Source organism: Rattus norvegicus, chromosome 19 (assembly GCF_021556685.1).
Source record: "Rattus norvegicus strain SHRSP/BbbUtx chromosome 19, alternate assembly SHRSP_T2T, whole genome shotgun sequence".
Taxonomy (NCBI): Eukaryota; Metazoa; Chordata; class Mammalia; order Rodentia; family Muridae; genus Rattus; species Rattus norvegicus.
Window position 1 is genome coordinate 67,762,545 of NC_141552.1, and position 117,483 is coordinate 67,880,027.

The 117,483-nt window shown below is 49.9% G+C and overlaps 3 protein-coding genes across 11 annotated transcripts; 2 read left to right on the top strand and 1 right to left on the bottom strand.

Annotated features, from left to right (window-relative positions):
- The first annotated feature begins 16,375 nt into the window (after positions 1-16,375).
- Positions 16,376-49,504, top strand: Cog2 (component of oligomeric golgi complex 2). Of its 5 annotated transcripts, NM_001110494.1 has the most exon segments (18): positions 16,376-16,515; positions 21,062-21,223; positions 23,114-23,179; positions 25,013-25,093; positions 25,910-26,013; positions 28,441-28,549; positions 29,195-29,374; positions 31,139-31,263; positions 33,121-33,247; positions 37,017-37,156; positions 38,848-38,909; positions 42,578-42,729; positions 43,757-43,930; positions 44,597-44,669; positions 44,921-45,063; positions 47,042-47,181; positions 47,742-47,922; positions 48,943-49,504. In NM_001110494.1, coding segments are annotated over 18 exon segments (2,193 nt in total). In that variant the 5' UTR covers positions 16,376-16,443; the 3' UTR covers positions 49,045-49,504.
- A 2,266-nt stretch (positions 49,505-51,770) lies between these two features.
- Positions 51,771-63,613, bottom strand: Agt (angiotensinogen). Of its 3 annotated transcripts, XM_087593852.1 has the most exons (6): positions 63,444-63,475; positions 58,451-58,621; positions 57,271-58,129; positions 54,391-54,658; positions 52,932-53,076; positions 51,771-52,307 (listed from the first exon to the last, which is right to left on the bottom strand). In XM_087593852.1, exons 3-6 carry the CDS (start codon positions 58,097-58,099, stop codon positions 52,116-52,118), a joined length of 1,434 nt encoding a protein of 477 aa, XP_087449978.1. In that variant the 5' UTR covers positions 58,100-58,129; positions 58,451-58,621; positions 63,444-63,475; the 3' UTR covers positions 51,771-52,115. The 3 variants fall into 3 exon arrangements, with proteins under 3 accessions (XP_087449978.1, XP_087449979.1, NP_602308.1); XM_087593853.1 differs by lacking the exon at positions 58,451-58,621 and having other exon boundaries at positions 63,226-63,475; NM_134432.2 differs by lacking the exon at positions 58,451-58,621 and having other exon boundaries at positions 51,816-52,307; positions 63,444-63,613.
- Positions 63,614-71,973: 8,360 nt separating this feature from the next.
- Capn9 (calpain 9) lies at positions 71,974-109,059 on the top strand. Of its 3 annotated transcripts, none has more exons than XR_015643240.1 (20): positions 71,974-72,330; positions 79,562-79,631; positions 81,692-81,810; positions 84,024-84,157; positions 86,158-86,326; positions 87,456-87,539; positions 88,951-89,036; positions 92,253-92,330; positions 92,553-92,713; positions 94,106-94,263; positions 94,410-94,618; positions 97,154-97,190; positions 99,017-99,097; positions 100,228-100,285; positions 102,618-102,682; positions 103,096-103,154; positions 104,177-104,255; positions 106,263-106,379; positions 107,677-107,735; positions 108,703-108,894. XR_015643240.1 is itself a non-coding variant. In NM_001271140.1 (20 exons), exons 1-20 carry the CDS (start codon positions 72,118-72,120, stop codon positions 108,727-108,729), a joined length of 2,073 nt encoding a protein of 690 aa, NP_001258069.1. In that variant the 5' UTR covers positions 72,087-72,117; the 3' UTR covers positions 108,730-109,059. The 3 variants fall into 3 exon arrangements, 2 of the variants coding, with proteins under 2 accessions (NP_001258069.1, XP_087449892.1); NM_001271140.1 differs by having other exon boundaries at positions 72,087-72,330; positions 103,096-103,164; positions 108,703-109,059; XM_087593766.1 differs by lacking the exon at positions 71,974-72,330 and adding an exon at positions 72,828-73,047 and having other exon boundaries at positions 103,096-103,164.
- Positions 109,060-117,483: the final 8,424 nt, after the last annotated feature.

Below are 117,483 nucleotides of genomic sequence, written 5' to 3' on the forward strand. Positions count from 1 at the left end.
CTGAAGGCAGCAGGAAAAGAGAGATCCTGGCCTGAGTTTTTGAAACCCCTAGTGGCACACTTCATCCAACAAGGCCACACCTACTCCAACAAGGCCACACCTACTCCAACAAGGCCACACCTCCTAATCTCTCTCAAGCAGTGCCAGTCCCTGATGATAAAGCAGTCAAATATTTGAGCCTATATATTAATATGAGCTATTCTTTTTTTTTTTCTTTTTCTTTCTTTTTTTTTTTTTTCGGAGCTGGGGACCGAACCCAGGGCCTTGTGCTTGCTAGGCAAGCGCTCTACCGCTGAACTAAATCCCCAACCCCAATATGAGCTATTCTTATTCAAAGCATCACATTTGACTCCCTGGCCCCCATAGCCATATCATAAAACCTTCAGTCCAACTTCAAAAGCTCCTGTCTCTAACAGTCTCAACGTTGATTAAAGTCCAAAATCTCTTCTGAGACTTATGGCAACCCCCAGTAAAATCAAAATTAAAAGATCACATATTTCCAACATACAATAGCACAGAATGTATATGATGAGTATTCCTAAAGGGAAGAAATACTGGGCCAAAGCAAGACCCAACACCAACTAGGAAAACTCTAAACTCTGCATCCCCATGACTGATGTCCAAGTGCTTTTTAGATCTATAACTCCTTTTAGCTTTGTTAGATGAAACACACTTCTCTCTCCTGAGCTGACTCCTGGTCTGCAGCTTTTCTTGGAAGTATCCCATGACTCTTGCATCTCTAACATGGTGGGTTTTCCAAGGCAATCCCAGCTTGGCCTTCAGGGCTTCACACAATGGCCTCTATGGGCTTCCATGCAGGAACACCCGTGATGCACACCTGACCTCAGCAGCTTCCTTAGCCTTGGAAGGAGATTCCACACCCCTTTCTTTTATCTTTGACCTTAAAGCCATTTCCTCGTGGCCAAAACTGTCAAGTTCTTCTGCTTTCTGGGGCTGGAACTTGGCCCCTTATTCAAATATATTTTCACCAGTGTTGATTTCTATGGCTTTTCCTTAATTCCTTTCCACAAGTTGGAAGCTTAACTGGGTAGGGACGTTTCCGGGGACCAATACTCCGTTTATTCTACTTGGCCTCAGACTGTCTTTTAGACTTTTTATCTCCTTGAGCACTTGACTTAGCTCCATTACACTTCCCAGAGTGTGGTTCCTTCTAAAACTGCATTTTGTATTTTTCCTTGCTCACTTTCTCCTTTTACTAAAGATCTGCATGGGAGCTGCTATTAATAACCAAACAACACAGTTGACAAACACTAGGCTGTCTTGAAATCTCCTCTGCCAATGCCATTAATCCAAAAGTCTTCAATTTAGTCTCAGGCAGATTTTTTTTTTTTTACAAAAAGGGCAGAAAGCAGCCATTCTTTGCCAAAAATACCACAAGAAATGTCTCTAGGTTACTTACTAATGTCCTTCTTTTCTGAAACCTCTTGAACCAGGCCACTATAATCTACATTGCTCTTGGCACCACTGTCATCCATGTGCCTGCTAGTATGGCCCATTGGCCTCCACCTAAAGCATTCAGCTGGTTTCCTAATCCAAAATCCAAAAGTCTACACTCTGCCAACAAGAATCATGGTCAGGCCTGTCATGGCAATACCTGACTCCTGGTTCCAACTTCAGTCTTAATCTATGTTCTATTGCTGCAACCATGACAACTCTTATGAAGGAAAGCATTTAATTGAAGCTTGCTTACAGTTTCAGAAATTCAGTTCATTATCATTGTGGCAGGAAGCATGGTAGCAATGCATGCAGGCAAACACAGTGCTGGAGAAGTAGCTAAGAGTTTAACAACTGAATCCAGAGGCAGCAGGAAAACAGAGACCCTGGACCCAGCTCGAGCTTTTGAAACCCCGAAGCCCACCCCCCAATGACTCACTTCCTCCGACAAGACCACAATGACTCTAACAAAGCCAGACGTCCTAATCCCTGTCAATTCATTAGACAATACACCTGAGAGTGTTGGTATTGTCACTTTAATAGTAAAGAGTATAGTTTTGAGACATTCAAAGGTACACTAATATGTTGTGTGATAGACTAAAAGTAGGTCTCCATTTCCATTCAACCTAAACAAAATGCTTCTAGCTTTTACCTACTTCTCAGAAGAAGTTAACGGTCTATAATTCCTGGGCTGCTAGTTGAGATGCTGCAGCTGGGCCTGCCACCTTTGCAATCAGGTAGTATGCACATGGATTATGGAAACACAAGGATGGATGGCTAAACTTGATTAAAGGAAAGAGGCTGAAACTGCCAGAAAAGACTGTGGTGAACACACTTATCTAGGGCATTCTGATGATTTCATGGGGGCTGGGAACATGTGAGCAAACTTCTCTTCACCCAAAATAGGGTACCACCATGGACCCAAGATAGGGTACCACCACAGACCCAAGACAGGGTACCAACATGGAGCAAAGAAACAATTTGCCCAAGTCTATCTTGGTGAACCAGTGAGTTCACTGAGGTTACTTATAGACCATAGGCAAGTCCAAGCCAGCTGTGTCACCAAAAGGCATGCTCTGGTTGGTGATAACATACGAAAGCTGCATCCCTGAGGCTCCCTGAACACAGGTGATGTCATCAGAGTCTCCTCTATGTAGTAATTGTTATTGCTGTGATAATATATTAGTAAACAGTTATCATTTATTGACTTATCAAAGTAGATGGTAAACATACACAGATATGATGGTACATTTATATCGTGTCCTAGTCAGGGTTTCTATTCCTGCACAAACATCATGACTAAGAAGCAAGTTTGGGAGGAAAGGGTTCATTCAGCTCACACTTCCACATTGCTGTTCATTACCAAAGGAACTGGAACTCAAGCAGGTCAGGAAGCAGGAGCTGACGCAGAGGCCATGGACAGATGTCACTTACCGGCTTGCTTCCCCTGGCTTGCTCAGCTTGCTTTCTTATAGAACCCAGGACCACAAGCCCAGGGACAGCACTACCCACAATGGGCTGGGCCCTCCCCCCTTGATCACTAATTGAGAAAATGCCTTACAGCTGGGTCTCATGGAGGCATTTCCTCAACTGAGGCTCCTTTCTCTGCGTTAACTCCAGCTTGTGTCAAGTTGACACACAAAACCAGCCAGTACATAAGAAAAAACACTTGAGAACTTACCAAGTCACCTGACAAAGGGTGCCACACCCTCACTTGGACCCCATAAAAAGGACACTTAATACCACAGTGCTGTGGTGGTTTGAAAGAAAATGGCCTTCATAGGCTCACAGAGAGTGGCACTACTAGGGGATGTGGCATTGTTGGAGTGGGAGTAGTGTTGCTGGAAAAAGTGCCTGTCACTGGGTGGGCTTTGAGGTCTCAGATACCCAGGCTGGGAAGTGTGGCACTCTCTTCTGTTGTCTGCCGATTTGAATGTAGAACTTTTAGCCACTAAACCATCTCTCCAGTGCATGAAAGTATGGGCCTTGGTTTTCTCTTATAGCTCACGGTTAAGGGTTTACTCTGAGTCATAGAATAGAGTTTGGGGCTGGAGAGGTGGCTCAGAGGTTAAGAGCACTGACTGCTCTTCCATAGGTCCTGAGTTCAATTCCCAGCAACCACATGGTGGCTCACAACCATCCTTCTTCCCGTGTGTCTGAAGACAGCTACAGTGTATTCATATAAATAAAATAAATCTTAAAAAAAAAAGAATAGAGTTTGGAGTTTTGAATAGTGTTGGCCCTATAAAAACCTGGGGGGGGGACTTTTGAAGGTGGGCTCAATACATTTTATATTATGAAAGGAAAATAAGGCCTGGGGTGAAATGTACCATTCGAAGAAGTATGTTTGAACGACAATTGATGTGGATAAGGGGTGGAGTCTGTGATGGTGGCCTTCCATGGTCAACTTGATTGGATTAAGAGATTCTCGGGGCCAGGCAATGGTGCCATGCACCTTTAATCCCAGCACTCAGGAGGCAGAGGTGAGCAGATCTCTGTGTTCAAAGTCAGCTTAGTCTACAGAGTGAGTTCCAGGACAGCCGGGGCTACTCAGAGAGATCCTGTCTTGGAAAAAGGAAAGAAAGAAGAAAGGAAGGAAGGAAAGAAGGAAGGAAGGAAGGACAAAAGAAAGAAAGGAAGAAAGAAAGAAAGAAAAGGAGAGAGGGGGAGGGAAAAAGAAAGAAAGAAAGAAAGAAAGAAAGAAAGAAAGAAAGAAAGAAAGAAAGAAAGAGAGAAAGAAAGAAAAACAAATTCCTAGTGCTGTGGAGACTTTCCATGGAAAAACTGTCAGCCATGAAAACATGAGGCTCTAAGTTTGGATTCACAACATCCATGTAGGTGTGGTATGACACACTTGTGACACTGAGGGGATGCAGAGACAAGCAGATAGCTCATTGGTCAACCAGTGTAGCCAAACAGTGATCTCCAAATTGAGGGAGAGGCCCCATCTCAAAAAACAATGTGGAGAGTAAAAGAAAAACTATCAACACCAAACCTTTGGCTTCCATATGCACACACACAGACACATACACAGACACACACTCATACACACTCTCATATACACACATACATACATACACACATATACATACATACACACTCATACACACACTCACACACACATAAACACATACACAGATACATACATACAGATACACATATACACACATACAGATACACATATACACACATACAGATACACATATACACACATACATACACACATACTTACACACATACACAAATATACACACAAACACAGTCACTTACATATACACAGATACATACAGATACACATATATACACATACATACACACATACACAAATATACACACAAACACACACAGACACACATACATACATATATGTACACATACACACATACATATATATACAGACAATAGAAATACATGTACATATACACAGATAAATACACAGATACACATATACACACATACACACATATATAATATACACACATACACAAATATACACACAAACACACATATATATACACATATATACAAATACACTCAATATAAATACACATACATACACATACACACATATGCACATATACACACATACACATAAACATACATATATACACATACACACATACATACATATATATACACATACATATATACAGACAATACAAATACACACATATACACACACATATAGAAATATACACAAAAACACACAGACACACATAATACATATAGATATACACATACACACAAACACACACATATATATACACACTAAATACAAATACACATACATACACATATACACTATGTGCACATACACACACATAAGCACATACATATAAACACACACACAAACACATACAAACATACACATATATACATAAACACATACATATACACACATACATACATATACACGGATACATACACACAGATATACATATACACACATACATACAGACATATACACATAAATACATACACACATATATGCACACATAAACACATACATACAAACACATACACGTATACACACACAGAGATACATACACACAGATATACATATACACACATACAGACAGACACACACATAAATATATACATACACACATATATGCACACATAAACACATACAGACATATATAAACACACATAGACAAACACACACATACACACACTCTCATACAAACATACTATAAGAACAAATATCTACAGCATTAATGAGGCGCATCTCTGGGCATGCCCATGAGGGCATCCACAGCTAGGGAAGTGGTACTATCCCATAGGGTTCCAGACTGAGTAAAGCAGGAGCTTAGGAGGATTGTCCCTCAGTCATTGGCCACTCCAGCCTCGGGAATGCTTTCTTTTCCTCAATAAACTATTTCTGTTTCTGTTCTGAGAGGCAGTGTGGGGTGCGGAGTAGCATCGCTCCTGTCTCTGTTTCCTGGTTACCCAAATGTGAGCAAGCAGACACCCACTTCTCCCACCAGAGCTGAGAGCTGTTCTCCTGCCATGCTGTCCCAGCCAGTACCGACTGTGTCCTCAAACTGTTAACCAAAATAGGCTCTCCCTCCTTCAGTTGCTCTTCATCAGGGATTTGGCCTTAGCAACAAGAAGAATAGCCAATACACAGCTACAGCAAATGATGATGGTCTGTCTGTCTGTCTGTCTGTCTGTCTGTCTGTCTGTGTTTTTAAAGATCCTTAACCAAGGAGACATGGACACCTGAGAGGGAACTGAGTGACTTTGGACAGGACAACAGTAAAGGGCATGGATTCTAGAATCATCCCTTTGGAGTCTGTGGGGAGAGAGGCAAAGGAGGCAGATGGCTGGAGGTGGGAGGCAAATTGGAAGTGCAGAGTCACGTTGGCAGAGGGGCGAGGCAGGAGGGGAGGATGAGCGGCTAGAAACCATTAGGCTAATGGGCTTCTTGTGCATTTATTTTAGAGTTTAACATTAAAAGAAGTTTAAAAATTTAAACAAATGACATCAGTGGCAGTGACAGCACCATTTGGGGGCTTTGGGGTGGAATCTAGTGGGATCTGGTGGGATCTGGTGGGATCTGGGGGGATCTGGCTGGCAAGCAGGCAGCTGAAGAACAGGAAAGGACGCCGAGGCGGCTTTCACTGTGTACACGGAGGGTTCCTTTTGCCTTTGCTTTTTAAAAGGTCAATCTGGCTGCTTTGTGGGGAGTAGGTGGGGTGGAGGCAGGGCAGAAACGAGGAGGCTGGGCACTAGTCGATGTCTGTGGGCGCCTGCTGGGCAGCAGCTGCCACAGAGACCACAGAGAAGGACAACTCAGCAGAGGGTCAAGGTGCTGTCTGGCAGACCTGCTGTCTTCTGGAGGTGTCAGACAAATGGTAAACAAATACCCATCTTTCTAACTGTCAATCACCCGTCTACGTGTCCATCTGTCCGTCCGCCCATCCATCCATCCATCCATTCATCCATCCATCCATCCATCCATCCATCCATTGGCTATCTGTCCCATTCATCCATGTATCCATCCATCCATCCATCCACTGGCTATCTGTCCCATTCATCCATGTCTGTCCATGTGTCTGCCCATCTATCTATCTATCTATCTATCTATCTATCTATCTATCTATCTATCCATCCATTCATCTAATATCATTCTACCTACCTATCATCTACCTATCATCATATTTTCTGTTTTATTTTACAGTATTAGAGATTAAACCCAAGGTCTTAAGCATGTGCTTCTGAATGCTGTTTCTAGTCCTTCCATCTATCTATTTTTTATGTGGCTGTGTTGTTGTAAAATATAAAAAATAAAAAAGTACGGTTGTCTTTTATCCCCCACTAGGTCCGGCACCGCAGTGCCCCAAGATGTCTGCTAGATGTCTTGGCGGAATCACATCCAACTCTGCCACAGCGGCCCAGTGTCTCCTGCCTCTGCACACTTTCCTACACTCAAACCCTCACATAAAAGAACACACAACACAATAACCTTAGATCCTATTGTAAGATATAATTGCCCACCTAAACATACAAAGCCCAGTACCATCCATCCCTTAAGAACATTAATAACAACCTGTAAATACACAGAGCAGAATCTTAACATCACCTCTCATGGCTTCTCTACCTCTCCTTCCTGTCTCTTTCTCCTCTCTGTTCCAGTCTCCTCCTCTTCCTTCAAACTTCTCTCCCACCCATCCTTCCATCTATCCAATGACAGGCCTCCTTCTATCCTGTACCTGCCTCTCACCTGTATTTTACAAATTCAATGAAGAGAAGGTTCTGGTGAAATCACCTGAGCCCTGAGTACGTGACTGTCCTTGAGGCATTGGAATTAGCATCAAAATACAGATAACTCCAGGGCAAACCACAACATATCTGTACATATATGTGTGTGTATATATGTATGTATGTATTTATGTATGTATGCATGCATGTATCTGTATATCTGTCTGTCTACTTATCTATTTCCTGTCCATCTCCTATCTCAGGAGTTGAAAGGAAAAGAAAGCAGAACTCAGGGCAGAGAGGGTGGACTACAAGGGGGCAAGTAGAACGGAGTTGGAGATTTCCGCCATTTACATAAGGTCCAAGGGAGATAAGGTGAAGCCGTGATGAGATTTAGAGGAGCACATCTCAGAGTGGGTGGCAGAGACAAGGCCAGGAAAGACCTGTGCAGTAATGAAAGCCACAGAGGCCAGTGTAGGAGAGAAAAGAGAGCCCAAGAAACAGTGCTGGGAGCAGGTAAGAGAGGAAGAAATGCCACAGAGGCCACAAGGGTGATGCTTGAATCCAAGGAAGACTGCCATGGGGGATTAGAGAGCATCCTTCAGGCTCTGGTGGAGGGCCAGCCTGGAGGGCAGGAGCCATTAGGAGGTGACTCATATGCTGTACTATGGGTATATGGGTCAGGCGATTTTTCCTCAGGGGGCCTGAGCCAGCATCTCTGCTGTCTGACTTCTGGAGGTGCTGGTTCTAAATGGCTCCAGTCTTTGCCAAAAATCTGAGGTGGGGGACACCACCCTTCTCACTGAGCAGGAGCCAGCATGAGGGTGGTGAATAAGCAGATTGGGAGGGGTGGTGAGACTTGAGCTGAACAGCAAAGCTACAGCATGGGATCTGTGGGGTGTGGGAGGAGAAGCGTGTGGGTAAGCAGGGCTGACATGGTTTTAAGGTTTGGGACTGTCTTCTTCTTTTTTTTTTTCCCCCCCGGAGCTGGGGACCGAACCCAGGGCCTTGCGCTTGCTAGGCAAGCTCTACCGCTGAGCTAAATCCCTAACCCCGGGACTGTCTTCTTTAAGAGAAGCTGTTGGCTACTTTGCCCTTTGATGCTGGTGCTCAGCATCTCTTTCTCCTTTCTATGTAGTCCACAGGATGGTACCACACATTGGGTGGGTGCTCTTCCCGCCTCCCTTAATCTTGTCCAGAAACGCCTCATGTGCCGTGCCCGGGGCTTTGTTTCCTAGGTGATTCCTAGAAGCTGACGCTCAGTGTTCATGAACACGAGATTGAAAATGTTATTTTATCAAGACGATATGGGAAAAAATAACTTCGCTGGGATAAAACGTTCCTAATAATTAGGATTTTAAAGACACTAACAATCTCTATCCCAATTATTTCATGTACTATACTCCCCGGACAAATTGAAACTGCTACTTGTGGGGGTTTTTTCTATTGTGTATGAAAATATGGTAACTTGGTAAACCCTCCAAACAAAAAATTCATTTTAATATTAGAAGACCGCTATCCATCGCTTGAATGGAAGCATTTCGACACTCGCCATCGAACTTTCAACTCGAACTCATAAGAGAAGCAGAAGCTTTTTTTTTATGTGGAGGTCCTTGATCCACTTGGGCCTGAGCTTTGTGCAAGGTGACAAATACGGGTCTATTTTCATTTTTCTGCCTGCCAACTGCCAGTTAGGCCAGCGCCATTTATTGAAGATGCTTTCCTTTTTTTTTTTTCTCGGAGCTGGGGACCGAACCCAGGGCCTTGCGCTTGCTAGGCAAGCGCTCTACCACTGAGCTAAATCCCCAACCCCACTTTCCTTTTTCCTTTGTATATTTTGAGCTTCTTTGTCAAAGATCAAGTGTCCATAAGTGTATGGTTTTTATTTCTGGGTCTTCAGTTCTATTCCATTGATTAATTAATCTGTCTGTCTCTGTACCAATACCAGGCACTTTTTATCACTGTTGCTCTGTAATACAGCTTGAGGTCAGGGATGGTGATTCCCCCAGAAGTTCTTTTATTGTTAAAATTGGTTTTGCTATCCTGGGTTTTTTGCATATGAAATTGAGAATTGCTCTTTCCACGTCTGTGAAGTATTGTGTTGGAATTTTGATGGGGATTGCACACTGAATCTAATGGAAAGGAAAGTGGGAAACAGCCTGACACTCATGGGAACAAGAAGATTTCCTAAGCAAAGGTCAATTGGACAAATCAGCAACCTACAAATTGGGAAAAAATCTTCACTAACCCCACATCCAATGGAGGGCTAATAGCCAAAATATATAAAGAACACAAGAAACTAAACTCCAAAAAACAAAACAATATGGTAAAAAAAAAATGGGGGGGGGTAGAACTAAACAGAGAATTCACAACAGAGGAATTGCAAATGGCCGAGAAGCACTTAAAGAAATGTTCAAAGTCCTTAGTGATCTGAGAAATGCAAATCAAAACCCTGAGATTCCACCTTACACCTGTCAGAAGGGCTACGATCAAAACTTCAGGTGACAACACATGCTGGCGAGGATGTGGAGAAAGAGCAACACTCCTTCATTGCTGGTGGGATTGCAAACTGGTACAACCACTCTGGAAATCAGTTTGGAGGTTCCTCAGAAAATTGGAAATAGATTTACCTGAAGACCCAGCTATATCATTCCTGGGCATATACCCAAAAGATGCCCCACCATACCACAAGGACACGTGCTCCACTATGTTCATAGCAGCCTTATCTGTAATAGCCAGAAGCCGGAAACAACCCAGATGTCCCACAGCGGAAGAATGGATACAGAACATGTGGTTCATTTACACATTTACACACTCGGCTGTTAAGAATGAGGACATCATGAGTTATGCAGGCAAAAGGATGAAACTAGAAAATATCATCCTGAGTGAGGAAACTCACACCCAAAAGGACATGCATGGTATGTACTCACTCACTGATAAGTGGATATTAGCCAAAAAAGTACAAAATACCCAGGATACAATCCACAGAACTCAAAGGTTAACAAGCCAAAGGGTCCAAGTGAGGATGTTTCAATCCCATTTGGGAGGGAGAAGAAAGCAGAGGGCAGAGGGAGGGAAGGAAGTGGGTGGGAGAGAAGAGGGAGGGGCAGGGGGGAAAAGGGAACATTGTCAGGTATTGGGAGAGGGGGACCAGGAGTGAAACCACGAGGGCCAGCAGAATGAATGAAAATATACAACCTCAGGAGGTAGGAAGTGGGGGGACCCTCTAGAAGGTACCAGAGACCTGGGAGGTGAGAGAATCTCGGGACTCAAAGGGAGGGACCTTAGATGAAATGCCCAACAGTTGGGAGAAGGAATTTGTAGAATTCACCCTCCAGTAGAAAGACAGAGCATGAAGTAGAGGGATGGGGTTGCCCACCCACAGTCAAAACTCTGACCCAGAATTGTTCCTTTCTAAAAGAACTAACTGCAGGGACTGTTGTGGTTTGCCCTGGAGTTACCTGTATTCTCTCTCTCTTTTTTTTTTTTTTTTTTCCTTTTCTTTTTTTCCCGGAGCTGGGGACCAAACCCAGGGCCTCGAACTTGCTAGGCAAGCACTCTACCACTGAGCTAAATCTCCAACCCCGAGTTATCTGTATTTTGATGCTAATTCCACTGCCCCAAGACAGGCACATACTCAGGGCTCAGGTGACTTCAGCACAACCTTCTGCCCATTGAATTTGTAAAATACAGGTGAGGGGGCAGGTACAGGATAGAAGGAGGCCTGTCATTGGAGGAGAAGGAAGGATGGGCGGGAGAGAAGTTTGAAGGAAGAGGAGGAGACTGGAATGGAAAGGAGGCGACAGGAGGGAGGAGAGAAGCAGTGGCAGGAAAAGGGAGGCTGACGTTAAGATTCTACTCTGGGTATTTACAGGTTGTTATTAATGTTCTTCCTTTTTTCTTTTCTTTTTTTTTTTTTTTTTCGGAGCTGGGGACCGAACCCAGGGCCTTGCGCTTGCTAGGCAAGTGCTCTACCACTGAGCTAAATCCCCAACCCCGTTATTAATGTTCTTAAGGGATGGATGGTACCAGGCTTTGTATGTTTATGTGGGCAATTATATCTTACCAACTGGGTCAAAGATTATTGTGTTGTTGTGGTCTTTCATGGGTAAATTTAAGTGTAATGGAGTGTGGGGCGGCTGGTCTGGGCCACCATGAAGTTGGGATGTATTTCCGCCAAGATATCAAGCAGATATCTTGGGGCACTGAGGTGCTGGACCTAAGTGAGGTAAAAGACAACCTTACCTTTTTTGTTTTTTATATTTTTTACAACAACAAGGGACAAAAATGGAGAAGAGACTAAGGGAAAGCTGGTCCAGTGACAGGCCCAAAGTGGGACCATCTCAAGGGGAGACTCTAAGGCCTGATGTTATTACTGATGCTATGGGGTGCTTACAGACAGGAGCCTAGCATGGCTGTCCTCCAAGAGGCCCAACAAGCAGCTGACTGAGACAGAAGCAGACACTTACACCCAAGCAATGGTCTGAAGTTGGGGACCCCTGTGGCTGAATTAGGGAAAGGCCAGAAGAAGTTGAGGAGGAGGGGGACCCTATAGGAAGACCAGCAGTCTCAACAGACTTGAACCCCTGAAATCTCTCAGACACTGAGCCACCAACCAGGCAGCATTCACCAGCTGGCCTGAGGCTCCTGACATATATACAGCAAAGGACTTCCTGGTCTGGCCTCGGTGAGAGAGGACACACCTAACCCCAGGGAATGGAGGGGGCTGGTGGGGTGGAAGGATGGTAGACATAGGGTCATCCTCTTGGAGAAGGGGAAGAGGAATGGGATGAGGAACTGTCGGAGGGCAGAATGGGAGGAGGATAGCGACTGGACTGTAAAAAAGATTAAAAGAGGAGTTGGGGATTTAGCTCAGTGGTAGAGCGCTTGCCTAGCAAGCGCAAGGCCCTGGGTTCGGTCCCCAGCTCTGAAAAAAAGAAAAAAAAAGATTAAAAGATTATTAATAATAGTAAAAAACCTTGTTTATCACTTTAAAGAGAGCGATGCAGAAGCAAGGGCTGCCAGTACCGACATCGTCCTCTAGAGGGCGTTTACCTGGAATGTAGCATCAATTCACCTTTACCATCAGCCCAGGGCATGAGCTGGGCAGACTCCCATTCTGCTTGTTCTCTGGCAAACAATTTTGTTAGTTTATGATTTTTTTTTGAAACGAGGTCTTTCTCTGCAAATCCAGGCTCAACTTGAATTTACTATGTAACTCAAGCCAGTCTGGCACTCCCAATTTTCCTTCCTCGTGTTTCTGAGCACTAGAACTAACAAGTGTGTACCATCACACAAACACCCGGCCTCATCTCTGCCAGTTTTCCTGACTACTGTACATAGAATCAGAAGCTCTGAAGTGGGGCTCACTCAAATATATCTCTGCACACCATTCTGCAGGGGGCTTGCAGGGACAGCTCAGCTCGGCAACTACAGCCTGCTTTAGCAGCTGTCCTGTGAGTAACAGAGAGAGATACAGGAGATACTGGGGAAATGCAGGGTCAAGCCAAGTCTAAGGATGGACAGACAGCCTGTGGGGAGGCTGGGGTAGAACATCACAAGTTCAAAGCTCCCAGTACTACACAGTGAGTTCATGGTAGGCCTTGGGAACTTAGTGCAACTTTGTTTCAAATTAAAAAAGGTGTGTGTGTGTGTGTGTGTGTGTGTGTGTAAAGATCAGTAGTTAAGAATGCACATGTCTCTTGCAGAGGACCCAAGTTCAGCTCCAGGGCCCATGTCAGACAACTTGCAAATGCCTATGATTCCAGCTCCAACTAGATCTGATACCTCTAGCCTCAGCCAGTGGACACCTGTACTTATGTGTACACATGTACACTCACAATTAAAAATAAAATACTTTTTTAAAAAGTAGATGTAAGAGTGAGGATATAGCTTATTGATACAGCACATAAATTCATTTAATCCCTACTGCTTAAGTTGGGTGAAGACCTGGTAGGATCCGAGAAAGACTTTTTACATATTGATTGGATGTATCCTGTGAGCTCCCCAAGGTTTTGGGGACATGGGAGCTGAGAGTGATCTTCCTCCCCCTAATAGCCCCATGTGGTGGTTTGAATAGGTATGGCTCCCACAGATTCATGTGTTTAAATGCTTGGCCCTAGGGAGGGACACTATTAGGAGGTGTGGCCTTATTGGAAGAAGCGTGGCCCTGTTACAGAAAGTGTGTCACTGTGGAGGTGGGGCTTTGAGGTTTTAAACACTCAAGCTGTGCCCAATGTGAAACACACCCAGTCTCCTCCTAGCTGCCTTCAGATCAAAATGTAGAACTCTCAGCTCCTCTAGCGCCACGTCTGCCTACACGCTACCATGATTCCCGACATGACGATAATGGACCGAACCTCTGAACCTGTAAGCTAGCCCCAATTAAATGTTTGTATTTATGAGAGATACGATGGTCACGGTGTCTCTTCACGACAGTGGAACCCTAACTATGACACCCACTTTGCCCGACTGCCTCTAAGGACCTCTGAGGTCAGGTTACACACTCAAGTCTTTGGGGTGGGTATAGAATCTCTTTAAAATTGGAAAATCCTTTGTCATCAGCAGCGAGCAGGCCTCTGGTTCTGTGTGGCGATGACCAAAGAAAATGCCCACATGAGTTTCCTGAGTGTGATATTTCTCTTTGCAGTTTTTGAGTGTTCAGTTGCAAACTTGCCAAAAACGGGGAGCCTATAAATAGGACAGAGTGGGAAGAAAGAAGCGGGACTTGTCGCAGTGCCACTGGAAGCGGGGAACTAAGAATTTTCCAGAGATGGCAAGTGGATGCAGGGCGACTGTTTACTTAGAAATAAAGTCGCAGGTGCATGCTTCACAGGGAAGGGAGAGATCAAGGAACTGAAGAGACTGAACAAGACAGGAAAAGAAATGTGTCAGCATAAAGTCCCCCGAGGGAAGGTGTAAATCAGAGATGGGACGCGAGAAATGTCAGCCACTTACCGGGTCTGCCACTGCTCAATTAACTTCATGTCCTAATTGCTCTGTCTTCAATTGCAGCGAGAGAGGCCTCATTATTACTAGAGATGGTATCGTGTCCATTAATTTTCTCGTTGCTGTGGCCAAATATGTAATAATGAGTTAACTAAAGGAGGAGCTTCGAGTGTTCGGTCCAACTTGGCAGGAGCCCGAGGCAGCTGGTCACATGACATGCACAGTCCGCTGACCTCTGAGGAGGTGCCGTGTGCACCATTGTAGCACAGCAGACAATGGTCATGCCAGTTGAGGGGCAGTTCTGAGTGGATGTCCAGACTGTGATGAAACACCGTGACTAAAAAACAACTTAGGGAGAAAGGGGTTTATTTCACTCACAGCTTGGTATAACAGTTTATCATCAAAGAAAGTCAAGGTAGGAACTCAGGGCAGGAACCCGGAGGCAGGAGCTGATGCAGAGGCTACAGCGGGGTGCTGCTTACTGGCTTGCTTCCCCTGGCTTGCTCATCTGCTTTCTTATAGAACCCAGGACAACCAGCCTAGGGATGGCACCAACCACCGTGGTCTGGACCCTTGCCCCAATGATTACTAACTGAGAAAATGCCTTACAGCTGGATCTCATGGAGACATTTCCTCAGCCGAGGCTCCCTTCTCTCTGATGACTCTAGTTTGTGTCACGTTGACACACAAAGCCAGCCAGTACACGACTGAGTCCCTTCAGCAATTCCAGGATTAGCACACCAGGCTGTACATGATCAGGTTACTTTCTTTGATAAAGGATGGAGAACAGTGTCAGAAGAGAACGGCAAGTTCTGGCTCCAAGCTTCTAGGAATCAGGCAGGTTTCCTAGGAGTCCTCATTTCTCTCTCGGCCAGCACCTGGGTCCCTACTTTGATGCTTCCAATTTGCCACTCTGGAATTATAGCTAGAGGCTGAAGACCACATCTTTCAGACCAGTATCTGCAGAGAACTGTTCACCCTGTTAGGTATGGTGATACTATTCAGAGTTGGCAAGAAGGGCTTTATTTGTTCTTTTACAGGAAGAATTGCTAAACAAGCTGTTGGTGACCTGTTCTAACAGTATCTTCCAATGACAGCCACGACGGTCGTGGTGCCCTGGGTAAAGAGGTCCTGGAGACAGGCTGGGGTTATCAGAGAGTGGTCAGTGCGTGGGGAGCTCATGTTGCCTAGACTTGTGAGGGTGAAAGACTTGGTAATAATAAAATATTAGCAAGAAAACAAGGGTTTCTTCGCTACACACAAACCAACATGTTAGGGACATAGGCTGCAGTCTTCTTCCTGTATCCTTTCCCACACACGTCGTCTTTAGGGACTTGTAGTCTCTCTAAGAAGGCCTGTCCATCCAGCACAGGCTCAGGAGAATTTTACCCCAACATTCAGTTAGAGGGCTGATTTCCTATCTGGGCTAAACTGAAATGCAGAGGGATCACCTTCCCCGGACCATCTTTAAGGGCCAACTTTAAGAGCAGTGACATTTTCTCCCCGGAGGCGCCCGCTCTGCGGCTCTCCCCAGGAGAAAAGAACAAGGCTGTCCCTGTCCTTGTTCTTGACGTTTCTCTGGGACAGCTGCCTTGGTGCGTGCCCGAAGCTGCAGTACCACGTTCGACTACCCGAGGCAGTAGCGCTGGGCTGCGAGCGTCGGACTCCAGTGCGCCGCTCTTCTCGCCAACAGTGCGCCGCCGCCCGCGACGCTCGTCTATTGGCTGCCGCTCGCCGCCGCCATAGGGGCGGAAGCGGAAGTGGAGCTGGGACGGTGAGGGGGCTGGACTGCCGCGTCCCCAGCGGTCTTGGCGCTGAGGGGTGGCGGCCAGCGCGATGGAGAAACGCAGGATGAACCTGCCCACCGGGCCGGACACGCTGTGCTTCGATAAGGATGAATTCATGAAGGTGAGGGCACCCGGCAGATCAGATACTGAGACCCTGCGATTCCCGGAGGCTCGAGCGGGTGTCAGGGACGCGGGATGAAAGCTGGCGGGGGTCAGGGGTGTCCAGGCTGAAATCGCTCTGACATTAAGGAGTGGGAGCTTGACAGCCTCCCCACCCTGCAGCCCAGCAGCGTCTCTGCTTACAAATCCAAACCGAAAACACGTCGCTGATAGCATTTCACCAAGCAGGCACAGCCTCGGAACGGCGCAGGCTTTGAGCCGGAACTGAAGGAGCTTAGCCTGTTAGCTGTACCTCTCCGCTGTTGTCACTTCAAACAACCCCAAAACATATTTACACCCAGTTTCTTTCTTGAGACGGGGAGGATTTTGAGTTGTAGCCCGCGCAGGTCTCTATCCTCCTGTCTCAAGCCTCCCAAGACTGACATGACAAATGTGAGTCAAAAGTTTGTGTCACTTAACAGTTGAGATTTGAGGGACCATTTCAATGCTGCTTCCAAGGCTAGGAAGTTAGAAATTCTGTTTTTTGGAACATAAAATATTAAGCAAGTGAGTCTACGTCTTACATGATTGTGTGCGTGTGTTGTGTGTTTGCACGTGGGCATACCCTGCTCCCCTTTCACATGGTAATTTTTCCCTCTGACTTAGTTGCCCTATCTCTGTTTTGATGTTTGCATTTTAGGTCACATGACCAAAGCACTGGGGTTTTGGTGTTTGGTTTTAATTTATATGTGGTTTAATTTGTATATGTCGTCTTTACCGTGCCCACATAGGTTTTCGTGTGTGATAGGCTTTTCTAGAGCCAGGGATGAAGCACTCTGATGTGTACATGTGTTTGCCTTCCTGAATTTACATGCAGAGTGTGTGTAGAAGCCCTCAGAGGCCCGAAGACTGTCGGATTACAGATGCTTGTGAATTGCCATGTGGGTGCTGGGAACCAGACTCTGGTCCTCTTATTAGAGTAGTAACGCTCTTAATTGCTGAGCCATCTCCAGCCCCAGTATGAGTTCCAATGGGATGCTTGAAAGAAGGATTCAGAAAGCCACTCTTTCATCCCTCGACTTACAAATACCTTGGAGAGAGGGTGAGAAGAGTGGAAGGTACCTGACAGGGACAGGAGTCTAGAGAAAGAAAACTTGACCAGGTATCATGGCCTGTTTGACTTTGGGTGAGAAAACTCAGTGTTCACCGTTAGCTCAGGCCTCCTGCAGGCCTAGCAACAGCAGCAGCCTCTCTGTGCTATTGCCTCAGCGTTGGGCATTGCCTGTGTCCTCCTCACTTATGCTGACGTGATGCCTCTGTTAAATGCAGTGTCTGAGAGTCAATGCCACAAAACGAGAGAAGTTAGTAAGACAGCATCAGCAAACTGGGGACGGAATGGCTGGGCTGCTCCGTGCTCTTTATGCTGTCAGCTCTCTGAGTGTGCCACACAGTTTGTAGTTCTGCTGATGGGACCAGTTTGATTGTAGAGGAAACGACACGGAACAGCCGTTGTGTGTAATGTTGGTTTTTCTAGGTGGAGCCAGAAGTTAAGGCGCTTTGTTATTTGTGCTTCCTTTAAAGAAACGTTTTATGAGTTAGCCTGGTGGCAGAAAGGGCAGGAGGAATGCCTGTTGTTCAGACTGTATGCATACATTTGTATTTTGTTCAACATGTTTTCCAGTGGCATAGATTCTTTTTTACAAGGTTAGCATATCAGATACACAGTAGGAGAGTTGAGGCTCCACGGATTGCGGTCATCTGATTAGAAACGCCTTGCCAAGATGATGACAGCCCACTGTGCAGTGGTAGCAGTTGTTTGCTCACACATCGGCCGCCCTACTGTGTGCCACTACAAGTCTTGAAAGGTGTGGCTTGGCTGTTGAGCGAGGGGAAGCACGTGTGGGTTCAGAAATTGTGCTTGGTCAGTGGTGGTTGGGGTGTGGAGCAACATCAGGACCCAGACTGGAAATGTAGGTGGGACGGGATGGGAACTGCAGTGTCTCCCAAGTGTCATACGGGGCATTCGTGTTCTGCCCAGTGTTCCTCGTGAAGCCGAGGCCACCTTTGAATGGGCCTCAGGATTATGGCATTGTGTTAGAGGGGGCTGGTGATGGCCGGCTAGCCAGTGAAGTAGGATGGAAGGCGTTGGTACTAGAAGGCAGTGGTATTGCTGACAGAGGTCAGACCATGTGCTCGCACACGCTGACATCACCTCCTTCCCATCTGTGTCAGCACGTGACGTCATTCCTGTTCAGGAAACACAGAACACCCTCACCTTGCTGATGACGTCGCCAGTCCTGCATCTGTGTGTTCCCTCCTCGTGACTGCTGTGGCCTGACCCTCTCCTATGCTGTCAGCTGCCCTGAGACATCCGCAGGCTTGATTGTCCCTTCCTTTTCTTTTTCCACAGCACACATACCCAAGTCCCACTCTGTTCTCTCTGCTACACCTTCCTACTAGCTTTCCGCCTTCCTTCCTGCTGGCTTTCTGCCTTACCTGGTTCTAGCCAGCTTCCTTCTCTGTGTGTTAGTCCCTGTTGCTCACAGTTTCTGGCTGGAGAGGTGTTATTGCTGTCTCTCTGCGTTGTTCTCAACCCTAGGACCAAACACCTGACAGGAAGCGACAGCTTACAGTTTGAGGGGTCATAGCCAGACCATCATGGCAGAAAGCACGGTGGTGGGCGGAGCTTAAGGCTGCTTGTGGGTCACTTTGCACCCGCAGCTAGGGAGCAGACAGTGGTGAATGGTAATGCTAAGCTCACTTTCTAGAAACCCCCTCACAGAGATGCCCCAACATTTGTCTCCTCCGTGGTTCTTATCCCACCAAGCTGACAGGATCAACTTTCATGCTCATCTTCCCTCCTAAACCACAGCAGGTCGCCCTCACCCCTCCGTCCCCTCACAGCTCTGGCACAGTCACCCAAGCACTCCTTTGCCCGACCTCGCAGACTGAAGCTCTTTCCCTCTGCTCTCCTCTTTCCCCTTCTTAAACAGTGATTTGCTGTCTACCCCAAGCTGGCCTTGAACTCTCGTTCCTGCTACCTCAGTAAACTAAGTTACTACTGAGTTTTAGCCTTTTGGCTAAGGACAAGGCTAGAACCAAGCTGCTTAGAATAGCTTTGATTCTATATCAAGTCGCTCTGCTGTGACAACAAGCAAGCCTAAATAAAAGTCACTTGGAATAAGACCCTTAGTTGTCAGATGTCCTGCCAAGGTCACATGCCTGCTTATACTTGGCTGGGGTTGGGGGCCGTGCTCTCCCAAAGCATCTGGCCGTGGCGCAGAAGGAGAAGCAGATGACTTCTCTGCAGGTGGATGACTTCTCTGCAGGTGGCTGCGATGCTTTGGTTCGGGAGGAAGTCTCTTTGTCTAGATGATTGCGCTGGGTGTTTGTCTGGCTGGCTGAAGTGTTGGGTGTGGGTGTTTGTCTGGCTGGCTGGTGTTGTTAACATATCTAAAGAAGTGGTGTGTGCAGACCTTAGTACTTCAGTTTAGGACTGATGAGTATCGGGGCTGGGGATTTAGCTCAGTGGTAGAGCGCTTACCTAGGAAGCGCAAGGCCCTGGGTTCGGTCCCCAGCTCCGAAAAAAAGAACCAAAAAAAAAAAAAAAGACTGATGAGTATCCATTTTCTCTTCACTGCCGTGACTCTGAAGTCACTCTGCCGGCTCCATTTCGGTGCCCATGCTCACTTTGTTTCTCTCGGTGGCGGGAGAGCCTGAGGACATCACCCTCACGTGATTCAATAAAATGGGTCTTAGCAAATTACCTGCTTCCAGTCTCCCACAGCGCTGGTTTACTTCTCACGGCAGTGAGCGCCTCTTCTCAGTCATATTCTTGGTTTATACACTGTGAGTATATATACTTGTTTATATACAGAACTATGCTGTCATAACAGTGCCATCTGAGGCCTGAACAAGTTTGGGAAGCTTACACTTGAATCTCAGAGGTGGAGCAGGTCCAGGGTAAGAGGCTCAGTCACAGGTGAACTAGACAGTGACCTGCTAAGCTGTAGGTGCTTCAGCCTCCCAGGAGCGTCTGGTGCTGGGAGGAGGACTTAGGGCCTGCGTGGCCTGAGAGACTGCAGTGACAAGTGCTGGGCTCCATGCCTGCTCCCTGGAAGCCCTTGCTGTGGACACTTGAGTGCACACTGCTGTGTTACAAAGTACACCGGAGGCGTGTGGCTGTCTGGGAGAGGCTTTAGGTGCATGTGTGAGCATGTGAAGCGCAGTGCTGAGTGGTGGAAAATAGACCAGTGCGTACCTTGTAAGGCACGAAGAGTTCATTGTCTTTTCTTTCTTTACTGGTTTTCATAGTCTATTGGCTTGAAATTTTCACACTGAACATTTAATACCTTTAAAGTTAAGGGGAGAAAACAGCCTCTGTTTTTTAGAAGAGCCTTGACTGAGTTGTGCCCCTTTAGAAACTTGAGTTGCCTGTAGAACGAGATCACAAGGAGGCCGCCTTGGCCCTTGTGGGCGCCTGCACAAGCTACAGGCCGTGTGAGTGGTGGAGGGTCCCTCGCCCCTGTCTTCATGCGCCATTGACTTGGCTTTCCTGCTCATTCCAGGAGGACTTCGATGTGGACCATTTTGTGTCTGACTGCAGGAAGCGGGTGCAGCTGGAGGAGCTGAGAGACGACCTGGAGTTGTATTACAAGCTGCTCAAGACAGCCATGGTGGAGCTCATCAACAAGGACTATGCCGACTTCGTCAACCTCTCAACAAACCTGGTGAGCGGCCTCCCCTCCTGCCAGTGCTGCAGCGCACAGGCCTTCCCTCCAGTGCTGCAGCACACAGGCCTCTCCCTCCAGTGCTGCAGCACACAGGCTTCCCCTCCAGTGCTGCAGCACACAGGCCTCTCCCTCCTGCCAGTGCTGCAGCGCACAGGCCTCTCCCTCCTGCCAGTGCTGCAGCGCACAGACCTCTCCCTCCAGTGCTGCAGCGCACAGGCCTCTCCCTCCAGTGCTGCAGCGCACAGGCTCTCCCTGTGCTCAAAAGCGCTTCAGAGACCGTACAGTCAGCCTCAGGGCTCAAGCAGTCTGTCAGTCCGTCCGTCAGTCAGTCCGTCATGGAAGAGCCGAGCTTGAGCAGTGTTTGATTTCAGTTCTTGCTCACATAAAACTCAGTGGCTTTAGGATTCTCTGTGTGCCTCTGGTTTCCTGAGATGGGCTTTGTGGCTGCTGTCACCGAGACAGAGACTCTGTATAGCCCTGCCTAGTCTGAAACTCAGATGCACCTGCCCCTGCCTCCCAAGTACCAGAGTAAAGGTGTGTGCTGCCCTACCTGACTTTTGAAACAGGGTCTCAGCCTGTTCTCCTGCTGTCCCGGAACTTACTGTGCAGCTTGGGCTGCTCACGAACTTGCACGAGGTTGCCTCTGCCTCTGCCTCTGCCTCTGCCTCTGCCTCTGCCTCTGCCTCTGCCTCTGCCTCTGCCTCTGCCTCTGCCTCTGCCTCTGCCTCTGCCTCTGCCTCTCTGCCTCTCTGCCTCTCTGCCTCTCTGCCTCTCTGCCTCTCTGCCTCTCTGCCTCTCTGCCTCTCTGCCTCTCTGCCTCTCTGCCTCTCTGCCTCTCTGCCTCTCTGCCTCTCTGCCTCTCTGCCTCTCTGCCTCTCTCTCTGCCTCTCTGCCTCTCTGCCTCTCTCTCTGCCTCTCTGCCTCTCTGCCTCTGCGCCTCTCTGCCTCTCTGCCTCTGCCTCTCTGCCTCTGCGCCTCTGCCTCTGCCTCTGCCTCTCTGCCTCTGCCTCTGCCTCTGCCTCTCTGCCTCTGCCTCTGCCTCTGCCTCTGCCCCTCTGCCTCTGCCTCTGCCTCTGCCTCTGCCTCTGCCTCTGCCTCTGCCTCTGCCTCTGCCTCTGCCTCTGCCTCTGCCTCTGCCCCTGCCCCTGCCTCTGCCTCTGCCTCTGCCTCTGCCTCTGCCCCTCTGCCTCTGCCTCTGCCTCTGCCCCTCTGCCTCTGCCTCTGCCTCTGCCTCTGCCCCTCTGCCTCTGCCTCTGCCTCTGCCTCTGCCTCTCTGCCTCTCTGCCTCTCTGCCTCTCTGCCTCTCTGCCTCTCTGCCTCTCTGCCTCTCTCTGCCTCTCTGCCTCTCTGCCTCTCTCTGCCTCTCTGCCTCTCTGCCTCTCTGCCTCTCTGCCTCTCTGCCTCTCTGCCTCTCTGCCTCTCTGCCTCTGGAGTGTAGGTAGTAGGTGAGCATTACCATGCCAGTGTGGTTGATTATTGCTTTGTGAGAGTTCTGCAGTTGTTAAGGTGACTGTTCCAATAGACTTAGAAACTCAAAGATTACGGCCCTGTGCATAGTTTGATTTCCCCACGACTTATCCGACTTAGGTGAGATGCTCCTTCGTAGACTTTGGCACCAGCCAATGGGAAACCACAGTGTTCGGATAACAGTCACTGTACTCGCTGTGGCAGCCAGGGCTTAGCAGTGAGCACTTGTCCTCAGCTCACCCCAACATCGCAGAAACCCCAAATCTCCCAAAGAAAACTTGTGTGCAAGGAGGCTTGTATGTGACGGCCTTCTTCACAGTCTTCATGAGTGGCCATGCTCTGCCAGCAGTGGCCCTGGACACTTAGATCATTCCCCTGGATTAGGGCTGATGATTTGAGCTGTCACGATTTTGCCTCTAGGTCGGCATGGACAAAGCCCTCAACCAGCTTTCTGTGCCTTTGGGACAACTACGGGAAGAGGTTCTGGTAAGTTCCCCGGCTGTTACTCAGTGTTCTATTATAAAGCACGACGCTTCTGTCTGCTTAGGAGTTCAAGATTCTAGTTCGTCTGCTGGTTTAAGTGGTCAGTGTTTGATTTTTCATCTAAAACATTGCAGATGAGTGATTCTCTGTTGTACCATGTGATGTTACCATCTGCAGCATGACTGACGTGAGGGCAGTCTTCAAGTACATGGCTTTAAAGTAGTTGGAGGAGGGGAAGGCTGAAGACTCAGCCTGTTAGTGACCAGCCACTCGCCTGGGACTGGCTTGTATCCTAATAATTGTTATAAGTATTTTCCCAGGTGATAAACAGTGTGTGGTTAGGGTCCTAGCCCACAGAGCTCTTAAACCCCAAGCAACTGAAGGAAGACACCAATTTAACAGAATACCATACGCACAAGAATTTAAATGTTTCTCCGTGCGGTGCAGCAAGCCACTGGGGTTGACTTCTGGGTGAATACTACCGGGGAGGTTGGTGTCACCTGTCCTCTGCCTGCTGGTTCATCCCACAGTCTCATGTCCCTGACCGCCAGACCCTTGGGTACTGTGAGGTTTTGACATGCTTGGCGTTCTGTCCCTAGTGACCTGTGTGTCACCTTGACCGTGAAAAGCCTTAGACCATGTCTGAACATGTGACGTGTGCGTGCAGTGTTGGGGAAATAGAGTTCATAGCAGGCGTCCGTAAGAGGGGAGACCAGGAAGGAAGCCTGCAGTGCTACCGGAGTGTGGCTTTGAGCTCGCGAGGAGCTCTGGCTGCTGGGGTACTGCTTGGCTTTTCTGAAGCTCTTCTGAATACTCTCCACAGAATGAAAGCGAGTGGTTCTGTGGTCCACTGCTGGCTTCCACATCCCTGTGACTGCCTGGAGCTCCCACAGCGCCATCTCTCAGCTTTCTATGGACTGTGCCAGTGGCCAGCTCTCATGCCGATTGTTCTCTGTTCTTCCTTCCCTCAGCCCTTCCCTCTGTCCCACCGTCTGCCTTGCTGCCACTGTATCCTGGACACATCAGTCAGGCTCTGCTGGTTTTGGTCCTCAGCCCTGAAGCTGGCCTTTGAGATCCTGAGATGGGGGTTTATTATTTGGCTTGTTAGTACTACAGTATTTTGTAACTTTTAGTGAATGATGAATTTGCTTTTCTACAGAACGTTTGTGATTTCCCCGCCTACCCTAGGTTTCATCACCGTCATCCATTCTGTCTCCCAGTTGGCCTAGTTCAGAAGCTCCTGGGTACGCGGTGACCTCTGTTCCTCTGGCCTTCCCTCCGAGCCTCCTGTCCTGAACTTCCCCATTCTTACCATGCTCTTCCCATATCACTTGAGTAGATTCTGGTCTAAAGAGGCTAACACTTGCCCCCCTGCCCCCCTGCCCCCTAATTTCTCCATCTCTTCAAAGGAAGCCTGCAGATGCCAGATGTGCCCCTCCTACTGGGAGTGGGGCTCCCCTCATTCTCTCTAGCCTTCCGTGGATCCCCCCCGTGCTTATTTGCAGATCTGCAAGGTCTTCCCCATATCTCACCCTCTTTAAATCCCAGATGCTCAGGAACACAGGCTTTGGTTGTCCTTCCTCCACTGCAGCTGACTGTGGTGTGTCTCGTATGTAACCTCTTTGGCCGTTAATCTGCCATGACCTTGGCCCTGTGTTCACTGTGCCTCCATATCCTTGGTGCCTTACAGGGATTTGTTCTGTCTCGTGCTTGGTAACTTTGTTGCTGTCTGGATATTGGCTTGGGTGTCCTAAGTCTTAGGAAATAGAATTGAATGTCTTGGTTTTATAATGTTACAGTTCATTTTTACAAAATATTTTCTTTATTATTTTCAAGAGTCTGAGGTCATCAGTCAGTGAAGGAATTCTGGCAGTAGAGGAACGGATGTCTAAGCAAGACGACATCAGGAAGAAGAAGGTACACTGTGGTGTCTACCCTAAACCTTGCTTCAGTCTAGTGCCCTATCGCCACTGTGGGGCCTGTGGTCCTCTCCCTGGGTACCGTGCTGAGTACAATGATGACATCAGTGCTTGTGCACATGGGTTTTCCCATTGCTGGTCTCCCTAAGGAGAGAGGATAATGCTAACTTTAAGGCAGTGTATTACATGCCACAAACACCCCCACCCCCACCCCAGGTCGCACATGTTCATCAGTCAGGACTTACTGAAGTAAGACAGAACTGCAGACGAGCCTGAGGGACCAGATTAAGTCAGTTAGGTAGCAAAAGTGAAGCTTAGCATGCCGTTTGTCCCCAGCACAGAGGTGTTCCTGTGCACTTTGAGAGATGGGAGCTCAGTGTCTGTCGTAGTTCATCCTCTGGGCATCACCTCAGTGGATGGAGCTTGTGTTCCCTGTGACCGCTTCGGGCAGTCTTGTCTGTAGTAAGTGCGTTTATTGACCTGACACTTGAGGGTGTAGGTTACTGTGCTCAGGTAGTTAAAGACGATAAGTATATTGGAAACTAAAATGTGGAGATGCATTTTAAGAAAATAAATATAAGGGCCAGCAGGATAGCTCACCGTCTTATTTTGTGTCATTTAACTGTGGTAGAATTTTGAAGTTTACTGTAGGAAAGCCAGAATCGAATTACACCTTGGGAACTGAGAATTGTGTAGGAATATCCGAGATGTGTGATGCCGACCTTTTCTCCCTATTAAATCGAGGAAATAACTAATTAAGATTCAGCAGCCTGATGGGTGTTTCATCTCGGTGTGTTCTTGATTGGCTTTACAGATGAGCGTGCTGAGACTTATACAAGTCATTCGATCGGTTGAGAAAATTGAAAAAATCTTGAACTCCCAAAGTTCTAAGGATGCGTCCTCACAAGAAGCAAGCAGGTACGTGTCCTTGCCGAGTTCTTCACATCCAGCCTAAAACTCGTTCTGAGTGGGACTCGATTCTGGAAAATAAAGAGAAAATCTGAGTCCAGTTTAGTGTTTTTAAAAATGACTCAGCCAGGTGTGGAGGCGCATGCCCATGACACCAGCACTGGGGGCCAGATGTCATGCTGAGGGGCCGGTGGTGTTGACTTTGCCTTGCCTGCTCCGCACCACACTGGGACAGTCCTTCCCAGGCTGTCCTCAGCCGGCAATGGACACCGTCCCCAGCTTCTTTCCCGGACACCTGCTCTGCTGCCCTTCCTGGCGTTCCTGCTCAGTCTAGGGCACAGCCTCAGGACTCTGCACTTAGCACACACCCTGGAGGCCGCTGGGACCGTGCAAGAGACCCTCGACTGAGGTTTCCAGCCTCCGCCTGGGTGCTGCAACCCACCAAGGCTCTCCAGCTGCTCCTCAGACAGTGCCGTCACGGAGGAGACATTGACTCTTGTATTTCTCCTTGCTCTGCCCAAGGCAGGAGAGCTCCACTCATGCCTTTCTCCCTCATCCAGGAAGGGAGTGCTTCTGTCCTTCCCTGCTCTCCCCTTTCCTTCTGTCTCGCATCCCCAGAACTGCCTCCTTCGCCCCGGTGCCAGCTTGGAGTCATGGAGGAGCAGTCTCCCACTATGCACAAGGCTGGCTCTGCAGGCTGATGCCGTGTCATGGCTGCACCTGCCTCCTCTTACCTTCCCCTCCATGCCAGATTAGGCCTGGCCTCCCACCCTGTCAGTCTGAATTCAAATCCCCAGGTCCCCCTTCACTATACAGTTCTCCAGAGTTACTGGAGCCTGCTGTGGCTCTGTGACGGCAGCAGGTCTGGGACTTGAACCCAGAGTCCAGACCCGTCCTTTCTCAGGGCCTTTCTTTCATTCTAACTTCTCCTTGACTGCCCATAAGGCATGACAAGCTGTGTGACACTGTGTAACTAGAAGTGAAAGCTTAAAGTGTGGGGCTTGTTGGTGACATCCCCTCCGTTGTGTGTTGGTGACATTCCCTCCGTTGTGTGTTGGTGACATTCCCTCCGTTGTGTGTTGGTGACATTCCCTCCGTTGTGTGTTGGTGACATTCCCTCTGTTGTCTTGGAGACTGTTGATCTCTCCTGCTCTGGAAAGTTTGATGCGTTCTGAATCAGAATGTACACACAGGACACACGGAGGTTACCACAGAAAGCCTCCCCTGACCTCCACCTTCCTGCTGCAGATCACCCAACAGGAACAGAAGCTGTTAGCTGACTTGAGCCCTTTCCTGTCAGATTGTTGGGTCCCTGGCATCAGGGTTCCATCCTCACTACCAATGTCAGTTGTTGGCAGGTTCCCAATAAAGATTCCCCTCAGTGCCCCTTAGGAAAGAGTAGATTTCCTGTTAACTACACCTGTGACATTGTGACATTGCTCTGTGTCACCTCTGGGAGGTTAGCTTAGCTCAGATCAGCTCTTGTCATTGTTGCAGAGGGAAGGCAAGGAAGTATTAGTGAACAGTTAGGCTGAGAGGTATTTAGATACTAGACAGAAGCAATCCAGGCTCCAGGAGAAGAGCTAAAGACAGAAGCATCTTCTGGGCAGCCTTTCTCCTCTGTGTGAACTAGCTTTGATGGTACAGTCCAGGGTCAGGCTGTCCAATGGCCTCACTGTGCTGTTTCCCCTGCCCTTATGCTAGGGACATTTTTCCTAACTCAGCTCCTCCTGTATGCTGCACTTGTCCCTTGCTGCTCTCATCCTCCCCAAATGACATTGGTGCTATAGCATGTGTTAGGGGCTGGTGCTCACATTGTATTTCCTTCCAGATACTTGCTGAATGCCTTCTCTGCAGGACCTGCAGCATACAGAGCGTGCTCTTTTAACTATTGGTTTCTAACTTTGAGCTATCGTGTAAACTGAAAGGTATCTCAGAGGTTGTGTTTATTTCTACTAGAAGGAAGCTTCAATAAATGATAAAGGTATTAAAGCTTAAAGAAGGATCAGGTAATTTAGAAGCAGGGAATTATGTGATAACAGGAAGAGAAGGTTGAGGGATCACAGAAGCAGAGAGACATACAGTCAGAGTGGGGACAGCACAGGCAGGGACAGCAAGGGCATTGGGCACAGGCTTTGGAGAGGGTGGCCTTGGAGAGGTGGCGGGACAGGGCGCCCTGTGAGCCTGGCAGCCCTGAGACACAAAACCTAGCAGCACCAGTCACTCACGGGTACTTCTTTAGCAGGGCAGCCGCTGCTGTGGCTGGAATGGGCTGGGCCTGCCCTGGGGAGGAAATAAAGATTGATTTTGACCTTGTGGCAAGGTGGCCACTGTCTCAAAGCTGAGCACTGTGGATCGAACTCATGGGCAGCCAACTGCCATGTTCTCTGGGAAGTCAACACCTGGGCAGCCATATTCTCTGCTTGTCTCTCCCAGCCCACTCTTGACTGGACAGGTTTTGGAGAGAATTGCCACAGAGTTTAACCAGCTTCAGTTTCACGCTGTGCAAAGCAAGGGCATGCCCCTTTTGGACAAAGTGAGACCCGTAAGTGTGGGCTGGGGCTGGGCTGTGGGTTGCAGAGAATCTCAGTGAGTGGTTTGATCTAGCAGCAGGCCTGGCCCTGATGGAGAGTTTCAGGATGTTGACCCCAGGCTTGGGTTGTGGCTTTGTAACTCCTATTTTCCAAGTGTCAATCCCTACAGACTTTGTGGAGACTGAGTCACATGCTGCAAGTCGTAGGGGAAGCACTGGAAATCTGGCGCCAGATGGCACAGATAACACTGAGTTTTCCCAAAGCCCTAGACTGAGCGTTTTTTTTAACCATTTAGTGTGGGTGTGGGTCTGCAGATGTCCACAGAGTCCAGGAGAAGGTTCTAAGTCTCCTGGAACTGGAGTTAGAGGTGGGTGTGAATCACACAGTGAGGGTGCGGGGAACTGAACTCTTCAAATGTCTGTCAGAAACTAATTTACCTTGTAACTTCAGAGAAAAGTGACATTCCTCATTCTGACAGTCTCCAGCCAGTGATCTACTTGGAGAACCGGTCACGGGAAGAGATTGGCTGTTACCCAGGCAGGGTTTCCCCCTTAAATGTCCACAGGCTGCCTTCGGTGGGGTCACGCACCAGTGTGCATACAGACCTTTGGAATTGGGGAACCATTGAGCGTGAACTGTCTGCTGTCTTCCCACAGCGCATAGCTGGGATCACAGCCATGCTGCAGCAATCTCTGGAAGGCCTCCTACTAGAGGGCTTGCAGACCTCAAATGTGGACATCATCCGCCATTGCCTGCGGACCTACGCCACCATTGACAAGACACGGGACGCAGAAGCTCTGGTCGGCCAAGTCCTGGTGAAGCCATATGTCAGTGAGGTCTGTGTAGGGACAGAGCTGGGTACAGCAGAAGCAAGGAGCTTGTTTCTGCATGCTTGTTTCTGCATGCTTGTTTCTGCATGCTTGTTTCTGCATGCTTGTTTCTGCATGCTTGTTTCTGCATGCTTGTTTCTGCATGCTAGCTGTGGGAGGGTCCTGTTAGCAACTGGAACTGAGTGCATTCGATGGATGTTCACGATGCAGCTTGCATATGGCTTCAGGTCTGCTGTGAATTCCACCCAGAAGGAAGGCATAGGTAGAACATTTCAGCTTTGTTTGTGGTGAACTCTACCCAATTACGTCACAAGAAAACACCGGTCTTATTGGCGGAATAGATTAAGCAAACAGCCGGAATAGCACTGGCAGTCAGAGAAGTGAGGCAGCCAGAGGGTGGGTGGGGTAATTGCCCACAGCTCTTCAGGGAACAGAAGACATTGGTCAAGGCTTGAGGAACGGGGAGGGATTGTGGGGCTGGGAAGGTGGGATGTTCAGAGATAATGTCCTTCACCTGCTGGGTCAACTGTCAGGTAGGGCATTGTGCGTCCTGCTGGGAACCGTCAGCATTTGTGATGCCAGACGGCTGGCCTGTCCTCCCACCTGCTACTGTACGTGTTTGTTATTAAGCACAGAGATTGATTTTAATCCTGGACAGCCTTAGAACTGCTAAAATATGTTTTCAGTTCCCCATGTTCTTACCTTGTTACACCCTGTAACTGTCTGTGGAGGGAAGAGAACACACCGTGCTGGCATTTGTCAGTCAGTGAGACGGACATCTCAGACACAGATATGAGCCTGAGTGTTTCACTCGCTGAGTCTGAAGGAAAGAAGTTTGGAGTTTGTGGTATACTGAGTACACTAGTTTGCTTTCTGTTGCTATGGTGAAACACCATGATCAAAATCAAGTTCAGGAAAAAGAAAGATTTTAACGTGCAGCTCCAGAGGGACAGAGTTTGTAAAGGCAGAGAGGGCAGTGCTGACAAGAGCAGGAAGATGGCCGCTTGCGTTTTTATCTGGTGCAGGAGGCAGAGGGCAGGAACAGGAGGTGGGTAAGACTGCGAGCCTCAAAGGACGCCCATAGTGAATACTTCTCTACAAGGCGCTGCCGCTGAGAGCCCAGCACTCGAACATGAACCTGTGGGCAGCGTTTCTCATTTGCGGATACCAACAAGTAACTTGTAGCCTCCTGTCTTTTAAAACTTAATGGATTTTTGTTATATTATACTTTGAGTTTCGTTCTTATAGCCAAAAATAAAATATAGGCATGAAATATTTTTGTTTGTCTGCCTCAGACCCTGTCCTAAGCCCCGTAGTGACAGGAGAGGCCAGGCTGCAGGAACTGAAATGGGTCCTTGCTCTGACCTAGGCCTGTTCTGGGGAAAGCAAGTTCTTCATCCTCAGGCCAATCTCTGCTTCCTCCTTCCCCACTTCAGGTCAGAGCTACAGGCAAACATAGCAATGGTTCTGAGTGTGACAGTTAGGGTTATTATTTAGGAAATATACAGCCGACCTGCAGGTGAGGATCCACACCTCTAGCCTACCAGCACCAGGGAGGCAGGGGCAGGCAGGGGCGGGCAGATCTCTCTGAGCTTGAGGCCAGCCTGATTTCCTTAGTGAGTTCCATCTAGCTACTCAGGGAGAGTCTTAAACAAAAACTAACAGACAGTAACAGCTGACCAGAGAGCGGCCCAAGTGCCCCTCCCACCTTTGTGGTGTCTACTTCATGGCTTCTGAATGCCATCCTTAAGTAGTTTCCGTCTGTCCAAGGTGATTGTTGAGCGGGTCGTTGATTCTCATCCCAGTGGCCTGCAGCTCATGTACAACAAACTCCTGGAATTCGTCCCTCACCACTGCCGCCTTCTCCGGGAAGTCACAGGAGGAGCTGTGTCAAGGTGAGCTGCACCCCAGGCTAGCCCAGTGAGCAGGCCGCGTGTGTCACTGCCCCTCCCCTGCTGGCGGAAAGCAGTCTGAGTTTAAGTGCAGGATGAAGCCAAGGCCCAGGCTGGGTTTCTGGCTGGAGCCCTCCGCACTCCTCCATGTTCCTTTTCTCAGCTGCCTTCTTCCCAAGTCCAGTTTAAACTGAAAGTGCGTTCTTTTCATGGCCCACATCCTGTTCTGTATACAGAGTGGCCATGTATGTGCCAGACCTAGCTCCTATCTGCCATCCAGCTGCCCAGGCCTAATGTCCACAGTTCTCCTTCCTACCTCCTACCCACCATCCAGCTGCCCTAGTGTCCACAGTTCTCCTCCCTACCTTCTACCAACCATCCAGCTGCCCCAGTGTCCATAGTTCTCCTCCCTACCTCCTACCCACCATCCAGCTGCCCCAGTGTCCACAGTTCTCCTCCCTACCTTCTACCCACCATCCAGCTGCCCCAGTGTCCACAGTTCCCCTCCCTACCTTCTACCAACCATCCAGCTGCCCCAGTGTCCATAGTTCCCCTCCCTACCTCCTACCCACCATCCAGCTGCCCCAGTGTCCACAGTTCTCCTCCCTACCTCCTACCCACCATCCAGCTGCCCCAGTGTCCACAGTTCTCCTCCCTACCTTCTACCAACCATCCAGCTGCCCCAGTGTCCACAGTTCTCCTCCCTACCTTCTACCAACCATCCAGCTGCCCCAGTGTCCATAGTTCTCCTCCCTACCTTCTACCAACCATCCAGCTGCCCCAGTGTCCACAGTTCTCCTCCCTACCTTCTACCAACCATCCAGCTGCCCCAGTGTCCATAGTTCTCCTCCCTACCTCCTACCCACCATCCAGCTGCCCCAGTGTCCACAGTTCCCCTCCCTACCTTCTACCCACCATCCAGCTGCCCCAGTGTCCACAGTTCTCTCTTTGGTCAGTTCCCATTCTTCAATAAACACTGATTTGCTTTAACTATTGTCCTCTGACCATTCTATATCTGACTCAGGACGGCCCTAAGCAGGCTTCAGGCTCCAGGCCTCTTGGTTCCAGCCGTAGACCTTCTCAGGCTAGCATACTGAGCTTTCTCCCGGTTCTCAGGACTCCTAACTGCTCATGGGGATGGGGCAGCCTCCTTGGCACAGTGGAGGAGGCCTTAGCTGTCTGTCACACTGCGGGCAGACTGTATCCTTCAGAAGTTCTCTGTGAGCTCGAGTGCGCTCTGAACTTGTGCTAAGTTTTCAAATTAGAAAACCAACACGTAGTGTAGGACACTACAGAACAAAGCACACGTGCTAACTTAGTGTCTTCTCATATCAGGATTTGTGGCCAAGATTTTACACGAACTGTAACAGAATTTCAGAGCCAAACCCACTTACGCGTGAGAAACACAGATAAGTTAGTGAACCTCCACGCCTTATAGTCAGTTTCTTGAATGCAAAGATTACTTTCCTGTGGTATAAGCTGCTGATTTATACCAAGTCTTATTTTGTGGCCCAGGCTGGCCTTGAATTCCTAACTCTTCTGTCTCAGCCTCGTGGGTGCTGAGAAAGCTGACCTGTGCCACTCTTGGCTTACGACTGTTGTTTCCCAAGCTAGGAGTCTGGGTGGCGGCCTGTGAGTAGGAGAGTTGTATCCTACAGGGCTGGGGAAGTGTGGGGAAGGGTAGGTGGGGGTGTCAAGGTCAGTGTAACAGTGAGACACAGAAGTGAAATCTAAATAATCAAGACAGAAAATAAGGTCTTCAAAACAGTTAAAATAAGATGAGGCTGAGGCTCTTTTAGTAGGCACAGTGCAGAAAGTAGAAGTTGAGTGACCTGACGCTCCTGTCTCCTTGTCCCACAGTGAGAAAGGCACTATCGTTCCTGGCTATGATTTCTTGGTGAATTCTGTGTGGCCGGAAATAGTTGGAGGACTAGAGGAAAAGCTACCCTCACTTTTCAACCCTGGGGACCCTGACGCCTTTCACCAGGTAATGGCTTGTCACTTGGAAAAATACCCTGTGCCTTGGGAAAGTCACAGTTTCACTGATGTAGTTTCAGGCTACTGAAAGGCAAACTGTGATTGTCGATGGAGTGTTTTCATTGAACACACACTGCTTCTTTCAAGTGTGGCTATGAGAATGCTCTCGTTTCACCTTCAGATTGTATTTCTATGTATGTGTGAGTAGATGGGTCTGTGTACACAAGTGCAGTATTCAGAAAACGTCAGGCCCCCAGAGCTGGGGTTACTTACAGTAGATTGTCAGCTTCATGACGTGTGTGTTGGGAACCAAACTCAGGCCCTCTACAAGAACCATATGCAGGGGACCCAAGAGAGGGCTCAATGGTTAGGAACACTGGCCATTCTTCCAGAGAACAAAGATAGGTCCCTAGCACCCACATAACGGTTTGCAACTGCTTATAGCTCAGTTCCAGGGGGTCTGAAGCCTCTTCTGACTTCCTCAGGCACCAGACTTGCAATTGGCACAGACATCATACAGGCAAACATCACAGCCATTTACAGAGAAGGAAGCTAACTGCTGAGCTGCCTTTCCAACCCATTCTCATCTTAGATTGCAGTCATAAGTCAATCTAGAGGCCGTTGTGTATAGATACACACGACACTTTCTACATTTCTTTAAAAAGTCTTAAAACTTCACAAAACCAAATCCATGCAGTTGTTTTTCATGAAAACTCAGCTGAGGGCTGGGTAAGAGCTCCCGTGTGGGAAGGCATGGGAGCCTGAGTTCTGATCCCCAGCACCTCCCACCGTGTGACGTGTACCGTGGTGGAGAGGAGCAAGCCGTGAAGATCGCAGGAGCCGCATGTGTGCTTGCTGCCCACTGTAGCTGACAGCGTGCACCACAGGTGTCTGAGCTGGTGGCTGCTGAGCCCTGCTGGGGCGCTTGCTCTGGAGCCTGGCTGGGCGGGCTCTTTCTCATAAGCTGTATTTATTTCAGTTAGTGACTTTAAAGGCGTAGTGGGATGTACTCTGCTCCTCTCTGCTTCACTTCTGTGTTTACCTCCTCTCCCCTTTCTTTCTCCTTCTCTTCCTGCCCTCTAGTAATTTAGGCTTTGGAGGATTTTCTCCTTTATACTGATTTTTCCCATCTACAGAGGCAGGCGTGTGCTCCCTCTTCACTCAATAAACTTAGAGAGGATTCACGTTCTGTGCTGTCTTCCTCACAGGAGCTCCCGGTGCTGCTCCCTGCCACTTCCTGTGTGGTGTTTAACACTAGGCATTTCCTGGTGTTTGGAGTCATCACTCTGTGAATGCTCCCCTCCTGCTGTTGACTGCTGCTCCCTGGGGGGTCAGCACACCCCTCTTCCTAATCGTGTTTCTCTTGGAAGGCTCTATAGCAACAGGTCTCAATCTGTGGGTCACAACCTGTTCATGGGGGTCCTATGACCCTTTCACAGAGGTCACATATCAGATATTCTGCATATCAGATATTTAACTATGATTCATAACAGTAGCAAAACTACAGATATGAAGTAGCAGCAAAATAATTTTATTTTGGGGTTGGGGTCACCACAACATGAGGAACCCCATTAAAGGGTCAGATCATTAGGAAGGTTGAGAACCACTGCCTCATAGTGAGGCTTACTGACAACACGCATCATGTCTTTAATAGTAAGGCTTCTGATAGCATGTGTCTTGCATTTATAATACAATCAGCTGGCTTGTCTGTACATAACGACCCTGCTTTTCTTTTGGGAAGGTAGTTTGCTCTGAGGTCAAACTCCGAAGCTCGACTGAAGACCAGTATTTTCATCCATTCTGGCGTGGTCGCGTGTGTTGTCTCCCAGCTGGTACTTTATTCCTCAGGCTTTGGATCCTCCTCAGCCCCTTGCTGTCGTCGCTGCACTCTGCATGGCTCAGGATCTTCCTTCTGGGCAGCGATGGTCTCCTTGGTTGTGCCTGAATGGTCTGTCTCTCCTGAGCATTCAGGGCTCCATGCTAATTACCTTCCTGGTCATTTCTGGTTCTGTGGGTGTTCTAATCTGCTGTTTAATGTTAGTACTGCCCACTGTTTAATGTTAGTGCTCCCCACTGTCTCATGTTAGTGCTCCCCACTGTCTCATGTTAGTGCTCCCCACTGTCTCATGTTAGTGCTCCCCACTGTCTCATGTTAGTGCTGCGCACTGTCTAATGTAAGTGCTCCCCACTGTCTCATGTTAGTGCTCCCCACTGTCTCATCTTAGTGCTCCCCACTGTTTAATGTTAGTGCTGCCCACTGTCTCATGTTAGTGCTCCCCACTGTCTCATGTTAGTGCTCCCCACTGTCTAATGTTAGTACTGCCCACTGTCTAATGTTAGTGTTCCCCACTATCTCATGTTAGTGCTCCCCACTGTCTCATGTTAGTGCTCCCCACTGTCTCATGTTAGTACTGCCCACTGTCTCATGTTAGTGCTCCCCACTGTCTCATGTTAGTGCTCCCTACTGTTTAATGTTAGTGCTCCCCATTGTTTCATGTTAGTGTTCCCCACTGTTTAATGTTAGTGCTCCCCATTGTTTCATGTTAGTGCTCCCCACTGTCTAGAGAGGCACAGGAAACTTAGCTGAGACTTTGGCTCACACAGGTTTGGAGCTTGTACCAGAGAAACCCATTTGTCCACTGTGCTGTTTGTCCTGCATGTAGAATATTGAATGATGTGGTGACCTATGTTTTCCATGAGCTGTGTAAGCAGGCCTCATGATTTTAGAAACGGTGTATTTTAGACTGGATACTATACGTGGGGTGAAGGAGCGTGTGTACGTGAGCCGATCAGGGGTCTTCCTGAATTGTTGTGTTCTTCAGACACTCATGTGGACCATGGTGGCTCTGCAGAGGTTTGGGCTCAGAAGGGAACCTTTCTGAGAGAACCTGAACTCCAAATTCTAGACCAGGGCTGAGCAGGCCTCCGGGCCCAAGGTTAGTGGCTGCATTTCCGTGGATATCCATCACTTCTTTGAAGAAATGCCTCCGTCTTGAAGCCCATGCCACAGTTCTTCTGAAAGAGTGGGCCTTTGTACTTCTTCAGCCTTGCTGTTTCCAGAGACAGTTCAGGTACCTTTGTCTCAGCTCCATAAACCTAGAACACCCCACAGAATAAGAGGTCCCTGAACTAGTTAAAAATATTCAAGATCTGTGTCTTAGTCTCCAGTGAAGGTCCTGTCTGTGTGACAGGAACTATGTTCGGGGATTTGGTGACATGGGATTGAGCCCTATCTGACTGAGAAAGTCCAGCACGGTTTGCAGGGAGCCTGGGACTTAGAGAATGGAGACTCCACAGAAGGCAAGTGTAGCCTGCTGTGTTTCCTCGCTGTGTCTGGTTGCCATGGTGACGGTGCACATGTTTAGTGTGTCCATCTGTCCTGTTGTCTTCATCCACAGGAATCATACAGTGTTTCCTCCAGTTCATTTTCTTTCCTCGTTTCCTTTTAAAAGACTTCTGCATCCTTCAACTTAATCTTCTGTCCGTGATCCCATGGGAAGACAGGGCTGCCGGGAAGCAGTGTGTTATTTAGGAAGCCCTGGCCTTGTAGCAGAACACCCGGCTTCAGATAGGCTTTTCCTTCCCACCTGGTGAGTGGCAGTCTGGTCATGGCGGAAGCTCTAATGAAGGGGAAGTTGGAGTTGTTAGGAGGCTGCCCTTAGGACAGTCACTCCCGCCTGCTTCTGTGTTGACCTTTGCAGTCTTGGTGCAGTTCTGAGGCAGCGTCTGACTATCTCGCTGGCTGACGGAGAAGATCCCACCGTGTGTTCTTGTTCTAGAAATACACGGTGAGCATGGACTTCGTGAGGAGGTTTGAGCGGCAGTGTGGATCCCAGGCCAGCGTAAAGCGACTGCGAGCCCATCCTGCCTACCACAGCTTCAGCAACAAGTGGAACTTGCCTGTCTACTTCCAGATAAGGTCGGTCCCTCACCGCATCCCTCACCCCATCCCCTTCCATGGATGCTGGGAAATAGATGTTCAGTCCCTGGCGGGAAAGTAAAGCCCACATGACCCACATAGCTGTGGGTTGTACAGAGGAGTGAGGTTTCTGGAGTGTGGTGCTAGGACATTCGTGTGAGTGTACAGCGTGCAGTTCCTTCTACTATGTGGACTCCGTGGCGTGAAGGTTTAGGTAACTTTACTGCCTTTCCCTGTCCTTTCTCAGAGCTGCATGTCCACAGCACCTAAGCGCTTCATGCTGTCTGGTAGTTAGAGCAGAGGAAAGCGGCGCCTTCCACACTGGGTGGCCACAGTGCCATTTTGTCAGAGTGCTTTTATTTCCCTATAGACCATGATGCTTAGGGGAAGATGTGAGTAGAATCTTTCCCCAAACCCAAATGTTAGAGGTTAGATGTTTCCTCTCCTGAGCTCCCACAGACAGTGACATCTGAAGGCCACAGCGGGGCTGCTCGCTCGGGGCTGCTCGCTCGGGGCTCACCCTGGTGTAGCAGCTCTGCAGGATGCTCGGTTCAGCAGCAGCACGTGTCTCACTGCTGTGTGGAGTGCGAGCTATCAGGGCTCCGCACCCATTGTTTCCATGAGCTGTCATCAGCACTGACATAACTTGGGGTCTCAAGCCTTTACCTGGTTTGCTGACTAAGCCTGGCTTCCTTTCCAGCCTCAGGCTCTCTGTGGGTGCTGTGTTCTAGTCCACTGACAACTGTAGCAGGGATGCATCCTCACTCGGGCTTCTTACATGGTTCTACCTTTCCACTGTGGACAGTAGAGCCAGGCCTTTGGCCTGCATCAGCCTGCTTACCTGTGTTTTGTGTAGAATTTGAAAGATGATGTGGGGCTGAGGCAGAGTTCTAGACTGTGCACCTCCAACCCCCGTAGCCCTTTCTCTGGTCCTTGCACCTGATCTCTGCTTCTTAGGCTGCTCTCAGGCTCTCACCACCTCTCTCTGTTTCCTGCTCCTCCTGTGTCTTCCCGCTGCGGTTGCCAAGACCAGACTGTTGTTGGCTTCCCTGGCACCTACTCAGGTCATTACCACAGATGACTCTTGACTGTCACTGAGATGAACTCATCTTGAATGTTACTGAGGGAATTAGCAAGTGACTGCAGCCTAGAAACAGTGCCCAGGGAAACAGCCAGTTGTCAAAAATATTGCCTCTGTTAGTGATGCCGGTCTGATGCGTGGCTGGACGCTGGGTCTGCTGCCATCAGGATGTAGCTACAGCAGGAAGGTCAGCAGAGGTTGAAGGGCACGTGCACTGAGCCCAGGGCTGACTTGGGCCTTGGGGTCTTCCTCAGGTGGCAAAGGCAGGTGCCAAGCCAGCTTTCTGTGTCTTAGCATAGGGTGTTTCTTCACTGTGGTGTTGCTGACACAGGGGATTGGAGACAACACTGCATGGCCTTGAGCTGTTACTAGAGAGTGGAACTAAGGGGATCCTCTCAGTAAGGCTTGGATGACATGTATGGAGACTGACTGCAGATAGCAAAGAACCCTGCAGAGCAGCGGCTTCATCTGGGAGTTTATCTCTGATACAGTAAAGAGGAAAAGGGCACCTGGCCATCCTGCCACCGTGGGCAGGAAAGGAGGCTACGCAGGCGGAGGCATCTTGCAGATGCACCCTAACATGACACTGACCCAGGTCCTTCTTCCTCAGGTTCAGAGAAGTGGCAGGATCCTTAGAAGCATCCCTCACAGATGGGCTAGAAGACGCCCCAGGTAAGTTCAACAGGAAACAGCAGGCGTCCTGAAGGGACTTGTTGAGCTTACCAGCCAGCTCAGCCCTGGTCCTGAGCATGCTCCTGCCTTTTTTCACCAGGCAGGGATTTGGGCTGTAAGGACACTGGCATACAATCTTAAGAACAACAACAAAAACAAAACAAAACAAAACAAAAAAGGCCCCCATACCATGCTGAGCAGGCACTCTGTAGTAAGGTAATAGACTGAGCAGGCACTCTGTAGTAAGGTAATAGACAGAGCAGGCACTCTGTAGTAAGCTAACAGGCTGAGCAGGCACTCTGTAGTAAGCTAACACGGTGAGCAGGCACTCTGTAGTAAGCTAACAGGCTGAGCAGGCACTCTGTAGTAAGGTAACAGGCTGAGCAGGCACTCTGTAGTAAGGTAACAGACTGAGCAGGCACTCTGTAGTAAGCTAACAGGCTGAGCAGGCGCTCTGTAGTAAGCTAACACGGTGAGCAGGTGCTCTGTAGTAAGCTAACACGGTGAGCAGGCGCTCTGTAGTAAGCTAACAGGCTGAGCAGGCGCTCTGTAATAAGGTAACAGGCTGAGCAGGCGCTCTGTAGTGAGCTAACAGGCTGAGCAGGCGCTCTGTGGTAAGCTAACACGGTGAGCAGGCACTCTGTAGTAAGGTAACAGGCTGAGCAGGCACTCTGTAGTAAGGTAACAGGCTGAGCAGGCACTCTGTAGTGAGCTAACAGGGTGAGCAGGCACTCTGTAGTAAGGTAATAGACAGAGCAGGCACTCTGTAGTGAGCTAACACGGTGAGCAGGCACTCTGTAGTAAGGTAACAGGCTGAGCAGGCACTCTGTAGTAAGCTAACACGGTGAGCAAGCACTCTGTAGTAAGCTAACAGGCTGAGCAGGTGCTCTGTAGTAAGCTAACATGGTGAGCAGGCACTCTGTAGTAAGCTAACATGGTGAGCAGGCACTCTGTAGTAAGCTAACAGGCTGAGCAGGCGCTCTGTAGTAAGGTAACAGGCTGAGCAGGCGCTCTGTAGTAAGGTAATAGACAGAGCAGGCACTCTGTAGTAAGCTAACACGGTGAGCAGGCACTCTGTAGTAAGGTAACAGGCTGAGCAGGCGCTCTGTAGTAAGGTAATAGACTGAGCAGGCACTCTGTAGTAAGGTAACAGGCTGAGCAGGCACTCTGTAGTAAGGTAATAGACTGAGCAGGCACTCTGTAGTAAGCTAACACGGTGAGCAGGCACTCTGTAGTAAGCTAACAGGCTGAGCAGGCGCTCTGTAGTAAGCTAACACGGTGAGCAGGTGCTCTGTAGTAAGCTAACACGGTGAGCAGGTGCTCTGTAGTAAGCTAACAGGCTGAGCAGGCGCTCTGTAATAAGGTAACAGGCTGAGCAGGCGCTCTGTAGTAAGCTAACAGGCTGAGCAGGCACTCTGTGGTAAGCTAACACGGTGAGCAGGCACTCTGTAGTAAGGTAACAGGCTGAGCAGGCACTCTGTAGTAAGGTAACAGGCTGAGCAGGCACTCTGTAGTGAGCTAACACGGTGAGCAGGCACTCTGTAGTAAGGTAATAGACAGAGCAGGCACTCTGTAGTGAGCTAACACGGTGAGCAGGCACTCTGTAGTAAGGTAACAGGCTGAGCAGGCACTCTGTAGTAAGCTAACACGGTGAGCAAGCACTCTGTAGTAAGCTAACAGGCTGAGCAGGCGCTCTGTAGTAAGCTAACATGGTGAGCAGGCGCTCTGTAGTAAGCTAACACGGTGAGCAGGCACTCTGTAGTAAGCTAACAGGCTGAGCAGGCGCTCTGTAGTAAGGTAACAGGCTGAGCAGGCACTCTGTAGTGAGCTAACACGGTGAGCAGGCACTCTGTAGTAAGCTAACAGGCTGAGCAGGCACTCTGTAGTAAGCTAACACGGTGAGCAGGCACTCTGTAGTAAGCTAACAGGCTGAGCAGGCGCTCTGTAGTAAGGTAACAGGCTGAGCAGGTGCTCTGTAGTAAGCTAACACGGTGAGCAAGCACTCTGTAGTGAGCTAACAGGCTGAGCAGGCGCTCTGTAGTAAGCTAACATGGTGAGCAGGCGCTCTGTAGTAAGCTAACACGGTGAGCAGGCACTCTGTAGTGAGCTAACAGGCTGAGCAGGCGCTCTGTAGTAAGGTAACAGGCTGAGCAGGCACTCTGTAGTGAGCTAACACGGTGAGCAGGCACTCTGTAGTAAGCTAACAGGCTGAGCAGGCGCTCTGTAGTAAGGTAACAGGCTGAGCAGGTGCTCTGTAGTAAGCTAACACGGTGAGCAAGCGCTCTGTAGTGAGCTAACAGGCTGAGCAGGCGCTCTGTAGTGAGCTAACAGGCTGAGCAGGCACTCTGTAGTAAGCTAACAGGCTGAGCAGGCGCTCTGTAGTAAGGTAACAGGCTGAGCAGGAGCTCTGTAGTAAGCTAACACGGTGAGCAAGCGCTCTGTAGTGAGCTAACAGGCTGAGCAGGCGCTCTGTAGTAAGCTAACACGGTGAGCAGGCACTCTGTAGTAAGCTAACAGGCTGAGCAGGCGCTCTGTAGTAAGCTAACATGGTGAGCAGGCGCTCTGTAGTAAGCTAACAGGCTGAGCAGGCGCTCTGTAGTAAGCTAACACGGTGAGCAGGCGCTCTGTAGTAAGCTAACAGGCTGAGCAGGCGCTCTGTAGTAAGGTAACAGGCTGAGCAGGCACTCTGTAGTAAGCTAACAGGCTGAGCAGGCGCTCTGTAGTAAGCTAACAGGCTGAGCAGGCGCTCTGTAGTAAAGTAACAGGCTGAGCAGGCACTCTGTAGTAAGCTAACACGGTGAGCAAGCGCTCTGTAGTGAGCTAAGCTCCCAGACATTTCACTTTGTGTTCAACAAATAGAAAGCAGTCCTGGTTCGTGAATTCCTTGCCTTACAGAGATGACGGCAAAGGACCCTTTATAAAGTTCCAAATGGATCTTTTCCTCCAGGATGCAGCATGTCAGGGCCGTGCTCCTGTGTGCAGTTGCTGTGCCCTCCAGATTCTGTGATCAGCTCTTGAGATTGGGCACATTGGTGTGGAATGGCTGTAGATTCGATCAGTTATCTGTAGACGTCTGCGGTTCACCCTCCTCCTGCCCCCAACCCAGCTATGGGAAGGCAGCTCCTGGGTCTGTGTGCCCCTTTCCCTTCTAAGGGTGACTCAGATGGACACAAGCCAGGCCTTCTGGGATTCTGGGTAGGTGGCAGCTGCAGGCGCTCAGACTCGTGACACACACTCTTGGTAGCCATTGAGATACAGCACATTTCTGTGGCACACAGGCTCCTCTCTGGCGCAGCCCAGTCTGACCTGAACCTTCTTTCTGAGTCATAGAGTTGTCTCTGTCCATCTCTACAGTAGTCATAAGGATCGACCTTCTCTGTGGGTAGTAGCCAGCCTGAGGCAGGGAAAGCTGAAGTGTAAGCTCGCACACTGCCACTCACCATGCAGCTGTCGAGCATCGTGTTTGATGCTAGCTCCCATGCCTGGAAACTGTGTTAGGTGAGTTAGCAAACTCCACACTGAAGACCTGTGGTCTTGGGCCGCTCTAGACCTCTGCTGGCCGCAGCTGGGCAGCGTGCCCTGTTCTGTACTCGAGTTGTGCACCAGTACCTAGAGTTGGACAGCAGCCTAACTGGATAGCGTGCCCTGAGTCCGTGCTTTTTCTCCAGCTGGAAGTCCGTATTGCCTTCTGGCTTCTCACAGAACATGGATCAGTCTGAGCAAATGCTGGTCCGATGAGATGTTCCTGCCTTTGTTGGCACATCGTCTGTGGAGGCTCACGCTGCAGATTCTGGCCCGATTCTCTGTGTTTGTCAGTGAGGTGAGTGGGCACCATGCAGCCCCCCTCAACCCAGCTATCCCTGGGTGGACCTCGAGGGGCATGTGGCTAAACCCCCACAGGGGTCCAGAGTGTCCCAGGCATGTGGCTAAACCCCCACAGGGGTCCAGAGTGTCCCGTGGTGTCAGATGCAGCTGTGGGCACCTGACACATGCTCAGGGTTAATACTGAGAGGTCCCACCCTAGTAATTTTCTCATCTCAAAACCAGATTCCTAATGCACCCTGAAAAAAATGTTCATTTTAATGAAAAAGAACAGAAACAAAAGTAAATAGGTTTAAGTTGTAAACAGTGAGGTGATCATCAAACCAGACGTTGTTACCCTCCGTTCTGGGCTCTCCGGATCCTCCTGAGTCAGTCAAGTGCATCAGCTCTCTGTACTCGCTGTTACTGGCACATGGGCATGCCCAAGGCTCTTGTCCCCAGGAGACTGGCGTCACTAACAACTGAGCAACAGCTTTAGGTCCTTGCAGACATCGGTGTTCAGAGCCACCTCAGGGACACCCTCAGTGACACACATAAGCCAGTCCTCATGGTACAGAAATCTAGAAACAGGGAGACAGTCTTCAAAAAGGAGCAGACCACACGGAGGGCAGTGCAGTGGCAGTCACACCCTGTGTCCGGAGCAGAGCACAGGCTTAGAGCAGCTGAGGTCCAGCACAAGTCCTGTGCACTTGGGACAGTCAACACCTTGAGTTCTTTGTACATTGGCCAAATGGCCTCTGTGTGTGGCTGTGGTGAGGATGTACCTGTGAGCTGGGGTGCCAGGAGGAAGGGAGGCTCTGTGGAAGGTGGGGCGTACCTGTCCTCACCCCCTCTGCTCACAGACTTCCTCAGGCTTCCCTGCCCCACTGGCTGTCCAGAAGACACAACAGTAAGAACAGCAGGGCCAAGGCTGCCTGAGAGAGACTGCTGTCCACTGCAGCCAGTGTGTGTGTGCAGAGCTCCTGAGCGCGTATGAACGCCCCATGTCTTGGCAGGAGTGTTTGATCCTTAAAATTCTTTTTCAGCTTTCTGTCAGGCCCATCTCTAATGAAACTGCCAAGGAGACTAAAAAGCCTTTGGCAGGCAGTAAAGACCCTTCGGACGACCATGGAAGCCATCCTTCAGAAGCAGGCGCTGTGCCCATCTCCAGCACTCAGCTGGTGTATGTGGTCTCAGACCTGGGCAGGCTGCAGGAATGGGTAAGCTTCGCTGCCCTGGTAGATGCATGGATCTGTGAACCGTGGGGTCCTGTGCACCCACGAGGACCCTACAGGATGTTTCCCTCCTTGGTACTCTGAGAGCGCTGTGCCCACTGCTCCTTGCTCTCAGGAAAAGGCTAACCCTCGGCCTCCACAGGCTCTACCATCATCAGCTCAGCCATCGTGGGCACGGCCTATGGTGGGCTGACCTGTAGTTACTCCCAATTCACTGCCCCCGCCGTCTGAGAGAGTCAATGGAATGAGAGTCCCCACCCACCTTCTCTGTGGGCCCATGGTTTGCTCCCAGCATTTAGAGAACTTTATGGACAGAGTTTACACCTTCAGATAGATTCTGCTTTTCACAGTTTACATTTTGTGTGATTGAACAAATATACTGTGTGTTCAGAGAAAACATGGCCTATTCACTGTGAACAGTTCTGGTGTCATGGAGAGCTGTAAAATGAGTTTTTGCTTTTCTGCCTTCAGTGGCCGTGCAGCCAGCTGCCCCATGCTGTGCCCAGTGGCTGCGGAAGTGAGAGCCTGGTGGGAACTTTACCTACAGGCTCTGACACAGGCTTCAACACTTGTTACTCCTGTCTGAGGTTGTGGGTGCAAAGCTGCTCGTTCTGATTAAAAGAAAGAACTAGTGTCCAAAATGTGTTTCAGCTTCCAGACCTCCTGGAGACAGTCAGGCTGAAACTTGAGATGGTCGGCTTTAAGAATTTCTCATCTATCTCAGGTAAGAGTGAACCCGACTCCAGATAAGAAATACCTTAACGTGCAATGCTGTAGACTCAGAGTTTAGACTAAACTCCACTCCACTCCAGCCGTAAATCCTTAGCTGTTTCTGTGTGTCGCTCTTTGATTTGACTTCTATAAACCAGATTGCTGTTTTATACGAATGACCTGATTTATTAGCACACTCTAAACGCCATGGTCACGTTTTAATGAAGCTGGACCAGTGCCTCATTCCACTGCCCTGTGTTACAGCGGCCCTGGAAGACTCCCAGAGTGCCTTGTCTGCCCATGTGCCAGCTCTGAGTAGCAGGATTGTGCAGGACCTGAGCGAGTCTTGCTTCGGTTATCTGAAGAGTGCCCTGGAGGTGCCCAGGCTTTACCGCAGGACCAATAAGGTCAGTGTCACTCGTGGGGAAGCTCTGTGGTGTGCAGGGCCAGGGAAATGTGGATCGCAGTCAGACCTTAGGGTGAACTGAGGTCAAGGGTCAGGAGCCAGCTGCCGGCACAACCCACAGCGTGCGCATGGCCCTGTGGGCTTTCGATTTTAAGGAAAACTACCTTTTGTATGTGTGTGAGTCCTGACTGACCTGGAACTCACTACATAAGCCAGGGTGGCCTCAATTCCACAGACATCTGCTTGCCTCTCTGCCTCTGAGTGCTGGCATTAAAGGTGTGCAGTACCAACCACACCAGCCTGGAAAAGTACTTTCTTTAAAAATTAAGGAAGCAATTAAATTTTTTTTTCCGTTCTTTTTTTCGGAGCTGGGGACCGAACCCAGGGCCTTGCGCTTCCTAGGTAAGCGCTCTACCACTGAGCTAAATCCCCAGCCCCGCAATTAAATTTTTATTTTACTTGCTGTATACGACTTTCTCCCACGCGCACGTATGAGTACCATGTGCCTGCCTGTTGGATTCCCTGGAACTGGGGTTACAGATGGATGCTGGGAATCTGGGTCCTGTGCAAGAGCAGCAAGTGTTCTCAGTGACGGAGTCTTCTTTCCAGCACCAAGGAACCATTTAAAGCATTTCCAAGTCTTACTCATTTAAATGTATTTTGTCTTCATAGATTCCCCTCAAGTTTTAATTAATCTTAGTCCTGCAAATCATTATTGGAAATGCCTGGTTTTCCTTGTTCCCTTAGTGAACACAGTAGCATTAAGGCTATGTCAGCGGCCAGTGAGGTAGCCCGGGGTAGGGCGCTTGTTGCCCAGAGCACAGGCACCGGTGCAGCAGAGGCTTTGGTGGGTGCTGGGGCTGTGGCAGAGCCACTGAGGATTCCCAGCCCATCTTCATGCATTCTCCCCGTGTTCTCGCCCTCTGGTGACTGGTTCTTCCTCCGCTTGTCTTTCACAGTCAGGTGAAGAGTTAGACCTAGTTTAGTGCCTTTCTGTTTTCCCCAGACTCTCAGGAACTGTAACAATGACCTATGGCCTTCCTTTTGCTTACGTGCAGGGGCCCAGCTACCGTTAGCAAGATTTCTTGCAAGATTTCTGGAGTATAGGGAGGGATCCCTTGTTGACCACAGTTTGTGTGAGGTGGCTTTCCTCTTGTTCATTGTTGTCATCATCATCATCACCATTGTCATCTCATTGTCATCGACACCTTGAGAACAGGGCTTTACTCTGTATCCCAGGCTAACTTAGAATTCATTATGTAGCTGAGGTTACCCTCAAGTACGTGGCAGTCCTATGCCTGAGCCTTCTAAGTGCTGGGCTTACAAGTGTGAGCCACCGTGTCCAGCTGTCCCTTTTCATGTTAAAGTTTGACTGGCAAAGCCCTCTGTGGTAGCCACACCTGTAATCCCCACAGTCTGAGAGGAGGTCACAAGTTTGATGCGGTCCAGAGCTGCAAAGTCAGGCTCTGACTCAAATGAGCAGACCGAGGAGAGTTAGCGACTGCAGTAGAATTAACACTTGTAACAAAGTATCCTGCTTTGCTGTTTATTGTTGGGCCTGAAGCCCCTTAGCTGGGCGGGGCCTGGGCATATTCCAGGTGCCTTCCTTTTTCCTTCTGTTTGGTGTGTGAATGTGCACAGCACATCAGTCCCCCCTGAGCCCCAGGGCAGTCTTCACTGGCAGGGCAGGGGACCAAGTCTTCTCTCTGTGCGGTCCTGCTACTTAAACAGGTTGTAGCACTAGCCCTGGGCATCTGTCTAGTGGGAGGAGTCAGGACTCAGCCCTGTGCATCCTGCCTCAGAATCAAGCCTGATGTGGAGCAGAGGCAGGGGGTCGCCTTCTTGGGGCACTGCTGCCCCAGGTGGTTTCTGTGGCCCTCTGGTCGCTTCTGGGAGGGATAGAGCTGTTTGCTGAGCATTAATGGTCTGAAGACTTTATTTCTTTGTGTCCCTAACTCCTGTTTATAATGGCATTCCAGGAGGTCCCCAGCACAGCCTCTTCATATGTGGACAGTGCCCTGAAGCCACTGTACCAGCTTCAGAGTGGACATGGGGACAAGGTGCAGCCAGCAGTGATGCAGCGCTGGCTACAGGAAGCTCTGTCTGACAGCACACACAAGTAAGCTCGTGGGCTCTGAGAGCTGCCTGCTGCACTCTGACAAGGGCTGCTGGAGCAGTGGGCTGCTCTTAGATATCACAGCTGTAATGGACAAGGTGTGAGCGGGCCACTGATCCACCCTTACTGCCCTCCCTGCGCTAGGCACAGCCAGGTCCTTCCTCTCCTCAGCAGGATTAGATTTGCAGGAGAATTACCACTTGTAACAAAGTATCCTCCAGATGTCCCGAGATGATGGGAGGGAGGGACCGTGCATGTAAAGGTGATGGCTGCAGAAGACCCAGGCAGGAAGTTAGCTGACTGGATCTCTTCCCTCATGGCCTCTTGGCTCCTGGGTGGAGTTTGTCTGGCACTCCTACAGTCCTGGGTTCCATCTCTAGCACAGAAAAGAGGGAAGCTGTCTGCCATGATGGAGACTTAGGAAACATGACAGGCAGCACATTTTCCAGTTGAGCTGTTGTGTATGTGATGGCCATCTTAGGAACCTCTTATTTACAAAGCGAGTTCCTGCATGGTGTCACCAGTATCTGTTCCCAGCCTGTCACTGCCATCTTGTGTCCAAGGTACTTTGAGACTGTGTCAGACGTGCTGAGTTCAGTGAGGAAGATGGAGGAAAGCCTGAAGCGCCTCAAACAAGCCAGGAGATCCCCGGCCACCAACCCTGTCAGCTCCAGTGGCGGCATGAGTGATGACGACAAGATCCGGCTGCAGCTGGCTCTGGACGTGGAGCACCTGGGAGAACAGGTGCCCGCAACGCGCGCCCGCTTTGAGGGCCAGGCTAGCCAAGGCTTGGGTGTCACCCCCCCTAGGGCCAACAATAGAACAGAGTCAGGCCCAACTTGCTGTGAAGAAGGGTGTATGCCAGGAAGTGGGCGGTAGAAAAGGCAGAGGGACCCAGCGTGTCCTCTCCCACCCAACAGCAGGTGACCGGTGGCTTCAGCTCTCGCCCATGCTGTCAGCAGAGCTGCCCCTGCTGCCTGCAGTCCTGAGCCAGCAGCAGGGCCTGCAGCCTCCTGCCCTGTGCCGTGTTAAGCACCGACTTTGACGTCAGGGGGGATGGCTGACGGCAGCTCTAAGACCTCCTAAGAGGGTGCAGCGATGTCCACAGTTCCACCCTTTACAAATGTGGGAAACTGCCTGTTATCCCAAATTCGGGATGCCTAGGCAGGAGGATTGCCATGAGTGGGATTGTAAGACCCCATATCAAAAGCAGATAGTGAGGTAGCAGCCTGCAGATACCTGCCGCCATGTTTACTGTGTAAGGAATTTGAAGTTTTTCACAAGCGAGACATGGGCAGAGCAAGAAGTAGGGATGTGCGGTCCCTGCTGCTGTTCAGGTGGGACACACGGCAGCCACAGAGCACTGCCATGCTGCGTGTCTTGGCCCATTGCTCTCTGAGAGGTGCTGAGAAGATGGAGAGCTCAGACATGCTTTGTGGAAAACTCTTCAACTAAAAATAATCTGCTTCTCTGTCCTCTGCACGTGGGTTTCTCTCTCCTAGCATTTCCTGAAGCCCACAGAAGAGACTCCTACCCTGGCTAGAGTCTAGTGTGGTGGGCTGAGGGGTTCAGATGTGCTAGCTTCCTGTTATGGGAAGCTCAGGACCCACACTGGGTTTGCACTAAGCCAGCCCTTGACTCTAACAGAAAACCTTCCCCTCCTTCCTCTGGGAACACTTTCCACCTTAGTGGGGCAGGGTCGGTTTGTCCTGGCTTTAATGGTGGCCTTATCACGGTGACAATTCATTCTCATGGCCTTTGCAGATCCAAAAGATGGGCTTGCAGACCAGTGACATCAAGAGCTTCCCGGCCCTCACGGAGCTTGTCCTTGCCGCCAGGGACCAGGCAGCTGCAGAGCAGCCCTAGGCGTCCTGGAGTGGGGAAAAAAGCAACCCTTGTCCTCCGAGTCACCTAGCAACAGCCTGCACCGCTGCCCACGTGTGGGGCCGTCTTTCACCCAGAAAGAACCAAAGCTTTTCCATCGTATGGAAGGTAGTTTTATGACATTCGAAGCTTTTCGCTATAGTTTACAGAACAAATTGTTTTATTTTTATTGTAAATCTTGGTGTAGACAAGCTGATTTCTACAGTAGGGTAAAAGTAATCTACAATGTGGCTACTGGGCTGTCCTGACCCGGGAGATACCCCAGGCCTGCGCCTCCTTAGAGGGCACAAAGTGGCCGCCCATCTAGGCACAGAGGAAGAGCACTTCTGATCTTGCTGTCCACACCTCTGTCAGAGCCAGCGTGGCAGTAAAGATTCATCCCTAAATAAAAGAAGTACCTGCTGTACACATCTAAGTTGTGAGTTCAGTCCCAGTGGCCCTCGCATGCCTGCCTTCAGTGACACGCATGCCTGTGGCACAGATGGAAGGATCCTGTCTCTAGATCTCCCTCTGGCTGCTATGCTGTTGACAGTCACGAGGTCCTAGCTACGTCGTGAACACACATGGTTAGTTTCATACCCAAGGATCCCTGCCTACCCCTGTGCAACGGCTCTGCCACTTGATCCCAGAAAGGGGAGAGCACAGTGCCCAGTCCAACTGCGGCATTGCTATTTCCCGTCTGTGGGTGGGTGACTGGCAGCTGGGATTTAAGCCCAGGCAAAATAGCCCCAAATCCAGTTGTCAGCCTGTGTGCTCAACATACACACAGGCCTCAGCCTAGAGAGCCAGAGGTCAAGAGTGGGCCTCTCTTACCCTGTTGGCTCTGACTCCAAACCATTGAATTCCAGTCTCCCTAAGATGTCTCTGTCCTTGAGAGCAGGTTGTTCAGGCAAAAGCTAACGGTCTCAGACTTGAATCTGGCTCCCCAAAACAGCTCCCTTGTTACCTTTCCTTGGTTTCCCCGCTGAGAGCCAGTTTTATTCAGACAGGTTTAAAGTTGAAGTTACACATTCTCCCAGCTTCAACATTCACACTAAAAACCCGTCTCCACGCAGTTTACTGCTTTCCAGTATGAGAAGCCTGTGAGGAGGAGGCCAGTCTGTCATTCAGGGACCTGAAGCCCACCATCTCCCTCCTATGTAGTCAAAGGACATGCATTCATTTCTCACTCGGCTTTCAGTGACCGCAAATATGGCAGCTGATTGGGAAGAAATGATTCTGTCGTAGAGGCAGAAGTTCAAAATCAATGTGTGTTGTCACCTCCCCTAAGGGCCTGCGGGTCCTTACTACCACCTGTGGTTCAAGCTGTTCTCCATTGGGAGGACCCATGGCTGAGGGGCCAAGCCAGCAGCACTGGGGTGGACGAGCTGCTCATGCCGAGGACGGCGGCTCTCTGTGAGCAGCAGGACTTGTGCTGGCTTCCAGCGCAGTCACAGACAGAGCTCAGCTGTGCTGTGTCCCACCAGGGCACTGACACCAGGCTGGTTAGCAAGACGGTGCAGGCCAGACTCAAGTGTATAGCGAGGAGTGGGGAACAACCAACCCTTGGCAAGCCTGGCTGCTGTAGGAGACAGTAGCCTTTGGTAAGGACTAACCCTAATGTTGGCCGGATGTCCATTTGCTACTGTCTCCCACAGACTCCTATGACAGCTCGTCTTGTCAGCCCGATGGAATTCAGTCATCCAAGAAACAAAGCCCTGGGCATGTATGAGGGTTTCTATGTGGGACGAAGAGATGTGGGGAACCTTCTTAAGACTTGACGGCAGCATCCCGTGGGCTAAGAAAGTGAGCTGTACACCAGTCCCAGCCTCTCCCCCGACCCCCATGTGGGTGTGGTGTGGTGTCCATGTGTGTGTGTTCACTGGGAGTGGCAGGCCGTCTTAAGCTCCACCCCCAACCCCGGGTGGACCTCGGTCACAGGAACATGTTCTAGGCTCTACCTGTCCTTACAGGACCCTCTAGTCTCAATCCAAGCTTCAGAGCAGCCCTGCCTTCAAGGTTAGGCTAAGCTCATGCAGAGTCAAAACTCCAGCTTAGGCCAGAGAGGCAACTCCATGTTTTAATACAGGATTTCCCACTGTCTGTGCCCTGTGGATTCTATAGGCACTCTGGTCTTTTCCTGTGGTTAACACACTACATTGTTCACCTGCTTCCCAGTTTGTACAGGGAGGAAGGCACCCTCACACACACACACACACACACACACACACACACACACACACACACACACACACGTACACAGAGAGAGAGAGAGACGTACACACAGACACGTACACACACAGACACGCACAGACACACCACTACCTCACCCTGTCTCGCTCCTTCCTCAGCACAGTCCCAGATCTGGAAGCTGTAGGTTTAATCTCAAGCGGACAGGTAGAGAAGCAGTAGCAACCCTGTGTGGTCTTTGGACACATATAAAGGAAGCCCCCTCCGCCCAGGTCGTCTCTCAGTGCCACTTAGTGACAGCCCTCTCGTCCACCACCCAGCCAGCATACGTTGGCCTCCCTGTCAAGAGCTGCAGTCACATTGCTCAGTCTGTCAGGGAAACTAGCTTGTCTGTTCTGCCAGTGGTAACACCATGTCTGAGTTTACCACTGAGAGGAACTCTCAGCTAAGTGAGGAATGAGTGGTGCCAGGGATAGGAACTCAGGGCATAGGGGACTCGGAGGTCGTGGTCTCACACTCAGCTAATTGCAAACCCAAAACAAGGGGACAGTGTGCATTTTAATGTTAAAACCCACTTTGTGTTCTCAAATAAAAAGGGAATTTTTTTTTTTTTATTTCACAAACAGTTGTTTGGTCCATTTTTTTTTTCCAGGATGGCAGTCCTCCTATACAGAGTGCCAGCTCCTGGCTCTCACCCCAGTGTCCAAACAAACCCACACCCCAGGAGGCTGCTGCTCATCATTTATTCTCAGTTAGCGCCATCTCCAAGGAGACGGCCTCTGCCTTGCTGGAAGGAGTGACGGGAAGCCAGGGGTGAAGGCACTGATTTTTGCCCAGGATAGCTCTCTGACGCTGGCCTTGTCTCCATGGCTACACAGGAGGCATCACACCACATTTTGGGGGTTATCCACTCTGCCCAGAAAGTGCAGCGCACCTGAGTCCCGCTCGTAGATGGCGAACAGGAACGGACTGCTCAGGGTCACGTCCAGCACCTCGGGTGAGCCAGGCTGCTGGGCAGACTCTGTGGGCTGCTCCTCCTCGCCTGCTTGGAGTTCAAGGAGGATGCTGTTGAGAACCTGCAAAGCAGAGACATCTCTCCTTCAGGAGGGATTACAGGACAGGGACTGGGCTCAACTGCCCCGAGGGGGGACGCTGTCCAGCCTGCCAGAAGGCAATGTGTACACACTGTCCTCTACGTGGGGGCTGCGCACCGACACCCAGCTCCCACCTGGGTGTCGTGCCCCTGTTCAGCGTGCCCCGTCTCCACCTGCCATCTTGAGGGGACTCTCCAATATTTGGCTAATCAGCACGGCGGGGCCATGCTTTCTCTAGTGACTCCCCTCTGTTTCCCAGCATCCTTTGCAACGTCAACAGTATCCAGACACCTCCTCTGTTTTACATAGTTCTCTGTCTTCTGCAGAGATGCTCTCCAAAGAAGTTGCAGATCAGGGCATCGAGGCATCCCCGTCCTAATCTACCTCAGCTTCGTGGAGGATGCAAAGCTGGACTAAGCAGGAACAGAGATGCCAAGAGAGCTGAGGGAGACTGCTGTGACCCATGCCACTGGGAGCCAGAGAGCCCTGGCAGTGCCTACTGGGCCTGCTCTTTCCTTCCTGCCCTGCTGACCCTGCGCATAGCTTCCTCCATGTGGCCATCCGCCTGCCCGCCCTCCCCTGAGACACAGCCAGGGCAGCACTCACCTCTCCCACTCGGGGGTTGGTGTCACCCATCTTGCCCAGATTTGCCTCAGCACCCAAAAGGGTAGACAGCTTGGCCTGAGCCAGCAGGTCCTGCAGGTTGTAGGATCCCCGAATTTCCAGCTGCGGCAGGGTCAGACGGATGGCCCTGTGGAGATAATGCCTTTAGGGTGCTGGGGAGCTCCCACCCACTGAGAAAGGAGAGTAACTGCTCAGCCAGCCAGTGTTGTGCAGCTGTGTCCCGAGTTGAAACAGTTGCATAAGACACATCTGGAAGCTGGGAGAGCCACGGGTTCCTCCCCGAATTGTATAAACAGGAAATAGTGGATGGGGTAGGAGGACTGGTAGAGATGCCTCAGGTTGTTCAGGGAGCTCCAAGGATGCAGCTTCCACGGGTGGTCGCCCATGCTGCCTCACGGAGGTAACCACAATGAATGTTCTGAATGACCGAATCCTACTCGGAGGGAATTGATTCTTCGCTCCGAAGTCCCTGCCCTATCTGGGGTGAATACATATTTGCTTGCGTATATGCCCAGACGGGCCACACAACACAGGACGTTGTCACCCCAAGGAACTTCTTGGAAACAAACACAACAAAACCTCCTGAAACAGGAGGAGAACCTGGAACATCTACTGTGGAGAGCTCGGGGCTGGTGGGCAGCTGTCTGCCCTTCGTTCTCAGCCCGGCTGCGTGAGGAACACCTTCCCTGGAAAAGCCAAAGATGCTTTTGAGTAACTGGCTATTAGCCTGACAGACAGAGCACCTCAACCCTATCATCCAGGCGCTTGAGAAGCAGAGGTGGGGGAATTACCACAAACTCTAGATGCTCTCTAAAAACCAAAATGCTAATGAGATAGTGCCCACCCCTGCTGGATAGTTTTATGTCAACTTGACACAAGCTAGAGTCTCAACTAAGAGAGCGCCTCCTTTAAGATCAGGCTGTAGGCAGGCCTGTAGGGCATTTTCTTAATTAATGATTGATGGGGGGAGGGGCCAGCCCATAGTGGGTGGTTCCACCCTGGAATGGTGGTCCTGTTTCTATAATAAAGCAGGCTGGCCAAGCCAGGAGGAACAAGTCAGTGAACAGCGCCCCTCCATGGCCTCTGCATCAGCTCCTGCTCCCAGGTTCCTGCCGTTTGAGTTCCCGTCTTGTCTTCCTTCAGTGATGGGCTATGATCTAGAAGTGTAAACCAGATAAACCCTTTCCTCCCCAACTTGCATTTTGGTCACGATGCTTCCTTGCAGCAAATATTAACCCTAAAAACAGCCCCAGTTGGGTCCTTGCCTCCCCGTGGAGGAAGGTAGTATCCGTAACCTCACAGATAACAGCCATACCCGCAACCACACTGCTCCCGATGGCAGGATGTGGGAGGGGTGGTGACAGGACAGACCTGGACAGGCTGACGTGTGAGCGTGCATTGGATGCAAATCTACTTCCCAAGGGTCCCACATGCTTCCTACCGAGGAGGCGGGTTCTTTATCCAAGTCAGGAAGTCGTGCTGGAAGACGAGGACCTCCACCCTGTCGAGATCTGAGGCGCACTGGGGCTGGATCAGCAGCAGGGTGACACTCTCACCCAGGGGCACGCGTGTCACGGAGAAGTTGTTCTGGGCGTCACTCCAGTGCTGGAAGTTGCCAGTGCCCGAGAGCATGGGCACAGACACTGAGGTGCTGTTGTCCACCCAGAACTCATGGAGCCCAGTCAGCTGGGAGAAGCCTCTCATCTTCCCTGAAAGCAACAGAGACCAAAGGAAACTCAACGGGGGTAGGATGGGGAGGCAGGGCTGGGACTCTTCCACCCTGGCTCCTGCCTCAGCTTCCTCACCTCTACTCCCTCTGTGATGCTGTACTGACCTGGAGATGTCACCTTCAGGTGCTCTCTGATGCTACTTCTAATTGTAGCCACTTGAGTTCCCTGCAGAGACCCCAAGAGCAGCAAAAAACACAGCCCATGTTGGTGTGGAGTCTGAGGTCTCACATGGGACACCCGAGGGACTCAGTCTGCTCCTACCTGAACAGACAAGCTCAACCCAGACCTGTTCTGGTTTGCAAACTCACTCTTTAGAACCTCAGACATTATTATGGTCTGGAGAGATGGCTCCATGGTAACTTGGCTCTATAGGCCTGATGACCTGCACCTACAGCCCCAGTCCCTCGTAAGAGCCAGGCATTGGGCTGGAGAAATGACTCAGCGGTTAGGAGCACTGACTGCTCTTCCAGAGGTCCTGAGTTCAAATCCCAGCAACCACATGGTGGTTCACAACCATCTGTAATGGGAACTGATGCCCCCTTCTGGTGTGCAAGTGTACCTGCAGGCAGAACTCTATACATAATAAATAAATGAAGAAAAAAGAAATGAGAAATGTGAAACAGGACAAGGCTTTGAGAGAGATGTGAAGCTGTCTGTTTCCTGTTCTCCCTATGCTCCCCGGATCCTTCCCTGTTCAGCAGTCCTATTATGGACTGAGTAAACTTCCCCTGGTCATGTCCCTTAGTGTCATGGAACCCACCAGGGCTATTCAAGCTCTGGAGACATCAAGTACTGGGCAAAGAACACTGTAGAGACCACGAGCCCAAGGCCTTGAGGCTTCGCTAGATACAAATGCTTAACTGTCCCCAATGCTATTGCTAAGGGGACCTGGAGTTTGTGAGGCAGTCTGCAGCCTCATGGGTGTGAGGAAGAGGACAAGCCTCTGGCGGATGGAGATGGGCAGGAAAGGCCAAACAGCAGTGAGATCAGGACAGAGTACAAGTGAGCATCCAGGCCTCTGAGTGCTGGCACAACTCATTTTTTGCCCCACCCCCAACCTCTCCTCTTTTCCTTCCTCGTCTCCTTTTTTCTTTTCTTCCCTCTCCCTCTCTTCCTCTTCCTTCATTTTCCCACCCTCTTTTTCCTCTTCCTCCACTTCCCCCTCCCTTTCCTCTTTCTCCTCTTCCTCCTCCCCTTATTCCCCCTTCCTCCTGCCATTCTCCTCTTTTCCTCCTCCCATTCCTCCTCTCCCTCCCTCCCCCAATCCTCCTTCCCCTCTTCCCACTCCTCCTCTTTTCCTTCTCCTTCCCCTTCCTCTGCTTTTCTTCCTCCCATTCCTCCTCCTTCCCGTTCCTGTTCTCACTCCTCTCCCCCTCCCTCCTCACCTCCCTCTCCCCCCCCCTCCTCCACTCCTTCCCTTCGCCCTCCTCTGTTCCCTGCTGGCTCCAGAGTCTGGGGTGTGAAAACAGGCATTCTCTACAGCAAGCCATCACTGACACTGATGCCCTGTAGAAGTGCTCCTTTCTCAGTGATAGTCCTCCCAGGGTTTCCCACAGGGACTGTGGCTCAGTTCCGGGTTCCTTTCCGACTCACATGGGTGTAGCCACCCTCCACCAGCCTCAGGGTTACCTCTTTCCGTCCACATTCTACCCCCCACACCTTTCCCAGTCTCAAAGCAGGCCAAGGTCTTTCCCCACATGAATTTATAGGCTGCAAAGATATTGTCAGAGTGGCCCAGTCATCCCTGATCCTTCTACATCTACCCCAGACTGTGATGTCTCCCTGCTGCTGGCCCCATTGGTCACCCCTCCCCTAGTAACCATCAATCTGAAGACCTGGGGCCCTGGCACATGTTCTCAGGATGGTGTCCCTGGACCACTGCACACCCTGCACATACACACACACACACACACACACACACACACACACACACACACACACACACCTGCCATGCTGTTGTGGGCCAAGGTCCAATGTCCTAGGAATAAAACTGTCCCCCTCAGCCCACTGGAAAAAGAGCATCCTCCCAAGGTCTGCCCTCTCTGAGCCCAGCCCCTGCACACTCCTAACCTGGTCTCCCAAGGCTTTGCAAGGATGTCTGCCTGTGGCCTTCTCCAGCCTGTTACAACTCATTCCCTTCCTCTTCAGTTAGTGCTGTTCCCTGCAGTACTGCCCCAGGCATTTGCTCGGGGGGGGGGGGTGTCTCCATACTTGCTGACGTCTCTTGAGAAACCAGGAGGGTCAGGATCTCCTGCCCCTCAGAGCCCTCTGCCTGGTTTACAAGTAGTAAGAGGCCATAGAACAGATGGGCAACTTCTCAGACAGGGATATACGGCAGCTCCCCGTGTGAGGGAGGGAGTAAGCTGGGTATTCCTGCGTGGGTCAGCCACTCTAGCCTCAAGAGCATCACCCAGCCCAGAAGGGCAGTTGGGCAGGGCCATGCCATCTTGAGTCAGGTTATCTTTTTTGGCCTCCAGGGAGTCACTGGTAACACAGAGGCAGAAACCTGTCATCTCTGTCCCTCTCACGCATGAACCATGGGGATGCCATAGAAACCCAGCCAGGACCAATGACCCAAGCGTTTGCCTCACCTTGGAAGTGAACGTAGGTGTTGAAAAATAGGGTGCTGTCCGTGCTGACCCCCTCTAGTGGCAAGTTCATCTTCCACCCTGTCACAGCCTGCACAAACCTGTTGATTTTCTGGGCAGCAAGAACTGGGTCAGTGGATAAGTCCAGAGAGCGAGGGAAGATGGCGGGGGTGAAGGGACCCAAGCTCTCAACAAATGGCTGTTTTAGGCGCAAGCCTGGGGCAGTGAAGAGGCCCACCACGGTGGACTGTAGCAGGGGTGTCTGGCTGCTGCTTCCACCCTGGGTGACCAGCAAGCCCTGAACAGCCTGCAGGGCAGTGAGGACCTTATGTCCGTCCAGCCGGGAGGTGCAGTCTCCCTCCTTCACAGGGACGCCCAGCAGCACCTGCAACTGGCTGGCCGTGGGATCCAACGATCCAAGGTAGAAAGAGACCAGGGTGCCAAAGAGGGCCGGTGGAGAGAGGACGGCCCCACTGGCTACACCTCTTGCCTCACTCAGCATCTTGTACATGCGGAAACCCATGAAGTTGGCAATCATCGCGACCTGGGCAGCTCGCTGCCGATCCTCAGCCTCTAGCTTCTCAGTGGCCAGCACGAGCTTATCTCGCAGGGTCTTCTCATCCACGGGGGAGGTCTTGGCCTGAATGGGCACAGGCTCAAAGGTTGGCTCTGGGAGCGTCTCCACACTGGGGTTCTCCAGCTGGGCGCAGGTGCTCTTGCTGTAGTAGAGGAGATGAAAGGGGTGGATGTATACGCGGTCCCCAGCTGTCAGGCTGACCCAGGTCAGGATGCAGAAGATGGTGGCCTTCAGGCCTGCCCCCGTGGGAGTCATCACGGATCTGTGGACTTGCTTCTGTGTGTCCTGGAATAATGGGTTTTTTGTGAGAGTGAAAAGTGGTTATTTGGAGCCCTGAAGCCAAACCTTTAGTTGCCCTGGTATTCCCCATGACTGTGTGTAATGTGCACTCTGTGGCTAAACTGCCATGTGCTGCTCCCGCTCTCTGAGCTACTGGCTTTTGGAAATAGGGCTGACTCCCCATCCCCATGCCAGGGTGTGTGGGTGCACTTGTTCAGTCGTCTCTGCTGGACGTCTTGAGAGCCTGATCCGATGTTTGCTGTATTTCTGGTGCTTCTACCCGTCCCTTGCTATCTGCTTTTGTTTGCTATGTACTTAAGAACTCACTCAAGGCTCGAAGCAAGGCTACTGTAGACGACCCAGGAGGAGGCACCTACAGCTCGGGTCAGTTAGGAGGAGGAGGAGTGCAGTCAGAGATCCATGGGAACCCAGGATGATCCGTGTGGAACGCACTGTCACCCGCCGAGTTGCTCCCACCTCCGGGACCCTGGAGTGTGGCTGTTTGGGGATGGAACCCAGGGCCTCTTGAGTTGCTAAGTAGGTGCTTTACCGTTACATCCCACCCCAGACAAGATTTCATGCAGACCCAGTTGGTCTTGAACCCCTAGATAGATTAGGATGACTTGGAAGTTCTGATCCTCCTGCCTCCAGCTCCTGCACCCCACCCCTTGTAGTTTATAAGTGGGCTGGAGATCAACCTGGGCTCTCACGCATGATCAGAAAGCATTCTCCCAACGAGCCACACCTCTAGCACTCTTTTGACTAAAAATTTTTTTTTTTAAGACAAGGTCCAATAAGTCGCCCTGGCTAACTTTGAAACCACTCTCTCTTCTAGGCAGCTTTGAGCCTGTGACCCTTCTGCTTCATCCCCCGCCATAGCCAGGATTCCAGGCCTGCTCCACCACGGTCATCAGAATGTGACTGTATTTGGAGACAGAGCCTTTAAAGACACGACCAAGTAAGATGAGGCCCTCCTGGTGGGCTCGGATGTAAATTGACTGGCATTTTTCTACACAGAGGGCAAGGAGGGACAGGGATACAGATCAGGTGCTGAAGTACTTCTATCGCAAGCCTGAGGACCTGGGCTGGATCCCCAGGACCCATGTAAAACTAGTAGGTGTGGGGCTGGAGAGATGGCTCAGTAGTTAAGAGCACTGACAGTGCTTTCAGAGGTCCTGAGTTCAAATCCCAGCAACCACATGGTAGCTCACAACCATCTGTAATGGGATCTGATGTCTTCTTCTGGTGTGTCTGAAGACAGCGACAGTGTACTCATATATATAAAATAAATAATAAACCTTTAGGTATGGCAGCAGATGCACGTAACCTCCGTGCTCAGGCACCGAAGACAGGTAGATTCCTGGGGTTTGACTCCCCAGGGTTCTCTGGCAAATTAATCTAGCCTAATGTGTGAGCTCTAAGCCAATAGAGACCCTGTCTCAAAGGAGATGGACACAATTTTGACATGACACAAAAGGTGGTCATCCAGGCTCTACACACATATGCACACACACACATATACACACACACAGACACACTCACATACACACATATGCACACACTCAGACACACACACTCAAATACACACATATGCACACACACAAACACACATATGCACACACACACACACACACACACACACACACACACACACACACACAAAGGGATATCAGGATACAGGAACAGAGAAATCTATTAGAGTCACAGGGAGAGGAGGGAATCTGCAAGCCAAAGGCAGAGAGAGGCCTCAGAAGAACTTGGCTCTGACCATGCCTTGCTTTGGGTTTCTGAAGGTCCTTTTGTTATCATACTAGACCGTAGCATAGTCCTGGTGGAACCAGGCATACAAGTGACAAAGGCTATAAGCTCATCCCTAGAGAAGGACATGAGGACTGCCCACTCTGTGGAGCCGTTGTACCCACATGGGTGTGCCCTAGGATTGATTGACTTTAGTGTCCATTAGAGCCTAGCCTGCAGCCAGAATTGGGAACCAAAGGCCTTGCCCAAGGCCAGACCCTTCCTGCCCGTTACGTGCTCCAGGCAGACTGGATCCCACACAGCAGCTACAGAAGACTCCATGACTGGCCTGTCTGCCCAGCCTGCTCACTTCAACAGTCTATCTTCAGCCGGGGGTTGATTTGCCAACTGCCCAGATGGCTGTGGAGCACAGGAAGGGCTTGGGGCTCTGGCCAGTCATGGACCAAGGATGAGGTGGTCCATTGAACTGGATAGCCTTTCTCCTTGAACCTCAGCTCCAGCCTTAGCTACCACACACAGTTCATAGAGTTAGCCTGCGATCTTAGCAGAAGGGTCCTGAGCTGACTCTGAAAAACCCACGTCTTACTCCTCTGATCCTGGTGTGGGGAGGCGAGCTCTATCTGCCCTTCAGTTCTGACCGTGTGAACCACGTGCTCTTGCTTCAATAGAAGGAACCAGCCTGATGTGTGGCTTCCTACCCCTTACCTCACTATGGCGACCACCGCTGGGCCTTGGTGCCTCAACCCTGACTGGAGGTCACCTTGACCCTTCCTTTCTGCTTCTCCCACCTTCCGCTGTGCTCGGCAAACCCTCGCAAGGTTCCTATGTGACAATCTTTTTTTTTCTTTTTTCTGGAGCTGGGGACTGAACCCAGGGCCTTGCGTTTGCTAGGCAAGCGCCCTACCACTGAGCTAAATCCCCAACCCCCCTGTGTGACAATCTTAATGCCCAGCATTGGTCCGTGGGAGGTGCTGTAAACATTTAGGATGTAAGTCCTAGTGGGGGCCCTGAGGCCACTAGGGCCGTGCCATTAAGAGTGATCGCAGGGGTATTGGGGATTTAGCTCAGTGGTAGAGCGCTTGCCTAGAAAGCGCAAGGCCCTGGGTTCGGTCCCCAGCTCCGAAAAAAAGAACCAAAAAAAAAAAAAAAAAAAAAAAAGAGTGATCTCAGGACCTGCGTCTTTCCTTCACTGGTTTTGCTTCCTTGCTACATGGGAAGCAATTTGTTTGGCCAAATGCCACTGTTGCTGTTGATAGCCAACACCCCCAGAAGGTCCCGAGCAACAAGTCTGTCTGAATTTGACCTGTGACTCCAGTCCCACGAGCCAAGACAAAACTTTTCTCTTGGTAAGTTAATGATCTCAGGATGTCACTCTGGTGTTGCAAAGCTCCGAGGTCACCCTGGCCCCCCACACCCGGGTCGTGGCACTTGGCCTGGGCCACACATAGAATATTGCCTCCAGACAGGCAAGGTACTCTTTGCTCTGCTCTGGTCATCCCACTGGTCACCTTTGGCTTCTGACTGTCCTGCACTTTACCCTCCTGGCACATGCATCTGATCCACTCAATGTTCCCAAAGTTCTGTGGTTCTGAAAAGCAGAGTAGAAAACTCTGCCTGTACCCACTGGCCCTCCCATTCCTCCCAGGAATGACGGCATCCTGTTCACTGTGCTATTATAAACCAAGGCACAGTAGGGTCGAGCCTGCCTCGGTCCCCCATGGGCAGGGTGAGCCATCGAGGTGAAAACAATGCTTCCCATATTGCTGTCCCCGTGAATGGCCTCTGTCCAGGGGGGGAGGGGGAAGCTGTGCCACAGCCACTGTCCCAGGAAGCGCGTCACCACTGTCCTCAGGCACAAGTGACTGTTTGCTCTCAGCCATAAGCTGCTGCCAGTCAAGTTCACCCTAAGTGCATCCTCTTCACCTCTCAAAGTCTACCCTGGGCTCCCACACCCCTCCCTCGCCTTCTCTCTACCGAGCAGCCACAGGTTAGCCCACCTCCCTAAGGTCATCCTGGGACAGCCAGGGGTGGAGTCGTCAGTGCTGTTTTGTAGAGGAACAGACAAGTCTTGTGGCCAGCACCAGGTCACACAGCTGGGACTCAGACCTGACACCTGACTCCATGAGTGGTATCTAGACACGACGCACACTTCCTCTTGAAAGAAAGAAGGAACTGAGGAGCCCGGGGCAGGCTCAGCAAACCAGTCATGACCACATAATCCCCCAACTCCAGAGACGTGGACGGAGGAGACAGGATGATCTCCCGGGCTTCCTGTCTGCCAGCCTAGCCCCAACTTCAGTAAGGGACCCTGTCTCCAGAGACTAAGGAGGACAGTACCTGGCAGGACAGCTGATGTCCTCCTCTGGCCTCTATCTGTGTTCATGGCTCTTGAGTCTCCACACTCCCCATATACCACACACACTTCACACACACACACACACACACATCATACACATATGTCACATTCATATAAATACACACATACCTTGGGCAGGGCATGGTGATAGAATCAGAGGCAGAGGCAGACAGAATTTTGTGAGTTCTAGGGCAACCAGAGCTACACAGTAAGACCCTGTCTTAAAATTTAAAAAAAAAAATCATTTAGTCCCAGCACTCAGGAGGCCGAGGCAGACAGGTCTCCGAATCTGAGGCCAGCATGCTCTACGGAGTGAGTTCTAGGACAGCAAAGGCTACAACAGAGAAACCCTGTCTCGAAAAACAAAAATAAATGAATAAATAAGATGCACATACACTACACAGCACACACGTGTACGCACACACATGCACACACATGCACACACACATGCACACACACGTGCATACATACATGCACACACACATGCACACACACATGTACACACACACACACGCACACACATACACATACACACACACACTGAAAATAAGGAGCTACCTTTTTTGCTTAGCTTGACATTATCAAAGTTCTTCCTTGCTACTGGGTGCTCCTAACTTATCCCCAGCCCTAGAGAACCTTCGAACCACAAGGAGCCTGTTTGCAGAGGGGTAAGTTGAGACGCTACAGGACGTGGTGAGAAGCCACAAGACCCAGGCCCCAGCACTGAGCCTGGACAGAGATGCTACTTGAGATGACCATGGGACCTGTCCCTCCTTGCTGCTTGCAGTCCAAACAATGGAGCCTTGTTCTCCCTTCGAGCTGGAAGAGGTTCAGCGGACTCAGCCACTCTAGTGCTGAGCCTGTGAAAGTCCCTCTGCCTTTGAGGACCCATCTGGGCTCACGGGAAGCAGAAGGCCTGGCCATCCCCTAACAAAACACAAGCAGTTGCCGGTGAGCCCAGAGTGGTGACCCGCAGGGGACAGCTTACCTGGACATCTAGCCTTTCGGGAGAGGAGACACAAGTCAGTGGTCACATCTGAAGCGCCTGCCACCACAGACTTCTAGCTCCTCACTCCAGGACAAATGCCATCCAACCCCTTCCAGTGTCTCTACCCAACCCCTGCCTCCTCTTCTTCCCTGAAGCTCAGCTCCTGCCCAGTCAGATCCCACGAAGGACCAGAAAGGACCCAAGAGGGCTCTGCTTACCTTTAGCTCCAGCCCAGACAAGCACAGCTATCCCCTGGTGAACCAAGCAGCCTTATTTATACTCGAGGGGGTGAAGATGGATCTATTCCCAGGCTACTCTGTACAGAGGCTGGGGGAGGACCCAGGTCGGGGGACCATGGGAATCCAGGCTTAGCCAAGATGGAGCAAGGCCAGGGCGATGTTCCGCTGGGTCCCTTCCAGGAAGCCCTAGTGGCAGATGAGCTTCAGGCAAAAAAAAAAAAAAAAAAAAAAAAAAAAGGGCTGGCGTTGAGTTACATATTTACCCCAGTTCCCCGGAGCTGGGATCACAGTCACAGGACTGGCTGGGTTGTGACAACTGAAGCCACCATGCAGACCTTGGGACGTAAGCCCCTCGTGATCTGCTTATAAGCCTCTCAGGACATGCCAGGAAGGGACCTACCTGCAGGAGATGAACCTCTCATAAGTCATCAGCGGCTCTCAGGATGGACGACCTTGAATGGTTGTAATTACGTTAGTTGTCTGTTCTGCACAGGGGCTTCCAGTCCCTTCCCGCACCTTTGGGAAACTTCTAGCACATCTGGTCAGGTTGGGAAATCCCAACTGTGGTAAAGCCATATTGAAACAAAATGTTCTGGGCTTGTGGATGGAAGGCGGCTGTTTTGGAGGCTGGAGGTTTCAGAGCACCGCCCTTGAGTGTGGAATAGTCATGGAGGTTTAGAGAATGAGACGGGTGGATCCCAAGGAAGGGTGGGAGCTGAGAAGACAGCAGGAGTAGGTCTGGTAGACGGTTGCCCCTGTAGTCCACCATGGGTGGGCGACTAACTTGCCTTGCATCCAGTACGTCAAGTAATCTCTTGGCCATGGAGTTGACACAGGCACAACCTGCCTTTACCCTAAAGTGGCACTAGAAAGTGAAGGCGGAAAGGGAGGATTGGCAGAGCAGTCCCTGGCTCAGAAGAAACTAGATGGACCATGCAGGATTTGATGGTGTCTGAGCTGGGCTCTAGAGAGTGACCTTCTCTGCGCACAGATGTAAAATAATTACCAGAAGATCTATCTCAGTGGGAAGCCAGTTGTTGGAGGCATCAAGGCTACAGCCATGACGGTCTGCACTCCAGGCTGCAGCCATGACGGTCTGCACTCAGGACTAAGGATGCCAGAGGACCAAGGGATGTACAAGGAGTAAGAGCTCAGGAAAGGGCAGTGGTGCATAGATTTCCTAGAGGAGTGTGTGGATGCCTTAGTAGCTTTGGGGTTCAGCAGGAGGCCCTGTGCTGGGGACACAAGAGTAGAGTTCCCAAGTATAGTGATAGATAGGTCTCTCCTCTCTGTTTCTGACCACAGATGGCTGGATTCTTTTTTTTTTTTTTTCTTTTCTTTTTTTCGGAGCTGGGGACCGAACCCAGGGCCTTGCCCTTGCTAGGCAAGCACTAGATGGCTGGATTCTTAAGCTCACTGAACATCTTGTTGTCCCCTGTGAGAAGTCTGGGAGATGAAGGCCTCACGGTCATCTCAGGAGATGGGTAGTGACCAGAGAGACTGGCCATGCGATCCAAAGGAACTTTCAGCCTCAGCCCTCTGCGAAGAGAGAAGGGCGGCTATGGAGCTGGCCAGTGATGGCAGGGATGTCGCCAGCCCTGTATGCAGGGGAGCCTCAGTAAAGAGCCTTTGCCCTGGGGTTTGGAGAATTCCCAAGCTGAGGAACACAGCCAGGAATGAAGATGTACTTGCCATCTGACGAGGTCCTGTACTGTCAGCCATTCTGACCCTGGCTATTTCTGTGGGCCTCATGAGAAACCAGTCAGCAGAGGCAACGTGACTGCTGGAGCTGTTCTAGCCAATTGTCCAGCGTGAGGAAGCCTGGGACCAGACTGAGGTGTAACCGCACTGTACTGAGAGCAGGTAGCCCTTGCTACTAAGGCTGTCTGAGCACGAGCCTCCTCTGCGTCAGTCTCTGCTGGCTGGTCATCACTCCACAGACTTATTTACTCCACCTGGAGTGGCAAGTCAGACAACAGGGCTCTTGGTCCAGGCTGGCTGTGTAGCCTCCGTCTGCTCTGAGGGGGTTAGCTGACTGGCCTGAAGCCCCCATGGTCCCTTGCTCCTTCACTCTCTAGGAAAGAGTGTGAGAGGGAGGCAGAGCTTCCTCCATCTGCATCCTGGGACCTCCATGGCTGGCTTCCCTTGCCACACAAGCATGTGCCAGCTCACGGCTAGTGTCTCTCCCATTCCTCCACAGTGTCTTCCCAGATCTCTTTTTGACCTAAGCCTATCCACAGGTAGGCTTATCCCTTGGCTTGGGTTCCCCAGTAGCCCCCTCACAGCTGCCAGCCACCGGCCCCACACCATGCCTGCTAGGTACCACAGCTCTCCTGGGGTCTCACTGTGGTTTGCTACGTTTATGAAACCACAAGCCCAGGCTCAGAGCACAGAGGCTCACACACATGCCTGCACTCAACTGTTGGAGCTTCCCGAATCCCTGTCAGTGCAAGTATAGTCGAGAGCCTTGCACTAAAAGGAAAACTAATGGGCATATTTTTGTCTTTAAGAAAGGCTGTGCATGTATGTGTATGTTGTCGTCTGTGTGCTTGTGTGTGCATGTACGTGGCTTGTACCCACAAGCATTTATGCATGATCGGTGCATGCGTGCACTTGTTTTATTTTCTTGTCTGTGTTGGCTTGTGCATAGCTGCATGCCTTGCTCAGTTTGTGTGTGTTTGCATATCCAAGTGGCTTGCATGTGTATGTGTGTGTGTGTGTGTGTGTTTTATGCATGCATGCATGTTTGTGTATGACAGGGATAAACGTTACCAGGGCCTTGGAAGTCAGGACTCTATTGTCTTTTGGTTTTGCTGCTTGTTTGGGCCTTTTCTTTATGGTGTTGGGGGTGGATTTGCACAGGTACCATAGAGCTATGCCAGCCTCCCAACCCCCACTGTAGACCTGACATCCTGACAGAAGTAAAAACGAAGGATGGGTTGTTAGGAAAAATATTGTTAAAAATATATCAACTAGTTAAGGAAAATGACTTTAGTGGCTTTCTCGTTTTTAAGGAAGCATCTCATATAACCCAGGCTGGCCTCAAATTCACAATGTAGCTGAGGATGACTCGATCTCCTTCCTCTGTTTCTCTAGTGCTGGGGTTACAGACATGCATGCCCGTGCCTGGTGTATGGAGAGGGAACGCGGGGCCTCGGCCATGCCAGGAAGTACTCTACCCACTGAGCAACTCTCAGAAAGCTTAACGGAGTCAATTCCCGAAACTGTTTGTCAATAAGAATCCCTCAGCAGTCACGCACGTCGAAACTAAGTCTCCTATTTAAAGTGGCAGATTCTGGGGATGTCCTCAGGGTGCCTGTTTGTCCTGTGACACACAGAGTACTATTTCCGTCAGAGCCGAATGAGGCCACGGGGCAGACAGAAAATATGGTTTCCCAACCCTTCCCTCCACTCTAGCTCATTAGCACTCGTGCCCACAGCCACAGCTTCATGCTGCTGGTCCAAACTCCATGTTTGCCTTGGCGCAGGTACTAGGAAAGTCTACGGAAGGGTGCTTCTGCCCCGGCTGTGAGTTTAGATAAGTCATGGCCCTTCCTATGGAAAAATGTCATCACCCTCTTGCCACCAGAGCTCCAAGCAATGGTCGAAGAGCTGTCCCGTGGGTCTGGCAGGCTGTCTCTTGCGAAAGCTGAGCTCTGGAAATAATATTTACACAATGGTCCGTTCTCCTATGGAAAACATAGCAAAGAAATTTGGAAACACAAACACTAGTGTCTTTCCACTGCAGACGAGGAAGAGAGGGGGCAAGGCGGAGTGGATACGGGGCGTGGTGGGGCAGGTTACAATTCCAATCCTAGGGCGATAGAGCCAGGAGGACACCTCAAGTTCAAGGCCAGTGTGGGCTACAGAGTAAGACCCTGTAAAGAAGAAGAAGAGGGGGGGGAGGAGGAGGAGGAGGAGGAGGAGGAGGAGGAAGAGGAGGAAGAGGAGGAGAAGGAGGAGGAAGTGGAGGAGGAAGAGGAGGAAGAAGAGGAGAAGGAGGAGGAAGTGGAGGAGGAAGAGGAGGAGGAGGAGGAGGAGGAGGGAGCAAAGGCCATCACTGGAGGACTGCCAGGAAACACTGTTTGCTGGTGTTCCTTGCCTGCCACTAAGTCGTGACAGCTGCCCGTGTGGAGAGTTCAGCAGCTCACACTGCCTGCATGTTCATGTGGAAGTGGCCACAATGGATGCTGAGCTCATCTGAGTGATGACGTGTAACAGCCGTGTAGCAGCAGCCTTGCATACAGTCAGGGGCAGTGCTCCAGCCCTGCGGCTAGGGATGCTGCACTGATGACCCCAGTAGGAGACCATTCACAGTGCCTAAAACAGAAGCGCTTGTCTTGCAGGCACAAGGACCTGAGTTTGGGGGGTGAGGGGAAGGAAGCCAAACAGGCTGGTGCATACTGGTACATACTGGTGCATACTGGTAATCCCAGCCTTCGGGAGGTAGAGGCAGGTGTATGTCTGGGGCTCACTGAACAGCCACCCTTGTTCACTTAGTGAGCTGCAGGCCAGTGAGAGACCCCGAGGTTTAAAAAAAGATGGCGCCTGGGGTTGGGGATTTAGCTCAGTGGTAGAGCGCTTACCTAGGAAGCGCAAGGCCCTGGGTTCGGTCCCCAGCACCGAAAAAAAGAACCAAAAAAAAAAAAAAAAAAGATGGCACCTAAGGAAGGACAGCAATGGTTTACTTCTGTACTTATGACCTCTGGTGTGCATGTGCAGCCCCAACACACATGCACCTACATACACATGTACCTATACACATGCACCTACACACATGCACCTATACACATGCATCTACACACATGCACCTACACACACATGTACCTACACACACATGCACCTACACACATGCACCTATACACATGCACCTACACACATGCACCTATACACATGCATCTACACACATGCACCTACACACACATGTACCTACACACACATGCACCTACACACACATGTACCTATACACATGCACCTACACACATGCACCTACACACACATGTACCTATACACACATGCACCTACATACACATGTACCTATACACATGCACCTACACACATGCACCTACACACACATATGCACCTACACACATGTACCTACACACACATGTACTTACACACATGCACCTACACACACATGCACCTACACACATGCATCTACACACATGCATCTACACACATGCACTCTCCACATCCACCTACGCACACATGCACATACACACAAACATGCACCCCATACACATGCACCTACACATACATGCACCTACACACAAACATGCACCCCACACACATGCACTCTCCACATGCACCACACACACTCATGCACCCTCCACATGTACCCCCCACCCCCACCCCCACACAACACGGGGTTGGAGATTTAGCTCAGTGGTAGAACACTTGCCTAGCAAGCACAAGGCCCTGGGTTCGGTCCTCAGCTCTGGGAAAAAAAAAGACAAAATAACACACACACACACACACCAAGTAAATGCTTGGGTTTTTGTTTTGTTTTGTTTAAGAGCAAAGATGACCTGACCCTGGCCTGAGGTAACCTCCCTCTGACTGTGTCCTTTGCTACCCAATACCTCTGCTCTCATCCAAACTCACCCAAACCAGAGCCTGGAGACCAGAGCCTCCTGTCACCCTCTCCCAGCTCCAGCAACGTTAACCCCTAGTGAATGCTGTCTGATCAAGATGAGTACTAGATAAAGTAAGAATGTACCCTTCCTATTGAAGACGGGAAAAGTCTACTTCCCTTTTCATGAGGAACTGTGTGCAGCCTGTCATGATGGGACCTTTCTCCTGTGGGTATGAAATATCTCTTCAAGGACTAGTCAGGCTTAGACAGTTGTAGGAACCAGAAATATTCCTTAGGGTCCTGGGCCATCTCTGGAGACAGAGTGGGAAAGAGGCCACCCTTCTGTGGGACGCATCTGCCCCAAGGAACCAAGCCCTCCAGCAGGAAGGCCGAAAGCTTGCCTTGCCTCTGGATGAAGCCACTGAGCTCCTCTCTGTCTGAGATCTTAGCAGCTAAGCCCCTGCATCATCTGGTCCCTTGGTGAGCACCCCTGCCGCTGTGGAAGCAGCCAGCCTGGGACCAGGGCTTGATTTCGGGTCTAGTTCCAACAGTGCCCCCTGGTGGTCAGATGCTCTCATGACTCTAGAGTTCAGCTCTCTCTACCTGGCCCTGCTACACCACCGGAAGTGAGTTTTTTCTTCTGTTCAAACTTCTGTCAAACCCCCCTCCCAGAGAGCTGCTTTCCTGAGGCTGCCTTCTCAGTTAGTGTGCAACCCCATGCAGGGCACCCTCCTTCTCTCTGTAGTCACAACACCTGTCTCCTGACCCCTGGTCCAACACAGTGAGCTCACGTCTGTTGTCAGCACAGTAGGATGCTTTCGTTCCCTACTATGCACCATGATCACACAGGTCTGGGCTCCTGCAGAGAGTTCTGCAACCACCTCCTTGCCCCACTCCTGTCTTGTCCTACTGCACGGCCGTGTCAAGGTGACATGATCAGCACAGGATCGGAAATTGTATTCCCACGGGAGGAAATCCCACTCGCAGCCCTCAGCTATGAGGCAGGTTTTCATACTTGGCAACATACATTTTCGTCTTCCTGCACCCTGAAGGCTGTCTCACTTGCTGCAGCTCAGTAAGGCACACCAAAATGTCATCCATGGTGTGTGAAAACAGAAGGCTCCTGAGGGACTCTGTGTTCTGGAGAACTTGACCGTGGAGTTCAGACAGGGAGGGGTTAAGGAAATCTCTTTTTCTCCTTTCTCTCTCTTCTTTCCTTCACTCCTTCCTCCCTGATCCCATTTTTCTACAGAGTCTCTAGCCCAGGCTAAGTAGCCAAGGATGACTTTAACTTCTGCTGCCTGCACCACCCGAGGGCTGACATCACAGACATGCACCGCCATGCCTGTTTCCGTGGTGTTGAGAATCAAACGCACTGTCCTGCATGCTACACACGTGCTCTCTCAATGGAGCTATAGACTCAGCCCTATTTCCTGCAAACCGGTTTGACAGCGTCTCCTTGAGAACACTATGATGTTAGAGGTCAATCAGCTATCTGGTTGGCATTTCCCAGTGGCTACCTGAGACCTGGGAACCCTGCTGCAGACACTGCCAGCTGCTCAGATGCCATTGTCCTGGCTCCAGCGAGACAGGCTGGGCCAGACAACGCCTAAGTCTACGTCTTTGCTCAAGGCCACTGAGAGCTCGCAAGGTCCTGAATGGGGAGTGTGATGTGGTGAGGGATGTCGTGAGGGCTGGAGGGGGTTTTATAACTGTCCTTTGAGCTCACCGGACTCAGAACCAAACCACCAGGACCTCAAGCTTTTGTAGGGAAGGTGTGTGTGTGTGTGTGTGTGTGTGTGTGTGTGTGTGTGTGTGTACGTACATACACACCAAAGGTCAACTTCAGATGTCATTTCTCGGATGCCACATCATATACCTTGTTCTTGTTGCTTTATCTGTATGGGTGTTTTGTGTATACACACACACACACACACACACACACACACACACTTACATACATACATGCATATCAGCCGCACGTCTGTAGTGCTTACAGAAGCTAGAAGAGAACATTGGTTCCCTAGAACTGATGTCGCAGATGTGTGTGAGCTGCCGACTGGGCGCTGAGAATTGAACTAGGGTCCTCTAGAAGAACAGTCAGTGCTGTTAGCTGCTAAGCCACCTCTCCAGGCCTCAACCATTTTCTTTTCTTTTCTTTTTTTTGTGTGTGTTTTTTGTTTTTTTATTTTTTGTCCCCTCTATGCAATGCAATAGCCTTGGCTGTCTTGGAACTCATTTTGTAGACAGGGTTGGCCTGGAACTCCCAGATTAAAGGCTTGTGCCACCACAGCTTGGCCACCTTGTTCTTTTGGGACAGCGTCTCTCATTGGCCTAGAGCTACCTCAGAGAGATCCACCTCTCTCCACTTTCTCGGTGCTGGGATTATAAGGGGATGCCACTCTGCCCAGCTTTTTATGCATATCCTGGAGACTCAGAGTCCTCATGAGTGTAGCGTAAACGCTTTCCCACCTGAGCCAATTCCCCAGTCTGTAGGGAAGGCTTGGTGGGGATGTAACCTCATCTTTGTGTCCACACGGTTGCTTTGGCAACTGTGACAGTCAAGCCAGTGAGTGGCTCGAACACAGATGGTGTGGCCCAGGGACCTAAAGGCTTGTCAGGAGGGGTGCTGAACCCCACTGTGGGTTGGGGATGGGTTCAAACATCCCTGGGAACTCTGCCTGCAATGTCACGTTGTGGTACACCCCGCTCCCTCCAACTACAGCCCTCAGCTCTGACTCTGGATCCCACAACCTCCTCCTGAACCAATCTGGTTGCTTGCTATCCTTCCTTACGAAGCCACCCTGCCTGTCTGTCCCTCAGGGATTCCACAGTGCGTCAGACAGAGGTATCTACTCCCTCCAATCAGACTCAGCCATGTCCAGAGTTGCCTCTGGTTCCTTGGAGCCCTGAATGGGCAGAGGTCTCACTCAGTGTTTGCCATCCGGGAGGGCCCGATCTCATTTCACAGGGAGGTGCCCAGAATGCGGGTGGAGGCCAGGGCCAGGGCCCCTTTGCTGGCTACTCTCTCCTTGCCTCTCACATCCTTTTCCTCTGCTAGGCTGTGGAGAAGTAGTCATGCCTTACCTGCATCGGTCCCTGAGACCCCAGCCACAGCCAGTCCCCAGGGATGCCAGGACTGTCCACTCCTCGGGCCACAGCTTTGAGCAGCTGAGGCAAAGCTGTCTGCAGTCGGGCACCTTGTTTGAGGATGCTGACTTCCCTGCCAGCAATAGTTCACTGTTCTACAGCGAGAGGCCCCAGGTCCCCTTTGTGTGGAAGCGGCCAGGGGTGAGTAGGGTTCCGAGGAGGAAGAGAAACAGGGAGGGGTGATAGAGATAGGGTTGGGAGAGGGAAGGAGAGAGATGGGGAGGTGGAGGGGGGTGGAAGGAAAGAGCCCCATTTATAGGAGATGTTCTGGAATGTGCTAGCTAGAGACACCCTGACATGGTCCCCAGCGTATACAGCTAGACCCTTCCGGCCTTTCAAAAGCTCTGAGTTCCACTGAGTTCAGAGACACACGGAGAGGAGGTCTCTCCCCTCTGACTTGTGAGCAGGACCAGAGCTCTAACCCAAGAATAAATCTCTGGCCGCTTGCTCCATCAGAACACAAAGGCTAAGGATGGCGGGTGACGGGGTAATGAGATGAGCGTGACATACTCAGAGGCCGGCCAGCCTTGCTCTGGCTTTTGGCCCAGAGCTGAGGGGGCACTGTGGGGTTAGCTGGATATTAGCATAAGTTCTCAGTGTGTGTGACGTCTGAGCCCCAGGTAGAGCAGAGTTACTTTCCTAAAGCAGCACCCACCCCTGATGTCCCCAAGAGGCCCCGATTGGTGCTCAAGATACAAGGTCAATATTTGCGGTACCTGGCTAGTCACGGCTGTCCCTGTGAGCCACGGTGCTGCACCTTCTGGGTGGGAACAGCTGGTGTGTGTGCAGGGAGGGGCCGTGTGCCAGCTGCTGGGTCTAAGTGGGCGGCCTTCACCTCCTCATCTAGAGACGGCTGAGGTAGGTCCAGGGCAGCACACAGGCGTCCTAAATATATGACATTTTCTCCCTGTTGTTGCTGTATACTTCTCTGTTTGTCCTTGGTAGCTCAGGATCTCATCTGTTTGTTTGTTGAGACAGGGTTTTTCTGTGTAATAGATCCATGGCTATCCTGGACTCAATCTGTAGACCAGGCTAGCCCAAACTCATAGATCCAACTGCCTCTGCCTCCCAGTGCTGGAATTAAAGGAATGTACCATCCCATCTGGCCAGAATCTCGTCTCTAAAATTCATTTGTTCATTTACTTTTATTACACTTATTTGTGTATGCACACACAAGTGGCACAGAGGTCAGGCAAAGGACAGAAAACAACTTGCAGGAACAGATTTTCTCCTTCCGTGATGTGCACCCCAGGGATCAAACTCAGCCCATCAGCCTTGGCTGCAGGCTCCTGCACCTGCTGAGCCTTCTCACCCACCCTTATCTCCTTTATTTTGTGTGTGGGCTCAAATGTGTCACAGCACATGTGCTGCAGCCAGAGGACAGGTCTTTGAGATCTTTTTTTCTCTTGCTACCTCATGGTGTCTGGGGGTCAAACTCGGGTCCTTAGTTTGCTAGTGTCTTATACCTACTGTGACATATTTTTGCACCTTATATGCAAGTGTCTCTACCCATTGAGCCTTCCTGCCAGCCTTCAGATCTCATCTCTCTATAGCCACCTCCTCCTATTGCACATCATTATGCATATACACACATGTCTTTGTATTAGATCGTGTAAATGTGCTGTGTCCACGCACTGGTGCACATCTGTGTGTGCCTATGTATTCCCGTGTATACGTGTGCATCTGTGTACACAGGTGGTACTAGCCTCCATCAGTGAGGCAATGATCCTCACGGGAGGGTGTGGTCTTGGGGTGTGGTCTTGGGAGGGTGTGGTTTTGAGTACTATTTTGATGTCTTAATTGGGTGGGGGGGACGGCAAGCAGCGTTCAGTGCTGGTAGAACCTAGTGATGGCTTTCAGGATATCTCTCTCTCTCTCTCTCTCTCTCTCTCTCTCTCTCAACACCTGGCAGTCACTGTAAGTTAGTTTGGTTCTCTGCATGAGGCCAATGGCAGTAAAGGTGGACCATGTGGGTGAATGAGTGGAACGCCCACTGCTCTGTAAGAAAATGGACATTTTTAATGTGAAAAGCATGTGTCCTCTGATAGCTTTTGGTAGCCCTTGAGTCTTCTCAGGCTTGTTTCCAGCCTTCAGGACGAGGACAAGCAGACCCACGGCTGCTGCCCAGGCTGTGAGTGCTCTGTACCCAGTGGGAAGCAGCTGCCCGGGCTGTGGGTGCATTTCCTCCAGTGAGGAGCTGCTGCCCCAGCCAGGGACTGCAGGTACAGTTCATTCAGTCCTGGGAACTGCTGAAAACCAAGGTCTTGAGAAATTGTTCTCAAGATGTGGATGCCTCCTCCCAGGAGAGTTACAGCTTGGCCTGCTCACTTCCGGCCCTGGGCAGATTTCTTTCCACCTCAGGACGCCACGCACACTCATGTTTCCTGTGTTGCCTGATTAGGAACGGTTGGAAGGAGTTGCTCTAGAAGCTTCTGGGGGCAGACTTACCGGGGCCGCCTTAGCCACACGCTCAACACATGTGTGTGTGTGTGCATGTATGTATATATATGTGTGTGTGTGTGTATGTATATGTACATATGTTTGTATATGTGTGTATGTATATGTATATATGTGTGTATGTGTATATGTATATGTGTGTATATGTGTGTATGTATATATATGTATGTGTGTATATTTTGCGCATACAAGTGCATATTTGCAAGTGTGCTATGCATGCCTCTGTGAATACAGTGCCCATGTGTATTTGCATGTGCTATGCATGTGTGGCTGTGTGTTCATGTGGTCTGTGTACACACACGCATGTGTTGGCATGTATCCTGTGCATATGGATTTCTAACAACTCTGCTATATGTGGGAGTCTGGCCTAGGGCCTGGGTGCAGCAGAAGGCTTGATGTGCAGGTTCAGCAAACCACCAGGACTCTGGGTGTCCCCAGATGCGGTCCCCTCTGCTCCCCATCCTCAGCTTGCCCAAGCTCTTGTTCCTCTTCCCACTCTGTACTCTCTGCCCTGCCAAGGCCTTCCTGCTCCTATAGAGTTGCTCCGGACTTCAGGCCCAGCGGGCAGAATCCTCTGCATTGCAATGTGGCCATGCTCTATCCAGCGCTTCTCAATCTGTGGTCACATGATCCCCTCTGGGAGGTCGAATGACCCCTTCACATGGAGTTGCCTAAGGCCATTGGGGAGCATAGACATTTACACCAAAATTCATAACAGTAGGAAATTACAGTTATGGGGCAGCAATGAAAATAATTGTATGGTTGTGGGGAGTCACCACAGCGTGAGGATCTACATTAAAGGGTTGCAGCATTAGGAAGTTTGAGAACCACTGCCCACCCAGAGCTGACCAACACCAGGAAGTTTTTATTTATAGGCCAAGGCCCTGAAGCACGGCCCTAACTGACTGCCACATGCCCCTTGCAAAGGTGCCCAAAATTTTTGTCTCCCTGCCTTTCCCTGGCTGAAGCTGAGGCTGAGCCATGCCTCCCATCATCCCATTCAGTCTTTCAGCCTCCTGCACACAGCCTCTCCTTGTGGGTTCTTTCAGAACTGGATCTGCCCTCTCCAGTGTGTGTGGTCCCCTGAAAACACTCATCTATTTCCTAGTCAGGGAGCCTGTTCTCTGCATTTGGCCCTCCAGACTGTGGTGAACCCCGAGTTTCCTCTTGTCCTGCTAATGCGGAAGTGTAAGACCTGAGGCAGGGCAGAGGGGTACAGAGAGGTCCGAGCTTCCTCAGCCTCCAGAAAGCCTGTGGCGGAGTACAAATCTCTTGCAGAGGCCGTCTCAATAGCAAAGGCCAGGCCGCTTTATCTGCTGTGGGCAGAGTGACCCTCCTTCTTGTCAAACACAGCTGTGTTTGGGGAAAGGGAAGGCAAAGCCAATGTGACATCAGAGGGGTGGGCAGTTAGACTCACCCTCAGGTGGCCCAGGGGTGGAACCACTGAGTGGAGAAGAATGGGGGTGGGGAGAAGCCAGTGTGGGGCAGGGTGGGAGGGGACATACCAGACTTCTGCTCAGGAGGGGACAGCAGTTGGAGACAACCTTCATCTGTGCCTTGCTGAATAGACAGGACCACACAGCCGCTCTGAGACACAAAAATGGAGCCATTCTGCTGCCTCACAGTCTGTCCCGGGCATCGAGGGTGGGGTCAGTTAATGGGTAGACTCCAAGTCTGCTGGGGCTGACAGCGGTACGAGAAGTTGTGCGTGTCCTGTACACTAGCAAAGTGTAAGCAGGCAAGGCAATTTTTCTCTGCCACTTTCTCACTGGCAGGCTGCCATCTGCAGTTACAGAGAAAAGGATCGATTCTTTCGTTATTCGTCTTAAAAAGTAATCTTACAAGAATCTCTTTTAAAACCCCACAAACATAAACTTTTAAATTTAAAAATAATCAATTATTATTTCTACTTTAAATCCTCAGGGTGCGCATCTACCTATTACCAATTTTTTAAATTAAGTCACGTCAGGAATCTGAGGGGGGGAAAAATGGGCACAAGAAATTAATCATCGCCTTGATCACCGGCCCAGCTTCAGTAAAAGACTCACATCAGCCAGTGCTAGGGGAGGGGGAAAAAAGGGTTGTATGGTGTGTGTGTGTGTGTGTGTGTGTGTGTGTGTGTGTGTGTGTGCGTGCAAAGGGTTTTGCAGGCGACGGGTGTCTCTGGGAGAAGCTGGCCTCCTGAGTTCTTCTTCTGCCAGGCCTGGGTTTCTGGCACTGCCAACAGCACAGCCTGTCCCTGAACCCATCCCCCTAAGGTCACGGGAACACTTTAGAAACAAATAAAGACACACAGCCCTGACCTGGGAGGCTGCTCTCCCCGCCCTCACCACCACCACCACTGCCACCTCTTGGGAGCCTCATGGCTTTCACCCCAGCCTTGTCTAGGATGCCCTTGGCCTTATAGACTCCTCACTCCCATCATGCTCCTAGGATGCAAGCCCAGAGAGGGAGCAGGCACCTCTGGCCGTTAGGGAGATTTGCAGCTGGAGATACCCCAAGCATCAGGTTAGAGATTCCTGGGACTTTCTGCCCCTCCCCCATCCCTCCCCCCACCCCCATCCCCCACCCCCACCCCCCTGGCCAATCCTCAGTTCAGCTTTAGCAATTCTGTTTCCTCTCTGATGTCACCCTGCTCCGGTTAAGGTGAGTTCCCTCTGTCTGTCCAGCATGTCCTTCTAGGCCTCCAGCTAGGCTCTTCCCATTCCTGGACCTCCTAGGGGATTCCTCCTGCACAGGCTTAGGTTTCTGTTCACTTTAGCTTCCCCTAGGCCCAAGGTGAGGCTTCTGGTCCAGCATCCTGCTCACACAGTGCTCTCCTCCCTGCCCTGACAGCTGACTGATGGTCTCTCCTGGAGATCACACGGACTTCCTCTTTCTCAGGATTGTGCTGGGCTGAAGTGCCAGGGACAGAGCCTGACACCCAGAAAGGCAGAAGAGAGCATAAGTAGGAGAATCACAAGTTCGAGGCCAGGTTAAGCTACACCTTGAGGCCTTGTCTCAAAAATCCTGAAAGAGAAAGGGGAGGGGGGAGCAAGAAAGGGGGATGGGGGGGGAAGAGAGAGAAAGAAATCAGGACATTAACCCTAGGGCAAGCTGAGGCACACTGATTGTAGGAGCAGATTTATTCTGGAGTTAGCACAAATCCCCCAGTTCTCTCTGCCCAGAAACAGTGTCTCTAAATTGCAGGGCTCAGGTGTCACAGTGGGGAAAGAACAAGCAGGATGGGTAGCAAGCCCCCATGCTGTGGCCCCACCCAAGGACAGACAGCAGCCTATACGGGAGGCGGTGCCAGTGAGATAACCTCAGCTACCAGAAGGCTCAGACAGAAGGATCCCAAGTTCAAAGCTGGCCTGGGTTACTCAGGAGTGCAAGGCCGGCTTGGATAACGTACAGAGACCTATCTCAAAATGAGAAGCAAAATAAAGTTAGGATGTAGATCGGTGGCGGGGCTCTTGCTTAGCCTGTGTGAAACCTGGATTCCAACCTCAGCTCTGGGGGGCCGGCTCAGACATGGTTGGTCAGAGACGGCTCCCATTGGAACTATTTATCACCTCTGCCAAGTCAGGGGTCCTCAGAACCCCGCTGCACTGGTGCGGAGTAACAGGGAACTGCGCTCATCTGCTTCCTATCATGTGACCTCATTCCTTCTCATATACATATGGCGTTGAAAGTATTTAATCGCAGTCGGAGGTTTCTACTCCACCTTCGCTATTTAACACACAAACTTTATATTTACAACAAGCCTTAAACAACTCAAGAGCCGGGCAGATGTCTACCCTCTGTGCTGTCAGAATCTATTTTCCTATCGATAACCCCGAGTTATTACTGTGTTTCCCCTGGGCTGCTCTTAACCCCAATTGGCCAGCGCACGCGGCCATGTTCTCTTGACTTCTAACCCATAGCGGCTTCTCCTTCCTCCTCCTGCACTCTTCCTCCTCATGGTTCCTCTTCCACCCCAAGCCCTCGAGATCTAAACCCCATCTATGTCTCTTCTGCCCAGCTATTGGCTGTTGGCATCTTTATTGACCAATCAGAAATAAGTTGGCAGGGTCACGTGGTGTCAGTGCAGACTCTCTCCTTATCTCTGGGGCAACCAGCTCTGGGGCCCAAAATTAGAAAACAAGCAGCATTGTCCAATCATATTCACATATTAGAGAGGCGGTGGTGCGTGCCTTTAATTCTGGCACTTGGGCAGCAGAGGTGTGAAGATTGCCGTGAGTCTGAGGCCACCTGATCCACATCGCAAGTTCTAAGACAGCTAAAGCTACCTAGTGAGACCCTGTCTCCTAAAACCCACGCCTTATATAATTGCTTTTACTTATTAATATTTTAAGTAGTTTTCCATGTTGTTTCTACATACTTATATTTATACACACAAAATATACATGATGACATAAAATATCGAATAATGGGGGAGTAATACGTAATAAAGTGTGCATGGTACGTGTGAATAAAATTCTGATTGATATACGAACACCCCTCTCAATGGGATGAGGATATAGAAAATCCACTGGGGAAAAAGAGGGCAGCTGGGCAGGGTGTGGCAATCCTGCCTGAGGGGCCAGATCACGTGCCCATCACATGGTGAACAGTTTGAAGGCCCAGAACTGGCAGTTCTCATGGTCAAGGACTGATTGGCTCCTGCCTGTGTCTGGCCCAGGACTGAGGCAGGGGTCTTGATACTTGACTGACATCCCACTTCCTCATTAGACATGGCGAGAGTTTCTACAGAGGAAGGTAGTGGAGTCAGGCTGTCCCCTGGACTAAGCATAGCCCAGAAAGGCCAGAGCATAAACCCTGGCAGCTTTTGTCTCCTTGGGGCTTTCTTCAGGGAAAAGTCAAGTGCATGAGTCTCCCTTGGGCAGGGCTGTGGCTGCTTTGAGCCTTCCCTAAGATGCTCTCACTCCTCCAGGAAATTGTGGAAAACCCAGAATTCATTCTGGGAGGGGCCACCAGGACCGACATCTGCCAAGGGGAACTGGGTAAGTAGAGAGGAGAGGGATGCCCGGGGATCACACTTAAGTGCCACCAGAGCCAGAGTCACTCAGGCCCCTGAGGATCAGGATACAGGGCTGGCAGAACAAGGCCCAACCTGGGCCTCTCCCTCCCTGGTTTGCAGGTGCCTTCCCTGCATAGAGTCCAGAGGCTTCTCTAGCCCCCGCACTCCTGCTTTTCTGGTAGCATTGTGTTTGGGCTCTGGGCCTGTCTAAAAGTTCCCAGAGAGGTGAGTCTCCCCAGAGAGCACCTGATTCAGAGGCTCCTGACCCTTTGGCCCCACAATGGTGGCTCATGGTTTTATAGCTCAGTGTCGCCCACACTGTAAGCCTGTTCCCTGTCATGTTCTCTCCCTAAGATTGCACACTTCTGCCCCTTTTCCCAGCTGCCTTCCCAATGTTGCATATGAGGAACTGAGGCAAGGGAACCAAGGAGTATGTCCAAGGTCACTAGTGACAGATGGGCAGTCAGATTGCAAAACCGTGTTGGCCACAGAGACCGTGATTCTAGCCAGCAGCTTCCATGCTCACAATATTCCTCCTACAGGGGACCCTGGTGACCCTCACAGCAGCATCAGGAATTAGGGTGAACTGGGCAAAGTGGGGCTGGAGAGATGGCTCAGCGGTTAGGAGCGCTGACTGCTCTTCCAGAGGTCCTGAGTTCAAATCCCAGCAACCACATGGTGGCTCACAACCATCTGTAATGGGATCTGATGCCCTCTTCTGGTGTGTCTGAAGACAGCGACGGTGTGCTCGTATAAGTAAAATGAATAAATCTTTAAAAAAAAATAGGTGAAGCTTATTCTTGCTGACTCTGCCAAACAAAGACTGCACGGTATGTGCTGAAGAAGGAAGGGTGTTGTTTAGATCGAGCTACCCAGAGCCCAGGCTAACACTGTGGTCACTGTAGTGAGAACAGATCGTCCGGAATCTCAAGGAGAATCTGAGTTGTCTCCATAGAGAATCCCAAAGCCAGCTTCCCAAACTAGCGACAGCTAACTAGACGGAAGGGAGGGAGGAAGGAGATATGCAGATGATGGATTGAAGACAGACAATAGCTAATAGTCAATAGATAGATGATATATAGATGATAGAAGACAGATAAATTGAAAGCATAATATATAGAGATAGATTGTAAAAGACAGATCACATGTAATAAGTAGATAATTAGATGATAAATGACAATAAATGGTAGATAGTAAATATGTATGATTGATAATACAGATGAATGGTTGATAGATTGATAGATAGACCATAAAAAGTCAGTAGAGCATACCAATTAGACAGATATGACATATGGTTGACAGGTGGTAGATAGTACAATTGATGCATAAATGGTACATGCATGGTCAGTGGATGGATGGAAGAAGTGGGCAGGTGGATGATGCGTGGGTAGATTAGTGATGGCTGGGTGGGTGGATGGATGGATGGATGGATGGATGGATGGATGGATAGATGGATGATGGATGGGTTGATGGGCAGATAAAAAATTGCTACTAGTCCAAGCCCAGTCTAGGCTATAGGCTGGTGTCCAGGCCAGCCTGTCTATTGAATGAGACCCTGTCACAAAAGAGGAGAATGAAAGAAGGGAGAAAGGGAGGAAAGGGAAGAGAGATGGAGGGACGGAGGAAGGGAGGAAGAAGAAGGAAAGAAAGAAAGAAGGAGGAAAGCCAAGAAGGGGTAAAGGAAGGCAAAGGAGCCACCTTGGAGCTGTTGCTGCTCACAGCTCAGGATTGCAACAGGCACCACTAGGTCATTTCTGAGACCCTTTCCCCACCCACTGCCACAGAGCTACTGTGACACATCGCGTAACCCTAGTCCTCTGAGACCTTATGATGATGAGATGCAGTGGCTCCTGTGTCTGAAACAAGTTAGCAAACGTCGCCACAGTATCCAGGAGGCAACCACAGAACAGGGTGGAAGAGCAGGCTGGGCAGGCAGAGGGACAGAGATATTTGCTATCACAGAGGAGGCTCCACACCCCTCGGACATCGCTTTTTCTTGACTCCTGGGAATCAGAGTGATGTTACGTGACCTTCTCTCTGCAGGAGACTGCTGGCTCCTGGCCGCCATTGCCTCCCTAACCCTCAATCAGAAAGCACTGGCCAGAGTGGTACCCCAGGACCAAGGATTTGGTTCTGGCTATGCTGGGATATTTCACTTCCAGGTGAGGGAAACCTTGGGTTTGCTTGCGATGGGAGGTGGCCCAGGAGACAGTGTGTACAGCTGTGTGCTGTTGACAACCCGGAAGCTCAATGACAGTGTATGAGTCGTGGTGCCAATCCACATGGGATCTCCCTGGGGGACTTCCAGAGGAAGCAAGCACAGGGAGAGGGAAGTATACAGTATACTTTCCAGAGCTCTTCTCATAAGCAAAGAAGTCAAACATAGAACTGAAAAACAGCCATGAGCTCGTATGACTGAGCTGCACAGGGAGGCTTGTCCCTGCTGTGCTCCTGCTTCCTTTGCCCATCTCTTTCCACCTACGTAAACACACACAGTACATAGATGAGCACAAACACATGTTCATTTGTGTATACACCCACACACATGGGCACATATACCTGTACTCACAAACACACACATGCATGTAAGCAATGCACATTCTTAACAAAACTATAGACTCACACACAGTACACATAATAAATGTGCTAAGTCACATATATGCACACACATATATATGCATATGTATGTCTATGTGTATGTATATGCATATATGTATAGAATATATGTATGTGTATGTATAGTATGTGTAAGTATAATATATTGTGTATATATGGATATTATATGTATATGTGTATATATGTGTAGTATATGTATGTATATAGCATGTGTATGTGTGTATGTGGATATAGTATATGTATGTGTATGTGTAGTATATATGTATATAGTATATGTATGTGTATATAGTATGTGTGTATGTGTCTGTATGTGTATAGTATATGTATAGTATATGTATGTATAGTATAGTATGGTATATGTATGTGTATATGCATATATATAATATGTATATATGTTTATGTATGTGTATAGTATGTTTAGTATGTTATGCATGTGTATACTCTGTATAAGTGTAATATATGTGTAGTATTGTATATGTATATGTGTAGTATATGTATAGTACATGTAGGTGTATGTGTAATATATATATATATATATATATATATAGTCACCCACATATTCACATACACACATTCTGTCCCATACCTGCATATTCACAGATAAACTCACCCACTGTTGTAGTTTCCTTCTTTCTGTCTCTGTGGTAAAACACTTGGATGAGAAGTAACTTAGGGAAGGAAAAGGTTTATTTGGCTTACAGTTTCATAAGGCTGTCCTTAATTCATAAAGAACTCATATTCCTTATTCATAACCCATAACTCATCACTGAGAGGAAGTCAGGCCAGGAACTTAAACAAAAACCATGAAGGAGTGCCGCTTACTGTTTGCGCACCAGTTCACTAGCTTTCTCATATTATCCAGGACTCTCTGTTGAAGACAGTGCTGTCCACAGTGTACGGAGCTCTCCCCCGTCAGTCACAGTCCAACATGGCCACGGGTCATCCGATCTGAACAATTCCCCTATGAAGATGCTCCTAGATGACTCTAAGCTTTGTCAGGTTGACAGCTGATACTGGCTAGGACACCTACACAATGCACTTTTAAATGTACACACTCACATGTGCATGTGCATACATGTGCATGCACACGGACACATATCTCATACATGCACATGAACACATATCTCATGCATGTACATGAACATAGACATTCAGGTTCATAACTACATGTATGTATATAGGTACTCACGCCCCCACACACATGTGCTCACATATGCAAACTCTCAGGTGCATTACCCATATGCCCCTCATGTCTATAATCACGGCACACAGGAAAACCAAATCCAAACACATTCGTGTTGGGGCTCCACCTACGTGGGCGGGAAAATGTGGGTTGGTGAAAGGCAAAAGCAGAGTGGAAGCGTGAATGGAGACTGGACTGGGTGTGAACAGAACTAATCTCACATCTTACATCCTCTCTCTCACATCTGCCCACCAGCATTAGCTCAGAGCACAGGCATGTGTGTCTACTTTGACTTCTCCCTTACCCACCTCCATGGTGACACAGTCCTGGAATTGATTTTCATGGTGGGTGAAGGCCCAGTATATGCTGAGTGAACAAAGCCCAGGTTACCCTGCTGTGAGACCCAGATGGCCTTGTCACAACATCCATGCAGCTCTGATGTGGCAGCAGATGAGATCTTCCTTGGAACACTAGGGCAGTTTGCTCAGGGGGAAGAACCATGGAGTTAGCATTTGCTGCTGGGCCCACACCTCAGTGTGACTCACCCTTGTCACCATGTCTTGCCCTGGGCACTAGTTCTGGCAGCACAGTGAGTGGCTGGACGTGGTGATTGATGACCGCCTGCCTACCTTTCGGGATCGCCTGGTCTTCCTCCACTCTGCCGACCACAATGAGTTCTGGAGCGCACTGCTGGAGAAAGCCTATGCCAAGTAAGTGGGGCTCCCTCCCCTTGCTCCTAGAAGCCTGGACTCATCCCCTCACAGGGTTGTTTGGTGGAGAGACTGGGATGCAATCAATAGGTAGGGAAGAATGGTCACCAGTGCTCAGGGACTTGTACACTAGGCCATTCTCATGAGATGACCTAGACATTTCCAGCTTCAAACATGGTGGCCATGTTTCCTGTCTCTCTGCCTTGCTGATCTGGCCTTGGCAATGCTGGCAGGAGAGATGCTAGGAGGAAGGAAGGCCCCTGGCTGTGCCCATGTGGGACAATGGTTCTTCAGGTCTCATACCAGGGTTTGCCACAGCTCAGCTGTGTGGCTTTAAGCTGTGCCAGTGGAAAGACAGCAGCTGTCCCCAAGTGTTCATTTCCCTCCTTTTAAAATTTGTCATAAAGTTCGCCCTTATAACATTTCAAGGGCATCGCTGCCATGTGACCAACCATAGCACCTGCCCTCAGTAGCAGTGACTACCTTGCAAAAGTAAAACCCAGTCCCCGAAAGACACTGGAGCCCCTTCCCTCTCCTTCCAGCCCCAGCTTCGAACCCTCCACTTCCTGTCTCTGCTGTTGAACCAGTCCAGGAACTTCGCATAAGTAGCACAGTCATGTCTAATCCCTAGCCAAATGGTCCCAATTCCCTCAGACCTCCAGTTCTAGCCTGCTAGTAATACTAAGTTCCAACCACATCACAAATGTATAAAATGAAACTTGATTCAGTTAGGAAGACAGTGGGCGCCTTCATCACCCTAGAAACACACATCTGAGAGATCAAAGGACGTGCTCTGGTAGATAAGGACATATCTCACTTTAGGCAGAACATGCTGATGCAGTGGTCCACACAGTGACTGAGCACTGGTGAAATGGAGGGCAGGTAGAGAAGCCAGCTGCTGGCTGTTGGAGGGTAATAGTACTCACCAGTGTGGAAGGGATTCTACACATGCTAATGGAGGGCACCAGAACACAGGGTAGATGTGTGATGATCCCACCAGAGCAGTGACGAGAAGTGCATGTGTGTGTACATAGGCTATGCACACAAACGCAAAAGGTCATGAATGCCTATAACCCCAGTGCTGTGGGGAGCAGAGACAGGAGGATCTCTGGGGTTTGCTGGCTTCCAGCCTCGCTCCAGGTTCAGGGAAAGACCCTGTCTCAGAATAAGGAGGAGAATGATAGAGCAGGACACTCAATGTCCTCCTCTGGCCTCTGTGTGTGTACACAGGCATGTGCATTCATACACAAATGTGAATATGCACCATACCTACTCACATAGATTCATGCACGCATACACACACACACACACACACGTGTGCACACACACACATCAAGAGGAAGCTGGACATGGTGATGAATGCCTGTAACTGCAGCTCCGGGGAAGCCGAAGCAGGAGAATGACCATAAGTTTGAGCTCAGCCTGGTCTGCATATTGAGTTTCAGGCTAGCCTGAGCTATACAACAATATTCTGTCTCCAATTTTCCCCCCTCAGGCTTGGTAACTTACACCTACAATCCTAGAACTGAAGATTCTGAGACAGAAGGATTGGTATGAGTTCGAGGCCAGCCTGCTCTATGGAGTGAGAGTCTGGCTCACACACAATCATATACATTCACACACACACACACACACACACACACACACACACACACACACCCCAAGATGAAGCTGGCGTTGTGACTGATGCCCAGCTCTAAGGCAAGATCACCACAACAACAATAAAAAAGTAATCTCAGTACTTGGGAGGCTGAAGCAGGAGAACGAATAAATAACTGAGCATTTAAACATAAAAAAACGATGTTTGTGAGGAAGATGGCGGGACTGGCACGGACTACTGTCCCCTCGAGGTGTCAGCCTCGGTCGATATTCGCTAGTACCAGGGCTTGCCCCACCACCCCTCCTCACCGAGTCTGGATGGTGCTGTGTGAGCTGACCACATCCTGCCCCTCTTCCTGTCCCTCCACTCCCTCAAACAATCTTCTCTGCCGTCTTTGTAGGCTGAACGGGAGTTACGAGGCACTGAAGGGGGGCAGCGCCATCGAAGCCATGGAGGACTTCACCGGGGGTGTGGCTGAGAACTTCCAAATCCGAGAGGCACCAGAGGATTTCTACGAGATTCTGGAGAAGGCCCTGCGGCGTGGTTCCTTGCTGGGCTGCTCCATAGATGTAAGGGGTTGGCCGGCCCTGTGTAAACACCAACAGACAGAAATAGCAACCCAGAGGGGACATGAGTATCTGGAAGGGGGTCATCTTTAATTAAAACACACGTTGGTGGAACGCTTACCTAGCACACAGGCAGCCCTCGGGTCCAGCCCCAGCACTGTGTAAACCAGGCTAGTGAAATATACCTGTTATTGCCAGCACTCAAGAGACAGTGGCTGGAGAGCCCTAACCTCAAAGTCGTCTTCCATTACATGCCAGAACGAGCTGACACGACATGACACGAGACTGTCTCTAACGGACAAGCAAACACAAACTCGTATTAACACTTGTTGGGTGGCAATGGGCAAATACACCTGCTGCCAGGTGGAACTCCGCATGGTGCCTGGAGGCAGAGTTGTCTGTCTCTCCTGTCATGCTCGGGGCTGCTTCCCCAGTACCACACCAGCCAGGGCCCTGGCCGCCCTCAGAACCACTGCTGTTGGGCAGGATTTACCCACTGAAGGGAATCCACAGCTCTTCTGAAACATGTTCCTTTTATTTCTACACTGTGAAAAATCCACTGGAAAGAAAGCTAAGGGGGGTTTTCTAATTCCCCTATGCATAGAAATACACATAGAGATAAAATTTCATACCCTCTGTTTTTGAAATCTAATCAAGTTTCCCCTTTCTTCTTGGATTAACTGCAAAGATCGTGTGTGTGTGTGTGTGTGTGTGTGTGTGTGTGTGTGTGTGTGTGTGTGTGTGTGTGTGTGTGTGTGAATCATTCACTTTTCCTATAGGTTCACATTCATGAGCAAATCACATGTCACCAAGGAAGGCCTCTCCCCGTGTGACTGTGGGTGTCAGTCACTAAACTATCACTCGGGTGGCTGGTTTCTGTTTGGGGTCAGAAAGGTAGACTCATTGCAGTTGTGGGAGTCCCCCACTCTGGAAAGAGATTAGCTTTGCTGTGCGTCATTGATTAGCCTATTAGCGAGTCCTGTCCTCCCAGTTTCTAAGGCCTACATACATGGCTGCCCTTGAGGAGCTGAGGGCTGGGATGTGCTGAGGTAGGCGTGGGATGAGGCTGGGCCTGACACAGGGGAAAGCTGGCATAGATGACGGACCTAACTCTGGTCTTCCTCTGTTCTAGACCCTGAATGCCTCAGAATCTGAAGCCCGCACACCTTTGGGCCTCATTAAGGGCCATGCCTACACTGTGACTGGACTCGACCAGGTAGGGGCAGGGCCTACTGCAGGGGACAGAGGTGGGGGATTAGGTGTGTTGAGCAGCAGAGGACATCACACCTAACACGGGTAAGCTGTGGTAAGAAACAGCAGACAGGAGCCAGGGAGGAGGAGGGCAGTCCATGCACGCACCACACTCATCGTAGGGGGAATTGCAGATTTAGTGTTTATAAATTAATCATTTCCCAATTTCACAGCAGTCATATACAAGGGGAACACAGCCATTACAGGAGCAAATCAATAAATATAATCATACATGTACATGTATGCATGTATACATGTATGCTTATGTGCACACTTTTGCATATTTGTTCTAAATGCATACAGATATGTATAGCCATTATATATGCACATGTGTGTAGAGACTAGGCATATTCACACATATATTCATGTTCTTTATGTACATATGAAGTTTATATAGGTATAAACACATGAACTATGTATACAGGCACATCTGTACATATTCACTATACAGATATGCATACAGATGTGCGATTGTTATATGAATGTATTGAGATCGGTCCTGCATCTGTTCCCATCACCCATGCTGAGACACCTGCTCATTTGAGTAGGCAGGTCAATCTGAGGTCAGCCCCATGACTTCTCCTCACCTTGGTCCACTTGCTTCTGTGTTCCGTCCTGGGTAAGGTGCTTGATCATGCCATACAAGAGTTGGCTTGTATGGTTACAGAGCTCTGAGCTTCTAACCTCTGAGACTTGTTTTGTTTTGTTTATTTGAGATAGAATCTCATGAATCCTATGCTGGCCTCAAATTTGTTATATAGTCTAGGCTAGCCTTGAACTTGTTATGTAGTGGAGGCTGGCCTTTTGACCCCCTGCTTCTACCACCCAAGAGATGAAAATATGAAATAACAGGTGCATGCCACCACACCTGGTTTATGCGATTCTGGGGATCAAACTCAGGAATTCTTGCATGCTAAGCAGTCAGTCTACTCACTGGAGCAGCCTACTGACTGAGCCACGCCTCCAGCCCACCTGACTTGATCTTTCATGTCACAATTCCACTCTCATTCAGCATATGACAGTAGACTGAGGTCTCTGGATACCTTGTAACCTCTAAAACCTTCCTCAGAGTCTCCCTTCCCTACCCAGTCCTCAGGAATGGCTGATTTATCTCCTACTGCCTCAGGCTTACCTACACCAACAGCAAGACTCTTCTCTGACCAACTCCGGTGAAGGTTTATATAGTGAGCCCTGTCTCAGAAAAGCAAGGAGTGGGCACAAAGGGGGACATGAGTGTGTGTGACACATCTTCACTGTGCTTTCCACAAGAGTTTGGATAATGACAGCTGTACATACAGATGGACCCCTGGGCATCACGGGTTGCTAAAAGCTTCATGGTGAGGACACCATGTTTATTTGATGCTTTTTCCTTGCAGGTAAACTTCCACGGCCAGAGAATCAAGCTCATCAGAGTCCGTAACCCTTGGGGCCAGGTGGAATGGAACGGGCCATGGAGCGACAGGTCAGTGGTTCCCCTCCATTCCTGCTCTGTGGCCAGTTCCCAGGCGCACATAGTCAGGGTGACCTGTGAGGACTGGCCTGTCCCAGAACTCTCTGCACTGCCTCTGCGTCCTACTTCATCACTTAGAACACCTATGTCAAACTTGATCCTTGACAAACAACTCTCAGGATGGCTCTTTCCCTGTCACGTGATCACGTTGCTGATGGATGTGTTGTTGTCACTGGGGTAACAGGAAGGAATATGGCTCCAGTTATAACTGACTGTGTGTGCATGTGTGTATGTATGTGTACATGTGTGTTGGGTATGTGCATGCATGTGTGTGTGCGCCTGTGTGCACATGTATGTGTGTGTTAGGGTATGTGTGTGCAAGTGTGTGTACACCTGTGTGCACATATGTGTATGTGTCTGTTAGGGTATGTGTGAATGTACATGTGTGCATGTGTGCCCATGTATATATGTGTGTTAGGGTATATGTGTGCATGTGCACATGCACATACATGTTTTGTGTGTGTGTGTGTGTGTGTGTGTGTGTGTGTAAGGGTGTACATGTGTATTTTGAGGCCAAGAATCCCTGAAACACTGCAGGTCACTCTTAGGTTCTCTATCAGCCATTGATCACTGGCTAAAAGCCCACAGTCTAACACAGAAACAGAAGGAGAACAGGAAGTTGGCCCCTTACTGGGCTCTGCTAATATGGGAAGGCTGTGCTTTCAGGGCTGTGCCCACCTGTCCTTTGGACAGTGATCCAGGTGACAGGGAATTGAGAAGCTGTGGCCTTTCCACCCTCTTGCAACTTTCTTGTCCTGCTGGTCTGCACTGCCCTGTCCAGATCTCAAGGGGAATGGCTGGGAAGGACTCTGACCAGGACGGCAAGGGAAGGGCAAGACTGGCTTCCCTCTGCCTGTGGAAATGGGAAGAACTGAGGGAGAGAAAACCTGAAGTAATAAGACTGACATTGAGACCAGAGCTGGTGTCCAGTGCCGCCCATCAAAGACATAGCTTAGTCACTCTGTCTGATCACTGGGTGTGACCCACTTAGAAGAAAATGGTTCAGTGAGCAAACCGAGGCCCTCAGCTCTCTTCTCTGTCCTGCCGGGCCCTCTCTGGATTCCATGAACCCTGCCCAAGTGAACACAGACCTGTTACACCATCACAGCACCACCACAGAAGTGAAGAGATTGAAATGATGGCAACACCCTTTACCTGAAGTTTCGCCACCCATAGTTTCTGTTGAATATGGTCGACTGAGGTCTGAAAATATAGTATCATGTGGAAAATTCTAGAAATAAATGTTAACTGTCACACCATTCTTTGTGGGGTGGTGAATCCTACACTGTATTATAGACCAGTACAAGTGTGTTCAAGTAACCTTATTCCACTTAATGACAACCCCAAGTGTGAGAAAAGTGACACTGGCTGCTTAGACAGTCAGAGAAACCAGAAAATTCACCCCTGGAGTAAAAACATAAAAGTGTTCAGCTTACTTAGGAAAGAAAAGCATTGTATGTTGGGTTTTCTAAGATCTTCAGGATAATTAGAGCAATAGATGACAGATGTAGATTGATAAATGATAGATGCATACATACATGATACATATATACACAGATGTTACATACATACATGATACATATGTAAATACATAGATGCATAGGCAGATATATAGATATATACATACATGGATAGATACATAGATGATACATAGATGCATAGATAGATACATACATACATGACACATATATAGATACATAGATGCATTGACAGATACATAGATATATGCGTAGATACATACATAGATACATAGATACATAGATGATACACAGATGCATACACAGATACATAGATATATACATACGTAGATGCATAGATGAATGGTAGATAAAAGAAGCATCAGTGTATGTCAAATGAGTCGATGGATAGGTGATGGATGAACAGGTGATGGGTAAATTGATGGATAGACAATAGGCTGGTGACAGATGGACAAATGCACAGATGATGGAAAGATGGATGCATGGATGATGGACAATAAAGGATGGGTGGATACATTAATGAATGGATGCTTAGACAGTGATAAGTTGGGATGGTGAACTGAAACGAGTGTCAGATGATGGATGAATGCATAGTTAGATAATGGATTGGATGGATAGATGGAAAATGATGGGCTGATGAAGGTGTAGATAGGCAACAGGTGGGTGAATGGATACGTTAATGGGTGAACAGATAGATGACGTTTGAAGGATGGGTATGTAGATGAGGGATGAGTAGAAAATGGTTGAATGGATGCTGGGTTAACGGATGGGTGGATGGATGCTGGATTAATGGATGGATAGATGGATGAGTGAGTAGATGGATGGTGGGTGAATGCATGGACAGATATATCACAAAATGATATAGATGGATATGAGTGATAGGTATAGTTGGAGAGTAAATAGAAAACAGATAACACACTCATGTAACTTTTGCCACATCGTTGCTCTGATTGTCCCTCTTAAGTAGGCATTATTGCTAAACTCTTCCTGTGTATCTATAAACCAAACTTCACTATCTGTGAATATATAAGAAAACATGAACAGGACTCTGTTCTTGTGGATTTAGCATCCCCTGGGGCACCTAGAACCGACCCAGAAGACTCCTGGGTCAGAAGGCAGCAAGGAAATCACAACACGCAGCACTGAGACTGCAAGGCCAAGCTTGAGCTGGCGAAGGTGTCAGCGTTTCTCCTTCACGGCTCTCCTTGAGAGTGAGTTCTACGCCTGCTTGAGCCTTCGGTGGGACCTGAATTTGGACTCACCCATGGCAGACCCTTTCTGAGCTTCTGGTCACATAAACAGGGCACTCCATATTTCAAATGGCCACCACAAGCATTAGAAGCACTACCCAAGGGTCAGTTTATAAACCAGAAGGACCTTGGCATGCTCCAGGTCACAGGCAGGCTGTGAGTTAGGGACATTCATGAACTGTAACCTCCAGCTGGGCTACTGCGTTCACAGTTCCTTGTGACTGTCCCATAATGACCTATGAAAGGACCGCTTACCCACAGCACTTGGAAGTACACCTCCTAGCCACCATCTTGCCGGAGCCAGTGGTGAGCTGGCTTCATGTCCCTGGGCCCAGTGAACCTCACTAAAGAGAGTAATGAACCCCACACCATGCATATTTAGTTGGTGTGGTCCTGGAGAGGTGGAGCACCCAGGCTGAACTGTGGCTCTGTCCTCTCAGCTCTCCTGAGTGGCGCTCCATGAGCCTGGAGGAGCAGAAGCGCCTAGGTCACACCGCCCTTGACGATGGAGAATTCTGGTAGTGTCATCCTTCCATTTTTGTTTGAAATTGGGGTGCATGGGGCAACACCCACCATCCTTGTCCCCTTTCCTTCTTCATCCCCTTCCCTACCCCCTCTTTCCCCCTGTCTTCCTCTTCCCGGGAGGGACCCCTGGGTCTCCTTCCCAAGAAGGGTGTTAGATGGTTGACCAGTGCCATCATCATAACACTCCGGAGCACCCATCCTCCCCTCTGTCTCAGGATGGCATTTGAGGACTTCAAGACCCATTTTGACAAAGTGGAGATCTGCAACCTCACGCCTGATGCCCTGGAGGACAACACCCTCCACAAGTGGGAGGTGACCATCCACCAAGGAAGCTGGGTTCGTGGCTCCACCGCCGGCGGCTGCCGCAACTTCCTGGGTGGGTGGCTTCTCTGTCCTTCTCTCTCCTATCCCCATAGCAAATCTGTCTGGGGACATGGAAAGGGGTAGTGTGTGTGGAGCTGGACAGCAAAGTTGGGATGACCAGGGAGACAACAGCTGAGCCTTAGGCAGGACGCTGGTAGGGGAGCTCGGGAAATGCTCTGTTATGAGGTTCAGGAACATACATAAAGTGGATGACAAGTCACACCAGGCTGGCGGGAACGAGGGTCTGTTGTCCAACCGCACCTCAGAGAGGTGGGGCAGGTGTTGGAGTCTTTAAAGGCTGCGTGGGTGATGACAGAAAAGTTGGAGGAAGTATGAGGCAGGAGCTTGGAAGGTTGCTGAGGATGAAGGAAGTAGGGTGAGAGGGCTGATGGGAAAAGGGAGGGAAAAGACCACCTTTTCGGGATTAGAAGCTGTTCATGAGGTACCAGGGAGAGTGTGTCCTGAAAAGGTTGGATCTTGTAACTTTCTTCGTTGTGTCGGTGTTAGGTGTGCTGGACTCATGCATCTTACTTTTATTTTTGTCAGTTTTTTTTTCCTGCGTTCATTTGAGTATAGAGACAAAGGCAAACCTTGGCTGTCAGTCCTCAAATGTTTTTGACACAGGGTTTCTCCCTGTTCAGAAGAGCCTGCCAAGTAGGCTAGTCTGGCTGGCCAGTGACCACCAGGCTGCCTGGCTCCACATCTGAGCACTAAATGCACGCTGGGACACCTTGTGTTTCCATTTACCACGTTTATTCAGTGTGTGTGTGTGTGTGTGTGTGCGTGCATGCGTATTTGTGTTTGTGTTGGTGTGTATTACATGTGTGTGTGTGTTTGTGTGTGCAGGCTCCTGTCTTTGTGTGCATGTGTGTGCATATGTGTGTTTGTGTATGTGTGTTTGTCTGTGTGTTTATGTGTATGTGCATGTGTAGTTTGTGTATGTGTGTTCATGTGTGCACATGCATGCATATGTGCATGTGTGTGCATGCATGCATGCATGTGTGTTAGTGTGTATGTGCATGCATGTGTGTGTTTGTGTGTATGTGCATGTGTGCATGCATTCATGCGTGTGTGTGTTTGTGTGCATGTTTATGTGTGTGTGTGTGTGTGTGTGTGTGTGTGTGTGTGTGTGCGCGCGCAGGTTAGGGGACAGCTGCTGGCAGTTGGCTTTCTGCCTCTCCCTGAGAGGACCCAGGTCATCAGCCTTGACAGAAAATGCCTTTCTCTACTGAGCCTTCTTGCCGGGCTTTTTGTTTGTTTATTTTTGTTTTGTCAGTTGTGGGGTTTGGGAGTAGATTCCTGGGAATCGAACTCAGGTGCCAGTACATCAAGCACCTGGCCATCTGTGCTCTGATTTTGTATTTTTAAGGACGTGATAGTAATTCTGCCCCCTTTCAAATGGCAGACACCTTCTGGACCAACCCACAGATAAAGCTGTCTCTGACAGAGAGGGATGAGGGCCAGGAGGGCTGCACTTTCCTAGCAGCCTTGATGCAGAAAGACCGCAGGAGGCTCAAGAGGTTTGGTGCCAACATGCTGACCATTGGCTATGCCATTTACCAGGTAAGGGACCTGCCTTTCTCAGCATCCTTGCAGTGGCTTTGAGCTTCCTGTGGCTTCTGGACCTTGTGTCATGATCAAAAGTCAATCGTCCAACTGAGCATGAAGAACAGTCATGTCTTCCTGACAACCCCTGCTTTCTCTTGCAGTGCCCAGACAAGGACGGACACCTGAATAGGGACTTTTTCAGGTACCATGCCTCTCTGGCCCGAAGTAAGACATTCATCAACTTGAGAGAAGTCTCAGGCCGCTTCCAGCTGCCCCCGGGAGACTATATCCTCATCCCCAGCACCTTTGAGCCACACCAGGAGGCTGACTTCTGCCTGAGAATCTTCTCTGAGAAGAAAGCTGTTACTCAGTGAGTTGTGGTGGTCATAGAGCCCTTTTCCTCACTGGGTCCTGTACCCCCAAAAGGCCACTGGGGAGTCTAGCAAAGGTCACCTGCTCAGAGAGTGAAATGGGAAGAGAGACTTGCATCCCAGAGCTCTCCAGATCCCTTCTCCAGCACACCCGTGATGATCCATCTGCTCCTGGAGTCCTGCTCACTGGCCTTCTTGGATGAAGCCCTTCATGTCTCAGACCCGATTCTTAAGAAGCTTCTAGAGTCAGGGGTTCATATAAGGAATCTGGACCTGTTTCCTTACACCATGGGGAGGTGACTGTTGGAAGTTTCCAGAATCATGCCCTCTTTCAGCTTCCTGATGAGGGTGAACCATTTCACGCTGCCGCCTCACACCATGGAGTGTTAAATAAGGTCTTTTTAAATGGATGCCTCCTTTTGCTACCATTCCCCACTGCTGTCAGTGACCTTGTGTATGACACAGGGGAAATGCTTCATGATATAAAAACTCACTTTTTTAATCTAGAGGAAAACCTAGCTAGAGCAGAAGTTCTCAACCTGTGGGTCATGACCCCTTCAGGGCTTGAATGACCTTTTCATGGGGGTCACCTAAGATCACCAGAAAACATAGATTATAACAGTAGCAAAATTACAGCTACAAAGTAGCAACACAAATACTTTATGGTTGGGGGTCACCATAACATGAGGCCACAGCATCAGGAAGGTTGAAAACCACTGAGCTAGAGAATTCCAAATACAGCCCAAGAAGAGACCATGCACAGATCTGTCAAGAAGCTGCCCATCCACCTTTACCTTCTGTGCAGTGAGGCAGAACGGGACTGTTGCACCATGGGTAATGGGCGGTGGGAGGGGGGGGCAGTTGTGAAGCCTGGTTAGGGTTTTCAGTGTAGGCTCCATCAACAGAAGGGAGGAGGTCTTCACATTTCTCCCGCGTTTCCCTGGATGCTGACACAAGTCGAGCACAGGTTCCTCAGCGTCCATTCTCACAGAACACCTAGATAAGTCCGAGGCAAACATATCCAGTACAAAACAGAGCCGGGCGACACCAACTGTTGTTCTCGACAAAATCTAAAACGTTTGATTTTATCAGTAAAGACTTGGGAGGCAGATGCTAGCTCAGAGAGGCGGAGACAGCATCCAGCTAACCTTCCTTCTTAGCCGATGTCCCAAAAGGGAAAGCAAGGCTCTCCTCCATGCTGTCTCAAAAACCCTTCAAACCGGATGCCCCTCCCTTCTACTTCCTGTGTTTCTGTCCATTCCTCTTGCTCTCTATGGTTTTTTTTTTTGTTTCCCTATATTCTCTCCCTGTATACTGGTCGCTTGCTCTGCCTCTTAATCTCTGGTTAACTTTATTTAATCCTGTTTACAAAAAACAGAAAGCTCGGGGCCGGGGATTTAGCTCAGTGGTAGAGCACTTACCTAGGAAGCGCAAGGCCCTGGGTTCGGTCCCCAGCTCCGAAAAAAAGAACCAAAAAAAAAAAAAAAACAGAAAGCTCTTGGGTTAAAGGTGTACGCTAGGGCTGAGCCATCATCCCACAACCAGAAACACATTTTTCCCCCAATAAATAGCACAGTCTTGAGGTTCACAGTGTAATCAAATCTTGCAACAACCTACCCTAAGCTTTCTATCCCATCAGAGGACTGAAAAGCTGAGTCCTGATAGTCCCTCAATGAAGCAGGGCCCGAGGGGTTGAGGATTTAGCTCAGTGGTAGAGCGCTTGCATAGCAAGCACAAGGCCTTGGGTTCGGTCCTCTGCTCTCGAAAAAAAAAAAAAAAAAAAAAAAAAAAAAGAAGCAGGGCCCAAGCCAACACTGTGTTCACTTCAGAGGGGACAAACTGAGCTGTGTCTGCAGAGAGGACAAACCGAGCTGTGTCTGTTAGTGTGGCTCTCGAGCACAGCCCCTAACCATCAGCATTTCTGGAGAGATGATGTCCTGTGTGTCCAGGGAAGAATGAGGGAGGGGATAGTGTCTTGGTTACTTTCCCTGTGATAAAATGCCCTGGCTAGAGCAATTTGAGGTTTCATTCTCAGCTAACAACTCTAGGCACATTGGTAGGGCAATCAAGGCAGTAGAAGCTTGAAGCACCTGGTCACGCCGCATGGGTAGCCAAGTGAGAGACAAAGGGTGCTGCTTGGCGGCTGCGTCCTTCTGTGACCCAATCCAAGAAGGATGAGCATTGAGCAGGCCTACCAGCATCTCTGACCAAGCGTGTCACCTCTCCATGGGTTTTAGAGGTGTTGTGATTCTGCAGTTCGCCTCGAGCACCCTCTTCAGAGTCTATCAGGAAAAGAGGGGCCACTGATACAGTCTCTGGCTTTCAAGGTCTGAATGGCAAGCTTCCCTGGGTTAGGGTCATGTCAGTCTCGCTCTCTGTGGCACACTGGACAGGGCTGAAAGGCCGAGGAGGGGATATTGACACAAGGGGAGTTGAATGAGTGACACTGAACAGGTTCTGACAGGCAAGACCCTTGCTCTAGTCCAGTGAGGTGCACATCAACAAATGAGACCCTGTGTTTTCTGCCACTGCAGGGACCTGGATGAGAACATAGACATTGACCTTCCTGAGGTGAGTCCTCTGCTGTGGCTCTAGGGGAATGGGGTTCCGCTGAAGGTTCTAGAACTCTTCTTCACACCAATTCAAAACTGAACTCAGGGTTGGGCAGTGGTAACTCATACCTTTAATCCCAGCACTTGGGAGGCAGGGGCAGGTGGATCTCTAAATGTTTTAGGCTAGCCTGGTTTACAGAGTGAGTGCCAGGACAGCCAAGGCTACACAAAGAAACCCTGCCTCAAAAATAAAGCAAAAGGTAGGGGATCGAATCCAAGAGACGACAACTGGGTAAGCACCCTGGCTGATTCTAACCTGCAGCCCAGAGCTTCTGTTTCTCAGCCCACACAAACCATGGGGCTGGACAGTGGCCAGGTGGATGCTTGGGATAAAGTTCTCTTGAGGGGCTTCCCTCTCTCCTAAGAGACCCCTTGCTAATTGTGATGGCGATGAAACACCTTCACATTTACTTCACTTAAGAAGATAACCACAGGGCTGGAGAGATGGCTCAGTGGTTAAGAGCACTGACTGCTCTTCCAGAGGTCCTGAGTTCAATTCCCAGCAGCCACATGGTGGCTCACAACCATGTGTAATGGGATACAACACCCTCATACTCATATACATTAAACACACAAACACATAATTAATAAAAATGTTTAAAAAAATAAAAGAAGATAACCACAGTGGAACACACTTGTAATTCCAGCCCATCAGAGGTGGGGGGCAGGAGGATCAGCTAGGACAGTCTGGGCTACTGGGTGAATGTAAATAAGACCTACAGGGGATTAGAGACCCTGTCTCAGAATATACACACCGAAAGGGGACGATAAAGGAAAGGGGAAGGGATAGGAGGGGGATGAAGAGAAGAAGAAGGTAAGACAAATGAGGTGGATTGATTTGGGGAACCCAGGAGTCATGGCAGGAGGGCTGTGAGGATCGTGAAGATGTGCTTACGTTCTATCTACAGACATGTATATGTCCATGTGCCGTATATACGTCATGAAGTTAGACGTGGGGCTAACCGGAAAGAGGAAGGGGTCTAGACGTTACTACAGGAGAGGCTAAAGGAGGAAATAATAAGGTCAAAACATATATGATATGCTTGGCTCAAAACGTCACTGTGAAATCCAAAGCTGTACGATGAATATTGAATATCCGAGGGGTGAGGGAGACACGATCAGCACTTCTGAAACAGTCAGAACTTCCTGGGCTGCAGAGCCTGCTGCTCTGTGCTGCCCCCTAGGGCCGCAGTTTATAAATGGGCCGAAATCTACAGAAACCCTTTGCCAGCTCTGGGTGCTGGAGAGACTCTTGAAAGGCTCTTCTCTACCGAGAGAGATAATGGATCAGGTGATGAGGCTGGAGCATGGCAGCCCTGTGCCTGTCAGGCCTAGACACCCTTAGCCTTCACCTCCATGTCAAATGTTCCCACTCTGGCCAACATGTGGTCACTCAAACTGAACCTCACGTCCCCAAGATGAAAGCAAGTTGTTCATCTAGCTTTGAGAAGTCAGGAGATGCCGAATGAGCCTGACAGGCTAGCTCTATCCGTGCCACTCGGAAGGCCCCCTGCCTTAACCCCCGAGTTAAATCTCCGGAGCAGTTTGCTGCTCACCTGCATGTTCCCTGCCGGGTATGTCCCATTCCTTTCTTCTGTTGTGTGGGAATTGAACCAGGCGGGTCCTTCCACGTGCTAGGGAAGACCTCTCTGGCTTTTCCTTCAGTGACAGCGTGGTGTCCAGTGTGGGCTCTTCTCTTCTGTTATTTATGTGAGAAGGCGTGTGTCAGACTTCTCTCTGTGAGCCCGTCTCTGCCCTTTACACAACCTTCTTTGGTTCTTTCAGCTTCCAAAGCCGACACCACAGGAGGAGGAAACCGAAGAGGAGCGGCAGTTCCGGGCCCTGTTCCGTCGAATTGCTGGTGAGGTAGGATGCAGCCAGCCGCCGTGGTCTCCTCCGACCTCCGCCCCTGCCCTGGCTTAGGCTTCCCAGTAGAAGACAGTGATCGTGAACAACAGCACCTCCCCATTCCCCAGTGGGCTTGTTGTAAAGCCAGCTCTGGTCCCTAGAAGCCTGAGCACCAGCTTGCTGACAAGTGTCAATCAATTCACCTCTGTTGGGGTGGGACTCAGGTTAGGGGTGGGACTCAGGTTAGGGGTGGGACTCAGGTTAGGGGTGGGACTAAGGTTAAGGTTAGGGTTACTCAGCGCAAGGCCCTGGGTTCGGTCCCCAGCTCCGAAAAAAAAGAACCAAAAAAAAAAAGGTTAGGGTTACTCACATGAGCTCAGAACTGACCCAAAGATCTTTACTGTAGATCAGAAAACTTCAAAGGGACCAGTGACAGCCACCACACCCAGCTCCCTAAGTGTTTTTTTGCACAAGGAGGTCTGGCAGGCTCCTCCGCACACCTGGGGGTTGAACCAGCTCATGTGAACATGGTCACAGTTGGCAATATTATAACATATGCCAGTCTGAAGCTTCCAGCCTGGGGAAGGGTCTTTGGGATGTCCAGCTCTGGTAAGCAAGTAAATTGTATAGGATATGGCTGCCCTGACCAGGGAAAACAGGCATTTAGTGGCACAGCCAGCCACCCAGTTTGGTAGAGAGCAAGACCGGACTGAGCAGGTAGAACTTCACCTGGGGGGCGGGGCGCTTTTGTTTGTTGTTGCTAATGACGAATGCTGTACACACACACACACCACACACACACACACACACACACACACACACACACACACACACACTCCCCCAGTGAGTTCTGTCTCCTGTGGAGAGGTATGAGAAGCTGCTTGCTCTCCAAAGGTCTTCTGACTCTTTAAAGTCTCTGGCAGCTTTTTGAAGCACTCTCAGAGAACACCGCAGCTTGCTTTTCCCCTTTCCCGAGTCTTTCCAGGTTGCTGTCTCTCCTGGCCCTTCCCTGAGAAGCCAATGGGTTGCAGCTACTGTGGAGATGAACTCAGTTCCCAGCACAGTGTCCCCAGGGCAATTCTCTCCCAGGAGCCCAGGGAAGTTTAGAATTGTCAGGACCGTAAAGAACAATTGTCTCCACTCCACAGGACATGGAGGTGTCAGCAGAAGAGCTTGAATATGTTCTAAATGCTGTTCTGCAAAAGAGTAAGTGTCATTCCCACAGGGGACAGGGCTCCCTAGAGAGAAAGAGTGACCACCCTGTCAGGATTCTTCCAGGCTCTGCTTGGAGCATCAGACTTGCTCGCCATGGCTGATGGGTATGCAGACCATCTGGTCTCATTGCTTAATCCCTAGCTGAGACGCGGATGCCGGTTCCCGTGGCTGTGACACGGATGCGGGTTCCAGCAGAATGGTCTATAGACTTTTCTACAGAAAAGCTAGCGGCAAAGAAAAATCATTGCACCTCATCATGCCCAAGAAACCACTGTCACTGTATGTGTGGCCTGTGCTCTGCAGACATGAATGTGTGCACATATGTGTATGTGTGTATCTGTGCTGTGCATGTGTGTATATATGTCTGTGTTATGCACATGTGCATGAATATATATATATATATTTCCTGTACCGTGTGTGCACTTGTGTATACATGTTTATATTCTCACATGTTTATATGCATCTATGTTTGCACATGTGTGTACAAGGTCCATCTTTACCACAGCAGTCACTTCATATTCTACTCTCCCCGACTCCTGGGAGCCTCTCACCCACTTTCTGCTCAGACTTACTATACTGACATTTTATATCAAAGAATCATACATCATGTGGTTGTTACTGAATTCTTGCACTTAGCATACTATTTAGTGGGTTTGTGTGTGTGTGTGAGAGTATGTGTTTGTGTGTGTGTGTGTAAGTGTGAGTGTATGTGAGTTTGCATGACTGTGAGTGTGTGTATGTGTGTGAGTGTGTGAAAGTGTGAATATGAGTATATGTGTGATTGTGTGTGAGTGTATGTGTATGAGTGTGTGTGCAAATGAGTGTGTAAGTATGTGTGTGTCTGAGTGTATGTGTATGTGTGTGAGTTCGAGTGTGTGTGCATGTTTGTGTTGTTTATATGTACAGGTATGTACCGATGACATGTAGCACCAGAGGACAACCTCAGCTATGGCTCCTCGGGGCCAGTGACCTTGTTTTCTATGTTTGGATGGAGTCTCTCATTGGCCTGGGACTCACCAAGTAAATGAGCCTAGCGAGCCAGTGAGTCCCAGGATCCCAGCTCCCCAGCGCTGAGTTAAAATCCAAGCCAGTGTTCCAGCCTTTTCCTGTGTATTCTGGAGGACTGAACACATGTCTTCATGTTTAAGAGACAGGCACCCCATTGATGGTGCCGACTCCCTAGCCCTTGGTTTTATTTGTTGAGAGAGGGCTGGCTAAATGCCTAGACTGGTCTCAAATTTATATTCTTCCAGCCCCCAAATCTTGAGTGCTAGGATTGCAGGCCTCTGGTGCACCCAGCTGTTGGGCATGAATATCAAATTTCTTCAGCAGTTGGGGAGAGAGAGTTATTCTTTGTTTTGTTTGAAACTTGGGTCTTGGCTAGCCTGGAGCTTGCTATGCTGCAGATCAGGCTGGCCCCAAACTCAGAGATCCTCCTGAGTGCTGGGATTTCAGGCATTCTGACCACTGCCTGGCATAATTTCTAAATAATAATTGTGATTTTTAACCAGGACGGTGACTGGGCTGGAGAGGTGGCTCAGTGGTTAAGGGCACTGCTGCTCATGCTGAGGACCAGAGTTGGGTTCCCAGCAGACCAAAGTTGGGCTTCTCATAATCTCCTGTAACTCCAGCTCTGGGGGAGCTGATGCCTCTTTCTGGCTTCCACAGGCACCTGTAGGCACCTGAGCATACACACACTCACACACACACACACTCACACACACACACACACTCACAGACACACATGCATACACACACATCACACATACTCACATGTACACACACTCACACACACATTCACAGACACACATGCATACACACATGCACATACACACTCACAGACACACATGCATACACACACTTACATCACACACACACACTCACTCACATGCACACACACGCACTCACACGAACACACACACACACTCACAGACACACACATGCATACACACACTTACATCAACACACTCACACGCACTCACTCACATGCACACACACTGACAGACACACACACACATGCACACACACACATACACACACACCACATGCAAATTAAAGGAAAACAAATCTTTAAAAAGCAGACATATTGTAAAATCTTGGGATTCCCTAATGCTAAATTAAATGCACAGGAACAGCTCATCTCTAAGGCTTTCTGCAAACTTTCCTTCTGTAAGTTCAGCCCCTACTGTCGACCTCCTATGACAATGTCTGAATCACCATCCTAGAAAGCCTGATCAGTCTACATTACTGGGCTCCCAGAAGAAGGGAAAACACGTTTGTCTTATCATGGTCATTGATCACTTGGCTACCTTTGTGATTGCAGAAACAGCCCTCAAGTTCAAGAGGCTGAGCCTGCTTTCCTGCAGAAACATTATCTCCCTGATGGACGTATCCTTCTCAGCAAGGTCCCTCCGGGCAGAGGAGTCCTGTGGCGCTCACTCTCCCGGGTCAGGCACTGCAGCTCTAAGGATAGGAGGCTTTGTCAACCTAACTAGGGTTGGGTCGGGATCAACAGAGCCAGAACAATGCAGTAGAGAGAGGGTTTCTGAATGGAATGGAACAGGGCTGGGGTGAGGGTCCCCTAAGAGAATAATGCATCTGTTTTCCTGCATTGTGAAATATTAAGGTTCTTGCCCCATATCATCTTCCATGTTCCCTCCTCAGAGGTTCCTGTCCCCAGGTTACTCTCCCAGGACCCCAAATCTCCACTCATGCCACACCGCCCTAGCCTCCTCCTGTGATCCCAAGGCTGGGCTCCCACAAGGATTCTGAGTTGAAAGGCCCTTAGCTGGTGTGGTCAGACCAGCGGCAACGGGAAGATGGAGTTCGAAGAGTTCCGGGTGTTCTGGGACAAGCTGAGGTACTGGATGGTACGTGGTCTGGTTCAGACGCCCAGCGGAGCCGGGCCAGGACCCAGGCTACAGGCTAAGAGTGCTGTTAGGAGGGAGTCGAGGGACCACAGTGCATCCCGATGCTGGCCGAGGGACCACGGCGCTTCCACCACAAGGGAAGGAGACAGAAGGGGACCCACGGCTGGGCGGGGAGGTGGCTAGGTCGGTAGTGTGCTCCCATAGCATGCATGAAACCCTGGGTCTGGTCCCAGCGGGAAACGAGGCCTGGTAGAGCACGTCTATAATCCCAACCTCTAGGACCAAGGACTCTGATCTTTGTAGGGGCAAAAGGATCAGAAGTTTAAGGTCACCTTCTTCTATGTAGAGAGTTGGAGGCTAGACTGGGCTACATGAGACCCTGTCAGTGTGGGAAGGAAGGAAGGAAGGAAGGAAGAAAGGAAGGAAGGAAGGAAGGAAGGGAGGGAGGGAGGGAGGGAGGGAGGAAGGAAGGAAGGAAGGAAGGGAGGAAGGAAGGAAGGAAGAAAGGAAGAAAGGGAGGGAAGAGAAGGAAGGAAGGAAGGGAGGAAGGAAGGAAGGAAGGAAGGAAGAAAGGAAGGGAGAAAGGAAGGAAGGGAGGAAGGGAGGAAGGGAGGAAGGAAGGAAGGAAGAAAGGAAGGGAGAAAGGAAGGAAGGGAGGAAGGGAGGAAGGAAGGAAGGAAGGAAGAAAGGAAGGGAGAAAGGAAGGAAGGGAGGAAGGAAGGAAAAAGGAAGGAAGGAAAAAAGAAAGGAAAGAAGGAAGGAATGGAATGGAAGGAAGGAAAAAAGAAAAGAAGGAAGGAAGGAAGGGAAAAGGAAGGAAAAAAGGAAGGAAGGAAGGGAAAAGGGACAGAAGTAAAAGAGGAAGGAAGGGAAAAGGAAAAGAGGAGGAAAGGAAAGAGAAAGGGCTGGGTCCAACCTTGTCTGTCTAGAAGGCCGCTGTCATCCCTAGGCAGCTGCAAACTGTCACTGGTCCCTGGGCTCTGGCTTCTCAATGCTCTACTTCCTGCCCCAGGACCTGTTTCTCCAGTTCGATGTGGACAAGTCCGGCACCATGTCTTCCTATGAGTTGCGGACAGCACTGAAAGCTGCAGGTAAAGAAACAAGTCGGGTGTGTATTCCCGCAGACATTTTCATGTTTGTATGTAAGTGGGGGCAGCACGTTATAAAGCTGGAAAGACCATAGAGGGGAAGAGGAGGAGTCAAGGCTGGTGGGGAGGCCAGGTGAACAGGTGACGGTTGTGGGGAAAGGAGTCTGGGTGGGATGGGGGAGGGGAAAGGGGAAATGGGGGAGGGGAGAAGGTATGGAAGGAGAATCAACATCAAAAACCTGAACTGGGCTCAGTGGGGACTGAGGTTGGCCCACCATGCTGCATTCTAAACAGTCATTTCCCACTGTCCATAGCAGAAGGCACAACACAGGGTGACACCTCAGGTCCTTTGGGAAGAACAAACAGTGTCATACACACAAGACAGTGCCTGATTCTCTTAGGGACTTGTGACCCCATCTTCAGGGCAGACTGGATTGAGCAGGGAACTACAGAACCTAACCGAGTCTTTGCAGTCCTAAATTGGTACGGAGAGAGCTGCTCAGGCTCCCTCAGTCCCATAGATGCAGATCCAGGGTTTAGGAATAGCTGAGGCCAGGCCTGATGTGTGTGTTCCAAAGACAGTGCCCTGAGCCAGAGCAGCCTCCACCCCTGGTGGACTTCCAAATGCTCCCGTGGATAGACATGCACCCAGAGTTAGTGTGGGGACACAATACCACCCTCAAACCACAGATTGGGAGGCAGAGTGATGAAAAGTCAGACCCAGATGAAATTCCCACTCATCCAAACTGTCTGACTGTCTTAGTTAGGGTTCTCATTGCTGTGAAGAGACACCATGACCAAAGCAACTCTTTTTTTTTTTTTTTTGGTTCTTTTTTTCGGAGCTGGGGACCGAACCCAGGGCCTTGCGCTTCCTCCAAAGCAACTCTTATAAAGGACATTTCATTGGGCCTAGCTTACAGGTTCAGAGGTTCAGTCCATTATCATCGGGGCAGGAACATGGCAGCATCCAGGCAGGCATGGTGCAGGAGGAGCTGAGAGTTCTGCATCTTGTTCCAAAGGCAGACAGAAGACTGACTTCTAGGTGGCTAGAACAAAGGTCTTAAAGCCCATGCCTACAGTGACACACTTCCTCCAACAAGGCCACACCCACCCCAACAAGGCCACACCCACCCCAACAAGGCCACACCCACCCAACAAGGCCACACCCACTCCAACAAGGCCACACCCATTCCAACAAGACCACACCCACTCCAACAAGGCCACACCTCCAAAGAGTGCACCCCACCCCCCCCAGGCCAAACATATTCAAACCACCACACCGATGAATGAGGAAAATGAGGCTGCAGAAGTGGAGCCATGGCCTGTGGTGGCCAGGCCATCTCCAGAGCCACACTGGCCTCCAGTGTGCACAGTTCCAGCATGATGTGAGGAATGAGTCCCTACACAGCACCGCTCACTGAAGGCAGCAGCAGTCCCTTACAAGATGTCTCCAATACCTTGGATCTTAAGGCTCTTTTTATTATTATTATTACTTGTATTCTTTTACAGTCTAGTCGTTTACTCCCCCTCTGGTCTGCCCACCCACAGTTCCTCATCCCATTCCTCCTCCCTCCTGTCTCCAAGAGGATGCCCCCACCCCTTCCACCCCCTGCTCTTAAGAATCTTAAGAAATACCAGTGGGCTTGACCACTAGCCCAAGGACCTGGATACAATCCCAGAACTCATGTAAGATAAGTAAGGCATGGTAGCCTGTACCTGTAATCCCAGCACTGGAGAGGTGGAGGCAGGAGGATTCCTGAAGTTTGCTAGTCAGCTAGCCTAGCCTACTTGGCGAGTTTTAGACCAGTAAGGGGGGTGACCCTGAGGAATGAGAGCTGCCTTTGACCTCTGACCGCCGCCCACACTTTTGCACATGGACATCCACATGAACACATGCACACGGGCTTTGTACATTGAAGAGTTCTGTGCCTCTGGGGGGGTCCCAGAGATGTTGGCTCACTGCGGGGCTCAGTCAAGGCAGGTCCTGAGTCTCCTCCTGTTGCTCTGCAGGCTTTCAGCTGGGTAGCCATCTCCTGCAGCTGATCGTCCTCAGGTATGCAGACGAGAACCTCCAGCTGGATTTCGATGACTACCTCAACTGCCTGGTGCGGCTGGAGAATGCGAGCCGTGAGTGTGCATGGGAGCCCTGAGTGTGCGGGCGAGCTGAGAGCATACGGGGGAGCCCTGAGTGTGCAGGGGAGCCAAGTGTGTCCTGGGGGGACCCCTGGGGACACAGAGTGCCCAGCTCAGGGTCTCCAGTCACCATCTAAGAGCACATAAGAAACAACCCAGGGAAAAGAAGGCAGATCTAGGACGCAGAGGGCCACTGTGGATGTCTGTGCAGACACCCGAGCCCTGTGGTCAGCTAAGAGACAGGGTATAGAGTGTGCAAACAATGTCCTGAGGTTGTCATTTGTTACACACCTACAGGCTGTGAAGGGCTGTGACTGGGCAGGGTTTGTGCCTCCTACTGGGAAAAGGCCAAGTCCCCTCACAAAATTCAGAGTGAGAAATCTCTGTCCCTCTGCTGTCTCCTGAAAGCCCCAGACACAGACACGGCCACTTAAGCAGGGTCTGCTATACAGGAAAGACGGAAGGCGTGTGTGCGGATACTCCACAGAGAGGTTCGTTGTCACACTCTCTCCCAAAATAGCCCAGAAGGGTGGCCAAATGCATCCAGGTCAGCTCAGTCATCCAGTGTCCTTTCAGCTGCAAACAAACATGTCCCACTGTCTTGTGGTTTTATAATTGACATGCATTCTACACACCTAGTAATTTTACACACCTGCACAACCATGGGATGCCCAGTTCATAGTGAAGTGTCCCAGTGTGATGACAGGATGTTGTCACCATTTCTTGGGGGACTCAGCATCTAAGAAGATCCATGCTACATTTATTTAACCCCCCTGCCTGACTCTCTCTCTCTGTCTCTCTCTGTCTCTCTCTCTGTCTTGCTCTCTCTGTCTCTCTCTCTCTCTCTTACTCTCTCTCTGTCTGTTTCTCTCTCTTGCTCTCTCTCTCTGTCTCTCTGTCTCTGTCTCTGTCTCTCTGTCTCTCTCTGTCTCTCTCTGTCTCTCTCTGTCTCTCTCTGTCTCTGTCTCTCTCTCTCTCTCTCTCTCTCTCTCTCTCTTGCTCTCTCTCTCTCTCGCTCGCTCGCTCACTCACTCTGGGACAGCCCCTCCTCCACCTTGCTAATCAAGGTTTGGCTGTGTCTCTTCTGGAGGTGGGAACCTGAGGTCCAGAGAAGAAAGTCCCTTCTCATGTCATCCAGGCCAGGAGCTGAAGCCTTGAATTGGTCTCCACCCTGCCAGGCTGATCTCCACCAGAGGGAGCAGCTGCCCACAGGTTTCCCAGTGGTCCAAGAGCCCTGAAACCTACCCAAGGGTCTGGCTCTACTGTGACTCTTCTTCCTCCCTCCCACCAGGGGTGTTCCAGTGTCTCAGTGTGAAGAACAAGGACTTCATCCATCTCAACATAAACGAGGTATGGCCAAGCAGACCCCAACCAGGGCCTGGCAGAGTATGAACACTCTAAGTGGAGCCCCAGGCAGGGCGAGAGCTCGCTGTGGGCAATTACCCCGTGTGGAGGCCGGTGTTTCTGTCCACTTGGCAGTCAGCATAACCAGCGCTGTAATCCTGTGAACTGTGGGTGTCTCCATTGCCCTGGTGTCTGCTCATGCTAGCCCCAAGAAAGAGGGTGGGGAGGAAACAGAACGTTCCAGATAAACATGAGCAAACCCAGTGAGAAGAAGGGAGAAATGAGATGCCTGACCCCATCCCCACCTCCCTTCCCGTGGTAGAGGGTCAGCTTTCAGCTTTCTCTGAAAGGTGAATTGCCAAAAAGCAAGCCCAACTCACACTACCCTGCCCCAAGCTGTCTCTACAAGGCTGTCCCCTTCAACAGGGACAGAACACATTGTATCCCTCTGTCCTATCTGCCCTCTACTGAAAGTTCACTTAGCCTTCTCAAGGTTTATCTCATTGGGGAGATGTACCTGCTGCACAAGCGTGAGGACCCACGTTTGAACCTGCCCCATGGTCCCTGGGAAAAGCCACGTTTGGTGGCACTCCCTCCACATGGTATCTGGAATTCCAGCACTGTGTGGGGGTGAGGCAGGTGGATCTCTGAGGCTCGCTGGCTTCAGCCAGTGTGGTCCATTGGTGAGCTTCAATTTCAGTGAAGGACTGTCTCAAAATATAAAATGGGGAGAAGAACGCCCGATATCGAGCTCTGGTCTGCACCACACGCACATACGCATGCATGTAGTTATACACGAGACACACCCAGCAATCTGTTTTAATTTAAATTTTAAATAAATGGTTTCACGTTGAGTCAGAAGCCCAAATTTGTGCAAGATGACCAGCAGAGTTCTTGCGACACAGACAATCCCAGGCCACACCTCAGTTGCTGGGCTGGGTTTCCTAAGCCCCATCTCTCTCTTTTCTTCCAGTTCATCAACTTGACCATGAACATCTGAGCTTGCACTGACCTGATGCCGTCTGCCCCTCTGATACTCAGCTGCTGGACCATGAACCTCAGAATTTTTATTGGAGGGCCATCCCGCCCATTGCTCTCTCCCCACTCCACACCACCCTCCTTCCCTCCCTGTCGAGATTTAAATCAAAAAGGGATTGGCCATGTTCTCCGATTCAGTGATACTTCTTCTAAGATCATTGCTCCACAGGAACTCATGGCACTGCCTGTGTCTGTGCTCAGGCCTGGGGTTGCTGTATGCTCCTCCCTCCACTGCCCCTCCTCCACCAACCGGAGTCCTGGCTTCTGAGTGCTCCAATCATGCTATCAAGACACACACTCGATGTTTTTCTTTACTCAAGGGGAGGTTATTGAAAATGTTAGTCTCATGAAAAGAAGCCTGCTGATGCTGAGTCTAAAGTGCTCCGGGGTAGCATGGAGATTATTGTGAGGTACTACTATGGGAGACCGATGACAGTACTCTGTGTGTGTGTGTGTGTGTGTGTGTGTGTGTGTTTGTCTCTGTGTTTGTGTGTGTATGTCCGTGTGTGTGTGTCTGTGTGTGTATGTGTATATGTGTGTGTGTCTATGTGTGTTTGTCTGTGTGTCTCTGTGTGTGTCTCTGTGTGTGTCGTCTGTGTGTGTCGTCTATGTGTGTCGTCTGTGTGTCTCTGTGTATGTATGTCTGTGTGTATGTGTGTCTGTGTGTCTGTGTGTCTCTGTGTGTTTGTCTGTGTGTGTCTGTGTGTGTCTCTGTGTGTGTCATCTGTGTGTCTCTGTGTATGTATGTCTGTGTGTATGTGTGTCTGTGTGTCTCTGTGTGTGTGTGTCTCTGTGTGTGTCTATGAGTGTTTGTCTGTGTGTGTGTATGTCTGTGTGTATGTATGTATGTGTGTCTCTGTGTGTGTTTATGTGTGTATGTCTGTGTGTGTATGTATGTCTGTGTGTGTCTGTGTGTGTGTCGTCTGTGTGTGTGTCTGTGTGTGTGTCTGTGTATGTATGTATGTGTGTATGTGTGTCTGTGTGTGTATGTGTGTCTGTTTGTCTGTGTGTGTATATGTGTCTGTGTGTATGTGTGTATGTCTGTGTGTCTATGAGTGTTTGTCTGTGTGTGTGTATGTATGTGTGTCTCTGTGTGTGTCTATGTGTGTGTGTCTGTGTGTGTGTCTGTGTGTGTGTCTGTGTGTGTGTCTATGTGTAAGAATGTGCACATGAATGCAGATGCCTGAGGAGTCCAGAAGAGGGCGTGGATTCCCTGGAGCAGGAGTGAATTCTAGGTAGTTGTGAGTCTCTTGAGAGGCATGCTGGGAACTGCAAGAGTAGTATGTATTTTTGGGGGGGGGACAAAGTCTCACCTATGTAGCTCTGGGGTGCTCAGACTCACAAAGATCCTCCTGCCTCTGCCTCCCCAGTGCTGGAGTTTAAGGTGTGCACCACCAGGCCTCCCCAGCAATATTATTCTTAACCCATGAGCCATCCTTCCAGCCAGCATTACTTTAAAATAACAACTCTCCAGTTGGAGGAATGATACAGGGGTTAAGAGCATGAACTGTTCTTGCTAAAGTCTCAGCACTCACCTGCCACCAACTTCCTTCCCACAGAGTGGTCTCAAATCCCCTGGGTGTCTCTATAGGTCCTGACACTGAATCCCCTGGGTGTCGTATAGGTCCTGACACTGAATCCCCTGGCTGTCTCTATAGGTCCTGACACTGAATCCCCTGGCTGTCTCTATAGGTCCTGACACTGAATCCCCTGGGTGTCTCTATAGGTCCTGACACTGAATCCCCTGGGTGTCTCTATAGGTCCTTACACTGAACCCCCTGGGTGTCTCTATAGGTCCTTACACTGAATCCCCTGGGTGTCTCTATAGGTCCTGACACTGAATATCCTGGGTGTCTCTATAGGTCCTGACACCGAATCCTCTGGGCTCTGTCTGGTGTAAATTACAGAACCAGCCCCTGAGATTCAAAAATTGGAGCTGGCTCCAAACTCCCCCCACCCTGTCACCTCAGAGCCTTGCGGTCCAATGAGAGACAAGGGCTTCAGAAAAACAGGGCATGTGACTCGGGTAAGGGTACCAAGCTCACTGGTGCCAGCCCAATTCAGGGCCCTGAGTCTTTTGTGAAAACAAAGGCTTGGTCTACAGAGAGCCAAGAATCCCTGCCAACTACCAGTGTGGAGGCTGCCTACCACCGCAGTAGAAGGCTGTGGTAGCTTCCAGCACCATGGGGCATGTTCCCAGCCCCTCGGCCTTTCAGAAGGGATGAAAGGGAAGAAAGAGGTCGAGAGACTCCCATGGTACCTGAACGGAATTGGAATGCTCCTGGGGACAAAACCCAGCTTATTGTCTGCAGGGCTGTGCCCTGAGGGGAAGTTTTGTTCCTTTCAATGAGGGGGACCAACCAGGCAGGCCCTGGAGCCTCTGGGAGCAAATACAAGATAGTGTAATGGAAACGGCGTTGGATTGAGTGTTCCTGTGCCCTCTGAAACTCTACCATATCTTTCTGAAGTCCTCAAGGGCCACCGCTTGAAGGCCAAGCCAGGTGGCATCTCCTAGTCTAACTGAGCCATGGAGGGGCTGGGAAGAGGAAGAAGAGAATGGCCCCATTCCCAGATAGCTCAGAGTTCTGACAGAGTGTGACAGGTTTGTCTAAAGAGCAAACCCTGCCACACACAGCCTGGCTTCCAGAAGCTTCTTAGCTCTTAGCTTCTTAGCACAGCTAAGGGAACGGCCATCTTAGGATTTTGCCACATCCTACACGCTATGAGGACTTAGCCGGGTCTCTTACCCCCAGCACCCCAGAGTCTACCTCCTACACTCTGGGATTTGTCCACATTTGTTCTCAGGACACCTCATCAGGGACAGGGCCAACCACTTGAAAAAGTGGGTGTCCATTGGATCCATGTGAGGTCTGTGGCCCAAGCCACCAGCCAGGTCCTGACACTGGGACACTGACTCTTTTTGCACAGTGCTGTCCCCTTCATCCAGCCCCTCTTTATGGTCTCCTTGGCACACTCATTCTAGGTTCTCCTCTCAGTCTCTCTGCATTCCTGGTTAAGGGTCCTGTAGCTTCAGTCACTGTCCTGCTGTTCTCCTTATCTGAACACCACAGGAGATGGGGTGTCCACCCAATGGAGTCACACTGGACACCTCTACCTTAGCCTCTCCATCTGAGCTGACCGGCCAGTGAACACTCAAATCCACTTGGCTCTGTCCCCCCAGGGCTGGGATTATAGCTTTGTGTGTGTGCACTGGGGATCGAAGTTAGGACCTCAGGCTTGCACAGCAAGTTTTTACCACTGAGCCATCTCCCCTGACCCTTCTTCGCTACCTTCTTTATCTAAGATGTAGTTATTTATTATACATGAGTACATTGTAGCTGTCTCCAGACACACCAGAAGAGGGCATCGGATCTCATCACAGATGGTTGTGAGTCACCCTGTGGTTGCTAGGATTTGAACTCAGGACCTCTGGAAGAGCAGTCAGTGCTCTTAAACACTGAGCCATCTCTCCAGACCCATCTCTGCCTTCTCAATACTTTGTAGTAAGGATTAAATTCAACCCAGGAAGCCTCAGGGACACATTGGAACCACAGTTCAATACAAAGTGTCGCTTCCAGATGGTTCTTTTTTCTTTCAATCAATTAAAGGTGTTGTTCCATTTTCCTATAGATTACATTATTTCTGATGAGAAACCTGTTGTAATCCTTACTTGTGCTCTGTTGTGAGCAATGTTTCTGTGTGGGCAGGACTTCCTAGGACATCACCTTGTTGCGGTTCCAGATCAACTCCTGTCTTCTCTGTACCTACATGCTCCTTTCTTTCTCCCCTAGCTTATGGGCTTTATTAAAATTGGTTCCTTCTTTCAAGCATTTTTTTTTTATTTCTCCACTTCTGTTTCTGCCTTGGGCAATTCTAAGAGCGCTTGACCCATCAGCTAGCTTGTACGCGATTCTATTTTGTTTTGTGTGTTGTGTTTGGCCTGAATTGATGGATGTATACATTCGATCACTGCCTGCAGAGGTCAAAAGAGGGTGTCCAATCTCCTAGAACTGAAGTTGTAGGCGGTCGCCGGCAGTCTTGTCGGTGCTGGGAACTGAACTGCAAGCTCGAGTGCTCGAAACCACCGAGCCATCTCTCCGGCCTTGTAAGCGTTTCCCTTGTTTTTTCCTTTTTTTAAAAAAAGACTTATTCTATTATTGTATGTCTAGGAGTGCTTTGCCTACACGTATGTATGTGCACTGTGCGTGTGCCTGGTGCACATGAAGGTCAGAAGAGAATTTACTTGTTTTCTGGGAGTGACAGCTGGTTGTGAGCCACCACGTAGGTGCTGGGAATTGAACCCAGGTCCTCTGCAAAAGCAGCAAGCGCTCTTAACTGCTGAGCCAACCCGATAGCCCTTGCTTATTTTCTTTCTCCAGTGTTCTGTTATATAACTTTTCTGTACTTTATTTCTGCTGCCTCCCATTCCTTCCCGCTCATTTTCCCACCCCAGCCCTGTGGTTTCCATCTCTCCAGGTGCAGCTTACGTTTTCCCTGTCCCCGTCCCCATCTTCCCTCTGGCTTTGTGAGCGCACAGGACACTGAAGAACACTTTTACACCCTTGTCTCTTAATCCATCCCATGGATCAGTTCTGATTGATTTTCCCCCTCATTATGGGCTGTGTCTTCCTGCTTTCTCTGCATGAGTGGGCGTTTTTATTGACTGACTCTTAGCTTGGTTGCTAAATATTTCCCCGTTCCCATAAATATTCTCTGGCTCTTCGGGGACACAGGTGACTGGAAACCAGCACAATCACGCTCAGTCCTGATTTTAGGTTTTGCCACCTGGGTCCGACACAGTGTCTACGTTTGAGTTCATTTCCTCATTGCTGAGGTCTCAGAAAAATCCAGAATGACATGATAAGTTTAAGATCTCTAATCTTGTTGCTTTTTTTTTCCGGAGCTGGGGACCGAACCCAGGGCCTTGTGCTTGCTAGGCAAGCGTTCTACCACTGAGCTAAATCCCCAACCCCCTCTAATCTTGTTTTAAGATTATCTTTTTAATTGTATGTGTATGGGTGTCTTCCAGAGTGAATCCAGGAGGCCTTGGAGACCAGAAGAGGGTGTTAGAATCAAAGTTACAGATATTTATAAACCACCATGCAGATGCTGGAAGCAGGATTTGAATTTGAGTGTCCTCCAGTCTCCCTCTCCCTTTCCTGAGACAGACGTATGTGGCCAATCGGGAACTTGCTACATGGCTGATAATGGCCTTGAAGTTCTGATGATCTCCCTGCTAGCTCCCAAGTGCTAGGATCACAGACGAACATTCCCAAGTTCGGGTTCCACGGTGTGGGGCTGGAACCCAGGGCTTCCCATACTCAAATCAAGCTCTCCCTGTCAACTGAGCTATATCTCTTGCCCTAAAGGCCTATAATTTTTAATTTCCCTTTTCAGGCAATACAGTGTCTTCAGTGTTCTGGGATCAGAGCCTGGAGGCCTTTAGAGACCATTGCTAGATCAACTACATGTTCTGTTCCCCCCAAGTTTATTTCTGTCCCCTTCATTAGAAAAACTACCCCTCACCAGTCCACACTTCCTGCTGTATCAAGACAAATGAAAACTGCCTTTGCTGGCTTCCTAGAATTCAGATCAGGCCTGACTCTGCTCAAATGCTAGGCTGTCTCACCATCAGGTCAGAAAAGATGGTTTTTCACTGCTCCATCATTTTCTCCCAGGGCTTCTCTCTGATTGACAGGCCCTGGCAGGGAGCAGGATGTCGATGCGCTGTAGTTCACAGATCCCTCACTCGGCCCTGTGGAGTGTGGTGTGTCTCACTGTGATTGACTCTTCTGCCCTCTTAGGATCTGGAAGCGGAATCGGTGCACAGAGGGCTGCAACCAAGGGATGACCAAAGAGCCCGATGTATTTATCGCCGGGAAGACGGAGGGCAAGCGTGATTCAGGTTGGAGCTGAAGATGCAGCGTCTCTTTAGACCAATAATTTGAGGGCCGAGAGAGTTGCACACTAGCCTCTGCTACAGCTATAAGAGGGCTCAATGTGAAAGGGACAATTCGGACAGTGTTCTAAAGACAAGCGCATAGACAGGAGATGGATGGGAAGAGGGGAGCACCCTCCATGGGTCTCTGGATCTCCCTTCTAGCCACTCAATGGCAGAGCCTCCTATGGGGAGCTGACAAAGCAAGGGTGGGTTTTGTAGCAAACATCTCCGTGGGAGCAGGGGATGTGCAGAGCTGGGGAAAGAAGGCTGAGAACTGGTTCTTCAGAGTGAGGCCCTTTCAAAGTGAGGCCTCTTACACTGGGCCTCCAGGCTGCTTGGTCTGTTCAGCAAGAACCCTTCCACAGTCATATTTGACCACCTCTATTTCAGATTAAGTTCCTCCTCTACTGTCCCCTACATGACACCCCTCCCTTCTAGCCTGCTGGCTCACTTTACCTAGCATGCCCCTTCCTGCAATATTTCCTCTCAGTTATTTTCCAAGTCCTGACTATCCACCCCTGGGCTGTGACCTCTCACTTTCCCACCCTTGAATTTGGGGAGGAGCTCAATGTCCTCTCTGAGGTGACACCCCACTGCCCAGTCCCTTCAACAAAGTCTGACTGCTAGGCTGTCTTTAACAAGTGCCAAGGATAGAACTTCCTTCACATGACCTCCCAGCTGAGCTCCATCCCTCCTGTGCTGTGTTTCTGTGCTCTGAGACTGCTCATGCCAGACTCGACAGACAGACAGACAGACAGACAGACAGACACACACACACACACACACACACACACACACGGCTGCCAGTGCACAGCCTCTCTGCTGGACCCTTATTTATAAGATTTTTGTTTTCCTGAGCTCAATCAAATCCAGACACATGTGGCTTGTTGTGTTTTTATTGCCATTGTGCCGAAAGGAATGTGTAGAGATTTATGGGCATGCCCACGTGACCCGGGACGATCTATACATTCACATGGAGTGAACTCACTCGGAAGGAAGCTAGGACACCACGTGTCCATTAAATAATGGAAAATGAAGTGTGCATTTTGAGAAACAGCCCTTCACCAAAACATATGAGATAATGTTCTAGAAAACACTGTGCCAGGGCTAGAAGGAAGCCCAGGCTCTTCCTGCCTCTCCGTGTAAGACTGTAGAAAGGCCCAAAGGTCCCTCGCTATAGGTGTAGAGCTGGTAGTACCCTCCAACAGAAAGAGGAAAGGACGGGCCACTCATTGCTTGGTCTGCCCTGCTTCCTCTCCTCATGCCTTAACTATGTAGACAAGAATGTAGCCAGACAAAAACTAACCAGCATTTTACGCCGTTCTTCTGCAAGTCTAGCTGTTCTCAGACAGGTAGGACTAGTGCCAGACCAATAACCCACTGACTGCTCAAAGCTCGAAAGACAGGATACAGGAGAGGAGAGTCAAGGTTCAATGAACTATTGACCTGCGCTCCACCTTGGGGAGTGGGCTTCTAAAGCACGCACCCCTCCTCACCCCACTTTAGCTGGGACGTTGCAGCTGGCTTTGACTTCTTGGGTCTAGTTGGGTCAGATTTGCTGAAATCTGATATATTGTTTCTTCTTTTTAAAAAAAAATTATTTACAGGCCTGGAGAGATGGCTCAGTGGTTAAGGGCACTGGCTGCTCTTGTAGAGGACCAGGGTTCAGTTCCCAGCACCCACCTGGCATCTCACAACCGTCTGTAACTCCAGTTCCAAAGGAGCTGACACCTTCTTGGGCCCATTGTGGGCACCAGGAATATACATGGTACAAGGATATACACACAAGCAAAACACTCACAAAAACTAAATAAGTCTTAAAATTACACTTATTTATTTATTTTTTTAAAATGTTTATTTCATGTATGTGAGTACACTGTCGCTGTCTTCAGACACACCAGAAGAGGGCACCGACCTCATTACAGATGGTTGTGAGCCACCATGTGGGTGCCGGGATTGAACTCAGATCCTCTGGAAGAGCAGTCAGTGTTCTTAACCCCTGAGCCATCTCTCCAGCCCCATTACACTTATTTATTGATTTATTTCGTGTCTATGCACATGCATGCACCTTGTGCAGAAGTCACAGGACAACGTGTGAGAGGCAGTTCTCGCCTTCTACCGTGTGGTGCCCTGGGATAGAACTCATGTCATCAGGCTTGGCAGGGGGTGTGTTTAAATTCTTTTTTTTTTTTTCTTTTTTTCGGAGCTGGGGACCGAACCCAGGGCCTTGCGCTTCCTAGGCAAGCGCTCTACCACTGAGCTAAATCCCCAACCCCAAGGGGGTGTGTTTAACGCACCAACCCATCCTGTGGGCCTGCGTTACTTTTCTGTAAGTTGAACTTCACTGCAAGTTTTGTGTGAGTTTTGTTGTATAGAACTGAAGAATAGGGAGAGGTGTTTGTTGCAGAGGTCACCAGCTTTCCAGGATTCTGGAACACTGAAGAATGGCTAGCTGTTTAGGTGGGACATTTTAGAATTGTGAATGCCTAACAAAATGGAGCGAGGAGGAGACGATTCCTCACAGAAGGGCAGAGGAAATCAAGCAGCAATTCTGTCCGGGACAAGCTCCCCACAGAAAAGCCCGGATTGGGGGTGGGGGTCTGCTCACTGAGGTCTCTGCCTTTTGGAGGAAAGAATTCACGGTGAGTCAGACTTAGCTGAGAGAGGAGAGAACAGGGGCTGAACAGGACAGCCGATCTGTGACCATCAGACAGGAGAACGGCAATTCCTAGGGACTGGGTGAACCAGACAGATGGTTCCTTACACAACACCCAT

Bases quoted from the DNA above. Each gene is read 5' to 3' on its own strand.
- Cog2 (XM_087595213.1), top strand. From the start codon at position 37,032: ATGGACTTCGTGAGGAGGTTTGAGCGGCAGTGTGGATCCCAGGCCAGC. The intron at 43,931-44,596 runs GTAAGCTTCGCT...AATGTGTTTCAG, and splicing joins TGGGCAGGCTGCAGGAATGG to CTTCCAGACCTCCTGGAGAC. The intron at 47,923-48,942 runs GTGCCCGCAACG...TGGCCTTTGCAG, and splicing joins TGGAGCACCTGGGAGAACAG to ATCCAAAAGATGGGCTTGCA.
- Capn9 (NM_001271140.1), top strand. From the start codon at position 72,118: ATGCCTTACCTGCATCGGTCCCTGAGACCCCAGCCACAGCCAGTCCCC. The intron at 92,331-92,552 runs GTAGTGTCATCC...CCTCTGTCTCAG, and splicing joins CTTGACGATGGAGAATTCTG to GATGGCATTTGAGGACTTCA. The intron at 102,683-103,095 runs GTATCCTTCTCA...TGGTGTGGTCAG, and splicing joins ACATTATCTCCCTGATGGAC to ACCAGCGGCAACGGGAAGAT.
- Agt (XM_087593852.1), bottom strand. From the start codon at position 58,099: ATGACTCCCACGGGGGCAGGCCTGAAGGCCACCATCTTCTGCATCCTG. The intron at 54,659-57,270 runs GTGAGGCAAACG...TGTTGCTTTCAG, and splicing joins CACCTACGTTCACTTCCAAG to GGAAGATGAGAGGCTTCTCC. The intron at 52,308-52,931 runs GTGAGTGCTGCC...TCTGCTTTGCAG, and splicing joins CCAACCCCCGAGTGGGAGAG to GTTCTCAACAGCATCCTCCT.